The following is a 135,815-nucleotide window of genomic DNA, read 5'->3' on the forward strand; positions in this document are numbered from 1 at the left end:
CACCCAGCAGCATCCGGGAAGGCACCGTGGCCGTGGAGCTGCGGGCAAGTCCGCGGCAAGACCGGCATCATGAGAGCGTCGAACTGCCAATGAGACCAAGAGCCCGGGACTGAAAAGGGTGTGACTAGAGACTTGAAATTAACCTCCCCTCTTGCAGGGAAGAGGCCGAGAGAGCGGCTCAGCCCCAACAGGGCTTCTCGTTGGCACCTGGTTTGGGAAGAGAACGGATCCTCCTGAGGGGCCACAGAGAGCCCAGGACGAGGCCTCTTGCAGGGCACCAGGATTGCTGTGGGGCGGGGGCTGCCGGACGCCTCCTGTGTTCTCCCTTCCGCAAGGACGTTGCTGCAGTGGCCCTGTCCGTCCCCTGCAGGGTGGGTGACCAGCCTTCCGGTTCCCAGGTTTCTGGGCTGAGTGGAACCCCACTCAGCCCTGATGCACAAACCCACGCTCATGGAGACCACCCGAGATGCTGGGTGTGTGGGGACCGGGCTGTCCCCCGGGACAGAGGGGTCTAGAGAGCAGAAAAGTCCACGGGATACTGGTGACCTGGCGGCTGGGCAAGACGCTGCAGTCCTGTCAAGTCCCAGCCCCCTGTGCAGAGTGCGGCTCTGTGCCCGGGGCTGGCCTGTGGCCCAGGTGACGTGTCCTTTCTGGGCCTGGCGTGAGGCTCTGCAGGAGACTGAGCCTGTGGGCGATCGTAAGCAGAACCCGGCTCAGCCCTTGGCCTCAGCGGGTGCATCACACCCCACCCCCCCTTCCACCGCTCAGCCAGTCGCCCTCCGTGGCGGACACCCAAGTGGAGTCCCCGACCTCCTTCTTCCCTGAGCCCCACTCGCACCTGGAGCGTGTGCTACGGTGGTGCCGGTGGCTGTTGGCCCTTGGCCATCCAAGATCAAACTTGCCCCCACCATGCACCCCTGCCTTTACTCCAGCTAGGGATGGGGGCCACCCCTGAGAAAGGCCCAGAGGGAGGGTGGGGACAAGTGGCCTCCTCCGCTTTGGTGTTCGAGGGCCTGGGCGGGGCTGGCGGGGGTGGCCTGCTGCTGGTCCTCAGAACCCCAGGCTGCAGGGCAGGATCTGGGGCCTCTGAGGGCAGAGCCAGGAGTGGCTGGAGTGCAAAGGAAGCCCCTTCCGCCCCATCAGCAGCCCCCTGCCCGAGCACAGGCCAGGGTGGCCAGGTGCACGCGGAAGACGAGCTGGGACGAACAGGCCGGGGGGGCTGTTTGCAGAGTGGAGGTTTAATGGGACGATCACGGTGACCCGGCTGCAGGGCCCCCAGGCCTCTCCCGCACGGTGGGAAAGAGCACCAGCACCAGTACCACCTGCCCTCTTCCCTGTGGGGTGTTACAGCCGCGAGACAGACTGTCCTGGGGCCCGGGACCCCGTGTTCCCTGAGGGGCTAAGGCTTTCTGGGGACCCCTTCCCAGGGAGGTCCACCCTCTCCTCAGTGTCCCCTGGCCTTGCACTAAGGGCATGTCTGTGTCCTTGTCCTCTGCCAGGGGCCGGCTGAGGCTGCCGACCCCAGCAGCGGGTTGCGGGACTCCGTGGGCAGGAGGCCCGCCGTGAGGACGGCGCGGCCCGGACTTCCCGGCGGACGTAAGGCACAGTGTGGCAGTCGCCGTGGGACTGCGGGGCTGTCACCCCGGGGGCAGTGCCCGGCGGTCAGTGTTGAGACAGGCATGGCGTGTGCTGGCCTCTCCGGGCCTGCAGTGCAAGAGAGCTGGGGGACCAGGTCCACGGGCCTCGCCGGCCCTGAGGAGGTCCCCGGCAGAGCCCGCAGGAGGGAGCTCACGGCCAGAGGCGAGGCACAGTCACGGCGGGCCCGGGGCTACAGAAGGCACAATCGTGGTGTCTGGGAGGTCAGGGCTAGGCAGACACGTTGACGTCCCTGAGAGAAATGGCGGCGCCGGGGGCCTCGTCCCCGAGCAGCAAGGCCGGTGCTTCTGGGTCCACCTCCGAGTCTGCTCCGGCACCGCCTTGTTCCGCGCTGGGCTCGGCGCCAGGGCCCAGGCCCTGGGACAGGATCTGCTGGATGGTCCTGCGCAGGTTGGGGTGAAGCCGGCCCTGGGTCTGGTAGAACACCTCCAGGGCGAAGGACTTGAGGGCGCCGGTGCAGAGGTCCTCGTACAGTGGGATGGTGTACATGCGGGACATCTGGGGAGGTCGGCACACTGTGGCCCCGGCGCTTCCCTGGCCCAGCCTGCCGGCCCAGCCACCCCGGCCCGCGGTCACACTGCCGGAGGCTTCTCAGCCCCCACCGCTGCGGGCCTTCCGCAGAGGCCTCGTCTCCAGGGAGCTTGGGTTCAGGGGCAGTGAAGGGGGACAGGTGTGCGGGGCGGGGAGGCTGGAGCCCGGGACCCTCCGATACCCCTGGGGCCACAGTCCGGGGGCTGGACTGCCCACAGGCGCAGGACCCGGTATGCCTAGACCTCCAGACTCTACTCCCGGCTTTGACCTCTGGGGGACACGGCCTCCCCTCCCATCTGGTGTGTGTCCCCAGTGCCAACCCAGACGCCGCATGTCTCCCACCTCCTCCCGGACACCGTCCATCCTCCCGGATGCCCGGCCTGCTGGGTGAAGCCGTGGGGGCGGGGCCTGGTGCGGGAGGCCATACCTGGCTCTCGAGGAACCTCCGGACCCGGTGGAGGTCGGGGTAGTAGTCGTTGCGGACGACGATCTGCAGCCAGCGGATACGGATCTCGGCGTTCATGGAGTCCAGCAGGGACGAGTAGCACTTGGACAGGCACATCACCACCTCTGCCGGGCCACACGCAGGTCAGGGCCGGGCAGGCACACTCCGCCCCAGCCACCCTGGCGGCCGCAGGACCTACCCTGGGGCAGCGGGGACCCATCCAGGAGCCGGTCCAGGAAGAGCGCTGTCTGGAAGGTCCTCCACTTGGAGATGTCGATGGCACTGGCAGAGGCGGCCGCCTGGTCCAGGGGCTCCGCGGTCCACAGCTGGAAGAGGGCCTCCACGGGCCGGGTGAGGCTGGAGCCCTGGGACAGGTCCGGCTCGGCCAGCGGGGGGCCCGTGGCGTTGAGCCAGCGCTCGAACTCCAGCCCTGCCGGAGAGATGCCGTCCTGGGGTCCCCACCCGAAGCCAGCTTGCCCCGGCGACCCCGGACTCTCAGAGCGTCCCCGGGTGTGACTGTCCCAGGGCCTGGGAGCCCCAGGGCAGGGGCAGTTAGGGGAGGCCAGGGTCCGCTCTGGCGCCTGCCACCTGGAGCTGCAGGAAGGGCTTCCGGAAGCAGCGCAGGGAGGCCTGAAGACTGAAGCTGGTGGCTGAGGGCCCCTACCCCTCCACGCTTCTCATGGGTACAAAGCAGCAAGGCACTTTAAACCCAACCTCAGGGCCTGGGGTGGGGGTGGGGGGTGCACTGAAGGGCCTCAGGGAGGGGCGGGGGAACAGAGGGTGGGGCGGCGACCTGCTTTGAAGCCTGGGGCAGCTTTGAAGCACGTGGGGCACGTGCTGCTGTTCCCCACCCCCAAAGGCCCTTGGTGCTTTTATTAATCCTTCCGAAACCAAGCTATGCTGCCCACGCCTCCCAGCCACGCTTCATTGCTCTCTAGCAAATCTTGGCTCTCCCTAGACGTCCGACACCTCCAGTCTCTCCTTTGGCCCCAAGCCCTCGGAGCCCCAGAGACACCTCTGTGGGTAATGCACAGGTGGGCCAGCTGGCCTCAGGCAGCTCTGAGGCAAACCTCCCTCTGCCCAGCCAATCATGCCCCAGGCCTTTTGCACACAGTGCCTACTTTTCAGCCTGCTTGACCTAAGGGCTACCTCCTCAGGGAAGCCTCCTGGGCCCCACGAGGCTGGGAAACACACTGTCCTCTCTGCACCCACGGGGTCCCAACCTGAGGACCGCGCCATCCAGCCAGGGTTGGCTGACGGGGGGTGGACGAACCCAAGGGGGGGGCCCTTTCTCCAGGCAGGAGCGGCATCTTGTGCAGCAGAGCCTCCCCGCCCCCGCCCCGCTCACACCTGCTGTGCCCCTGGTGGGCTGAAGGCTAGCCAGACGCGGACATGTGGCCGGCGGTGGCCTCACCTGCCCGGCAGTCCACACTTTGCTCCTTCAGCTCTGGGAAGAAGCTCAGGAAGGAGTCCAGCAGGTCCTGGGCTACCACGCTGGTGAACTTGTACTTCTCCACGTAGGCCTGCGCAAGTGGGGCAGGGCTCAGGAAGGCTGCGGGCTGGGCGCACCAGCCTCCACCAACGCAGGGGTGGGCGCAGAGGCACCCGTGTGGCCATGTGGGCCTTGCCGAGTGGCCGAGACCGGGAGGGGCCGGAGGGAGGAGGCGATGCCCCGCACCGCCGCCGTCAGGCCCCCCCTTGACTCCACGCCGCCCTCCAGGACAGAAAGCAGCCCCGGGAGCTGGGGAGGGGCTCAGGGTGGGTGGAGGGCAGGGCCTGTCCCGGGGAGAGGGCTGCTCACTCGGAGAAAGTCGTCAAAGCGCTGGGGGTCTCCACACAGCTGGGACAGGTAGTACACGAAGCAGTAGCCCTTTTCGTACGTAAACAGGTTCATCAGGTGGCTGGGATTCACTCCTGCAAGGGGAACAGCCCTGGCTCTGGGCGGTGTCCCGGCCCTCCTACGTCTGGTGGGAAAGGGGGCCGGGGTGGTCGGGCGCTGCGGAGCAGGAAGGGCTCACAGCTCCTGTCCCTCACGTCCCCAGAGCCCTGGGCGCACACCGATGGGGCCTGCCCTGCCCGCGGGGCCGTGGAGGAAACCGAGGGCCCGCACATCATGGTGGCCAGTGCTCAGAGCCCGTGAGAGGCGGCGGCAGGCTGAGGGAGCCTAGGGGAGGCCTTCCTAGGGCTGGGGGCACCCAGCCTGGCCTTTGCAGGGATCCAGCCAGAGACGCCACAGCCAGAGGAAGCAAGGGGTGGTGAGGCCCTTCGGGGCGATGTCTGCAGGGCCCAGGGCAGAGCCTGGCGGGAGTACCTGGTGAGAGCGGGTACCTGGCGGGAGTGGGTACCTGGAGGGAGCGGGTACTTGGTGGGAGTGGGTGCTTGGTGGGAGTACCTGGAAGGAGCGGGTACCTGCCCGAAGTGGGTACTTGGCGGGAGCAGGTACCTGGTGGGAGTACCTGGTGGGATAGGTACCTGGCGGGAGCGGGTCTCTGGCGGGAGCGGGTACCTGGCGGGAGCGGGTACCTGGCGGGAGCGGGTACTTGGTGGGAGTGGGTGCTTGGTGGGAGTACCTGGAAGGAGCGGGTACCTGCCCGAAGTGGGTACTTGGCGGGAGCAGGTACCTGGTGGGAGTACCTGGTGGGATAGGTACCTGGCGGGAGCGGGTCTCTGGCAGGAGCGGGTACCTGGTGGGAGCGGGTACCTGGCGGGAGCGGGTCTCTGGCGGGAGCGGGTACCTGGCGGGAGCGGGTACCTGGCGGGAGCAGGGCCTGGCAGCAGTGGGTACCTGGCTCCAGCTTGACCTGCAGCTTGCTGACCGGGCTGTCCTCTCCGAGGAGCTTCATCTGCCTGTGCAGGGCATCCAGGCGGAAGGCCGTCTCCAGACAGGTGAAGGCAGCCCCTGGATGGGGACAGGAGGCAGTGGAGGTGGGAGGGGGCAGGGCCAGCCTGAGCACCTGGGCAGGTTCGAGGCGGCTCCCCGCCCTGAGCCTCGTGGGGCTAACCCAAGACCAGCCCGCCGGACACGCACGCGGCAGGGGACCGCGCACCCCAGGGGCCGGGCTGGGCTCTCAGCCCCTTGCACAGTATCCAGGACGGCCCTGACCCGGCCTGCATGAGGCCACCGTGTGGGGCTCCTACCGTCCCCCCACCCTTCCCGCAGCCAGCCGGCGGCAGTACCGTAGGTCTCAGTGGTGATGCGGCGCTGGGCGTAGGTGGCCAGGCCCTCACTCAACCACATCTCTTCCCACGTGGCGTTGGTGACGGCGTTGCCGAACCAGCTGTGGGCCACCTCGTGGATGACGTCGATGACCAGGAACTCGTCACTCTCCAGGATGGAGGAGATGATGAAGGTGAGGCAGGGGTTCTCCATGGCCACGATGGGGAAGGAGGGCGGCAGGAAGACAATGTCGTACCTGCCCCGGGCGGGAGGGTGGGCGAGCGACCGTGAGAGGGCCGGGGGGCCTTCCTCCCCCGGACATCAGACGGGGGACCCTCCCCGTAGGCCCTCATTTACCCCTCGGGAAGGCAGGACTTGCCCTCCGACCCGCCCGCCATGTAGCCCACCGGGCTCCCGGGCGCCCCGGGCCATACCTGCCCCACATGTACGGCCCATACAGCCGCTCGGCTGCGCTCAGCCACTGCTCCACTGCGCCCGACAGCTTGCTGGTAGCCGTGGGCAGGAGGCACGGCTCAGCCCACACGCGGCTCCTGATACAGGGCGGAGAGGGCGTGGGCAGAGGCCGAGCGGCCCCCACCCCACTCGCCCGCAGGCCTTCCCTCTCCTTCTGGGCTCAAATACCACCCACGCCTCCGAGAGCAGTCAGCCTGCTGCCCGCCACCCCACCTCACGGGAGGGCCGCCATGCAGGCCCTTCCCGCGGCAGCGGCCGAGCCACACACCAAGGGGGTGGCTCGGTCCCCCTTGTCGCTGGGTCGAGATAACCCACCCAGGCTCGAGGGTGTGTCGGGCTCTGGTGTGGCCCCAGCAGGAGGACGCTAAGGAGGGGGAGAGCCCCGGCTTCTGGCCCGGGGCCGGGGGAGGGTGGGGTAGGAGGAGCCTGGCAGTACGAAGCCGTGGGAACCACGGTGTGGGGGTCCTCGGCAGGGCAGCCACGGACACGGGCCTCGTGTCCAGCCCACGGTGGGATTTCCCCCCAGCCTGGGCCCCAGGCAGCAGCAGCTGCTGCAGGAAGCGGTGGCCCTACCTAGGCCCGATGTCTGCCGGCTGGAGGTCCCCGGCCACCAGGGCCACGAGGTAGGCGGGCACAGGGTGCTCCATGTGAAAGCGGTAGACGCCCTCCTCCTCCACGTACGTGCTCTGCGTGGCACTCATCAGCACCTGCACCCCCGACGGGGCCTGTGTGCGAGGGGGCCCCGCCCGTCAGGGCACCCCATGTCCTTGATGGGGAACCCCGCATCCCCCCGCGGGGCGCCCCACGTCCGTGATGGGAAATCCCACGCCCCCTGTCAGGGTAACCCATGTCTTCAATGGCGGGCCCACAAGGTGGGTCAGGGCATCCTGTGTCCGGGGTGGGGAGCCCCACCCCCCTGACGGGCACCTCTCCTCCCAGAGAGCCTCCACGCTACGCTGGGCACCCCGGTCAGGCTGCCCCCCCGACCGCCGCCCTGCGCTGGGGCTCCCTCTCGGAGGGTGGCGAGGAGGTGGGCCAGGCTGGTGGACGCTGACCTTGACGACGGCCGAGTAGGTGCACTTGACGGCGGGCGTGTCGAAGCAGGGGAAGAAGGAGCGGTTGCACACCGAGTGGCCCTGGGTGAAGACGAAGGGCTTGGCGTTGCCATAGGTCAGCTCGGGGTCCAGCCACCAGATCTGCAGGCGGGCAGCGGGCAGGGCATCAGCGCCACCCTCCCTGTCACAGTGGGCCGCGGCCCCTCTCCCCGGCGAGGCGCGAGGGTCCCTGTCCCGCGGAAAGCATCACGTGGACAGGTGGCCGGGACACCTCTGCCAACCACGCCTTATTTCCGGGAAGCTGGGCAGGTTTCCTGGGGAGAGCAGGGCCTCGGGGAAGTGGCCCTTGACCGGTGGTCCCACTCAGGCTTCTCGGCCCTGGGCCTCTGGGGACGGCGACCAGAGAGGACGACAGTGAGGGCCTGGGGGGTGGGGGGAGATGGTCCCATTGGGCTCCTCCAGAGCCAACAGCCACTCCTGGTCACTGTCGCTTGCCTGCGCCTCCGGCAGGCAGGGCAGCTGACCCAGAGTGCGGCCTCTACTACGTCACCAGAGCCAGTAGGAGGCCGTGCGTCTAGGAGCCAGCCCAGGGAATTGAGCCTCCTGGCCCCTGCTCCTCCTCCCAGCTTCCAGAGGGAAACTGACGCCCAGTCTGAAGCACGCCCAGATTCTCACAAGCCAGCAGCGGGCAAAGGGAGCCAAGAAGGTGCAAATGGGGGGAAACCAGAGCTTCCCGATGAGCCACACACTGGGAGGGAACTCCTGAGCCCAGGGCCACCCCTGGGAATGCGGTTATCCTCGCCGGGAGGGACCCCGTGGGGGGATGGGCTCCGAGCCAGGAGAGGACGGGCGGGACAGGAGTGGCCCCAGGAGGGCCGCTGGTGCACGTGCGCGGCCCCTGAATCTGTTCTTCACACGCTCCCCTCTGTCAGCACACGATCCCTGAAGCAAACTGGGTTGTTCCTCGTCTGCTTCAGCGCCCAAGCGCACAAGGGTCCTCCCAGGGCGGTTATGAAAGGACCCCAACCCCCCACAGCCTCTGCAAGTGATGGCTTGGTGGAATCCACAGCTGCGGGCCACCGCGGCTGCTGGCCGGCCATTGACAGTGTTTCATGCTGAAATCACAGAAGCGGTGGACACCAGATCCAGGGGGGGCCTCCCTTCCCCGCAGACCACAGACCCCAGACCCAAGTGGATCCCTAGACCCAGCAGGGCTGCCTACCCGGCCCCGGCCAGACGCTGGCCAGTGTTCACAGGTGTCTTTAAAACTTCCCTCTGGCCGCTCTGTCTCTGTCCCCTCACTATGGGAAGCCTGTGGTGGCATCTTCTTTTTCTGCTGACCCTCGACGTGCACAAGGCCTGTTTGTGGAGCCTGTTCAACGCTGCAGATTCCCAGGCCCCACCCCAGAGCTTTCTGGGGCCAGGACCCGGGAATCTGCATTAAGGAGACTCTGCAGTGGATGGTGTGACCGGTGGTCCTTGGCCCACGCTGGGGACGGGCTCCCAAGGTCCCCCAGACCCCCTTCAACCTTACTTTCCCCTCTCACACCTACTCCACCACCACAGCCTCCCCTTCCACTGACTCCTGCCTCTCCTGTGGTCCTCCTCAGGCTCCGCCCAGCTCAGCCCCCCACCCCCACCCCCACCCCCATTTCCCACTCCTCACGTCCACTTGTGGGCCCAGCCAGAGAGGGCGCACCCCGCACTGGTCTCCCCTTAGCCTAGCAGAGACCAATGGGGTCCACAGTCCTCCCTGGGAGTGGGGGGCTGCGGCAGACCCCCAGGCAGGCGGGACCCTGCCCCGGAGGTGAGCCACCAGGTCCAAGGGGCAGAGGGACAGTTGCAGATGGGCTGGTGATGCCTCTAGACATCACAGTGCAGGAAGAAAGCTGTCCTTGACAGGGTGGGTGGGATTCAGGAATGGGACACAAGAGACATCCCAGAGTCTGCAGCACCCTAAACTGACTCTGGAGGTGGGGGGACCCATGGGCAGGGCCTCCCAGGAAGCGACAGCCTCACCTGGCACAGGGATGGGTTTAGGGATTTAGGCCTGAGTCCTAGAACAAGCCAGGAAGAGAAGGGGACTCTGTGCACGGTCCCCGAGCCCTGTGGCCTTCACGCAGGACAGTGGGTGCCTGAGGTCAGACGCCAAACCCTGTGTGCTCTGCAAGTGATCCAGCTCACGTGCCAGGCCCCTGTCACCCCACCCACAGCTGCGCAGTCTGTGTGGGGACCATGGCGCCCCTCCCTGCTCCAAGCACCCGTAGAAAGCCCAGGGAAACGGCCACTCTTGCTGGCAGCCTGCTGAGGGTCCGGGCCCCACCATTCTGCTACTCATGGCCTTGAGTGGACCAGACACGAGGGTTCCAAGCTCGCAGAACAAGTTCAGGGAGAAGCACACCTTCGTTCTGAGCGTGTCTGCCACCTGTCAGAACCCCAGCCTAGCTGAGCAGGCAGCGGGGGGCCAGCACACTGGTGGGGGCTCAGGGGAGGAGGTGGGGGCGGGGCCTGCTCAGGGCTCCCAGGAATCGGGCAGGAAGCCCGCAGGTGTGCGTCTGGTCCGGGCTCTTCCCATCCTGACGTCACCTTGGTGGCTCCTGGCCTGATGCCGCTACGCCACCTGTCCCTTTGCAAGCTGCGGGCAGTGACAGACGGAACCTCTCAGGGCCTCCCAGAGCCGCGTGCGTGTGGTGTACATGGGGGAGCGGGGTGTCACGCGTGTGTTGTCCACACGGGGACCCAGGGAACCAACCGCGTGCCACGGGAACGAAAGACCTGCTCCTTCCTGGAAGCCTCACCACGGGGCAGGGGTGCCGCAGACACAGCGCCCCACCTGCGCCACCCAGGCTTCTCGGCAGAGCCTTCAGGCCGGTGGGCGTCCCGGGCCCAGAGCCCGGCAGAGCCTCCCTAAGTGCCTGTGGGGCCACCCGGCTGCAGCATCCGCCAATCCTCGCGCAGGGGGGCCCAGGGCACCAGAGCCAACCCGGCCCTCTCTGTCTCCGCTCTGGCAGGCCTGTCCCTCATGCCACCTCCAGAGAACACATCAGGTGCCCCCAAGTCCTCTGAAGACACAGGTCCCACGGAGGCCCTTCCACGTCCGACACCACCCACTGGCCTGCCCCGGTGCCAAGCTCCGGCAGATGTATGGCTTGGCTTGTACCCACCAGAGGCGGCCCTCGTCCCCAAGCAGGGACCATCTCTGCACAACTGAAGGGAGAGGCCTCCCTTGGTGGCATGCAGTCCCCTGCCCCCGCCGGGCCGGCACCAGGACTCTCGCTCAGCCCAAGTCTCCTAAGACTCGGAATCACTGAGGGCACCTGAACGGGGCCCCAGGGCCAGGGGGAGCAGTGCTAGGCCAGAGGCCACGGACCCCTGCAGGTGCCCTCTCTGCAGGTGCCCCAGGCGCAGAGCCCGGGTTAACACCCTCTAACCTGGCAGCGCGGGGAGAGGCCGCCCAGAGACGGCCCTGAGACCAGCCCACAGCCCCGGCGGACTCACGGCGGGGGCGTCGGTCGAGGTGTAGCGCAGGATGACCTGGAACGGCTGGTGCGCCTGCAGCTCGGGCGGCAGCGTGACGGTGAGCGAGGAGCCGTAGTCGGTGAACGGGTCCACCCTGAAGGCCAGCGGGCAGCAGTCGGGCTCGGCGCCGGGCGCCTCGGGGAAGGCGGGCAGCGGGGGCGGCGGCGCGGGCCCGGGCCCGGCTGCGGCGAAGGCGAAGGCGCAGGGCGGCTCGGCGGCGGCGGCGGCGGCGGGGGCGCGGCGGAAGGCGGCCGAGTGCAGGCGCAGGGCCGGGTGCGCGTCGAGCACGAGCGCGCGGGGCGCGGGCCGCAGCGCGCACAGCTCGAGCACCAGGCAGCCGGCCAGCTCGCGCGCCTCGGGCCGCAGCTCCAGGCCCAGCTGCAGGTGGCGGAGGCGGAAGAGCTGCGCGCTGGAGGCCGAGGCCACGTCCAGGGCGGGCGGCGGCTCCGGCGGCGGGCGGGCGGGCGCGGCCTCGGCGCCGGGCGCCTTGCAGCAGCAGCACTGCGCCGCCATAGCCGCCCGCGCTAGGTGAAATCCATGGGCGGCGGCCGCGGCGGGCCGCCGGGAGCGGGCGAGGGGCGCCGGGCGGCGGCGGCGGCGGTGGCGGCGGGGCGCGGGCACAACAGGAAGTCGCGCCGGGAGCCGCCCGGCCCGGCCCCGTGCCGTGCACCGCCCCGCTCGGGCTCCGCTCGGCCGCCGCCGGGGGCGCTGTGCGCGGGGCCGGGCCCGGGGAGCCGGGGACGCCGTGCGCACGAGACCGGGGCGGGGCGGGCGAGGGAGCTGGGCGCCGAGGGGGACCGGAGGTCCGGGGCGCTCCTCCGGAGGCTCTGGGAGCCGGGGACGCCGGGTGCAGGTCCGGGGCGCAACGTGTGAGGGGTTGGGACGCCGTGCGCGAGGCGGGGCTGGGAGCCGGGAGAGCTGTATGCGGGGGGCCCGGGGACACTGTGCGCGGGGATGGGTACTAGGTGCGGGGCGGGCCAGCAGGCCGGGGAGGGGGGTGTCGTGCACTGGGGGACCGGGGCGCACAGGGGCCTGGGTGCACCGGGTGGCCAAGCGGCATCCCAAGCCCTGTGCGCTTCTCTCCCGGCTTCTCAGGGCTGCTGTGAGACAGGTTCCTAGGGATAGTGGCTGCTTAGTGCGGTCTCTGCTTGTGCAAAGCCTGGAAGTGTATACGCCCCTCCCCCCGCGCCCCCTCCATCGTGAGGCCAGTAGTCTGTGTTGCGGAGCCTGGGGGCCTTAGGACTGTGCTGTCATATAAGGTAGTAGTAGCCGCATGTGGCTGTTTAGATTTAGCCAAAATGTTAAGTTTATTCCTCCGTGGCACTAGCCATAGCTCAAGGTCTCCAACCAGTGTGTGTAGGGTAGTGTGTGGCTAATGGCGACCGTACTGGATGGAGTAGATGTTCGTTCTGTTGGACAGTGCTGCCTAGAGGGCCGGCAGGGGCCCGGAGACGAGATTGTTGTTTAGGAGGTGGTGTTGGGGCGGTAACAGGGATCTGGTCTGCCCCCGTGCCACCTTGCAGGGTCCTGTCCCGCGGCCTGGATCCAGAGGAGAGGGCTGCAGACCATTGAAGAGGTGCGGATGCCCAGTGAGCAAACATCAGGTGGATCTTGAAGCCTTGGAATGTGAGGGGCCACCCTCTGAATGTAAGAATTCAGATCTTTGGGGAGAAGGGGCTTTTTGGCCCTGGAGGGCATCCAGGAACTTCACACACCTCTTTCCTCTGCTCAGTTGTGGTGTGGGACAGAAGTTGCTCCTGACCAAGGCATCATCCCCGAGTAATATTTAACCCTTCTGGACTCTGTCCCCTTCTGTAACCCATGTGATGGTGCCCACCGTCCTCCCTGGGGGTGGGGAAGGATGGTTGCCTGGGAAGGAGGCCCATGTTCGCTGATGTGGAGCATGTGCACTGAGACGTTGCTTTAATTTTCCCATGGGTGCTCGGGTCCCCATGTGTCCTCTTAGCAGGGGTAACACAACCTCCCTGTTGGGGCACCTGGCTCAAACTCACCAGGAGCCCCGGGGCTCACACAGCCACCTGAAGGAGGAGGTCAGTCCTATGTCTGAGACTCGAGAGAGGAGAGCGGGGGTCTGATTGGTCCTCACCAAGTTCAGGTGGCCCAGTTCCCGCCCAGGTGGCAGTGGCCCCGAAGGGCCAAGGGCGGAGGGTTTCAGATGGCACTCCCAGTTTTATGAGCTTCTCAGAGCCCCTTCCCCCAGGCCAGGTGGTCGGGGCTGGAAGGACATCATCAGGACTGCACATGGGTGCCCACACTAGCCTGCCCCAGCCCCCCCTCAGGCGGGTCGACCAACCATCTGTGCCCTCAGAAGCCATCAGGGGCTTCTTGCCCTCCTGGTCCCCTGGACTTGGGGGAGCAGGGGTTACATCTCATCCCTTCCCTGCTGGAGGGTCCTGGGCATCTCCCCAAGGTGAGTTCTGCACACAGGGTGGAGGGAGGAGAGGTTACCACCTCTCCTCCCAGAGTGGGGGCACCTGCTACCCCCTATTTATGTCAGGAACCAACACAAGCCAGTTTTAGAGCAGACACATGTGTTATGCAGTAGTATTCCCCTCCTGACTGTGAGGCCCACAGATGGGGATGCTGTCGCTGTCCCCACCCTTCACCCTGTCTCTGCCCTTCAGGGGACAGAGCCGTCAGCACGGCCCCACGGCCCTTCCCTGTAGCCCATCTGGCTGTCCTCTCTCTCTCCTTGCCCTGCCTCCAGGGAGAGGAAGGTAGAAGTTGGGGCCATCAGAGGCTGGGGCTTCTCCCACAGGAACTTTCGTACTTTAGTTTTCTGGTGATCAAGTCCTGGCTGGCCTGGGTGGGCTGAAGCAGTTGACGCTCTGCCTGTGCCCCAGCCTTCCAAGCCTAATGCTCACGGATGGGCACCACCGTTCAAGTGTGGCATGCTAGGGAGGGGAGCAGGTCCCCGGCCTCTCCTGCCAGGCGGATGTGCAGGCAGGCGGAGGTCCTCGGGAGAGCTGACCTCTGCCAAGAGCCGCGGTGAGATGGTTCTCAAACAGAGCTGGTGGGATAAAACACTGACGGGACCCACAGGTCTTTCAATCTGGCCCGGCTCTTGCACCTTTGGTACCTGGAGCCAGGGCAGCCCGCCAGGGGGGTGTCCCATGAGAGGTACATGGGCGTGGGGGGGGGGGTCCCATCACAAGCGCCATGGACATGGTGGCTAAGAAGCTGGGCGCAGGTCCTGGCGAACTGCTCAGCTCGCCTGCCAAGTGGGGACGTGGCAACAGCTTCCTCACGGCAAGGGGTTGACGGAAAGGCGACACGAGGTGCGAGGCGCTTGGAGGGAGTCACGGCAGCAGGCAAGCCCTTTGTAAAGGTGGTAGAAACCGGCTTGGCTGCAGGGAGCTGCAGAGCCACGTGGAGAGGGGCTGGGCGCCAGCTACCAGCTGTGGTGCATGTGCTGAGCCGCGGCCAACGCAGGGGGGTGAGAGCTCAGGTGCAGGTGTAAGCGGGGTGGGGAGGGAGCCCCTTTCACAACCATCTCCATGCCTCCTGGCGCGAGCTTCCCATCGGACAGCTTTGGGCTCTGCTGAGTCAGGGGTTCCGTTCCCAGGTGGCATGTTTCCACCGGGACACGCACGTTCCCCTGGATGGCGCGCTGGGACACCGGCTGGCTGTTCCAGGCTCCCCGGGCCACTGACACAGCGGGCAAATCAGGGGTTGCTCTGCTGGGTGGAGGGACCGATCCTGTCTTGCCAGGAGGAGGACACTGAGCTCAGGACGTTCTCCTGATGCGTCCGGTAATCCCGCTCGTGTGGTAGGTGATGGCGGCCACAGCAGTAACACAAGCAGGGCCACTCAGGGCCCTTCAGAATGAAGGCGTGAGTCATCTCACCGGGAAAGACTAGGACCAGCGAGGTGCTGGCTGAGGAGAAAGGGAACATGAAATGACTAGCGGCAAGAGGAAATGTTAAAAACTGATTGTGATATTTTATCAATTACCTTATTATGTATACAGTAGCATATATTTATCAGGGACTGTATTCTTTGTAACTCGCATCATAGCCCAGTTTCCCCTTTTTATTCTTTCCCTTTCCTATTTAAGGAGTGTTGATGGTGATTAATTTTTTTTAAGTTTATTTATCCTGAGCGAGGAGAAAGAGCGAGTGAGCAGGGGAGGGGCAGAAAGAGAGGGAGAGAGAGAATCCCAAGCAGACTCCACACTGTCAGCAGAGAGCCTGACACGGGGCTCAAATTCACAAGCTGTGAGATCATGACCTCAGCTGAAACCCCGAGTCAGACACTTAACTAAGTCACGCAGGCGCCCTATGGTGATTGATTTTCTACAGTCTTTAGGCCATAGGAACCAGGTGAGGGGTGTCTGAACCAAAAGAGGAATCAACACACTCAGATGCACAGGTGGCCAGTGCGTCTTTGAGATGATGGTGGCTGCAGGATGTTAGGCTGTAAGATAGGAGGTGGGCACAGGCGCCCAGAGGCCCAAGGGTGCCCGTGCTAGGCTGTCACGCTGCCTCACATCCTGGCCTGTGTATGGTAGAAACTACAAGTCTGGGTCCCATGCCGGATTCCAAGATGGGACCAGCATGAGGTTTGGGAAAAGCCCCTGTGGCCTTAACAGGTGGCAGGCAGTCAAGGCGGGAGTGGGGGTTTGGGTCTCCAGGACTCCTGTACTTCCCATCTCCTGACCTTGGCTCCCTGGCCTTGCTCTCTGTATTAAATACCTTCCTGCCTAAAATTTCTCAAGTGGTATTGACTTTCCTGACCAAGCCCTGTTGATAAACCTAAGGAAGGGATGCTCTCAGTCCCTTCCTAAGTGGACACGCTCCTGCAGTACCATCAAAGGGCACAAGAGCTGCATTTAAGGTGAAATGTAAACTCTGTACGACAACGAGGAAGAAGGGAAGGGAGGAGGAAGATCATCCTCCAGGCAGCGCTTGAACTACCTTCAACTCCATGCGCCCTGCTTTGGGCGCTGGGTCATCTCCAAGGGTTGTAGGACTAGGGCTCATTCTGGAGCTCTTCTCTCGTTCGGGAGCACGGTCCCGAGGGCTCCCCGGGCGGGCGGGACAGGGAGTGCAGGACCTCCTCGTACTTCTGAAGCTGAGCCCAGAAACCCGGGTTGGGCTCGGCCACCGGGCGGGCGCTCTTCACCGCCTGAGAACAAGAAGGTTAGGTTGAACGCGGCGCCAAAGGTGCTCCGCACCTCTAACGCCCAGAGGCCCGCCGCACCTGGAAGGCCCGGCCCACCGGGCAGGTCCGCCCCACCCGGCAAGTCCGTCCTCCCCGAGGCCCCACCGGGCAGGTCCGCCCCACCTGGAAGGCCCGCCCCACCCGGCAAGTCCGTCCTCCCCGAGGCCCCACCTGGAAGGCCCGCCCCACCCGGCAGGTCCATCCCACCCCGGGCCCCTCCTGGGAGCCCCGCCCCACCTGGAAGGCCCGCCCCACCCGGCAAGTCCGTCCTCCCCGAGGCCCCACCTGGAAGGCCCGGCCCACCGGGCAGGTCCGTCCCACCCCGGGCCCCTCCTGGGAGCCCCGCCCCACCTGGAAGGCCCGCCCCACCCGGCAAGTCCGTCCTCCCCGAGGCCCCACCTGGAAGGCCCGCCCCACCCGGCAGGTCCGTCCCACCCCGGGCCCCTCCTGGGAGCCCCGCCCCACCTGGAAGGCCCGCCCCACCCGGCAAGTCCGTCCTCCCCGAGGCCCCACCTGGAAGGCCCGGCCCACCGGGCAGGTCCGTCCCACCCCGGGCCCCTCCTGGGAGCCCCGCCCCACCTGGAAGGCCCGCCCCACCCGGCAAGTCCGTCCTCCCCGAGGCCCCACCTGGAAGGCCCGCCCCACCCGGCAGGTCCATCCCACCCCGGGCCCCTCCTGGGAGCCCCGCCCCACCTGGAAGGCCCGCCCCACCCGGCAAGTCCGTCCTCCCCGAGGCCCCACCTGGAAGGCCCGGCCCACCGGGCAGGTCCGTCCCACCCCGGGCCCCTCCTGGGAGCCCCGCCCCACCTGGAAGGCCCGCCCCACCCGGCAAGTCCGTCCTCCCCGAGGCCCCACCTGGAAGGCCCGCCCCACCCGGCAGGTCCGTCCCACCCCGGGCCCCTCCTGGGAGCCCCGCCCCACCTGGAAGGTCCGCCCCACCCGGCAAGTCCGTCCTCCCCGAGGCCCCACCTGGAAGGCCCGGCCCACCGGGCAGGTCCGTCCCACCCGGGGCCCCTCCTGGGAGCCCCGCCCCACCTGGAAGGCCCGCCCCACCCGGCAAGTCCGTCCTCCCCGAGGCCCCACCTGGAAGGCCCGCCCCACCCGGCAGGTCCGTCCCACCCGGGGCCCCTCCTGGGACCCCCGCCCCACCTGGAAGGCCTGCGCCAGGCTGAGGCCGCGGTGCCGCATGAGGTAGGCGGTGCACACGGCGGCCGAGCGGCTGCGGCCGTTCTTGCAGTAGACTAGGCAGGCGCCGCCGGCGCGCACCGCGGCCTCCATGGCGGCGCAGGTGGGCTCCAGGTGCGTCAGCAGGTCCTCGGCCGGGTCGTCGAACACGGGCACGCGCAGCTCGGCCACGCCGGGCGCGCTCGGGCCGGGCTGCTGACGCGAGACGTTGACGCACAGGCTGACGCCCGCGCGCTCCAGCAGCTCTGGCGCGGCCGCGGTGCGCGCACTCCCGAGGAAAAGTGACGGGGCGATGCGCGCGAACGGTGGCGGCGCGGGCGAGGCGGCCCCGGGGGCCCCGCAGTGGTCGGGTCCTCCCGGGTCCATAACCGGCGCTCGGGCACCCGGCCCGCGGATCTAGTTTGGGCGGCCGGGCGGACGGCCGGGCACCCCCGGGTCCTAAAGGGCTCCCGGGGACCCGCCCGCAGGGCCTCGGCTGCCTCCCTATTGGCCGGCCGGAGCGGGGCTCCTTCCCCGATTGGTTGCGGGTGGGGATGGCGGCCATTGGCTGGCCTCGTGGTTGGGAGGACGAGTGGGATTGGCCGCAGTGGGGTGGGCGGGGCCGGGACTCTGGGATGAATGGGCGGTCCCTGGAGGACGCGGAGGTTCAGGAGCTGCGGTCTTTCGCGCGAGGGCGGTGTTTTCGGTCCGCTGGCCTGCGACACTGCACGACGCTGCGACCGCTGCGGCGCCTGTCCCTGCGAGGGGTGGGGGTATGGTTCACAGACGCGGGCACCTCCCCAGAACGGGTCCGGTCGGGCCGGGGCCGCAGGGCCGGAGGGCCGCAGCAGGGCTCCGGGAGGTGGGCTTCTCCTCAAGCTGTGCTGTAGTGCACAGGACTGGGGTCCGGTCCAGTAGCCTCCCGGTCGTTTTGTTGATAGGCTGCTTGGCTTCGAGTACGCTTAGTAACTACGCATGATTGCATTGCCGCTTGATGTGCGTTTTAGAAAGCTCTATGTTCCTTTTTACCTGCTTCCTAATTGCTCTGTAATTTCTGTATCTGTTTCACTTTAATTGTAAAACATGGTTCGTATGAAATAAAGCTGTCTGCCCTTTTCATCATTTCTTCATACACCCATTTTTATTTTTAGTAACTTCTGGTTCATCGCTGTAACTTTTAAAAACTAAGATCATTTATTGCCCAACATTTACTATGTAAGAAGACTTCTTCCGTAGGTTTTTTCCGCCTTTTTAAACAATTGTTTCAAACGTTTATTTTTGAGAGACAGAGTGCGAGCAAGGTAGGGGCAGAGAGAGAGGGAGACGCAGAATCCGAAGCAGCTCCAGGTGCTGAGCTGTCAGCACAGAGCCTGACGTGGGGCTCTATCCCACCAGCCTCGAGATCATGACCTGAGCCAAAGTCAGACACTTCACTGACTGAGCCACCCAGGCGCCCCCAGTAGGTTTTTCTGATGTCCAGTGTCATTCAGGGATGTGTTTCAGGGATCCGTTTCAGTGAAAAGCTGTCCTGCAGTGAAGAGCTGTCCTGCAGCCCTGCATACATTGATATTGTGGTTTGTTTTATTAATCATGGCACAATTTTGGTTCATCTATAACAGAGTATCACAAACTAGATGGCTTAAAACAAGTTTATTTTTCCCTGGGTTTGCCGTTTCCAAGCCTCTGTCTCCTTATAAGGACATTTGTCATCTGGTTTAGCGAATACCCTAATCCAGTATGACCTCTTGATTATTTGCAAAGACCCTATTTCCATATAAGGTCATTCACCGGTACCAGGAGTTGGGATTTAAACTTAATCTTTTGGGGGGATGTCATTCAACTTACAACAGATGGTATGGTTTGATAAGTTTGTAGGATATTTTGAAGTTGATCACTTCTTTCTCTTTTCATAACAGGAATTTTAAAGACAGTTTGGTTTGTGCTCTAGTGCCCAGGCTGCAGTTGGAGGGAGCAGGGCAGAGAGAGGGGACCTGAAGGTGAAGGATAAGAAGTAAAGAGAGGGGGGGGGGGGGGGATCCAGGAACCAAGGTGGATATGAAGGGAGAAGGGGAATTGGGAGATAGAGGGGTGGAGGAAGCACCCCAGAGCCTTAGCCTGAATCTAGCCACTGGGGGCGGCGGGTGGGGTGGGGTGGGGGGCGGTGCGGCTAGGCTTCTTTGCATGTCTCTTTCCCCTCTTTCTAAGGGGCAGTCTGGGTTGAGAACCCCAGGCCCTGCGCCTGCAGAGACCCCGCCCTCTCTCCAAGAGGCCCCAGTTGCTTCCTTTGCAGAAAGTCCTTGTGCTGTTTCCCACCACTGTGCCTCTCTGCACATTTAGCCCAGTTCCCTGGACTGCGCTTTCTTTGCTCTTTAGAGAACTCCTGCGCATCCCCTGAAACCCTATTCAGGTCTCCTCTCTCCATAGTCTTCCCTAGAGACTCCTCGGTCCCCACAGCTAATCCTTCTTCTCTCCGTGACTTCAGTCCCCTTTGTCGACTCGTCCCGAACCAGACCAGGAGCTCCGCTCCGTGCCTTCCACAAACTTGCACGGAACCGCCAAAAACCGGCTTTGGAGTCCGGCAGAGCTTGAGGAGATCTTGGCTGTACTGCGTCCTGGCGCGCGGCGGTGGACGATTAACCCCATTGTCCCTCGGTTTCCGCAGGTGTCTCCCGGGCACACCCCACCATGCTCTCTTCCCGGGGGGCGGGGGGCGAGGGGGAGCGTAGGGGGCTTAGTGCTCTCCCCACGCTCTCCCTGAGACCTTGGCCCAGAGCTGGCTCACCGGCCTCTGCTGGACGTGGAGGTCGGTGCCCGTAGCGGACACAGGCGGCCGGGTTCCCGCGTCTCGCGGGGCTCAGGCACAAGGCCCGCTAGCGCCGGGGCGGGGGGGGCTCGGCGGCCGCGGGCAGGCGGGGGCCCCGTGAGGTCACAGAGGGGCGCCCCTGTTCGGCCAAGGACGCCCGGGGGCGGGGCGTGGTCTGGGGAGGGGCCGGGCGCGGGGATTGGTGGAGGCCGAGAGCGTCCGGCGCTGGGGCGGTGGGCAGGTCTCCAGGGAAACCCGACGCTCTGGGGCTCCGGGCGCTGCGCGGAGCGGGACGAGACTTGCGAGTGGGGCTGCGCTGCGCTGGCCGCCGCCCTGGGCGGACTGGGTGCAGTAGGTGTGAGCTCTCCGACCCTCGGTGCGGCCCGCGGCAGGGGCGCGGTCGGGATCCCGGCGGGAGCGCGGTGAGACGGGAAGGGGCGTGTCCCGGGGCTCTGCGCGTGGTCCCGACGCCCCCTGGGCCCGGCCCTCTGTCCTCCCGCGTCTGGGACAGGCAGGAAATTTGGGACCCGACGTGCTTGTGTGAGGTCGGATGAGGGCCGTCTCCCTGCACTTGGTCCGGCCGCCCTCGCGGGCTGGCATCAGAGACCTGGGGGGAGGGGACGCCTGCTGTTCGGGGAGGAATATTGACTCCAACGTAGGGCCCTAAGGAGGTCGTGGGAGGGTGGCCCAGATGGCTCTTAATGTGTGGTTCCTGCCCCCACGGGAGGGACGCTGGCGGAGTTTCCAACAGGATGGGGGTATCGACCGGGTTAGGGGAGGGGGGCTTTGTTTCTCTGAGGCGGGTGGGGCTGTGGGCATGTCCCCGGGGCCCGCCAGGAGCTCTGAGGGCGGATGTGGGTCCCTGGCTTTGCTTTCAGGTTCGAAGAAGATAGGCATGGAAAGTGGGTGTCCCTCAGCCTTGTATTATAAAGTCCCAGATGATGACATCTCTGAAAATCAGCTGGCAGGGAGAGACGGCCAGCCTGCTGCCACTGACTTCCTGGGGACTCTGGAGATGCTCTCTACCAAAAGGTGTGGGGGCCCTCCTACGGGGGGGGGGGGGAGGGGGTGGTTCCCAGCCTCACCCTGGGGACCAGACTTAGCTGGGATCCAGCGATGGGGTAGGTGCTAAAAACCCCTAAAAGTTATTTTACCCCTCAAAAAGTAGTCTCTGGAGAGAGAGGAAGACCTGAGCGTTGTATCAGCAACCACTGAGGAAAATTACAACACGGGGTAGCTGGAACACCCCCTCACCGCCCCCCCCCCCCCCCCCCCCCCCCCCCCGGCCAGATGTCCGCACTCCCTTCTAACTTGGCCACTCTGCCTTGGCCTAGCCTCGCCACAAGGGTTCCCAAGCTGGGCGGCTTCACACTATGGTGTTAACAGTGAGAGCCCACACCTCCCAGGCCTACTCTGGGCCAGGGGCTGGCTGCCCTCCCGGCCTAACCGTGGCATCTTGTGAAACCCACCCTGTAGTCCTGTTGTACTTGTCCCTGTTGGTGGACTGCACTGTGCCTCCCTTCCCCCACTCGCACTCCCGAAATCCGTGTTGAAGCCCTAACCCCCAACGTCCTGCTGACTTGTGCTCCTCCACAGGCTCAGCGCAGGCACAGGCCCTAGCCGTCCTGGCCCCTGCCCCGGTCACCGTCACGTGAGGTCTGGAGGCTCAGGGGTGGGGGGCTCAGAAGCTCTGCCCTGCCTACAGCTGCGCCTGCCCCCGCTGCCCCTGTCCCCCCTGCCCCTGCTGCTCCCCAGGCTCCAGCCCGAGACCCCGGTTGTCAGGCCGCCCTGCTCTCCTCTGGCAAGCACACCATCCTCCACGCACTGACACACCCAGCCCTGGAGGTGGGGCTTTTGGGGAGTGATTAGGCTTAGAGTTGTGGGGCCCCATGATGACATTAGTGCCCTTCTAAGAAGAGGAAGAAGCCGACACTTTCTTTCTCTGCCACATGAGGACACAGGTGCCATCTATGAACTAGGAGCCTGGCCTTGTCTGGGAACCGAGTCTGCAGGCACCCTTAGATGTCTAGTGTCCCCCTCCAGAACCGTGAGAATGGATGTTTGTGGCTCAAGCTCCCTGCCTGTGGGACTTTGCAATAGCCTGAGCGGACTGATAGAGTCCCTGTTTTACAGAGGAGAAAGGTCTCTGAGCCCCAAGGGGGACAGGGAGCCTGTCTGGTGGCAGAACCACATGCCCACCCTGCTCACCCGGCCAGCCAGCTGGGCATTTCCAATGACTCAACAGTGGGCCTTACGGCTGATTGCTTGTGTTAGTAATTTTCTTGCTTTGTTTTAAAATCATTTCCTTTGGCTTTTTGAGGAAATTTTCCATTTGTTCATGTTTTTATAGTCCATTACCTTTTCTTCTTAATAATTCAAAAAAAAGGTTTGTTTTTTTTTTAATTTTTAAATTAAGCATGTAGTGTGTGTGCCCTGTGGCAAAGCAAGAAAAGTGGCATGTTAGTCTGCTGGGGCTGCGACAAAGTGCCACCCACAGGGTGCCTTAAACAATAGAGATGTATTGTCTTTCAGGCTGGAGGCTGGAGCCCAAAGTCAAGGTGTGGGCAGGGTGGTTTCTTCTGAGGGTGAGAGGGAGAATCTGTTCCAGATCTCCCTCCTTGCCTTGTAGACGGCTGTCTTCTCCCTGTGTCCACACATCATCTTCTCTCTGTGTGTTCCTGTGTGTCCAAACTTCTTTCCCTTGTCATAGTACAACAGTCACATTGGACTAGTCCCCCACTGATGACCTCACTTTAACTTGGTTACCTCTGTAAATGCAGTCCCAGGTAAAGTCCTGGGATGTAGGCTCTAACGTAGGAGTGTGTGTGTGTGTGTGTGTGTGTGTGTGCGCGTGTGCGCGCACGTGTGTGTGTTGGGGGCTGGGGGGAAACACAATTCAACCCATAAGCACAGGTAAGCCAAAGAAGAAGCAAACCAAAGCGCAGCCCTCAGATTTTTTCATTGTTGCATGTGTGTATCTGTTTTTCCTGGCTTCTTTCTTCAAATGCATAACAAAGTGGCAAATGGAGATTTTTGTGTTCACAGCAGCTGTATCCCTTCTTTGGGCAAAGCTTTGTGAAGCCTCTGTGACTCACGGCTGGCATTTGAGGGCTGGCTGGTGGAGGGGGCTCAAGGTCCGGGGGTTTCCATGCTTTCAGCAGCCCAGCTAGACCGTCAGCCCGACAGTGGCACAGGTCTGTAGACCAGAGACATCGAGATACAGCATCCCCAGAGAGCCCTTAAGTTGAGAGGGAGGCAGAGAGGGGGGCCGTGTGTGTGACGGGGGCTGGGGGTAGGTCACCCTTTGGGTCAGGATTTGTACTCTTAGCAAGAGCAGGAAAGAAGCCAGCTCGCCCTCGTGAACATTTTCTGCCCCTTGCTGTGCACCCGCCCATCCCTGCGGTCTCTCTTAGTAGGCAGCTGGCTGCTGCTCTTGGACCGAAGCTCCCTCTCCTTGTTCAGACCACCCACTGGTCCATGCGTGCCTGCCAGGTGTCTGCCTCCTGCCCAGCTGTGGGCCAGGCTGCCGGCCCCCGGGGGGAAGACACTGCCGCGGCGCTCTGGGCTGCTGGTGGACACGAGGCTGGCCCCGCAAACAGCTGGAGCTGGAACCCATCAGCTTCCAGGACACCGGCAGCCCTTTACCCATGTTAGAGACTCGGGGTTGCACACTTCCTGTGTGACCTTGGGCCGTCACTGCATGCCCATGCCTCAGTTTCCCGCTCTGCAAAATGGGAGTGGCAAGAGCGTCTGCCTCGGGGTTGTTGGAGGAAGAGACGAGATGGTGTGTGTTCTCTGCACATGGTCTCTGAGTGGAACCCCTCAGGCCGGTTCCAGCATTGATCTTCCTCGCCCCCCCCCTCCCCACTTCACCTTCCTAGGGACATCCTAGAGGCCCCGGAGGAGGAAGAGGAGTCCGAGGGTCCCCCCAGGGAGCAGGACCTGAAGGAGGCCTACATCCAGCTGGTCCGAGGCGTGCAGGAGTGGCAGGATGGCTGTGTGTACCAAGGGGACTTCGGGCTGGACATGAAGCTGGGATACGGTGAATTCTCTTGGCCCACGGGCGAGGTAGGTGTTTCCGTGGCTGTCCCCGCCAGGGCCTGGCTGTCTCTTTTCTTCTAAGAGGGGTGTGAGGCAGACTTGCCGGTCTCCGGTAGGAAGGGTGCTGGGCTTGTGTCTTTTCTACCTTCCAGAGAGAAACATTCTCACAGATGTCCAGGGTCACACATGCAGTTGGCCTGGGCATTCCCGGGCTGCGGCTTGGGAAGGGTTACTTACGATAAATTCTTATTCTGGGCAACTGTTCAAAAACTTCAAATTACTGCATGGAGCTGTATGTACGTCGGTGAAATTGCATCGTATTTAGGGTTAAAGAGAAGGGAAGGATCTTTTTAGCAGTCAGATGGGAGCAGGCTCCAGAGCCCACGCAGTAGGCCGCGTCCAGGACCCCAGTGGAGACTCCCGGAGACCTGTGGGAGCTCCGCAGGTACCTGGGGGAGGGCACAGCGGCCTGGCCTGTGGCACGACCGCGGCCGACACCTGTAGCTGCGGCTGCCTGCTTGTCCAGTGGGGAGATTTCCAGAGCGTGGGTTCTACTGCGAGCTGGGGAGACGGCCCCGTAGGGTACTTTCGTTCAGATCCAGGCCCAGTGGGGTCCAGGCTCAGAAGAGCAGCCGGGGCTGGGTGTGTCAGTGCGCGGAGGATAGCGTGATTGCCAGAGGAGAGCAGGGCGGCCTGATAACCGGGGTCTCGGGCCGGAGCCTGGGGGCGGCAGGGGCAGGGGGGGCAGGCGCAGCTGCAGGCAGGGGCAAACCTTCCCCTGCACCCCTGCCGATCCCTCTCCCAGAACGCACCTCAAGCTCAGACGAGCCTCCGGACCTCAGGTGACCAGGAGGCCGGGGCCGAAGCCTGTGTTGAGTGGAAGCCACCGTGACACTGGTGGTTCAAGCGCTGACTCCCGTGGCTCCGGGACTGGCACTGAAACCAGTCCTCGGCTAGTTTCTTTCTTTTACCCAACGCCGTGGTGTCCCGTGCCCTCGTTCGTGGCTGTGGGAGGTTGGGCGTGCCGGCCTGTCCCGCGGAGCCCGGGTTCCACCGTGAGGGAGACCACGGGGGGCGGGTGTGGTGGCGGGGCCTCGGCCTCCTTACTGCCCGGCGGGACCTCCGGGTCCGCGGAGCAGCTGCTTGTGCAGCCGAGACAGCTCACAAGCCGGAGAGGCCAGGGGGACGAGAGAGTGTGCCACCCACCAGCGGTGACCCTACATGCGTTAATGGCCTGAGCACATCAGCCCTGGCCGGTCAGACGCAGCTCGTGGTGTGAGTGCAGGGGTGGGGACGGATGGGGTGGCTGTGGAAGGGCCTCCTTCCAATGCTGCTTTCTCCTGGGGAGGGGGGCAGAGAGCCTCTCTCCCGCGTACGGACCGACGCTCGTGCACAGACAGTTGTTTTCGAGTCGGGTGGACTCCGCTTTCCCCCACAAAGTGGTGCAGGTGTTGGCAGGAGCGGGCAGCCCCTGGCCTCGTGCCCCTCTGCTCCGCGTGTCCTCGTGCTCGACATTCTCTTCAGAAGCGCCGGCGGAGCCCACGTTCAACCCAGGCAGCGCTGAAAAGGGCCTTCGTTGGCTCTTACGATGGAAAGCCCATCAGCGGGGCTCTGCAGCCCGAGGCCTGGCTGGTCCGGGGACTCTGATGACCTTGTCGGGCCCCCTCTCTCCCCATCTCTGTGTCGGCGCCCAGACTAACCTTCCGCCACCTGGCGAGCCTGTGGGAGCTATGCCTGACACATCTGGGGGAGAGGAAGGGCCCTGGGGACGCTGGTCTGGCCCCGGGCATGGGTCCTGTGGCCAAACCCAAATTGAGGCCGGGGCCGGGGGTCGGGAGTCGTCTGGTCGGACAGACCTGGTCACTGGTGCCTGGTCCGTCAGCCACCAGCCCCACGGGGAGTCCTCTCCGTTACCCGAGGACAGAGGAGGGCACGAAAGCAGCCACACCTGGGTCCCGTTCCTACAGAGCCGTCTCCGAGCGTGGCAGGACCGGCCTGCGGCGGGCATGGGAAGAGCTCGCAATGGGCGTCACATTGTTTGACCCTCCTGAGGCCCCAGCAGGGAGGCGGGCCGGCACAGACCCGCCACCGGCATTTGTGGGGCTTGGGCCACGAGCGGAGGCCGGCGTCCGTGGCTCAGTGTAGCCACACCGGTGTTCCGCGCAGGCCCATAGCTTGCCCCTGGGGTCACACGTGGGGCCGCGCGGGTGAGCCCGAGGCTGATGCCCACCCCCCCCCCCCGCCCCCGCCAGCCTGCTGCCTATAAACCCAGGCAGAGGCGTGGAGCTGAGCCCGGGTCGGGGCTCCGGCCCCAACCCAGGAGTCGCTCCGCAGTGGTGGCCATTCCAACGCCTCTCCAGATTCCCCTACCGGAGCTACGGCAGGCGACACGGGGGCCACCGGGGCCCGACCGCCTGGCACCTGCTCTGTGTGACATAGGTGACGTCTCTCATAGACTCGTTCGGCCCCCGAACTTGAAGGGGCCCCGTGGCCAGGTGCCCCTGTGGTCCGCCTCACTGCCAGCCTGGCGGGCTGCCTCCACCTGGGGGGCTTCCTGGAAGGCTGGGGTGGGGGGTGGCCAGGAGCAGCTTCTCGGACACAGCCTGTCACTGAGCGCTCTTCACAGTTGTACCACGGGCAGTTTTACCGGGACCACCGCCACGGGCTGGGCACCTACCAGTGGCCCGACGGCTCCAGCTTCACTGGCATGTTCTACCTCAGCTACCGAGAGGGCTACGGCACCATGTACCTGAAGACCAGGCTCTTCCAGGTGAGGGGGCGGGGCCACAGGGGAGAGGGGGCGGGGCCGCCCTGTGGGGGTGAGGGGGCAGTACTACCCCAGGTGCAGGTGAGGGGGCAGGGCCACCAGGGGAGGGGGAGGGGCCGCCAGGGGGTGAGGAGGTGGGGCAGCCCCTGGGGGGGGGCGGTGTGAGGAAGGGCGAAGGAGCTGCCCCCCCAAGGGGTGTGTGAGTGTGAAGGAGGGCGAGGGGGCAGGCGGGGCGCCCCTGGTGGGGGGAGGTGTGGGGGTGTGAGGGGGCAAGGCTGCCCCAGATGTGGGTGACAGGTGAGGCCGCCCTGGAGTTGGGGGGGAGGGGGGAGGGTCACCCTGGGTGCAGGTGAGGGGGCGGGGCCACCCCCGATGCAGATGAAGGGTGGGGCTCTGTGTGCTCAGGCCACCGGACAGAAAGATACTTAGGTCCTGGGGAAGTTTATTTGTGTAACAAGTGGTAACTTCCTTATTTTTAAAGATCGTTAACAGTACCAATAATAAGGTTCATAAAAAGAAAAGGAACACGAATGAGAAGACAGGATGCTTCATGATCCCATTTTCCAGAGCAGGGAGTTGTGTATCCTTTAGATTAAACTGCAAATGTACTGTAATATTTACTTTTTTATACATAAGCTGGATCATTCCACATAGATTGTTTCGAAGATTGTCTTTTAAAAAAAGAAAAAATTTAATGTTTATTTATTTTTGAGACAGAGAGAGACAGGGCATGAATGAGGGAGGGTCAGAGAGAGAGGGAGACACAGAATCCGAAGCAGGCTCCAGGCTCTGAGCTGTCAGCACAGAGCCCGACACGGGGCTCGAACTCACGGACTATGAGATCATGACCTGAGCCGAAGTCGGCCGCTCAACCGACTGAGCCACCCAGGCGCCCCTTGAAGCTTGTCTTTATTTGTGGAGGACATTCCTGGTTTTGCAGAAACAGTTGCCTTTCCTCCTTTTATTTCCGGACGGCGTAACTTAGGGTACAGTCCACCCCCTTGAGTATGCAATTGTGAAGGTTTTCACGAGCGTGGAGTTGTGTGACTACTACTGCCGTCAATGTACAGGACGGCTCCTTCTCCGCTCCTGCCGGTGCCCCTTTGGGACTGGTCTCTCCTCCCACCCCAGCCCTGGCCAGTTGTTTTGCGGATGATTTGCCTTTGCAAGAATACCAGGCTAGTGAAATACAGTAGGTAGACTTTTGAGGCTGGTGCCTTTCACCTAGCGATCGTATTGAAGGTTCATCTGCCTTGTGGTGAGTCCGCAGCTCCTTCCTTAGTGCTGAGCAGTGTTCCAAGTGCATGGCGCCGTTCTCCATTCCCAGCTGACAGACGCTCGTTTCCAGCTTTTGTTGATTATGAATCAAGCTGCTGTAAACATTTATATATGGTGTTTTGCGTGCATGTTCGTGTGCAAGCATTGTACCCCGTCCAAGCCCCTAATATATACTGGAGTCCATCTCCAGCCCCACCCCCTCAGCTCTCGATGACGCTGCTCTGCTTTTCATCACAACGTCCCCTTTTCTGTTGTTTCAGATCAGTGGAATGGGTGTTACTGCATGTTCGATTTCTCTGGCTTAGGGCGTGATTCTTTTGAGATTCGTACGTATTTGCATATGGCAGCAATTTGTTTCTTTTGCGGTGAGGTAGTATTCCGTTGTGTGGATTCGAGACACGTGTTTTACTGATTCGCCAATAGCTACATGTTTGAGTTCTTTCAAGTTTTTGGTTATTATGAGTAAAACTGCTAAAAACGTTTGATTACAAGTCTTCATGTGCACACACGTCTGTCTTTTCATTTGGGTAAATACCGCGAGTGGGATCGCTGGCCGTAGGTGACGTGCATGGCAAGTTTTGTAAGAAACCTCCCAAGGGTTTTCCAAAGTGGTTGTGCCGTTTTCCATTTCAGCCACTCATGGGGCGCCTGGGCAGCTCAGTCAGGTAAGCATCTGACTTCAGCTCAGGTCATGATCTCTTGGTTTGTGGGTTCGAGCCCCACATCGGGGCTGTGCTGACAGCTCAGTCTGAAGCCTGATTTGGATTCTGCCTCCCTCTCTTTCTGCCCCTCTGCTCATGCTATATCCCTGTCTCTCAAGAATAAATAAACATTAGAAAAATTAATTTTAGCCACTCGTAGGCTTATCGATTTTTCTTTCCCTGGTTCTTGCTTTTTTATGTCCTAGTTACACAATTTTAGCTTAATCCAAGTTTCCTAAGATTTTCGTCTGTGTTCTCTTCTGCATGTCATGGTTTTGGCTCTGACATTTAGGTCTGGGATCCGTTCTGGGTTAATGTTTGCACTGCACGTGAAGCAACAGTTGGTTGGGCCTCCTCCCCTCCCCCGCCTCCACCTGTAGGCGGCCGGCTGATCCGGTGCCATCGGTCGAGAAGGCTGTCATTTCTCTACTGCTGCTTTTGTACCTTTGTTAAAAACCACACTCAGAGACACGTGTCTGGCTGTCTTTCTTCATGTGATGTCGGGACTGATCCGTGGGTGCCAGTGTCTGCAGTCCTTTTCCGTCGGTTCCGACGGCCTCCTCACCTTACTTGTGATTTTGGACAATATCGCTGGACCGTCATTTCATTAGAGGGCGCAAGTTGGTGACACTCTAAATCTACGATCCCTCCTTCATTTATTAACTAGAGTTCTTTTGTCTACAACAGCCTTCATCAACTGTTTGGTTACTTTGAGGTAGTTTTATGGAGAAGGCGAAATGACACTTGATCTTTTCCTTCTTTGCCCCTCGTCAGGGTAACAAGTGGATGATTACCTAACATTCTTCAATGGCGATCGGTGGAGCTTACTCGGGTTTTTTTTGTTTGTTTGTTTTTCGGATCTGTATAAACTCACGGATTTTAGTATATTTGGTGTATCTCAGTACATTGTGGTGGTTATGCTTTTGGATGCCCAAATTGTCACTCTTGGGTCGGGGGAGTTTGGTTTTTGCTTCAGTTTGGTTCTTGCAGTAGACATAGCTCCACCAGGCGTCGGTGGTTTTCTTGCCTTTTGTTGGGGCAAGGAGACCCCAGCTCATCCATACACTTCCTGCCCTGGTCCCAGGATTGACTGTTGATCTGGCAGGCCTGGTTCCTAGATGGGGCGTGGTGTGGAAAAACCACCGTTTGGGTGCTTATTGCTATCGTGTTAGCTGGTTTTCATTTGTAGGCTTTTTCAAAGCAGATCTAGATTTTTTTTTTCTCTCTCTCTAAATGAGAAAAGACACCATCAGTTCATACGGACGTCTCCAGCTCCAGTTTGGGAATACGGGGCTTTTACTCAACAGCCATGGTATCGTATTTGCACGTCTTTGCAATTAGTCTTAAAAATCTTTGTTTCTAACGTTAACAAATGTCCTATTTATTCCCCCCCGTGAAATATGTATGACAGTTTCAGGATGACGGCGTAGCATTAGTTCCAGCGCCGTGGCTCCTAAAACAACTCAGGGCTCCTTTCCTGCCTTTTGTCCCTGGGACCCATCCCACTGGGAAGGTGGATGGAATCCAATCACGTGAGCTACTATCCGTCCGTGCTGCCTGGAGGTAGAGCTAGGTTCAGTTGTGTTGCTTTCATTGTTTAGGATTTGATTATTACGATCTTGCTTTAATTTAGTTTGGTAATTCAGTAAAAAACGGATATTTTTCTGAAGGCAAATCTAGCAAACAGGGTCCCCCCACAGGAGTCCAGCTTCCACTGTTTCTATCTGGAGTCCTCTCTCGTCACCGGGGACTGTTTGTACAGCTTCCTCTTTGCATTTGCACACCAGGAGCACACGTGCACACACGTTCCTCCCCGCGTAGGCAGTGGGACGTGCACCCTGCACGCTTCCCGGGGCTGCCTGTGGTTGCCCTTCCTCCCGACAGCCCAGACCCCCTCCTCACTGCTCGGGAAGGGTCAACCACATGCGCACTTTCCTCCGGCCTTTGTGGTGCCGAGGGGCGCCGTGGTGACTGTCTCGCCGGTTAATGGTTCCACGCTTTTGTCGGTGATCTTCGGGATACGTTCCTAGAGGGGGATTGTTGGTCACAAAGTAAATGCATATCAAAGGCAATTTTTTAAGCCTGTGGCGTGTAGCGTCCTGGAGACACATTCTCCTTTCTTTAACCGTCGACATTACTGCCATTGTATTTTACTAGTAACGTAACTGTTAGCGTTATTAAGAGCTTGCTGCTACACGTACTGTTGTGAACATATGTGTGACTATAGCTTTGATCTCGTTGGGATTGTTTCCTTACGATGTTAAGGAGATTATGTCCTTATGATAGAATCCTAGAAATGGAGCTCTTGGGTCAGCTCTTGGGGCATGAACGCCTTTGGTCTCCGCACAGACCCCCAGCAGCTGCCTTTCCGACCGCCTGCCTCCCTGCACCCCCTTTTCTTGCCCCGTCCGCAGTCTTCCTTCTCGGCCCATCCATCCTGTGGCTTCCGCCGCCTCGGTGATGCTCCGGCGCTGCCAGGATGAATGCACACCGCCTCCCCCCGGCCCCCGACCCTTTCACAGACCGCGGCGGCACTTGGTGCCCTGCTGCCACTCGGCAGATTCTCCCGGAAGTGCCTCTGCCGTCCCCACCCAGCTGCTTTGCACGATGGAGTCCTCCTTGGCGTGTCTTACTGTTCCTTGCATGTTCTTTCCTCTGCTCTAGACTGTGAACTTCTTGTGGGGGACTGTGTAGCTCAGAAACTTACGCCCCAAGTAAGTCTGCAAGCCCGGGGCTCTGAGATAGGGGCCCTGTCCCAGGGTCCCAGGCGAGGGCGTGGCACCAGGGAGTGACACGGAGGTCCCCGCTGCGGCTCCCAGTGACCTCCAGATGCCCTTCAGAGCCAGCTCTCCTGGGAAGCCGGGCCCCTCTCCAGCTTCCCGTCCCTTTTTGTGGGCCCAGCATTACCTTTCATCCAAGGCCCTCTTGGCCCTCCCCTTGCCACACATCCCCCACCCAGCACAGACCGCCCCACCCAGTGGAAGGGCCTCTCGAGGCCCAGAAATCACTGCACTCTGCTGGGTTCATGGGAAGTGGGGGGGTTAGCTCCCTCCCCACCCCCCCACCTGTCTCCTCAGGTCATACCTGCCAGAGTCTCTCTGACCCAGGGCCCCGCATCTCCGCTGCCCCGGGTGGCTGGGCTGGGCCCACAATGTCACTGCTACAAGGGGTTCCCTGAAATGAGCGTGGTATCCCTGACACGCTTCCACCTTGAGACCCCCGGTCACGTCCCCACCTTACCGCTAAGGCCACTGCTGACCACCCTGGGTCCGAAGCACCTTTCTCCCCCAATGCATTCCATATTTACACGTTTGCTCTGGGACACCATGCCGGGCGCATACTCGGCCTCCGTAAGTATTTGTTGACTGAATGAAGACGCTTCTCTTGGAATTTTGTTTTTCTTTGATTTTGAGAAAACGGTTGCAAAGCTTAGGGCCCTGCTGAACGATGTCTCTTGCCCTGGTGACTTTCGTTTCGCAGGGGCTGTACAAAGCGGACCAACGGTTTGGGCCGGGCGTGGAGACCTACCCGGACGGCAGGCAGGACGTCGGGCTGTGGGTCCGGGAGCACCTCATCAAACTGTGCACGGAGGTTCCCCGCAGCTTCTCCATCCACAACTACCCTGAGTACTCGGGCTTCCTCACTCACTCTCCTGCTAGACTCAGCCTCTCAGATGAGGAGAAGGTGGACTGGGACCAGCCGGAGGGACAGGACCCCTTTTTCTATGACTATAAGCGGTTTCTTCTGAACGATGACCTGACTCTGCCTCCAGAAATGCACATTTACTCAACCGACAACAGCCACCTGCCCATGACCTGCTCTTTCCGCAAAGAATTAGATGCCCAAATCTTCCTTAATGACATTCCTCCATTTGCTGAGGATGAAGAACCCTGGTTTATAAAAAATGAGACCCCTCTGATGGTCAAAATCCAGAAGCAAACCTACAAATACAGGTAACTTGCCCCATCTTTCTTTCCCTCCCACGACGGGCCCGTGCTCGGGGCTGGGCTCCTGGGGGGCCTCTGGCACCTGGCTGAGTAACCCGCAGGGTTATTTCTTGGGTTCACGTAAAGGTGCTTCTCCTGTTTGAGGCAGTGCAGCGACGAAGGGGGAGGGAGAGCCGTGCGGGGCCGGTGAGCTGGGACACACGCCCCGGGTTGCGAGCATGCAGGTGCAGGCGGGTGCCGTGGCCTCGATGTCTGCACAGGGGCCCGGGATCCTGCTCACCTGCTCTGGAGAAGGAGTGGTCAGGAGGTTGCTGGGGAGCACGGAGTGAGGGCAGTCCCTAGAAGAGTGTAGAGCCTTGGGAGGAGCTGTGGAATAGGGTCAGCCGGGTCGATGGAGCCGAGTTCAAATCCTGGCTCTGAGACCTTGCGTGTGTTTGCTCTGTGCAGGTCGGAGCCCGTGCTCCAGCCTCTGTGGGTCATGTCTGCACACAAGGTGCACACGAAGAGATGTATGAGAGCAGGTCTGAGCAGAAAGCCGAGGGTGGGAGAGCCGGGGAGGGGTGGGCTGGGGGCTGGCTGAGCCTCTGGCTTCTCGATGTCTGGGAAGGCGTGGAGCTGCTCCGTTGGTCTCCAAAGATCAACCCAGTCTCCAAACCCCCAACCCAGTCCAGCTCTGGAAAAGTAGGCAGCCACCTGATGAAAACTGATTTTTTTAAAGTTAAAAATTTTAAGAATATTTTCATTTACTAAACTTTGTCCTCAGATATAACTAAAGTATTTTAGAATCCAGGTTTGGTAAGCACAAGTGGTTACTTATGCATTCATATACCCACCCACCCATGTACCACCCCTCCATCCACCCACCCCCCCCACCCCTATATCCACCCACCCACCTGCCCACCCGCCCATCCACCCACACACCCCTCCATCCGTCCATTACCCACCCACCCACCCATCTATCCATCTACCCCCACTCATCCATCGATCCATCCACCCACCCCTCCATCCACCCACCCCTCCATCTGTCCATCCACCCATCTATCCACCTACCCCCACCCATCCATCCATCCATCCATCCACCCACCCCCCCACCCACCCCCCCATCCACCCACCCACCCCTCCATCCGTCCATCCACCCACCCACCCATCTATCCATCTACCCCCACCCATCCATCCATCCATCCATCCACCCACCCCCCCACCCACCCACCCCTCCATCCATCCATCCATCCATCCACCCACCCACCCATCTATCCATCTACCCCCATCCATCTATCCATCCACCCACCCACCCTTCTATCCACCCCTCCAACCACCCCTCCATCCACGGACCCCTCCATCCACCCACCCCTCCATTTGTCCATCCACCCACCCACCCATCTATCCATCTACCCCCACCCATCCACCCCTCCATCCACCCACCCCTCCATCCACCCATCCATCCCTCCATCCCTCCACTCCTTCACCCCTCCACCCCTCCACCCATCTACCCACCCCTCCATCCACCCCTCCACCCCTCCACCCATCCACCCACCCCTCCATCCACCCATCCACCCACCCACCCATCCATCCATCCACCTCTCCATCCACCCACCCACTCCTCCGTCCACTCACCCACCCATCCCCCCCGCCCATCCATCCACCCACCTCTCCATCCATCCACCCATGCACCCATCTATCCATCTACCCCCATCCATCCATCCACCCCTCCATCCACCCCTCCATCCACCCACCCACCCCTCCATCCCTCCACCCCTCCACCCCTTCACCTCTCCACCCCTCCACCCATCCACCCATCCCTGTATCCACCCATCCATCCACCTACCTGCCCATCCACCCATCCAGCCATCTACCCCTCTGTCCACCCATCCATCCATCCATCCATCCACCCATCCATCCATCCATCCCTCCCTCCACTCCTCCATCCCTCCATCTATCCACCCATCCACCCATCCATCATTCAGACATCAACTGAGCCAGTAATTGTTGGTAAATGTTGGGTACAGAAGCTGCCATAAATCTATAGGTTCTTGACCATGAAGGAGGTTATGTGTGCACAGGAGGCTGAAGTGCGTGGTGGTGAATGGGCCATGGGACTTGCATACTCTCTACTCAAATAGCAGAGTGAGCGAGAAGTGGATGTGAGTGCTTGGTGCTGAGTGCCGGACCCACGTGTATCCCTGGCCTCCTTCCCGCCCAGGGTCCCTCCCTTGAGAACCCCTTCCCCAGCACAAATGGAGAGACTGATGAACCAGGGATGCCCAGGGTCCCCGCTGTGTCTCCAGGAACAAGAAGGCCCACACCAGCTGGAACATGGGTGCCATCTTGGAGGGGGACCGGAGCGGCTTTGCGCACCATGGGCCCAAGGAGCAGCTTTCCAAGGAGATGATCCTGCGGGCCGAGGAAGGGGACTATGACTGGATCTACAGGATCCTCAGGGATGACCTCGCCAGCGCCGATGTGGCCGATGCCAAGGGCTACACTGTGCTCGCTGCGGCCACCGTGAGTCCCAGTGCCGGGTCGCCTCCCCTCAGTGGGGCCACCGTCCTCCAGCAGGGGCTTTGCCGGGATGCCTGCCGTCCTCGTGAGGCTGGCCTTCTCCCTCCAGGTTCACTGTCACACTGACATTGTCAACCTTCTGCTGGACAGCGGGGCCGACGTGAACAGGTACACGGACGAGGGCCTCACGCCGCTCAGCATGTGCTTCCTCCTCTACTACCCGTCCACGTGCTTTAAGCCCAACATCGCTGAGAGGATGGTGCCCAAGTCCCAGGTCAGCCCCGTGGCCCTGCAGCTCCCAGCGCGGTGCCCCGTCTACTATCCGCCTGTCCGTCTCTCCACCCAGCAGTGCACCTCCCCGCGCCTTGCACAGGTCAGGCTCAGATGGGGTGAGCAGACACTGAGGCCTGCGGGCGGGGAGTCGGAGCGGGGGGACGGGGCCGGCACGACGTCTAGGGATGCGTGTCCCACGTGAGCCACACGCGCAGTGGTTGGGGCTCTGAGACCCCTCCTGCGGGCTTCAGGGAAGGAATCGCAGGGTCGGGGAGTGAGGGAAGGAGTGAGGCCCGCCTTTGCCCATGGTGAATAATGTTGCCTGGAGCTTCCCCAGGCAGGCATTGGTGTGAACTGCTCCCGGTGGTTTTGGGTGTAGGCCCAGCAATAGGATAGCTGATCACACGGCGGTCCCGTGTCTCATTCACTGAGGAACCACTCTGTCGCCACGGTGGCATCTCTTGACGCTAGGTTCCAGTGCGGACTGGGGGGCTCCCGGCCCAGGGCGGGCGATGCCCAGGGGCTGGCTCCCTACAGCACAGGGCACCCTGGTGTCTGTCTTCTGAGCGCCGGCCCGAGGGGCAGTGCCTGCAGGGGGCACGCTTCCGCCCCTCAGGAGACCCTGGACCCTAACTGTCAGCCCCACGAGGCTGCCCGGCCTTGACAGCTGCCGAGAAAGCCTTCGGAGGGGCTGGGGCTTTCTCTGAGCGGGGTCGGGGCCCCTCCCGGGTGGGTGAGGGGACGGCACTGGACAGTGTCCCCTTGGTGGGGTCCTTCCCTCACCTCATCGCGGGCTCCTGAATCTCTTCTTCGGGGAAAGGCTCTTACTGCACCCCGGCCTGTGCCCATGGTGCACAGCCTCCCTCAGCTGCCAGACACTCCCTGAACCTCTGCCTCTCCGGGGCCCCGGCTCTCCCTGGCCCGTGTGTGGTTCTTGACGTGTGGCCGCACCAGGTCATCAGAGTCCAGGGTGGGTGGGGGCACACCGGCCGGGGCCCCAGTGTGCGGTGAGCAGGTGCACACAGGGAGCCCGCCAGAGGCCCTGCTGCCCTGGGTGGTCCTGTGTGCGGGAGGCGGGGTGGGGGGGGGGTGGTCCCTGGGAGGAAGGAGGCGACATCCCTGCAGGAAGACTGCGGTGGAGGGTTTGTTTTCGTAGCAGCGTTAACGTGTGCCTTGTGAGTGCCTTCTCCTTCCTGGTCAGAGGTTGTTAACTCAGAGTCCCGACCAACTTTCAGTTTCAATGTGATCATAGGAACGGGGACGGGGGGAGACTGTGTCGGTCCTTGTGTTGCCCCTCGGCCGGGAGCTTCTAGGGACAGGGGCTGACTTTGTCACCACAGCCTCTCCAAGCCCAGAGCATCTTCGGGGGGACCCTGGCCGCAGGGGAAGCCTCAGTGATTATTGGTGAAGGCAGCGAGAGCCCCAGAAAGGGTTTTATTTGTACACTTAAAACACTGGTAAAAATCGCTCCTCTCCTCTTCTTTGAAACTTCTTATTCTGGAAAACATGGCACGCACACAGAATAAGCAAAGACGGTGGCATGTGTGGGAGCTTGCGCGGACCCGTCACCGAGACTAAGCAGCTGCCAGCACACGGCTCACGCACCACGTCCACACCCCCGCCTCCCCCGCCAACTGCGCTCATCTTAGCGTGGATTCCTCATCAGCTCGCTTCAGCCAGAGACGTCGGCTGAAGACACATTCTTCTGTCTCCCTCTCAACACACCGCAGACACTAGCATCTCACCTGAAAACTTTGTTAAGTCCTGTGGGATCCCACCCAGGCAATTTTCCCGGGTTCCCACGTAGCCTTCCTTTCAGACCGGAGATACATGAATCCAGACCCAAGCAAGTTCACACGCCGCACATGTTGAGAAGAGTTACTCTCTTCCAGCCCAGGGCAGGCTCCCCGCCCTTTCCCGAGTCCAAGGAACCGGGTGGCTTTCCCGTGCCGGGCCTCACCGGCCGCCTCCGGGTGGGCAGCGCGCCCCTCTGCCACCTGCACCCTGTGCCCACCGTCCCGGCAGAGGGCCCTGGCCCACGGAGCCGCCTCTGTCTACCACCTGGCCCTTTACGGATGTGGGTCGCAGGGGGTTGGGCCCCACTGCCAGGGATGCTGCCCCCCGGCTCTGGGATGGGGCCCAGGATCCGCATCCCCGGCCACGAGGATGCTGCTGGTCCCGGGACCACACCGGGGACGCAGAGGCTGTGCGTCAGGCTTGCAGGGCGGCCTCCGCGGGCAGGACCGTAGTGTGAGCCGCACTGCTGGTCGCGAGTGTCGCGCAGATGCCTCTAGGAACCACAGTAAAAAGAGGTGGAACAGGTGGAATTAATTTTGACGTATTTCATTTCACTGGTGTCTCCACAATTTATCATTTCATTGGGTCATTCGTGTAAAGACAGGAGGGCAGTCTGCGTTCTTTCTCTGGCCATGCACACACCGGTTTGGGATGGGCCTCACGTCGAAAGCTCGGTTGCCACGTGTGGCTGGTGGCTGCCATGTGGCTCAGGTTTCTGTGTGAGGCCCCTGAGATGTGTGCCTCCCTCTCTCGGTTTTTGCAGAGTGCTTTAGCATGGTCAGCTAGAAGCCTTGAAGGTCACTCCCAGCCTTTAGGGCTGGTTCCTGCTAGAGAAATCGGTTAGATAGGATTGTCACTCTGATTTCTTCTTTCTTCTAATTTTCTCTCTCTCTCTCTCTCTGTCCCTCTCTCTTTTGGTACTTTCCAAAGGAAGCTCCAAATATGCCAGTAAATCCCAACCTTACCTTCTCATTCCCTGAAATGGCCATGGAGTCCATCTATTTCGAGGACCTGGTGCCCACCCCAGGCAGCCAGGAGCAGAAGTCCATCGTGTGGGGCAGCGAGGAGGACCATCTCTCCCCGGGTGCCCGGCTGTCTCAGGAGTCCCCCGACCTGGGGAGCAGCCCTCAGAAGCAGGACTTGTCACCGTGGGACAGTTCCAGTGACCTGGAGAAGGGGCCGGACGGCACGGAGGGGAGTCTGGGCAGGTGCACGCTGGGCAGCCAGGAGACGAACTTCGAGTCCGCCGTCTGTGTGCGCAACTTCTCCTTCGGGCTGTCCCAGGACCTCCTGGAGAGGAGTGCCCAGGCCCACAGCATGCTGAAGGCCCCCTCCTTCAGTGCCACCGGCTTCGACAAGGGCACCATGAGGAAGATGGCTCTGGCCGTGGTGGAGTAGGTCGCTGGGGTGTGGGCGGCGGGGCCGAGGGTCACTTTTACGGGTGGATCTCCTGCTTGGTGGGCCGGCATCACCTCCCTGGCCACCAGGAGGAGGTGTTTCCAGAGGTTGTGTCCCACACCCCCTGAACCTACAGGGGTGCCGTGGGGCCCGTCCTGCGCGCTGCCTCCAGGGTCTTAGCGTGGGCATTCTGTGCATGGCTCAGGGTTGGGGCCTGGTTGTGACCTTAGGGGAACGGTAGCAGTGAGAGGCTAGGAGATGTGCCCTGTGGCTTCCAAAGTGCAGGTGCTCATATACATGTGCCCCCCCCCCCACACACACACCTGAACACCCGCACACACTCACATGCCCCTGCACACGCCCACGGACACGCACTCTCCCAACCCGCACCTGCACGGCCACGTACACTCATATATACCCACACACACCCGTGGACACACTCTCGCAACCCACACCTGCATACCTGCACACACTCGCTCGTCCCCCTTCCCCTGTGGACACACATCCCCCACGCTTGTCCTATACATTCACACAGGCACTCCCACATGGGCTTGCACAATTCACGTGCACACACTTCACGTGCACAACTCACGTGCGCAACTCACGCGCACAATTCACGTGCCCCCTCACTCGCCCTGCACAGCTGTTCTGTACTCTCACGCGCACTTGTCCCCCCTGCCCTCTCAAAGTGTACCCCCCCCCCACCCCGGCGTCCCAGACCCTGTCAGGGAGTCTGCAGGTGGACACGATTCTTCTAACAATCCTCAGACTCCGCGTGCGTTCCCTGCACAACGTCCCCATCTCCCCGGCACGCGTGCACAAGAGACAGCATCTCGCTGACACTGCACTTGACGGGGCAGGGCTTCCTCAGTCATCACACCCTGAGCCCGAGTCCGTGCCTTTCTACCCCATGTGATGAGATGGGAGGGACGCCCAAGGCGCACATGCTCCAAACCAGGGGGATGGTCTTCTCGAAAGCGCCTCTCCGACAGCGAGAGTGGAGAGTGACGCCGCTCTTACATGCGAGAGGACCAACTGGCATGCCACGGTCACTCGTCCCCACGCGCGTGCTCAGCCTCACACTTCAGGGAGGCAGCTCACAGTGTGTGTGGACAGCAGTGACGCTTCAGTGACATCCCGCCTGTCCAGCAGAAACGGGAATTTTGGAACCCGTGCACCGCCCCCCCCCGTGTTCTCTAATGACACGTGTCACACTGGGGTGGGCTCAGGTCTTCCCACGTGACCAGGTCCTGGTGTTGCACACCTGAGCGGGGTCGGGAGTCCTCGTGGTGCTGCATTCTGAGGCAGCCAAGCATCCGTTTTTCATAAAACTATGCTATTTTCGTTAAGATGCGATGGGTTTGTTGCTCTTTAAATGTATCAGCAAATCTTTTTCAAAATTCTCATTTTGACGGCAATACAGTAGACATGGGTGGATGGAACCTGCGTAAACAAAGCTTTTTGGGTCCTCAAAGGATTTGAGGAGTAGAGAGGGGTCCCGCGAGCAGGAAGTTTGAGAACCGCTGCTTTAGATCGGCCCTGCACACCCGCTGCCCTCTTGCCCGTGCCTCCTGGTTATGCGCTGGGGTGGGGTCGGAGGGACCGCCAGACCCTCTGCCTTCCTGCTGTCTTAGCTGTTCCGAAAGCCTGCTTGGCTCATCACCTTGACCTTCTTCCTGCCCAGTGGGGCTGTCGTGGATGTATGTATGTACGTGCACGTGTATGTGCCCAGTGTGTGTGTATGTGTGCGTGTGTGTGTTCTCTGTGTGTGTGGCACGTGCCCGTGTGTATGTATACACACGTGTGTGTGTGGTGTGCACGCATGTGGTCGTGCGCGTCGTGTGTGACGTGCGTGTGTGTACGTGTGCGTGCTGTGTGTGTGGTACCTGTGTCCCCGTGCAGTGTGCGTGTTGTGTGTGGGCGTGCGTGCCTGCATGTCTGGGTACGGTGTTGTGCCCTACGTGTGCTGGGTGCTCTGTGTCATCCGCTTACAGCCACCCCGGGAGGGAGGGCTGGTCCCCACCTCACACCCCGTGTGGCGGATGACCTGAGCAAGGCCGAGTGAGCACCGGACACTGGGGTGGGACGGGGCTGCGTCTGGACCCCAGCCCGGCGGGGGCCGGCTCAGGTGTGGCGACGGCGGGAGCAGCCCTGGTCCAGGGCGGGGGCCGGTGGCCTCGGGGAGGCAGGGTCCTGGGCGGTTCCGGGAGAGGCCGTGAATGCTGGGGCTCAGGTGCCACACGTTCAGCGCCCTCCCGAGCCCCCTTTACCGGGGAGCGTCGGTCCCGACTGGGACCGGGGTGCTGTCCCGTGCCTGTCCCCAGCCTGTGACTGTGTCACCCTGGTCCTTTCAGACGCAGAACCAGGTGGCTGACCATCGAGCTGCTGCTGCACCGAGGCGCGGACCCCAACCTGTGCCGCGTGCCCATGCAGGCCCTTTTTTTTGCCGTGAAAGCTGGGGACGTGGCCGGGGTGAGGCTGCTGCTGGAGCACGGGGCCAGGACCGACATCCAGCTCCCAGCTGAGGTAGGACCCGCGGGCTGGGGGTGGGGACCAGGGGGCAGGGGCGGGCTGGCGGGGGGCCCGTGAGGGGAGCGGTCAGAGGGTGCGGCGCGGCCAAGGCTGGCGGGTTCTTTTGGCTTCAGCCGCCGCCCGGTGTCCCTGTTCAGGGGCAGGTGGGTCTCGTGTGGCCAGCCCCTCGGCCGGACCGCGCACCCCTTCTTTCCTGAGCATCTGGGAACGTGAGTGCGGGATAGTGGCACGTCCGTGGGAGACCCAGGGAACCTCGTGATAATCTTTCAGGTTTACCGATTGGACTCTGCCTTGGGAACTAAGGTCGTAACCTTTCAACATGGCTCCGAATCGGTTCACTTATTCTTGCCTTCGTTCATTCCCAGTCAAGCGCCTGTTACTTACACAGTCCTCCTTCGGGGGCATTGGGCTTTAGTAAACTGTTGGGGTAGATGGTAGGGGGAGGAGGAGGAGGGTGCCTGTGCCCGGAGAGCGCCTGTGCGCCGCGGACTGATGTCCTCCCGACTCTTCTCCAAGGGCGCCTCCTGTTTCCCCGACACCCTGCTTTGCGGGTTCTGGTTGCGGGACACGGACGGCCCTGTGCCTCCGCCCCCTCGTGCTGCGTGCTCCTGGCCGGGCTCTCCTCCCCAGTCGGCTGTGCTCCCTCCAGGCTGGCCCGGGGTGTGCGCCTCTGTGTGGCCGGCCCTGACCAAGCACGGCCCAGCAGCCCGCGGCTCTCCCAGGAGTGGCTGGAGGGTTGCTGTGGGCGGAGAAGGACAGGCCTGGGCGGGGACCGGAGTCAGGAGCCGCATGACCATCCACCGGTGGCATCCATCCCTTGGAGGCCCGGCAGGAAGGGCGGGGCTTTCTCGCGGGAAGGGCGGGACAGCCGGGCTGTAGTGAGGCTGGCCCACCGGGGCCCCTCTGCGTCCACAGGGCTGGTAGATGGAATTGGAGGGTGCGTGTCCGTGGTCCCGTGCGGGCGGGCCTCGATGTCCTGAACATCACGATGAGGCCCGGATGGTGCCGTGGGGTCTCTGAGAGGTGTGGCGCGGGCGGCCGCGCTCCCGCCCTGGACGGGGCTCTCAGCCTGGGGGTTTTGCTCACCCGGGAGCCGGACCTCACCCCTGCCCGTGTGGCCTCTGCAGCTGGGGGCCCTGACCCCCCTGCACATCGCAGCCGCCCTTCCCGGGGAGGAGGGCGTCAGGATAACGGAGCTGCTCCTGCACACTGTCACCGACGTGGACGCCAGGGTGGCCGACGAGGATGACGTGTACAAGCCGAGCAAGGTGCCCTGTCCTGCCGCGGGAGGGGGGGCGGGGGTGCCGCGGGCCCCAGGAGGTGCCCCTGCACACGGTGGTACCTTTATTGCCCTTGCTCTGAACGGGGTCGGCCTACTTCTCCGTGTGCCCCAAAGCCAGCGGGGCCCGCCCCAGTGTGTGCGCCCCGCCGACCCTCTCCGGGGCGCGTGGGGGATGCACTGTCGCGTTCGAGAGGGTTTCGCGGGACGGTGCTGGGCCCCGCGGTCTGGGGAGGGATGCTCTTGCTGGCCTGTGGGAACCCGTGTGAGTCTGCGTGTGAGTCTGCACCCGCCGGGTCTCCGGCCCAGCCTGGCCGGGCGGGAGCTGAGTGTCTGGGCCCTGGGGGGCGAGGCTCGGGGCCAGCGCTGGTCCCCCCTGTCTGCACAGCTAGACCTGTTGCCTTCAAGCCTGAAGCTCAACAATGAAGCGGGCCCGGCCGGCATCTACCACAGCAGGCCTACGTGTGTGCCGGATGAGGGGGGCAGGACGGCCCTGCACGTGGCCTGTGAGCGTGAGGACAGCTACAAGGTGAGCCGGGCCTTTCCGGGCCGGGCGGCATGCGTGTGTGGTGTGTGTGCGCACGCGCATCTGAACGTGCGCACGTGCGAGTGTGTGGATGTGGGTGTGTGCACGTGCGTTCCGTGTGCGAGCTCGTCCTCGTAGGCCGGTCTGCTCGTGTCTCCATGTGCACGTGTGAGCAGGCTCTGCATGTGGTGCTTCGGGGACGCGGGCCCGTGTGTCTGTATGTGGTGGGGGCGGGGCAGGGCAGCGAGCCCACGGCCCCCGTCAGTCACCGTCTCTGACTCGGGACCCCAAGGCTGGGCCTGTCCTGCGGAGCCCCGGGCTTTGACCCTCCGGCATGGGAGCCTCTCAGAGGAGGCCGAGAGGTGGGTCGGGGGGGGGGGGGGGGGGGGGGGGAGCCGGGAACCAAACCTCACTCTGTGCTGTAGTGGCCACCGCAGCCCGGGCTGCTAGGCCTCGGAGCACGTAGTAAACTGAGCCTCCGTTTATGCAGCCACAAGGTGAAAATCGCAGACGGCTTCTCAGGTCTGTGGCACGGGTGGGTTCCCCCGCACAGCGTGGTGATCAGTCATGCTGCCTGTTGCAAGGGAGTGAGGGCCTGCATGAGGGTAGGCGGGGGGGCGAGGGAGCGGAGGTGGGAGGCACCCAGACCCCCCCTGCTTCATGGCGTCCCTGGTCCGTGCCGCTCGGGCTCCGGCCACTGTGCCGAGCAGAGCCTTCAGGGGTTTCCGCGCCCCACGCTAGGAGCAGAGACGGCTCGGCCCCGGGAGGGCAGGCCGACCCCGGGCCCGGGCCGCGCGTGCCAGGCCTGGGCTGTGAGTACAGAGCTTCCCACCCCACACACCTGCGTCTTTGCACTGATTACAGATTTGGAAGCGTTACGGGGGAACAAAGCCGGGAGACAGTAGAGGCATGGTCACCATTAGGTCCAGGGTCATTAGGTCATCGGAAGGTCAAGGGCAGATGGCAGCTTCGCGCCCCTGTTGAGAGATGGGGGCTGCCGCCGTCCAGCCGTGCAGTGTTCCGGGGGGAGGAGGGGAGGGAGAGCCCCTCAGCAGATCTGGGCTGGCACCTCCTTGGCCTGGCCAGGGCGGGAGGGGGAAGGGGCGTGCGCTTGGAGGGAGGCCCGGCCGGTGCACGGGGTCCACACACCTGCAGGGGGAGTCGGGCCCTCAAAGAGCGTTCCGGAATTGAAGCTGCAAGGGCCACTCCTCTCAAGCGCTGCCCTGCACCGTCCCTGAGCCCTGGAGCTGGGCCAGCCCTGCTGCCCCACGGTCGGTCCCCTTCCTCTGAAAACAAGCTTCAGGGCAATTTGCGCGCCGCGTGCCCTTCCCGTTTTGCATCAGAAACGATGTGTGTTTGGAAAGCCCCTTCCCAGTTCGAGGATCCACCCACCCGTCCGTTCATCCGTCCCAGGTCTGGAAGAGGCAAGGTGCTGGTGTGCAGGAGATAGCAACCAAGCGGCAGACTTGATTCCATGGTGTTTGAGTTCATGCTCGATGTCCGGTGCTCCTGGGAGTCCGGGCACCTCTGACCTGCCGTCCTGCCTTTCTCCTCACCCAGTGTGCCAGGGACATAGTCCGGCTCCTCCTCTCCCACAGAGCGAACCCCAACGTGCTGTGGAGTGGCCACTCCCCACTCTCCTTGTCCATCGCCAGTGGCAACGACCTGGTGAGCATGTTCCAAACCCGCTGGCGGTTCACCTGCAATGTTTGTGCCACTCAGTGGCCCCCCGCCCTGGTCAGTCTTTGGGATTTGCTGTTGTCGTGGTGGCTTGAAGACGGCACGGGGCAAGGGGCGTGTTGGATCCCCTCTCCCGTGGCTGGAGCTCCTCAGAGAAGGGTATAGGAAGGAAGGTGAGCAGTGAGGGTGGGGGTTCACCTGGTGGCCGCTCCATCAGGGTGGGTGGACCCAGCGTCCCAGGCACTGACTCCTCAGTGCACCGGGAAGGGCACCTTGGCCAATACCCATTTCCTGCTGCTGCCGAGAATGTGTATGTTCGCCATGAATCCATCCACCTGTCCGTCCGTCCATTCACCTACCCCCACCCATCTGTCTACACATCTCTCCATCTATTCACCCTCACCCACTCATCCATCCACCAACCATCCATCATCCATCCATCCATCCATCCATCCATCCATCATCCATCCATCCATCCATCCATCATCCATCCATCCATCCATCATCCATCCATCCATCCATCCATCCATCATCCATCTTGCCTCCCTGCCTCCCTTCCTTTCCTTCCTTCCCTTCCTTCCTTTGATCTATAGTCCATCCATCCATTCATCCTTTCACTTCACTGTTATTTTTGAGCATCCACTGTGTGCCGGGCGGGCACCATTCTAGGCATTAGGTGTCAAATACGACAAGGTCTTTGCTCTCAAGGATCCTGTATTCTAGTCGCAGGAGACAGACCATAATCCAGTGTGTCACAGCATTTCAGGCAGTGAAGAGTGCTACGAAGACAGTAACAACTGGATAAGGGATAGAGAATGATGAAGGGTTTCCCTGGGGAGGTGACCTGTCAGCAGAGGCCTGGAGGAGACGAAGGCGTTGCTGATGAGGGCTGGTGCACCTGCTCTGTGCCTGGGTGGGTAGGTGGGGCACGGAAGCGTAGAGAGCTGCCTTCTGGGGCAAGGAAGCTCTTGAGAGAGCCCCACAGTGTGTGTCACGTCCGGCCAAGCCGCTCTCACTCCTGGCTTCCTGGTGGCACTCGGGCCAGTGGCTGGGGACCCGGCAGGGAGCGAGTGAGATGTGCCCCACTCTGCGTCTGGTCAGGTGAGCACAGTGGCTCAGGTGCCCAGAGGGCAAAGGCACACGGGTTTCAGGGACGAGGGCTTCCGGGAGGTGCACCAGGCGCCACGCTGGCCCCCGGGCCGGAGAGCAGGACACGAGCCAGGAGCACTTTGGAGCAAGCGGACAGCGTGCAGAGAAAGTGCCAGGCCTGGGCTGCCCCGGCGTGTGTTGCGGCCCTCCCTGGGGGCCCCCGCGTGCCCTCTCCATGCCCCAGCGTTGCGCTCTGAGCCGGGCAGCAGTGAGAGGCACAGCAAGTGCCCAGGTGGGGCCCCCGTGAGGCCCAGGTGTGGCCGTCTCTGTGCTCAGAACTGTGGGAGCCTTACTCCGGGGACGATCTCCACACGTGAGGGAGGGGACCTGGCGGGGGCTCACGAGCCTGTCTGTGTCCAGATCGTGAAGGAGCTTCTGTCCCATGGAGCTGACCCCAACCTGCTGCTGACCAGAGGCTTGGGCAACGCCTTGTGTGTCGCCTGTGACCTCACCTATGAGCACCAGAGGAGCATGGACAGCAGGCTGGCCCTGGTGAGGAGTGAGGGGCGAGGCGTGATGGTGTAGGGGTGGCCGTGGAGGGCGGCAGGCCCTAGGGTGTAGGGTCTGGGGGGGCTGTGTCAGAACCCTTGGTCTAGCCTTCATTCCTCTGTGATGTTCAGATCCTTGAGAAACAATACAGAGTTCTTGCCTTTTGTGTTCTCTCGGCCTAAAAAATGTGAAGTGCAAACCCACTCAGCAGGCCAGACAGAAGTCCTCTGGCTTAACTCAAGAAAGTCGCAGGCCATCACTCTGGCTGGGCTGCGGGATCGTAGACCTTCTATGCAGAGCGGGCACCGGCCGGGAGTCCTGGTCAGGGACCTGCCGGAAAGGCATCTGGGGGGCCGTGTCCCGGGCGGGGACCCGGGGTGCCGTGTCCTGTCCATGGACGTGGCTCGTTGGTGTCGGCCCTGTTCTTCTAGGTGGGCTCAGTGTGACCAGGAGGCACTCTCTGCTTTGTAGGTCCCGGAAGCCCTGCTGTTCCCTCCGAGTCCCTTCCTGCCTTGCCAGCTGGTTCTGCCGGGCACCGAGGCACATCCCCTGCTGCCTCCCACCTCCCCTCCCTGGGCCTTCCACAGCCCTTCCCAGAGAAGTCCCTCCCCACAGTCTCGTGGCGCGGCTCTCGGTGGGCTCCTCCCTGCCCTGGCTCCACTGAGGGTCACAGTGTGGTTCCCTGCGAGCTGTGAGCGCCAGAGGGGGAAGCCGGAGGCGGAATGAGACCCTGACTTTCTGGAGGCCATCGCACTTGACAGAGGCATAACTTTATGTAAAAAGAACCAAGACTCCTTTCCTTTCTTTTCGAACATTTTCGTTTAAATTCTAGTTAACGTACAGCGTGGGATTGGCTTCGGGAGGGGAATTTGGTGATTCATCCCTTGCATAAGACGCCCAGGGCTCATTCCAACAAGCGCCCTCCTCAACGCCCCTCCCCCATCTGGCGCCGCCCCCACCCCACGTTCTCTATCGTTTAGAGTCTCTGGTGGTTTCTCTCCCTCTCTCCCCCCTTCCCATACGCTCCGCCGTTCTGCTTAAATTCCACAGATCAGTGAAATCATATGTTTATTTTTCTCTGACTTATTTCGTTTAGCCTAACACCCTCCAGTTCCGTCGATGTTGTTGCAAAAGACAAGATTTCCTTCTTCTTGATGGCCGAGTAATATTCCGTTGCACACGACACCGCACCCTCTTTATCCGTTCATTTAGCCAAAGGACACTTGGGCTCTTTCCCTGGCTTGGCTCTTGTTGATAGGGCTGCTGTACACACTGGGGTGCATGTACCCCTTTGAATCAGTATTTTTGTATCCTTTGAGTAAATACCTAGTAGTGCAATTGCTGGATAGTTTCTTGAGGACCCTCCTCACCGTTCTCCAGAGCGGCTGCACCAGTTTGCCTTCCCACCAACGGTACAAGAGCTTCCCCTCTCTCCGCATCCTTACCAACACCCGTTGTTTCTTGGGTTGTTACTTTTAGCCACTCTGACCGGTGTTTGGATTTGTATTTCCCCGACGATGAGTGATGCGGGGCATCTTGTGTCGGCCCTCTGTCTTCTTTGGAAAAGTAAGACTCCTTTTCTTGAGATCCTATTTCCAGATCCCGTTTTGAGGACCCTATTTTGTCCTGAGATTGTCCTCTGAGCACCTGGAAATGCCTGCAGATGGGCTTCTGGGGCCTCTCCGTGCTGCGTCCCGGATTCGGGGCTGGGTATTTCCGCTTGGCCCCAACTGTGCTATCTGCTTCCGTGATTGTTTGGCAGGTGGAAGGACTCTCTTTCTTCACCCTTGAATTGTCTCCTCTTTAACCTCGGAGCCTTCCCCTGGTCCCCTCAGCCTCTGATGTCTGCCTTGCTCTCCGGTGCCTCAAGGGGACCCAACAGCCCTGTGGGTTCTTGCCCCTGGCCCCAAATCAGCCAAGTCAGTCGGTTTTTCAATGACTTAATTACTTAAAATTTATCCACTTAATACTTTTTACGAAAACAAACATAAAAGAACAGCAGAGTGATGCCATATTGCCTCACCCAGAAGTACCAGTTATCAACACCTCCCCTGCCCACCTTCCGGCCTCCCTGGCACTTCCCTCTGCCAGCCAGCCAGCCCGCAGTGTGCCTGGCTCCAGGCGGGGCCGTCCAGCACGTCGCCACGCCAAGAAAGTCCGCGTTTATCAGATGTTTGGTAGGGCCGTGCGGCACCTGGCCCTCCCCGGACCCCCGCCGTCCTGCCATCGGCAGGCCTTCCTTCCCCTCGGGGTCAGCCCACATTGCGACTGCATCCTTCACCTCCTCCTGCCCTGACCCGAGCCTGCAGCCAGCTTTAGAAGCCACTGCATTTCCTCCTCCTCGACCCCTGAGCAAGTCCTTTAAGCCAGCTTCTTGCCCTTGCGACCGCAAGGTGTATCTGTGAGGTGTGAAAAGCCCAGGTGCAGCAGAGACGACGCAGAGGGCTGGCCTCCTCTCTGTGCTTCCCCGGTGAAAGGCACCCACCCCCCCACCCCCCCCCCCCCCCCGCCCGGTCCCAGCGTCTGCAGCTACAGTCAGTGGGGGAACGTGGGGCTGTCAGGGCTCTGGAACAAGAGAGTCCTTTGGTGCCTCTGGTTCTGGCTGCGAACGCGGTCAGCACATTTGAGGACAGGCTTGGGGCCTCCCACCCGCTGGCACTGTGCTCTGCTGGCTGTTTGGGGACCGCTGCGCATCTCTGACCGGCGGCCCCGCTCGGCTAGGAAGTGGACCATAGGCGGTACGGGCGGTGTCGGCCGATGACGGCCCGGTTCGCATCGGGTCATACTGGGCTGCACTGGGCCCGGTGGTTTTGCGGTTTTGTTAAGATGCCGCGCCGAAACTGTAACACCACGAGACCTCTTCACGGAACTCGCCCCCTCCCTCCTCGGTGTGAGCGGGGGCACCTCTTTTGGGTGCCATTCGCTATGAATGGAACGTGGTAAGTCTCCAGCCTGAGACCTTGCTGTGGTGGGCGCCAGAGGTCCCTCGCGCACGCCTACGAACCGACGCACTGCGTTCGCACGGGTGCGCCCACGCGCCCACAGTCACTGCGCGCCCGGGCCGCGTCGGCAAGGGGTGGTGAGCGGGACCGGCCTGGCGTTCGCTCTCCCGTCGCTTCCAGTCTGGGGACCGGGACGGTAACAGACTCCAGTTACAGACCTGCGGCGGCTCCACGCGGGGTGTCCGGGGGGGCTCCCCGAGGGGTGGCCCAGCCTGTGCTCCGCGCTGACTTCCCAGCCGTGAGGTCGGCACGTCTCTCCGGTCCGTCTGCTGACTCTCCACACGCCCGGGAGGGTGGCCCCTGGATAATGTGAGCGACAGTCCTCCTTGCTGGTGGCACCTGCTCTCCTGCTTGGGGCCCTGTCCTCGGGGCCACCCTCCCGCCATCCAGTGAGCGAGCCTCGGAAGCCTCAGGTGGCCTGGGTCACGGCACCGGGCACCCTGGTTCCGAATCCTGCTTTCTGCTGGCTGGGGCGTCTGTGCACATGTGACACAGGCTCTGTTCTCCACAGATTGACCGGCTCATTGGTTACGGGGCTGACATCCTGAACCCTGTGACACTCACACAGGGGGACAAGGTGGCTGTGGGCACAGCTGTCGATTACGGGTACTTCAGATTCCACCAGGTACGGCTTTACGCGCCTGTTGGCGATAGGGGTAGAGGACCTGGGGCCGCCGATGGCTCTCGGGCAAGGCTGGGCCACAGGCCCCTCACGCCGGACGGGAGCCCACCCCTGGCCTTCTGCAAGGGAAGACGTGGGCTCCCCCAGCGCATCCCGCTGGCGTGGCTGCTGGTGTGGCTGCCTGTGCGCCAGCGTTCTGAGCGCTGTTCTGCTTTGGCCCCACCGTTAGGACGTGTGCTCTCCGCCAGTGTCCCCCCCCCCATGGTGGCCGGCCAGGGCGGGGGCTGGGGCCCTGCGGGGTGTCCCCTCCTGTGGTGGCGGGCCAGGGCGGGGGCTGGGGTCCTGCGGGGTGTCCCCTCCTGTGGTGGCCGGCCAGGGCGGGGGCTGGGGCCCTGCGGGGTGTCCCCTCCTGTGGTGGCGGGCCAGGGCGGGGGCTGGGGTCCTGCGGGGTGTCCCCTCCTGTGGTGGCGGGCCAGGGCGGGGGCTGGGGTCCTGCGGGGTGTCCCCTCCTGTGGTGGCGGGCCAGGGTGGGGGCTGGGGTCCTGCGGGGTGTCCCCTCCTGTGGTGGCCGGCCAGGGCGGGGGCTGGGGCCCTGCGGGGTGTCCCCTCCTGTGGTGGCGGGCCAGGGCGGGGGCTGGGGCCCTGCGGGGTGTCCCCTCCTGTGGTGGCGGGCCAGGGCGGGGGCTGGGGCCCTGCGGGGTGTCCCCTCCTGTGGTGGCGGGCCAGGGCGGGGGCTGGGGTCCTGCGGGGTGTCCCCTCCTGTGGTGGCGGGCCAGGGCGGGGGCTGGGGTCCTGCGGGGTGTCCCCTCCTGTGGTGGCCGGCCAGGGCGGGGGCTGGGGCCCTGCGGGGTGTCCCCTCCTGTGGTGGCGGGCCAGGGCGGGGGCTGGGGTCCTGCGGGGTGTCCCCTCCTGTGGTGGCGGGCCAGGGCGGGGGCTGGGGTCCTGCGGGGTGTCCCCTCCTGTGGTGGCCGGCCAGGGCGGGGGCTGGGGCCCTGCGGGGTGTCCCCTCCTGTGGTGGCCGGCCAGGGCGGGGGCTGGGGCCCCGCGGTCCCTGGCGGTAACCTGGAGCTGGGCTGCAGGACCGGAAGATCGCCCGCTCTCCTTTCTACGCGCTGATGCCGGTGGACCGGGAGGTCCTCCTGGCCCGGAAGCAGATCCTGGAATACATGGGCTTCCAGCTGCGCCGCGCTGTCTTCGCCAAGGAGAGCCAGTGGGACCCGAAGGTGCTGTACCTGAGCAAAAGAGGTGGGTGGCGGCGGGCACGGCCGCGCGGGCTCAGGACCATCAGCTGAGAGCCGAGCCTGCTTCCCCGGAGCGTGGGGAGCGGTGCGGGGCCGGCCCCTCAGCTCACCGGCCGGCCAGCCACGTCTCCTCTGCGTGACAGAGCGTCCCCAGAAAGGATAGAATCACATACCCGGGATGGTGGCCTTTGTACCCGTGTCACCGAGGGGCTGGGGTCGTGACCCGCCAGGAGCAGCACAGGTCGCTGCTCTGGCTGCAGTTGGGTAGGAGATGCTCCCCTCCGGATGGCAGCTGCTGCTGGCCATATGCTGCCCTGGCCGCCAAGCCTCTGTGCCCAGCACGGCCTGTCCTCTGTGCCCCAGAAAGGCCTGACCTCTGTGCCCCAGAAAGGCCTGACCTCTGTGCCCCAGAAACGCCTGTCCTCTGTGCCCCAGAAAGGCCTGACCTCTGTGCCCAGCACGGCCTGACCTCTGTGCCCCAGAAAGGCCTGTCCTCTGTGGCCCAACACAGATTGACTTCTGTGTCCCAGTCACCCAACCTCTGTGCCCAGGCTGCCTGACCCCTGCAGCCTGAGATTTAAAAAACAGTTTCATTTACGATATCAGTAAGAATAAAATACTTATTAATACACTTAACAAAAGCAGTGCAAAACTTATACTCTGAACACTACATTGCTGAAATTAAAGGAGGCCTCGATAAATGGAAAGATGTCTCCGTATCAGAATCCCATTGTCTACTTTGTACAAACCGAGAAGCTAATTTAAAAACTCACATGGAATTACAAAGGTCCCAGAATAGCTATAGCAATCTTGAAAGAAAAGAACAAAGTTGAAGGACTCACGCTTCCTAAAGTCAAAATGACAAACTTACTGCAAAACAACAATACAAACAGTGTGGCGGCACAAAGGCACACACGGAACAATGGATGGAATACAGATCCCGGAAGTAAGCCCACGTGTATGTCCGTTAATTTTCAGCAAGGGTGCCAAGGCTTTTTAGTGAGGGTAAGAACAGACTTTTTAATAAATAGTACTGGGACAGCTGGTTATCCAGACACAAGAGAATGAAGTTTGACCCTACCTCACACCATATACCAAATTTAATTCAATTTGCATCGAAGACCTAAATGTGACAGCTTAGACTGCAAGTCTCATCAAAGAAAACATAGGGACGGGGCACCTGGGTGGCTCAGTCGGTGAAGCATCCGACTTCGGCTCAGGTCACGATCTCATGGTTCATGAGTTTGAACCCCGTGTCGGGCTCTGTGCTGACAGCTCAGAGCCTAGAGCCTGCTTCGGATTCTGTGTCTCCTCACTCTCTGCCCCTCCCCTGCTCGTGCTCTGTCTCTCTGTGTCTCAAAAATAAATAAACACTTAAAAAAAAGAGAGAGAGAAAACACAGGGACAAATCTACCTATCCTCAGACTTGGCAATGAATTCCTAGATATGACACCAAAAGCATAAGTGATGAAAGAAAAAAATGGATAAATTGGATTTCATCAAAATTAAAAACTTTTGTGTTTCAAAGGACACTATCAAGAAAATGAAAAGACAACCAACAATGTGGGAGATATACTTGTATGTAGGGTAAATTAAAAAATTTTAAATCTCCATAATAAAGACAACTGAATTAAAAAGTGGATGGGGCACCTGGGTGGCTCAGTCGGTTAAGCATCCGACTTTGGCTCAGGTCATGATCTCATGGTTCATGGGTTCGAGCCCTGGGTCGGGCTTTGTGCTGACAGCTCAGAGCCTGGAGCCTGCTTCGGATTCTGTGTCTCCTCGCTCTCTGTCCTCCCCCACTTGTCCTCTGTCTCTCTCTCAAAAGTAAATACTAAAAAAATTTTTTAAAAATGGACAAAGAGTATGAATAGAAATTTCTCCAAAGAAAGATACACAAATGGACATGAAGCACATGAAAAGATGCTCAACATCATTAGTCATTGGTGACGGACAAATCAAACTGCACTGAGAGAATCCCTTCGCACCCACCAGGAGGACGGTAATCAAAAAGCAACGCGTGTTGGCGAGGATGTGGAGGAAGCCCTCGTTCGGGGCTGGTGGGAACGTACCACGGTGTAGCCTCTTGGGAGAGCAGTCCAGCTTCCCTCGAATGTTAGTTGTGGAGTCGCCGTATGACCCAGCGATTCCACTCCCAGGTAGAAAGGCGAGAGAACGGAGAATATGAGTCCGCCCAAAACTTGTGCTCCACTGTCTACAGCAGCAGCATTTACACAAGTCAGAGGATGGAAAGAACCCCAATATCCGTCAACTGATGGATGAGCAAATTGTGGCACATCCACATGATGGAATGTGACTCACCCGGAAAAAGGAGTGGAGTGCTGCTACGTGTATGCACCTCAAAAACGTTATTTAAGCGGAAGAATCTGGTCCCCAGATACCACACACACACACACACACACACACACACACACACACAGTGTATGAGCTCGTTCATGTGAAACGTCCAAACTAGGCAGATGCGCAGAGACGGAGTAGATCGGCGGCTGCCTGGGACTGGACGGCCGGAGAATCACGGCGTGGTGGTTATCGGGCAGGGTTCCATTTTGGAGTGATGAGCACGTTGGACAGTTGGTCACGGCGATGGCTGCGCACCTGTGGATGTGCTAAGGGCCATTAAACCGTGCACTTGAACGCGTGAATTGGATGGAGTGTGGAGGGGATGTCACCGGAGCCGTTAAAGAGCCCCGGCACTGTAACAAAGAGGTGCTCTCGTTTCTCTGCCCGTGTCCTTTGAAACGAGTGGCCGTGATGCTGCGGCACCACGAGATCCCGCGTCCAGCTCGGCTTTACCGTCACCTCTCCTGGTGCCACGTGGTGTTCACCACAGTGGCTTTGACTCTGTGTGCACGGTCACGGAGCTGGCTCCCCGGGCCCACGCTCTAGCCCCTGTAGCGGCTGGGGTGCAGCCCTGGCTGCCGGTGGGCGCGGGAGGGACAGGGGAGGAAGGGGGGCCCCACCTTCTCTGTTCTCGTGACCGGCAGGTGTCTGTGGGGTTCCTGCCTAATTAGAGGTCAGGCGGCCTTCCTGGGGAGGACTGATGTGCTGTGTAAGGAGAGGAAGGCGGAGAGGTGCAGCGGACCCCCGGTAGTAACTAGGGGGGCTCGCCGGCCTCTGGCCCCCCAGCTCAGGTGCGTCCCGTTGCCAGCTGCCAGACGGCAGAGCCAGGAGTGTCCGCTCCAGAGAGTGTCGTGAGCTGGCCAAGGGCAAAGAAGCCTGGTGGCAGAGGGGCAGGGTGGCCAGGAGGCTGCAGGTGCGAGGCCAAGCATGCAGGAGCAGAGGGGGGCCGAGGGGTGAAGCCCCCCTCCCCAGAGGTCGTGGACTCCTCAACGGCCCCAGGCTCCGCCCTGTCTCCTCAGACTTGCCTTGGGCTGTAAAAGGCTTGGGGTCCCCCACCCAGTTCCCTGCAGTGCTGGGCGTGGTCTCCCGGCAGGAGGGTGGTTGAGGTGGGCAGCTCAGAGCTCCTTACACCCGAGGGCACCACGGCGCGACTAGGCGGGCCCGCGGGGACTGACACGGTTCTCTGTCCGTGCAGCGGAGCTGACCCCCTACCGCAGGCTGAAGCAGAAAAGCACCAGCCTGTCCAAGGAGCTCCACTTGGAGGAGCAGGAGCCGTAAGTGGCCGAGGGTGGCGGTGGGCCGGACGGTGTGACCGGCCTGACCCCCTGCCCAGGACAGCGTTGCTCCGTCTGAGCCCTGAGCAACACGGGCCGTGGCTGGGGTCACGGGTGCCGTCCTGGAGCGGCCCGGTGGGGTCTGAGCCTGGGCTCCGCTTCTCAGAGACGTCTCTGCTGGTGCTGCCCTGCGCCCCTGCGTCCCTCCCGGCCCCTCCCCCACCCGCTCCTCCTCGAGGTCATGGCTCTGCAACCACCCGGCCTTTCCAGAACAATCTCTTTATAGACGTACCCCCGCGGGCGTCCTGGAAGGTGCCTGCCCAGCGAAGCCTGCTGGGTGAGGTGGGGGTGAGGAGCGGGGACAGGCCGGGGGTGCGTCCACCCCGGGGCTCGCCTTGCTCCCGAGGCAGACGGCGTGGGGGTGCCAGGCTCACTCACAGTCGCACGGGGTGCCCGCTGGAGTCTGCTCCCCTCGTGCTGCGGCGCGTCAGGGTCTCTGACGCCTCGGCATCGTCTCCTCCGGGCCCTGGTGGCGGGCTTTCAGGCGGCAGAGTGTGCTTCCCGCTCTAACCGGCCCCATCCCTGGACGGGGACTTTGGGTCTTCTGTCCGCATGTGAGTGGCCATCCTGTGAGGGGGACGGCAGCTCCGGCGGGGACGGCTGGGAAGGGCCCCGAGCTCGGGGTCGGGCGGGCACGGACGGCGGGCCCTGCCCCACTGCCCGTGTGGCTCCTTTGCAGGATCCCCTTCTTCAAGTTCTGCTACTGGTGCGGCCGCTCCGTCGGGGTGCGCCTCGTGCCCTGCACCCGCTGCTACGGGATCCTGACCTGTAGCAAGTACTGTAAGACCAGGGCCTGGGGTGACTTCCACAAGAGGGACTGTGGCAGCCTGTTGGCCATCGGTGAGTCCAGCCGCCGGGCAGGCTGCGTGGGGCCTGCTGTGTGCGAGGACACGGGCACCGGCCCGTGGGGTGGCTGAGCGCGGGGGTCGCTTATTCCCTGAAGTCTCTCAGATTCAAGCCACTTGCCACAATTCCCAGACGGGCCTGTTGCGTAGACATTGAGCCTACCTGGTCCTTCTCCGGGCGTCGTGTGACCGTGGCTCCCTGGAGGTGGGCGTGGCCTGGGCGCCACAGAACTGGCACGTGATCCGGGGGCTCCATGGGACGTGTGAGGGGCGTTGCTGGACACGTGGGGCTCTGCTGGGCACGTGGGGGCTCCGCTGGACGCGTGAGGGCTCTTGTGGACGGCGGGGGATCCTTCTGGACACACGGGGGGCTCTGCCGGCCACACGGGGGCTCCACCGGACACGTGGGGGCCCCGGTGGGCACTGGTTTCCCTGGATCATAGGGCACTTGGCCTTGGCGCTGCTTCTGGAAGCTTCCTGCTAGCCCATCCTCCCTGCCTCCCCTCCTTTGGGATGACCTGAGGAGGAGGTACGGGCTCGTGGGTGGCGACGCCACACCAGGGCTCCACGGCCCCGAGGGTGCCAGTGCTGAGCACGGCTGTGTGCAGAGTTGTCCCCTGGCACTTGACCAGGCGGAGGGAGGGGCAGGTGTTGGCTGCCCTTTCTCGGAGCCTGTCTTTGGTGTGGTCGGACAGAGAGGCCGGGCTGATCCCCGCCCTTGGGTCCGTGGCTCTCTGAGATCTGACTCTCCGTCCTCCACGTTCACCCTCGGTAGAGTGGGGATTTTACTGGCGGGCTCCCGTGGGGTGCGCCTGGATTGGGCAAGGCGCGCAGACCCCGGGCTGGGAAGCCCCCCTCTGAAGAGCTATCACGGCTCACGCTCAGTCCTTGCCACGCGTGCCACACGTGTGCGAGCGTGAAGCCAGGTGTGGCACGGTGGGGTGGGGGGGCTCTCGTCACCCCGTGTGCGGCGGGGAGCGCCGTGTCCCAGGTGGTATAGCAAGCTGGCAGGGCCCACCGGGGGTGGCCCTTCTGCGCTCCTGCCTCCCGGGGGCAGCCCGGGCCCTCACCTCCGTGCTCCCTGCCAGTTCCCGGTCCAGAGGCCCACCTGGAGGAACCGCACCTGCTGGAAGAATCTCAGTAATGGCGTGATGCCCGAGGCTCGGGAGGGCCCTGCGCGGCGGCTGGCGGGGGGCAGGCGGTCTGCACCCATGGGGCTGTGCGTGGCAATGTATCCCTCCTGGCCTCGCAATAAAGTGGCCCCGCTGGGGATGTTTTTAACCCCTTCTGCCTTGCTCCGCCCCTACCCTAGGGTCTCCCTGGCCGTTCCTGCCCGGTGTCTGTCAGGAGACAGGCACGCTGGGTGGATGAGGGTCACGGCTGGAGCGCAGTCCAGAGATGACTGTGGGGAGGTCACTCCTGCGCCCGGGGGGATGTTTGCAGGGGCTCCCAGCCCTGGGTCTCCATCGGTTCGGTTCCTGCTCAGAGACTCCAGGCTCCCTGCTCCCGACTGGTGTCCGGGGCGTTCATTTCTTCCAAGTGCATTTGCTGAGTGCCTGTGTGGGTCAGGCACGCTCTAGAGGGGACGGTGCATGTGGAATTCACCTGTGACTGAGGTGGAGGTGACCGTGGGGGTGCCTGTGGGTCGTTGGCGTGGTTGCAGCGATGCTGGGCCATGGGTGGTGGGTCTGCTTTCCTGGAGGGGTGGGAGGAAAGGGGCAGTGAGGTCTGAGGACTGGGGTGTGACTGCTCAGAGCCCTAGGTGGTGGGCGTGTGCAGGGGGCGGGGGGTGGGGCGGGCAGGTGGGAGGAATGGTTGGGAAAGGGGGGGGACTGAGCCCGTGTGGGGACCCCAACAAGGCCGGCTTTTGGCTGGTCAAGGCAGCCCTGCCTGTGGCTGTTTTGCCTGATTTCCTCGGTCTCTTGTCAGAGCTGGGGCTCCTTGGTGGCAAGCTGGCCGGGGGGCTCCCAGGTGATGCTCCCGTAAGGGGGTGAGGAAGGCGCCTGGGCAGGAGGAGAAAGGGCCGTGAGTGGAGCTGTGCGGCTTTGTATCAGCCCCGGAGAGGCACGCGACCCCGCCCCCCCCACGTATCTGAAAGTGGGGGCTCGGTCGATAGGTTCTAAACGTAGCCACAGACATCGTTCTATGCTATTAAAAGTTTTTCTGCAACATAATTTCCCCCAAATGAAGATGATTTTTATTCTGATGATGCACGTGTTTATACACCTATTGTTTAAAAAAGAACACAACGGGGGCGCTTGGGGGGCTCAGTCGGTTAAGCGTCCGACTTCAGCTCAGGTCTTGATCTCACGGCTCCTGAGTTCGAGCCCCGCGTGGGGCTGTGTGCTGACGGCTTGAGCCCGGAGCCGGCTTCGGATTCGGTCTCCCTCTCTCTCTGCCCCTGAGGGAACAAATACAACACAAGTGTGAAACCACAGTAAAATAAACCGTTGGAATCGTCCTAGTCTTACTACTCCAGGACACCCTGAACATAGCAGGTTCTAATCTGTCATTGTGCGTGTGCGCACACGGGTTTTTTCATGTGTCCCTCCATTTGTTTTTAATTAAACGACCCATTTTGTGACCTCGACCCGCCTTTCTGATGCGCCGTGCGCGTCGCACCATTTCCGCGCGGGAGCGGAGGCAGGTGTGGCGCCCGGTGGCTTCAGGGCTCACCGGTGGCGCAATGCTGTGCACACACACCCTCCGCCTCTGGTGTTTTCGGGTTTTCGGAGCGCTCTCGTCTTCCGCCTCCTCCTCTTAGCCTGCTTGTGAGGCTGGTGAGCGAGTCTACGCCCGGTCGCCCGGTGCCTCGCAAGCGTCGGCAGTAAGTTCGATGTCCCACCTCCCAGGGAGCGCGTGTACACGGGGAAGTCCTCTGCACGCGTGATCCTGTGTTTGGGCTTTTCCTCGTGTTACTGGAGATGCTCGCCCTTCCTGCCTCGGGAGGGCTCCCCCCGGCCTCTTGTGCGGACGACCTTCTCCCAGTTCGAGTTTAGCTGCACGGGGTTTCTCACTCTGTCATCAAATCCGGTCCTTCCGGGTCGGGTTTGGTGGCAGGTCTAGGAAGCCGTCCCCACATGGAGAGGTTACAGGGCCCAGATTTGACAAGCGATCTTCACGCGTTATTGTTTCACCTGTAATTTTCCAGTCAGCCTAGAGTGAATTGTCGCGTAAGATCTGCGAGCCGCCCGGCAAGAACTGTCCCGGAGGCCGAGTGATGACGGGACCCCGGGAACCCTTCGCTTGCCAGCCATGTGTGCCCAGGGTGCCCGAGTCCCGGACTCTCCAGGCTGAGGCCCCTGCGGCATTTCTGTTTACCTGTGACGGGTGCCGGCCGTTACTGCACGCGGACGGGGTCTGCCGGGTCAGAAGGCGCCTTGTTGTCCTCGTGTAACTGTTCTGACGGTCCAGTGTGACTGGGAGGGCGCGGCGTCTGCGCTGGGGGTGCCTCCAGGCGGGGATGTGCCCTCTGGGCCCAGCTTCATAGTTTCCTGTGCAGAGGTGTCACCCCGGCTGCTCTCGGACCTTTCTCTCCCCCACCCAGTCCTGTGGCAAGTCTGCTCAGCTCTGCCTTCAAAGTTGGCCCCAATCAGGCCACTTTCGGAACCTCCTGCCGCCACTGACCCTTCCCTCCTCTCTGTCCCTGCAGCCACCGAGGCTCCGCGCAGCCACAGGGCCCCCCCGCGTTGCTCCCGCATTCACTTGGCGTCTGTCAGAGTCCTTTGCTTGCCTTGCTCCCTGCGCCCGTCGCTCACAGTCCCCCTTAGGGCTGCTCCGGCCCCCTCCCCACCCCTGCCAGTGCCCTGCCCTCTTTCAAACATCCCTGTGGCTCCTCCTTTCCCGTTCTCAGACAGCTGCCCAGTGCAGTCCTCTCTGCTTCTGGGTCGACTTGTGCCTTGGGCACTTCCTCTCTGATGGCCATGCTCTGGGCACCTCAATATTGTAGGGGACAAGATAACCGGATCCCTGGCCCCCGGGAGTCTGTTCTAGAAGGGAGAGCTCTCGTGTGGGAGATACGCCGTGTCTGCCAGACCCCAGGACAGGAACGGTGTTCCCGGGAGAACCTCAGCCGCTGTGAGGCCACCAGCTGGTGGGGACCCGGGCCGCACTGATGGCGGGCCCAGCCGGCCGCTGCACAGGCCCACCTCCCTTGGCGCCGGGGCCTTCCCGCTTCCCGTCCTGTCGGGAACAGCCTCTGGGCTGGTGGCAGGGTCTGCGGGTGCCGACGGAGGATCCAGCGGGGGATCCCGTTCCTTTCTCGTGTCTGTGGCTCGCTCTTTATCCCCTCCGGGGCTCACATTAGCTGGCAGCGTGGCGGCCCTGTGTGGACAGGGGAGAGCTTTGCCACCACCAATTTCTTAAAAGGGTGGAGATGCATCTTACGGAAAGGTACACCGAAGTTAGTCCCTCCAGCTTGAGTCTTTGCCTCCGGACGTCACTTAACCCATTCATCTGTCTGTCCAGTCCCCGTGGTGCCTGTGTGTGTTTTCACGTATGTGTGAGCCGCCCCCGCCTCGCCCAGTCTCCCCACCGCCGGCGACGCTCAGGCCTGCCTCTGTCACCCAGACATCCTGCTCATCAGGAATCCGGTGCCTTCCATCTTCAGAAAATGCTGAAGCAGCCGCCTCTCACCTCGCCCTTTTTTGCTGGGCACCGAGGCATGGGCGGGGCTCGGCCCCGGCTCTGTACCAGTTCCGTGCGGGGGCTGTGGAGACGCTGGCCCCGGCGGACATGCAGTGCGTCCTCCGACCCCTCCCAGAGCAGGTGTGTCCCAGCCAGCAGCCGCCCGTCACGTCCTGAGTGCCGTGGGCCGCCGCGCCGGTCTTCTGACTCTCAGGGACAGCTCGGACCTTCGCTGTCCCTGTGGGTCGGCTTTCCCTGCTATCGGCCGAGCTGTTTCTGCTCCACATCAAGTAGAAGCTGGACACTGCCAGAGTGTGGAGCGAGGAAGGGGCCCCCCTGGTCGCCTGTCCTGGGGGGGTCCTGCAGAGTTCAGCTCCCTCCTCGGAAAGTTCTGTGATGTCACTGCGCCGCTCTGCCTGCTTCCCTCTGAGCACGAGGTGCCCCGGACGCCCGGCTGCCGTGGATGGACCCGCCTCCCCTCTCTGGCTGCAGTGTGCACGCCCTTTGGCTCTCTGCGAACGTGGGAGTTCTGGTCACTCAGGCCCTGCTGCAGCGCGCACGTCCCAGGAGGACGAGGAGGCCTGTACCCAGGGCAGGCCCTGCGCCGAGCCACCACCCGTCTCCCTGCTGGCCTGCGCCCGAGGACCTTTGAGGCCCCTGCTTTGTGGGCTCCTCTGTCATTGGGGGTCTGGCGCCCCTGGGACTGTCAGTCACATGCTCAAGGCGGAGAAGAGGTGCGCGTGCCCAAGTCACACAGGGGAGGAACACTCAGGTCTTCTGTGCTTCAGGGCGCTGCTGGGCGTGGGAGGAACGTGGTGGGGGTGTGCGGTCAGCGGGGACAGCGTGCGGGGCCTGGTGACTCGTGAGGACCTAGACACCGTGGAGGAGAAGGCCTTGGAAGGCCCGGCTGGAGTCCGTCTGGGGGCTCCGCTGAGCGTCAGGGCCGTGAGGGCAGGAGTGGAGGCCGGCCGGGCAGTGGGCGTGGGAGGGACGGGTGCTCAGGGGAAGGGCCTGGTGGGACAGGGGCAGAGCTCGGCACAGAAATGCCCGGCACGTGGGGGCACCCGCGGGCACCGGGCCACAGAGAGTGCCCACGGTGGCTCACGGGAGATGTGGCAGAGCCCTTGGGGTGGACGTGGCCCGTGATGGACGATCGCCGGGACACGAGCTTGCGCTGGGGGTGGGAGTGGTCTCAGGGCTCTGCCGTGGGAAGAGGGCTTGCCCCCAGGACTGGGGAGGGGGAGCCCGGAGTGTGGGACTTTCTCCTGCCCTGCTGGACTGCGGAGGGTGCGTGTCTCTGTGCGTGGATGTGTGTAGACGGCTGCTTGCTGAGTAGGCAGAGCTCTGGACTTGACAGGCAGCTGACTCAGGCAGCTCTCGAGGGGCCAGTTTGCTGAGAGCGGTCTGGGGCTAGCCCACCTGCCCCGCCCTCCGGTCCTCCAGCTTGTGTGTGCCCACCCGTCCCCGCCCCTTGCTCCCGTCGTCCTGCCCCTCCAGGCTCTACTCAGCCACCCCCCTGGGCCCTTGGGGTCCTCTCTCAGGCTGGGAAACAGGTGGCCTGCCCCAGCCCCGGGGGGCCGCACTGGGAGTCGAGGTGGGGCAGGTGGGGGCAGGACAGCAGAGGTGCGGGTTGTCACAGGGTGACCGGATGGCGGCCTCAGGGCGAGCTCGGAGGCGCCTGTGGCTCTAGACGGAGTTGGGCTGTGGCAGAGCCCAGATCAGGTTTAAGAGACGGTCAGGAGGACAGTGGGTGAGGGAGGGAGGCTCAGGCTGGGGAGCTGGCCAGCAGGACAGGGGGCGAACGGTGGCTGCAGCAGGTGCGCTCTGGGGGAGGTAGGGTCCAGGAGGGGACCCTGCACCAGGGGACGGGTGCAGAGGGGTGCTGGGCCTCACTTATCAAGGGAGCCGATGGAGCCGGCAAAGATGATGGTCTTCAGGGTGCGGGGAGGGGCAGAGGTGCAGTGGGAGGGCCAGTGCTGGGGAGGTGGAGGGACCAGCCCGGTCGCCACCGCCCCCTCCCCAGGCCTTCCATACCTGGGCTCTTGGGAGAGCGGGCAGAGCCCCGAGGGGCGGCCGGGTAAGGTCAAGGGAGCCTTGGGAGGAGACCCCCCAGGAAGCCGGGAACGGGGGTGGTTCGAGAAGCCTGAGAGGGGAGCGGCCAGAGATGAGCTCGGGACGGGGAGGGACGGTCGGTCCGGAATGTTGGCGATGGACACAGAAGGCCTGGAACCCGTGTTTGTCAGGGTTCCGCCCGGAACCCAGCGTTCTGTGACTGCTGGAGAGATGGTGTTGGGGTGGCCAGGTGCATCCTGGGAAGGACACCGAAAACCCAGGGCCGGGAGCCTGGGGTCCTTCCCAGCCACAGAGCGGAGGCACCGCTCCCCCCCATCCCTTGGAGCCTGGCGAGCCAGCACCTGCCCCTGTCCCCTTCCTCTGGCCGTGTCCGCAGACTGACCACAGGCCAGGGTGGCCAGCTTCGTTTTGTTTGTGGTTTGGGCCCTTTTATTTTAAAGAGCCACCCCTCCTTCCCAAAGTTTCAAGGCTCTGCAAAACCTGGCTCTGACCTGGCTCAACACTGCACATCTTAAAAAATCAACAAAATAATGAGAGGAGCCCCTGACGCACCACCCCCCGCCCAGACGTCCACATGGAGCTCTGCTCATCTGATGTCTGGTTTTTCCAGAAGGGAACCGAGGTGCAGTGAAGCCTTCTGTCTTCTCCCTCATGAGGTTCTCTTCATTCCTGCGTCCCTAACAGACTCATGGGATTGCTTTCCACTGTGAGACTTTTCACATGTATTCAATTTTTATTTATCCTATGTATTATTTATTGGCCATTTGGAGTCCCCTGTCTGTGATTTAGCTCTGTGTGTGTGTGTGTGTGTGTGCGCTCTTTGCCCACAGTTTTCTACGCGATTGCCTTTTCCCTTGATGGTAGAAGCTTCTTACATATTCCACGGCCTGCATTTCCGCGTCTGGTCTTTCTGGTGCAGGACCGAATGCTGACGCGGGCGCGGCCGGCCACCTCATCTTTGCGTGTCTGGGAAAGGTCGCTTCACCCTCAGCTCGCGCTGTCCTGTTGTCTTGCCCGTGTTCCGAAGCGTCGCTTTCCACATTTTTGTCCGTATTCCTTCCCGATAGATTTGTTGTTGCCAGTGTGACGTAGGGGCCCTGTTTTCTCTTTCCCCTTGTGACTGGTCCGTGGCCCAGCACCATTTATTTCGTGCCCTCTTCTCCCCCAGCCCCTGGCAGCTGCTTCTTGTGCTCACTCCCTACAGACTCGCCTTTTCCAGAATTTCATCCTGAGAGACTCAAACCGCAAGGTCTTCCGTAGCCTGGGGGCCGCATTCAGGCTGACAGCCAGGGGACCGGTGCAGTGGGGCTTTATCTCTATGGGGGGGCTCAGCCCACCCCCCCCCCACCCACCTGGAGGCCTGGAATTACTGCCAACCCACCTCCTGGGGGGTCCCCGCCTCTTCTGGGGGGAGTCCCTGCCTCCTGGGGGGTGCCCGCCTCCTGTGGGGAGGTCTCTACCTCCTGTAGGGGGTTCCTAGCCTCCTGTAGAGTCTTGCCTTCTGTGGGGTGGTCCTCACCTCCTGTGGGCGTCCCTACCTCTTGTGGGCGGTTCCCTGCTTTCAGGGGTCCTGTGGGGGGTCCCTAGCCTCCTGTGGGGTCCTGCCTGCTGTGTGGGGTCCCCACCTCAGCTTCTGTTGGTGCCCCAGTCTTTTGTTTTCTTCTAAACAATGGACGCGTTCTAACCTGACGATTTCCATCTCTTTCTCTGGGATGCCACACAACACCGACTTTGTAGACCGCTTGTCCTCTTACCCGTGTTCTCAGGCTATGGCTCTGGGCACTGGGTGTTCTTGGCATGTTGTAGTTTTTCATTTGAGTTCCCATCACGGGGGATTTGTCACTCCCTCTCCCGTGATCAGAGGGAGCCCTGTGCTCTGGGGAGCCCCGTTTCTGGGCGGAGCCCTGGCAACACAGCTCTCTCGGCCCATCTGGCCAGCAGAGAGCTGCTGTTCCTGTGTCCAGGCTGCCCGGGGTCGGCTCCAGCACCCCCCCCCCCCCGCCATCCCCCAGGGCCATTTCTGTGTCTGCCCCACCCCCACACTCCGTGTGGCCTATAGGGACCCTCACTCAGGTGACCTCAGACGGCTCCTGACTCTGTAAATGTCCTTGACTCGTCCAGCATCCTGAGGTGTCTGTGGAGTGGGGAGTGGGGGTGGGGGTGGGTCATTGCGGTCGAGCCACCGTGTGGCTGTGACCTCTCAATGCCAGACATTTCCCAGTATTTTCTCCCGCTTGTCACTCTTGCTTGGGACAGTGGCCGACGTGGCTGTGTATTTTGAGGTTCCCGAGAGGGTCCTGGCTGGCTGGTTTCTCTGCTTTCCCAGGTGGGGCCCCGCAGTGCACGTAAGCTAGAGACGTTTCCCAGCCTCAGGGCCGCGTGAGGGGTGGAGGGATGTGCTTAGAGCCACCACTGCCGCCCTTCACAGGCCGCGGCACCTGCCCTGGCCTCGGCCCGCACTCTCGACGGCTCCGACTTGTGACTTGCCACCTGTCTTGTTTCCAGAAGGAACCTAGCCCCTGGTTCCAGTCTTTCCACGTTCACTAGGGTATGGGGTGAGAGAATCTGTTCTCTATCCTGAACGAGAGCTAGCACTTTGATTATAAATGTGACTTCTGTCTCCAGGTGAAGGAAGGCTGGTGTCACCTGGACGGGAGCAGAGCGTGTGCCCCGTGTGTCCCCTGCAGAGCCCCACTCTGGCCTGCCCGGGCCGCCACGAGGGGCTACGCAGCAGCTGGCCGCTCTCTGCCAGCGGTGGGGGTGGGGGTTGGTCCGGATGTCGGTGGCTTCCTGGATTCCCCAGAGGAATGAATTGGGACCAAGAGCCAGGGAGGGGCCTCTCCTCCACCATCACCTGGCGGGCTGTGGGCGGGGTGGACCCTCCCCACCTGCCCTCCCGCCGTCAGCTGTCCTGTGCTGACGTCCACCTCACTTGGGTCCTTTTTCCCCAGCAAGGAAAACGCATCCGGCTGGGCGCACACCCAACTTCCAGAAGACCTCGAAGCATCTGGGCAAGGAGGCGAGCCAGAAGCCGAGCCAGAAGCCGGAGGCTCTGAAGCCACCACGCCGGTTAAAAGGCTTCTATTCCATGTACAGCCACGAATGACTGTCTAGAGAGACCCACCTGCCCCCTCAGGGAGGGAGGCCTTTGCCCCCACCCTCACCTCCTGGGAGGAGCTAGACCAGGGGCCATCCCGGGACCCCCGGGGAGGTGGGCGACTGAGCCCACAGCCCCTGCTCTGTAGGGGAGGCCGGCGTATGGCCCAGGGGCCATCGAGGAGCCACAGGCCCTGGAGAGGCCCTCCCCCGCCCCCGTGCCGGGGCCGCGTCTTCCCTCCCAGGACGCACTGCCCGGCTAAGCAGAGTCCCGGGCCGGGGGAGCCGGGGCCGGGTCGCTGGCTCCTCAGCACTCCAGGCCCGTGGGGACAGAGAGGCTGTGCTGAATGCCTGCCAGGCCCACCAGTGTGGCCGCAGTTCCCAAATAAAGTGGCCCTTTAAGGCAGCTCCAGCTTCCGTGTTGGCCTCCAGGCTCTGGCCGAGGAGCTGGTCACGAGGTCCCGCGCTGCGTGTGGTACCGGGTCGCAGGGCACCCCGTGGGGGTGGTGTTGGGGCCCGGCACCTGTGCCCCAGTGATGACACAGGACTCCGCTTGGTGGGGTCTGGTGAGGTGGCAACAGACTGGACCGTCAGGATGTCCAGCCAGGCCCGGCCTCACAAAGCTGGTCCCCACTTGGCGGGAGCTGGAACCTTCCTGGGACACGCATCAGGATGCGTGTCCAGGGCAGGGAAGGAGCAGACAGCAGGTGGGTCCAGGCCTCTTCCGTCTCGCTGGCACTGGGCGGGCCGCCGAGACGTGGACCCTGCAGCCTGGGGGCTATGCCGCGGGGCGCGGTCTGTGTCCAAGCCCTCCCCCACCCCCCAAGTCACGTCTGCTGTGCACAGCCCGCGGACACATGCTTACCCCCGAGCTGGGCAGGATGGGGCCACCACAGCCACACGAGCTCTCCAACCTTTTATTCGTACAAGGACTCAAGAGCATGTGATGCCAGGTGACACCGTGCAGGGGGACACAGCAGGCCTGGCTACGGCCCCGCCAGCAACTGTGCTGGGGCCGCCCCCTCCAGAGAGGCACACAGGGTGGGGACGCCCACGCGCCCGCCAAGGCTGCCATCCGGGCACGTGGGCGGCTGCTGCCCCAGAGCCCCCGAGAGTCCAGCTGGCCTTTGCCTGCTGGGAAGCAGGCCCCGGGCCCAGCCCTCTGGGGTGGCAGGAGCAGAGTTATCACAAGGTGGGCGTGCCCGTGGGGGAGCGCTGCCCGGCGGGACACAGGCTGGGGGCCCCGACCAGCGCAGGACGCAAGGCAAAGCAGCTCGAAATGGCCTTGTCGGGTCCCGGTGCTGGCTAGGACTGCTGTGCCCAGCCACCGGGCTCAGCATCCGACAGACCCGTGAGGGTCCCCTTGCCTGAGCCCCTCTCTGGCAGTGTCCAGCCCCCTCCCCAGGACCCACAGCAGCTAGGGCCCGGGAGGGAGGGAGGATGGCGGGGTCCCGGGCCCGGACAGCCTGAGTGAGCAGGGGTGCGCCCAGGTCCGGGAAGCCCAGGTGCCTCCAAGCTCTGGGAGTAGCTGAAAAGCGGCTCTGGGTGAACAGGTGGAAAGCGTCTGTGAATGTATGTAAGTCTGGAAAAGCCCTTAACTGTCAAAGCCCCGCCCCCTCCTCGGGCCCCCTGCAGCTGGTGGGGTCAGGAAGGGCCAGGCCACGTGTCCCCTCCAGCCCTGCCTGCCCCACCTCGAGCTGGGGGCCGCAGGCCTAGGGGCGGTGAGAGGCAGGGCACGGGCAGGCAGCTCCTGCATGCGGCCACAAGTCCCCGTGCAGGCGTGGGGCCCGTGTTTGAAGGGGGCACCCAGCCTGCTCTCCCGGGATGGCCAGGACCGGCACCCCCAGCCTCACGTGAAGGTCAACCAAGGGCGGGGCCCGGAAGTGGCGAGGCCGTGCCCATGGCGGCCCACCTGTGTGCCCCAGACCCTCGTAGCCAGTCCTTGGCGAGAATAAAGTCCAGACAGACTCATCGGCAAGGGTGCCTTCCCAGTTAGAAGTCGCCCTGACGCTGAGGGCCTCGGGGGGCGGGGCTGGGGGGGGGGGTCACGGCATCACGGGGGCCTGGCTGAGTCAGAAGGGTTCATGCATAATCTCAAAGCCCCTGCTAGACCCCGGATGGCAGAAACCCTGATGCCCTCCCAGGGATTCTTAGGCATCCAGGGGTGGGCTTTGCTTCCTGACACACGGAGCCCGGAAGTTCTCGGCAGGAGGAGGCAGGAGAGGAAGGCACAGACTCACACTCTCCAGCGGGACGCTGCTCGGGGAGCTGGGGGAGAGGTGCGGGCAGGCAGGCGGGAGGTGGCCACCGGCATCCCCCAGGTCCCTGAAATACATGGCTTTTGGGGACATTGTTCCCGGCTGACCTGAGGCCCTCATACAAAATTAAAAGCCAGGGTGGCCGGCAGGACCAGGGCCCCCTGCCCCACCCCAGCACAGTCCCAGAGCCGGGGCCCCTCACTGTCCCTCCCTGTCCTGCCCCTGGGCCTCTAGGCCCAGCAGAATTAAATATCGTCTGTTTTGCGTTTTGGCAAAGTCAGTTCTTGGCCTCGGTCCCTGGGGCCTGCGGCAGTTACCGCCACGTGGGCCTGGCAGCCGAGAGGATCAGGGAGAGGAGCAGCATTAGGGACACGCAGGGCCGGGGGCAGCCGGAGGCGGAGGTCTTCTGGCCCTCCCGCTCTGACAGGCCCGGGAGGGCGTGGGTCAGGGTCGTCCGTGGGCTGGAGCTTTTCTTGCTGACTCTCCGGCTACAGAGGTCGTCGGGGCAGCTGTCCCCGCTGCCCGAGCCACTGCTGTCGTCACCTGGGGAGGAGAGGAGGCTCCAGCAGGCCCGCCCCACCGTGAGGGGACCCCGGGCACAGCAACCGTCCACACAGGCCTCCCGCGGTCGGCTGTGCCAGTGCCAGCTCCGCCCTGAGCTCCCCGACCTGCCCGGGGCCTGCCGGGTCCGTATGGACATCCTGGCCAGGCCCAGCTGTGCTTGGGGACACACGGGTGGGGGCTGCTTGGTGTCTGTGTCCAGACAGCAGCAGCATCTCCCTGCCACCGTGGGAGCCTGGGTGCTGGAAGGGTCTCTCCTGGGCACCCTTGCCCTGCACCGCCCCAGGGCCCCGCCCCTGCCCCCAGCCCCGCCCCCGTCCCCAGCCCCGCCCCCAGGGCCCCGCCCGCACTGGCGTCCTGGAAGTCCACGTCGTTGCCGTTGTAGGCGCTGCGAAGCCGGTTGGTCATGACCTTCAGCTGCATGATCTGTTGGCGGACCGTCATGTCGGGCTTGGTGATGTCCACCTCCACCTCAGGGTTGTTGATCTGATTGGCCAGGCCATCACCCATCACCTCCGGGAGGTACCTGTGGGCAGGCCCTGGGTCACGGCCTGGTCCCTGCCAAGGGGCAATACCCTGGCACGCCCTCCCACACCCCTCTTCTCCTGTCCAGGTGCTGGCAAGCTCGAGACCCCCAGTGGCCTTTCAGGGGCCGATGGGAGCCCACAGTCACGGGGCGCGGGCACACGGGGCACGGTACACGCTGCCGGGAGCTGGCCCGGGTGAGGGTTTCCTGTGTCCTACTGCGTGTCTGGGGTCGGGCACGGCCCTGCGCACACAGCACTTGGTGCCACAGGCCGCACAGGCCCAGGTGAGACCGCGAAGGGGGGCCGGCCTATGGCCAGCCAGGCAGCAGCACCTACCGGCCCTTGGCCATGCCGTTCCAGCAGCGGTCGTCACTGGCGGCGCTCATGGCCATCTTCTCGCTGCACAGCATCCCCGGGAGGCTGATCCAGAAGTCCTGGGCATCTCGGAGCTGTGCCTTGGCCTCGGAGACCTGCAGGGCGGGAGTCAGACCACGGGGCGCCCTGCTCGGCCTGCCCTCCCCTCCCCTCCCCTGTCCACCCAGGGCCCGGCTGGCTGAGGACCACTCACCAGCTTCTCCAGTGAGCCCGTGGGGGGCCTCTCCTGTAGCACCAGCTTGCCCCGGGGCTGCTTCTGCTCAGGCCCAGAGCTCTGGGGGTTCACCTTGGGGTTCCCACAGCCCTGGATGACCTGGGGGAAGACCGTAGGGGTCCTGCAGGGGCACGAGGCCACATCCGGGATGCCACTCCACGCCCACCGCACCCTCCTGCCCGCACCTTGGCTGTGAGCGTATCCCTGTTGTCCTGGAGGGCGTTGATGGCTTCTGCGAGCCACAAATGCACACTGCCGATGACGCTTTCCGCACCCGATGGGCCCCAGAACTTGTCGGTGATGAGCACCATGGAGTCTGGGACAGGCGTGGGCACACGCACAGAGGGCATTTGGTAAGTATGCATGCCAGCCAGGCCGTGTCCACACGTGAGCTCACGCGTGTGCTGATACGCACGCGTGCCGGCCGGCCAGGGGTCCGTGGGTGAACGTGTTAGTTCCTGTGTGTCGGCATGCACGCGTGTTGGGCACACGCGTGTGGAAGCTCGCGTGTGCTGGCACATGCTGAACTGGCCCACCGTGGGTGGGTGCTAGTTCACACGTGTGGGTGAGTCTCACCCATCAGCACACGTGAGCGTGTACACGGGTGGGCCTGCGGGGTCAGCACAGTTAGGACTTACCGGTGCCGGAGCGCGGGCCAGCTGACGTCAGCAGCGTCAGCTCACATGTATTGATGTGGATGCGTGTGGGCCCCCCACGTGTCGGCACGTGCACAGGCCGGCTGGCCCACCGCATGCGGTGGCCCGCCTTAGGTCACGTTCATGTGGGCACGTATGCGTGAGGGGGCCCTTGCTCAGCGGGGAAGGGCGAGGAACCAGGACCCCGCAGGGCTCCATCCCAGGCAGCAGCCTGCACTCAGAATGGCCTCCCTGTCCCTTGACCCCGGGTCACCCTCCTCCCAGGGCCTCTGGCCAGGCACTCCCGAGGACGGGACTGGCTTTGTCCCTGCTCTGCTCTGGCGCGTGGTGGCAGCGAGGGCTCACCCAGAAGGTTCCTCCACTCGGCGTCGAGGTCGGCCTGGTTGGCCAGGCAGCCTTTGAGCACATTGCGGCAGTAATCAGGGCAGGGCCGGGCGCCGGGGACCCCCAGGCAGTGCGCGCAGTAGACCAGCTTCATGACGGCCCTCGAGCACTCCGGGCCCAGGGGCACCTGCGGAGCCAAGGCAGCCTGAGCCCAGCCCCGCAGCTGGGCGTGCCCAGCCCCCCAAGGAGCCCCGGGCTGGAAGGCTCCGGACAGAAGTCAGGAGGCCTCAGTTCTGCCCCACCCACAGTGGGACCTCTGCCTGGCCCCGGCCCTTCTTGGGGAGCCCCTCTCTTCTCAGATGATCAAGCAGGCCCACGGGTCGTGGGACCACTCATCCTAATAACTGCTACCGTCCTAGTGAGCGACTCCCTGGAACACTGCCCTCACCAAGCCTCACGGGGGAGCGTGAATAGGTCTGTGTGCCACGCGCACGAGGGGACTGAGGCTCAGGGCTGGGCGGAGGACCCGCTAAAGGACGCCAGCTGGAGGCGGAGAGGCGGCTCACACCCAGGGCTGTGTGGCTCGGGGGCCGATGCCCTCCCCCTCCCCGGTTTGTCACGGGGGGGGGGGGGGGGGTCTGACTCCAGCTGCCTCTCGGGGAACGGGCCTGCTGGCCCCGGCCTGCTCTGGCCTCCGAGCCAGTTGCCCTTTCGACTCCCGGCCCCTGACCCCGCAGTCGACTCGGCATCTAGCCCCACACCTTCTCCCCTCTGGTCCTGCATGGGACCCAGGCTGGCTGAGGATGGGACCGCCCGGCTGCCCCCACCGGAGCTCAGTCGCGGGACATTGGGACGTGCTGTAGGCGGGGCAGGGAGCCGGGCCAGGAGACCCCGGGGCACGGGGCGGGGCCGAGATGCAAAGCGGCGGGGGGCGGGGCCGAAGGGTCCCCGAGCGAGCGAGGTGGGGCCGCCCCCCCCCCCCCCCCCCAGCGCACCTGGGCCACCTTCCGGACCACGTCACTGGCCACGCCCAGGCCCTGCACGAAGGCGCGAGCTGCCACGAAGGCGCGGGTGGCGCGCAGGCGCAGCTCGCGCGGGGCCTCCCCGAAGGGCCGCAGCGCCTCGGCCTGCTTGCCCAGACAGTCCAGGTAGTCGTCGGGCAGCAGCAGCTGCGGGTGCAGCTGCCTGAAGAGGCGCTCCAGCAGGCGGGCCCAGAACTCGGCCAGCGTCTCCTCCAGGTGCAGGTTTGCGCCGCGGTAGTAGAGGCGCAGCTCGGAGTACAGGTCCCGGAAGGCCCTGGCGCTCTGCGTGTACAGCTCCCCGAAGGCGCTGGGGAAGGTGTCCTGCAGCGCCCGCTCCGACTCGTTCAGCAGGTGCTGGAAGTGATCTGGGCCAGTGGGGGGGGGGGGGGGCGGTGAGGCCTCCCGGGGCCTCCTGTCCCACCCCCCACCTCCCCCCCGCACACCCCCTACGCTGTGGAGGCCAGGCCCCCGATGCCCCTAGGACTTCTAAGACCTCACCACCCCCCCCCCCTCCCGTGGCCTGGGGTGCAAAAGCCTGGGTGGGGGTCCCTTCTCGGGTCTCGGTGCCTCCAATGGACACTTCTGAGCTGGGGGCAGGCTCAGGGTACCCTCAGGGACTCATGGGGATCACCTGTAAGGGGGGCAGGAGGGTCCTCTGAGTCAGGAGGTGGGGCCGCCTCCTTCCTGCTCTTTCCTCCCTGCGTTGCCCCCCCCCCACCCCCCAGCCCCCAGCCCCGTGTCCGGCCCTCCCTCTCATGCCTCCCAGAAGCTGGCCTGCCTGAGGGTCCGGGTTGGATCTCCTGTAGCCCTCGGGACCTGCCCAGAGCCCCAGACAGATGTGCTGCAGCCTTCCGGGAGGCAGGGCGTGGGTGTGGTTCGGGGGAGATGCCCTGCACCCCGTATGCCCAGAACGGGGTCCCGGACAGCACCCACCCCCTTTAGCAGCCAGACTGCAGTCTGTAACCGCATAGCCCCTGCCCTCGGACTCGGCCCCCAGAGCCGTGGCCACCCTCCCCGCACAGGCCCCTGGAGCCTGGGCCCCCGGGGGTTTTCAGGCTCCTCCACGTCTACGCCACCCAAGGCCCTGGGCTGTAGGGCTCAGGACACCCTGTGCAGCACCCCAGGTGGGAGCCGGGCAGCTCCTGGACAGGCTGCCTGCCGGATGGCGGGAAGGAGGCAGGGGGCGGAGGTCACAGGCCCCCAAGGACAGCCACTGCTGCAGGTGTCTCCGGGCGGGGCCGTCTGCCAGCTGCAGGCTCACACTCTCCCTCCTGTCTCAGCTCGGGCTCCGCCAGGGCACCTCCTCCCTCCAGTCAGGCCTCAGGCTTCAATCTCAACTCAGAGGTCACTTCCCGGGGGCCCCCCACCCCAGCGCCCACACCGTCCCCCTGGGGTGGCCACCGCGGACGTCGTTACACCAGCCCACTCTTCACGGTCCAGGGCGTTCGATCTCTGCCCAGACACGGCATGAGACTCCCGGTGTGAGACCCATGAATGCCACACACAGCAGCTGCCCCGGAGATGTGGGGGCCACGCCCGGGGCCCCAAGCTCCTCCTGCCCCCGCACCAGCGCAGACCCGGCCCTCTGAAGCCCCATCCTCAGTGCCCCACCCCGAGCTCGGCCGTCACACTGTGGTTCCTGGCTCCGGGCCACCTGGTGGCCAGTGCAAGGCCACCTGTTCCTGCCTTTAGTGACAAGGAGCCACCTTGAGAGCAAGAGGGACCCTCTGAAGGGCTGACAGAGGGATGGGGCCTGATCTCCCCAAACGTGCACGTGTGTTGCCGCGCACACCACGGGGTGGACAAAGTCGCCTGCAGACCACCCCACGCTCACGGGTCCCCTGCTTGGGCCCCTGCATGTGGGCAGCTTTCTGCTACCGGGACCCCCCAAATCTCAGCTCCCAGCCCCAGAGCGCTAATAACCCCACCCATCCTGTGACCCCGCCTCACAAGCAGAGGTGCCCTCGTGCCCAGCTCCCCACCGTGTCAGCGTCTGGTGGTCCCCAAACCCCAGTGGCCTGCTCACCATCGAAGTTCTGCAGCTGGGTGGTGAGTGTGGCCTGCAGGGTGCGGCCGCTGTCCAGGAGGGCTGTCTCCAGTTCAGCCCGGCTGCGGTTGGCCAGGTTCTCCTCCATGTGGCTGGTGCAGCAGGTGTAGCCCTGGGGGCAGATCCTCAGGTGCTCACCTGTGGGGAGGGGCCGGCGTGAGGGGAGGAGGGGCGGGGAGGCTGCTGGGGCATGGGTCCGGGGGCAGACACAGCTTTGGGGACCAGGAGAACTGGCCCTGGGGCTTGGCGGGGTCTCCTGGGCAGGGCGGACATGAACAGCGGACCCTGGGAGGGGCACAGCTCCAGTGGGGGTCCCGGGGTAGGCGGTGCAGTCCCCAGCGTGGGACCCAGGAGCAGGGCTTCCTCCGCAGGCCACCCTCCAGGCTGTCTGGGACAAACGCAGCCGGGCTGGTCATAAAGTGAGGATGCAGGGACGTCGGAGGTCCCCCCCGGCCCCTCAGTCCCCCTGCTGCCACCATGCAGGTGAGGAGGGCCATCCCAGGGGCTCTGGAGCAGCTCAGGTCACATCTGTGACCCAGCACGGAACTGCCTCAGGGCCCTGTGTATGTGCGGACGGGTGGGCTCCCAGACTCAAGGCTCCCCAGGGTAAGCCTCCAGGCCTGCATGGTGCCCCCCTGCCTGGGCCCTGGCTGAGAACGGGCAGGGAGGAAGGGGTCGCTGATGGGCAGGGCTGGACAACCAGAGCCTCCTTACCCCTCCCCTCCCCCCCCCCCCCCCCCCCCCCGCCCCATGCCAGAGCACGTGGGGGGCAGCCTCAGCCAGCAAGGACATGGCCTGGACACAGATCTGCCGGGGGCGGGCGGGGCAAGAGGACACACGGGTGTCTCCGGATGTCCCTTCCGCTGCGCCCCCAAAGCCCCCATCACTCCTCACGCCGCGGCCTTGGCCCTTGGCTCCAGGGCAGCACCACTATCCATGTTCCCACCTTGGGGTCAAGGACAGGTGCTAAGTCACACAGCCCTGTGGTTATACCGCTGTGCATACTGCGCCGGCCGCAGGTCCCAGTATTACGATCACAGCAGCTCGGAGGTGGGTGCTGTGACCCCACTTTATAGACCAGAGACACCAAGCTCAAAGAGACTAGTTTCCCGTCCAGTCCATGCTGCACAGTGAGAAGCCAAGGCTACCTGTTTTCAGGACTCCACGCCCACCGGGCCGCCTCCCCACCCGTCCCTACCCCACCCTGCAGGCCATACTTCGTGCCTCTAAGCTGTGGGAGCAGTCCCTCCTGGGGCCCCCTGGGCAGCAAGGGTCTGACGGGGGAGGGGGGCAGGGGCTGTGTGGGGCTGTGTGGGGGCAGGGTCATCCTGTGCACAGTTGTGGGGTGGGGGTGCGGCGGCCTGGGCAGAGTTCTCTGGGTCCCGAGGGCTGGGGGCTGGCTCCAAGGTGACCCGCAGGGGAGAATCAGCAGCCCTGGGTGCAGACAGCCTCTAGGAGAGGCCTCGGGTGGAGGGGAGAGAGAAATTATTATCCTGAGGCTGAATTGCCCCGAACTGCCTCTCGGGACCACCGGGTCACACCAGGTTGGACTGTGTTTATCTGCTGCCGTGTCTGGCCTCCGTGCCCATCAGCGGGACAGGCGCTGCCGAGGCCTGCAGGTGCAGTGGGAGGGGCCGCAGGTGCCTGGGCGGGGCACTCAGACACGGTGTCTGGTCTCAGACACCTGCTCCCCCCAGGGGCTGCATGCCTGGAGGACCGCCGCCCCTTCTCCCAGGGCCTGGAGGTGATGCTGGCATGTCCGTCTGAGGGGGGCTGGGACCCCCATCTTGGGGCAGGGCTGACCTCGGGGTAACAGACTGGAGCCGGAGACCACTTGTGACCACCCCCAGGGGAGCCCCAGGTCTGCGGGGGGGGGGTGTGGCCGTTGGGGACCTGAGGCCTGACCCTCTGGGTGAGCCAGACCTTTCCGGGCCTTGTGGGGACCAGCTGGGGCTGAGGGTCGGAGCCCGGGCCTGGTGGGGTGGGGGGGGCCCCCGCCAACATCCCTGTGCCCCTTCTCCTGAGGGGTGGCATGCCCAGGTGCCTCCAGGCAGGGAGGGCTGGGCCAGACAACAGCTACCATGCTTCCCTCTCGGGTGCCTTTGCCAGCAGGAGGCAGGACTCTGAGCAAGATGAGGGTCCTCTCCATGGGGTCCCCGGGCCCCAACCAGGAGAAACCTGAGCTCCCCTCCTCAGTGGGGGCCCGGAGAGCGCCCTCTGCACACCGGGGTCCCAGTGGTGCTGGGGGGTGGGGGTGGGGGTGGGGAGGGCGAGCCAGGGGTGTGGCCTGGGGCAGGGGGCAGGTGCCAGCCGGGCTTCATGTGGGCCCGGGGCCGCCCAATCCTGAGTATTTGCAGGCTGTGGGGGCGGACGGCATCCCTGGCCGGCTGCCCTCCCTCCTGAACCCTCCCGGTCCCCCGGTGGCCCAGACCCCCTCCCCGAGCCTGCCATTCACGCAGACAGCAGAGAGGCTGGGCAGAGGAGGGGGACGCCGAGAGATGCAGGGAGCTCCGCCGTGGGCGGCTGCTGCGTGGGCTCCCTGGCACTGTCCCCACAGCCTCCCCAGCCCTGCCCGGCCACCTCGTCCAGCCGCCCGGTGGCCTGCGCTGTTCCGGCTGCCCCGGCACAGCCCCCGGCCCTCCCTCCCTCCGCGGACACACGGGAGTGAAGACACGGAGCCAGAGCCCGGGCGCCGGCCTGAGGCCCCGGGCAGGCTGGGCCGAGGCGGCCGCGAGCCGGCCGCGGGGCAGACGCAGGGGCTGCAGCGCCTGGCGCTCGCCCTCCGCCCACCCTGGCCCGGCCCGGCCCGGTCCGCACGTCGTCCGACGGCCCTGGATGCCGGCCGGCCGGAGGCGGGCTCAGCAGGGCACCCCCGCGCCTCCGGGAGAGCGGGCCTGCCCCTCCCGGTCGGAGCCAAAGCGCCGGGCGGGGGTCTGCGGGAGAGAAGGGGACCCCCCACCCCGGGCAGTGTGCACGACGGAATCGCACCCTGTCGCTTCGAACCTCTCCGGCCCCGAACCCCCCCACCTCCCAACACCTGCCGAGAAACGAAGACTCGCCCGCGCCGGCAGGCGCCGGCCCCTCTTCCCAAGGACGCTTCCACCGGCCCCCCTCTTCCCAAGGACGCTTCCACCGGCCGGCTGGTGACCGTCCCTCCTTCCTCCCTCGGTCCCTTTGCGGTTTTTGCAACAGCGGGCCGGCCACATCCAGGACTTCCCTCGGCCTGTGGGACACTTCCTCCCTGTGGCGATCCCCGGGGGTTCTGGGGAAACGGGAGGGAGGTCCGATTCACCGATTCACGGTGGGATGTACGCCCGTCCTGCGATCCCTGCGGCTCCTTCCCTTAGGCCCCGCCCCCGAATTCCCAGATTCCCTCCCTTCCTGCTCCTCAGGCTTAAGTACTGCACCCACTCCATCAGCGGCTGCTTCTCTTTCTGGGTGGCAGACCAGAGGTCCACCTTTTCCCTCCAGATTCAGATCTCTCGGGGTCACCCCAGACCCCCGGTTTCTCTTCACTGAGCCCGTATCAGTCTACGACTTAAACATCTTTAAGGCTCACACCCTTCTGCCACCTGCTGAGCGCTGGTCCCAGCTGTCCCGTCTTAGCAGCCTCCGAATGGCGTTCCCCACCCAGCAGCCACCCCCACCAGCACTATCACCCTGATGCTTTAGCCCGAGGCCCCTTCCCAACAGTGGTCACTGGCTCCAATGCCAGACACGGACCTCATGTGTCCAGGCCCAGCCCAGCAGCCACCTGTGTCTGGTGGCGCTAGAGCCCTCCCAAGGAGACTGCAGAGGGAAGACGGCGCCATGCCAAGCCCACGTCTCCAGAAGCTTCTAGTGCTCACACGGGAGTATGCAGACTATCTGCTTGACCTGTCTTTAAAGCCACAGCCCCGATGCTCTGCACCACCTGGCCCAGCGACCGCTAGAACACTCTAAGTCACTGTCGACAAGTAGCCTGCGCCAGCCTCCCTGGATGGGCTGAAGCGGGGCCGCGTGCCCAGCTCCAGGCACCAAAACCCAGCAAGGGAGAGGCCCGGGTCTGGAAGGGCAGGAAGGGGGCGGCTTCCCCACCCCTCTCCTTTACTCAACTCTGGACCCTACCCGGGGCTTTGCCGGCAGACTGGGGGTGAGCGGCTGTCCCAAGGCTTTCCCCTGGACAAGTGCCCCCGCCCACTCCTGCTCCTGGACCCTATGTAGCTCCAGTGGCCACAGGATCCCCCTGGCATGTCTACCAGCCGACTGGGGGTGGGAGACACAGAGCAAACAGAGGGAGCTTTCCTGGCCACTGGCCACAGCGGAGCTCCAGACCTTCCTTTCTCAACAGCCCCCCATCCCCCAGAAGCATTTGCCCCTGACTAGTCCCTGTTGGAGGGTCACACTTGATCACCTAGAGTCCGTCCAGAAGGGTGGCCTCGGATGCACCTTGCAAAGGACATTTCAATCACGATCTCCTACTCCCCCTTACACACCAACAACACCCATAACCACTCCTGCTTCCGACCCAACCTGCTTCCCTACCCCTCACCGACCACCCAAAGCCCCCTCCCACCCCCCCACCATTTCAGGCAAATGACAGCGTCACCAAGCGGCCCTCTGCCAGTGCTGCCGCAGAGCCTCCGCCAGGCACTGGGACCCGAAACCCAGGGGCATCGGTGCGGACAACTCCTCGCTCGGTGGGTGGGAGGGGTGGGCCCCCCAGGCCTGTGAGGGGCTGCGTCGCCGGGGCCGTGGAACAAAGGCTGGGCGCCCCGGTGCCCTCGCCAGTCGCTGCGGGCCAGGACGCGCGCCGCGGGGCGGGAGCCGGGGAGCCAGCGCGCGGTCTGGAGATGCAGCGGCGGTGCTCCTGGCGCGGAGGGGACCGGGCGCTGGTGCAGTGGGCGCGGCGGGCGCCCAGGGGCTGCGGGGGCTGCGGCGGGCGGGCGGGGAGGCGGCGAGCAGGGGGGCCGCGCGGGGGGCTGCGGCAGGCGGGGCGGGCGTGGGGGAGGAGGGCCACGCGATTGGCGGGGAAGGGGCTTGCCGCAGTGGGCGCGGCAGGCATGGGGAGGGGGTGGCAGCAGCGGGGACTCGCGGGGGCTGCGGCAGGCGAAGGGGAGGGGACGGGTCTGACGGAAGAGGAAGGGGGGCTCGCTGCAGGAAGGGGGCTGCGGCAGGCGGTGGGAGGCACTGGAGGGGGTGGGGGGTGGGGGGTGGGGAGGGGTGGCGGGACGCTGCGGGATTGCCGGCGGAGTGGGGCCCGGGGAAGGGGAGAGGTGGGGAACGGCAGGAGGGGACGGGGTGGGGTGGCGATGGGGTGCGGCGAGAACGGGGACCCACGATCCACGGGGTGGACGCTGGGGCACCTGCTGCGAAGCGGTGGAGAAGCGGAGCGAAGATGCGCCTGTGGGGGGTGAGGGCAGCGCAGGGCAGGGCGGACAGAAGATGGGGCCGAGGCGGAGGTGACGGGGGACAGGGGTGGGGATGAGGGGGCGAGGCGGAGGGAGTGAAGGGAGGGGTGGCAAGCCTGGGGACGGGGGCGCTGGGGGACCGGGGAGATGGAGATGGCTTGGGGTGGACGGCTGGCTGGATCCCAGGCGGGGTCGCCCAGCTTGGATCCCGGCCCCGCAGAGGCCACCCGCGCCGTGGCCCCGAGAACCCTGCGCGGCGGCGGCGGCGGCTCCAGCGGCGGCGTCCCAGGCTGCGGTGGCGGTGACGCTCCGGGTGGCGCGCGACTCCGGCTGCGGGCGCGTGGGGGGGGGGGGGGGCGCCTGGGGACCCGGCCGGGGGCCGGCGGAGGAGCAGGACCGGGCCGGAGGGCTCGGAGGCGGCGCAGGCGGCCAGGAGCCGGGGAGGAGCAGCGGCCACCGCCGCCCCGGCAGCCCCGCGGCCGCACTGGCGCGCACGGCGAGGGCGCGGCTCCTGGCAGCGGGGACGCGCCTCCTCCCGCAGCCCCCGCCCCGCCGCGCTGGCACCGCCCCGTCTCCCAGGAACCCGCGGGCGGCCTCCCCGCGCCCCCTCCGGCCCGGCCCCTCTCCGGCCCGGCCCCTCTCCCGGCGGGGACCCAGGCCCTCCTCCGCTCTTCCCCCGCAGCACAGCCCCGAGGCGCAGGCCCGGAGCGCGCTAGGGAGCCGGGAGCCCGGGGGCGGGGGCCCATCCCGGATGCTGACCTGAGGCTGGGGGGGGGGGGGGCGCGGGGGTGGCAGGGAGGGGATGGGGGTGTCGGGTTCCTCCTGGGGACGGAGAATGGCAGCTCCGCACCTGGGAGCCCCCTCTCCTGCTGACGACGACCGGATTCCCACTGCTGTCTGGGGCCCTCAAAGCCACCACAGCCGCTACCTGTCCCCTCCAGGCCTCCAGCCTCTCAGCTAGGCGACCTGGGCCTGCGTGCCAACTGCTGATCTCCTTCCCCTGGGAATCGGCCAACCCCACCTGGCCACACGCTCCCCGGGCACCCTCCCACACTGGTGTCTCTCCCTTCCCTCCCAGGACACCGGACAGCCCTCACCAATACCTTGTACTCCCCGGAGCCCTGGCCCTGGCCTCACCTGGCTGCCACCCCACAGGAGAAAACCACCCACTCAGGCCACCCTCCTCGCGGCCAGCCTGCACTTGGAGAGCCCTACCTGGCAGGCAGCGCTTGATCAAAGACCCCTCACCAAGGCCACAACACCTAAGCTCCTGAAGAAGAGGGTTTCACCAGGTAACCACAAGGCTGCTCTCTGTGCCGCCCGGTTCCTGCTCGGGACCTCCTGGGCAGGCCACCCTGCCAGTGAGCACCAGGTTTGGGGGCACCTCGGTGAGGCAGTGGGCCTGGCCTCATCAGTCTGGCCGCAGCTCTGGCCAAGAGACCGAGCCCTCTCCAACGGGCCTCCCCTGGGTTGCTTCAGGGTTCACCGCTCACTCCATGACCTCAGAACAAGTTAGGGATAAAGGGGACCCTGGGTTTGTGCCTGCTGCACCTGAGACCTCAGGTCTTGGCTGCAGGGCAGGGAGCACTCTCTTGGGGCCCAGGGGTAAGTGCTCCCCGGAATCTCTCCCATCAGGCCGAGCTTGGCCCAAGCTGAGCTGAGAAGAGCACCCCCTTGGGCTCATCCGCATGCCAGCCGGCTGGGCATCGGTGGGGCGTGAATGCCTGAGGCTCTGCACAGCCCTCCCATCCACCCTGCCGTGGGGCCTGGGGCAGCTGAGGGGGCCTCTCCAGTGTCCACAGGGAACGACCTGGAACAGCAGGAGGGGGTACAGCTCAGGGACCCTCTCTGCTGTGTTCCCCGCAAAGACATGCCTCGGGTCTGCCCATCCTCCCCCCTTGGGCCCCCCCCCACAGGCAAAGGGGGCACCAACTCCTAGCTGGGCTGGAACATCGGGCAGGAGCCTCCAACTGAGGGAGCCCACGGGGGCTCACGGTGACCCGGGCCCAGTCTCCGCTCAGGCCCCATAAATCCTGGGGCTGAAAAGACAGAATGGGAAGGGGCAGAGGGCTCGGCTGACGCCCCCTGACCCAGCCACTTCCCGCCAAGCCTGGTAGCCGTGTCCAAAGTCACGGGCGCCGTCGGCCTGGCATCCCAGCTCCTCAGTCCCCCTCCGGCTTGTGGCCTGCCACTTGTAGTAACTCTGGGTCCCAGCGCCCTTCCCCCTGGCCCCACCCTCTTTCAAGGCCAACTCAGGTCTCCCTCCAGGAAGCCCTCCCAGGCCCCCCGGGGGCACAACACCCACTCAGCACAGGCAGCCCACCCTCCCTGGCGGCAGGAAGGCCACTCTGCCTGCTGGTGGGGCCTCCACTTCCCTTCTCTTGTCTCCCTGCCCAGCACCCAAGCCGGGCCTGGGTCAGTAAACAAATATGCCTGAAGACACCGCACAGAGAGACTCTTTGTCTGGTGTCGGCATTCAAGGAAACGCAGCTTCGTGCCATCACGGCCCCAGAGTGGCGGCCTCAGACCTTCCTGACCCGACCACAGGCAGCAGGACAGCGGGCAGCGTCCACGAGGGGGTTTTCAGGGCGAGTCTGCTCCCCACAAGGGCACCCTTGTTCTCACAGAGGCCCGGCGGCCTCCGCGGGAGATGGGAGTACTCGCTGCTCGCTGTGCAAGGTGTTAGACGCGATCTGCACAGCAGCCCCTCTTTCCCTCGCCGCGGCGGGCGGTGTAGGCACTGACATGAATGCCCGCGGTCACTCGGCGGGAAGTGGCTGAGCAGTGCTGGCCTCCCGCTCCCCTGCCTCTCCCACTGCGAGACCTCCCCCCACGCCAGCCCCGGGGTGGGGGGGCGTCCTGAGCAGGACGGGGACGCGGAAGCAGGGGCAGGGGCAGGGGCAGGGGCAGGCACACCCCGCCGCCCAGCAAGCTGCAGACGGCCGGCCCGCTGCCTGGGGAGGATGGTCCCCCCACCCCCACCCCGCACCGGCCGAGTCAGGGGCCGCCTACCGCCCAGGCACCTCCACCCAGCTGGCCAGCCCAGCTGGCAGGCACAGCTGGGGAGGGGGCTGCAGATCTGGACGGGACACAGTTCACCGTGACAGAAAAACGGCATTCTTTCTTAGCATAAGCGTATCTGGCCCAGAGGAACTGAAATGAAAGCAAGGACTGGAACAGAATCTCGCACGCCCCTGTGCACAGCGGCTGCCTCACAACAGCCGGAAGGTGAAAACAACCCGTGTCCGTCCACGCAGAAGTGGGTCACAAAATGTGGCAGAGCCACAGGACGGAATATTACTCAGCCTCAACAAGTAACGAAGTGCGACACCTGCTCCGACGTGGAGGCACCTGACCTTGCCAACGCCGTGCGGAGTGAAAGAAACCAGACTTGAAGCAACAAATACCGTGTGACTCCCTGTACGCGGAGGCCCCCACGGTCGTCAGAGTCACAGTGACAGGGCGGAAGGTGGGCGCCAGGGGCCAGGGCGGGGCTGGGGAGTCCGTGTCCACTGGGGAGAGAGGTCCAGTGGGGGAAGATGAGAAAATTCTGGAGACGGATGGTGTGGACAGTGCATATGTGCTTAATGACCCTGACCTGTACACAAAAACGGTTAAAATGCTAAATCTTTTTATGTGCATTTTATCACCAAAAAAGCAAGACCCCCCACCCCCCCCCCCATCTGCAACGTACGTACGCTAAATATCTAGCACGTACTTTCACCAAAAACTTACACCGGTTTACTTTAAATTAAAATATTCAGGACATACCTAAACTACAAACTTTTTCGCTATCTGGATTACCAATTTAAGAAGATATACTGCAGTTTTATTTCCAGCCCTTCGTGGGGTGTGGACAGAAGCCTGACTGAAGTCACACAGGCTCCCTCCCTGCGACACTCAGGCACAACCCCAGCTGAGGTCCTCAGACCCACAGCCCCAGCCCCCTCAGAGCAGGCTAACAGGAACATAGAACCGCACCCATCTTACAGATGGGAAGACTGAGGCTGGGAGACGTTCCGTGACTCGCTCAATGTCTCAGGTCTGCTGCCCAACTTGTGTGCCTCCCTGTCTTCGCTGAAAGGGAGGAAATAAGAGCACAGTGGCACCTGGGGCCCACCAGCAGCTTGGAAGTCCCGCGTATGGAGAGGAGACCCCTCTCCCGGAAGCTGAGCCAGGCCCGGCCACCTCCACTTGGGGGGTGGGACACTGCCTAGACGCTCCTGCCAGTAGCCAACCCTCCACCGGAGGCAGCGCCCACCAGGCCCTGCTGGGCACACAGAGGGTCACGTGAGCTCAGCGTTTGCCCCCTTGGCCCGCTCCCCAGAGGTGGAGCCCTGATCTTGTTTGGGTTCGCGGAGCAGGTGGGAAGGTTGGGGACCATCCTATTCCCTGGCTCCTCCAGATCAGTTTCTCTGGGGCCGGTGAAGCTGGAAGCATGTCAGAGAAGGGCCAGGCCCCTCAGGAGGTGGGGAATTCTGCTCCCCTAGGCACCCAATGTCTCAACCCCGGCCTTGTCCAGCCATGCCCAGCAGGCAGAAGGGCACACAGGCGCACAGCTCTGGATGGGGGTGGCATGGTCCCGCTCAGGGAAATCCTGGAGCAGATGGTCAAGGGGATGGAACCAGCCCCGTCCCCAGAGAGGGGCCACAGGGACGTTGATAAGGCCCCACGTGACCCGGGCGAGGAGAGGCCCCCGATGCAGGCTGCCAGACCCCAGGCCTGGCTACGGATTGAGGGTGTGTGTGGGTCCTTCCGGCACCATCTCCTATCCCCCTCCAACCTCTACGCAGGATCTGTGGTTACTTCTGGTGCCTCCATCTGTGGCTGTCTTGTAAACACCAGCTGCCACCCTCCAAGGCCACACAGAGTCCTTCCTAGGTGTGGGCATGGCCCCATGCTGGGGGAGTGCTCCCTCACCGAGGGCTGTCCTCCAGGACCAGCTCTTCCCGCAGCGCTGGGGGAGTGCTCCCTCACCGAGGGCTGTCCTCCAGGACCAGCTCTTCCCGCAGCGCTGGGGGAGTGCTCCCTCACCGAGGGCTGTCCTCCAGGACCAGCTCTTCCCGCAGCGCTGGGGGAGTGCTCCCTCCCTCACCGAGGGCTGTCCTCCAGGACCAGCTCTTCCCGCAGCGCTCAACTACCAGAGACCAGGGCCAGCCGGGCGGGAGCATGGAAGCCACACCCAGCACTGGCCGGTAAGCAGAAGTGGGTGACTGAGCAAGGGGAGAATCCTCCCCTCCAGCCTAGATCTCTGACCCCCGGCCGTGTGGCTGCTCAGCCTCCCACCAGGGGCCCTCCCCCACGGCACCTCCAGAAGGCAGGACCTGGAGACGGAGGGCCCGTGTCCCCAGCAGGCCCCGCGGCATGGCCTCTGGCTGTGCACACGGGCGCGCTGATGACCACGGACACTCCGTGCAGCAGGCACTGCTACCAACCCCATTTAATGGAACAGCACTCTGAGGCTCAGAGAGGTTCAGTAATTGGCCCAAGGTCACACAGCGAGTGAATGTGGAGCTGGCACTTGAACCCCAGTTGGGAGGGGTCTTTGCTCTACAGCCCTGGAGGGGCGGGGGGGGCGGTGTGGTGTGACTGCAAACCTCACCTCAACACGTGCATGTCTGGATTCACGTGTTAGCTCTCTTTACTTCCGACTTCCAACATAACACGTGGTCACCGTGGCCAGCAGAGCCACAGCTCACAGGACACGACCGACGCTCGTCCTGTCCTCGTGCCAGTGGCTCTGCTGGTGGCTGCGTTTCAGCGGGAGAACAGCCCCAGCACGCGGGAGGAGCTCAGATAACACCCACTGAGTGATGCAGACAGACTGTCACCTCTGAATGTCCCCGTCACCTCCGGGTGCCCGTAGACACCCCTGCTCCGCGGCCCGGCCCCACCCCCAGCCCCTGCAGGCCCTCCTGGGTGCATACACTGGCCGGAGCACTGGCCCCACTGGACTGTCTGCTGAGGCCCGCTGACCCCTTCCCGGGGCACTGACGAGTCAAAGAATTATGAGGAGGACCACGAAGGACGCCAGGCGAGGCGCAACGAACGGTCCTCAGAAAACCACACAGTGAACGCGTGACGTGGTGCCTCACCCGCTCTCCTGGGAGCGTGCTCTGCGTGAGCTGACGGCAGGTCTAGAACCAGCCGAGACGTCAAGGTCGTGGAGAGTGTGAGAGGGATTGCCGGCCACCCGCTGCAAACGAAAGGGGACAGAGTGCACCGGCGGCTTCCACGGCAACCACGCCCCAGACACCCCACCGCTGCCTCGTTCATAGTAACAGGAGACGCTCAAGTCCGCTTAGAGGTTAGCAAAAACAGAAACGCGATTTCTTCCTCGGCCGTGCTCGCCAATTGCCCGAATTCCTTCCCCGGGCCTCGCCATGCACCCCAGCTGAGGACCCCGGCCTTCCGCGCCCTGCCTTCACACCTGTCGGTCCGCCACGGTTCGCCCTCCTCCAGACACGACTCCACCACCCACCCCTGCGAGGCCATCCTGGCCCCAAAGCAGAAGGGCGCCCCTCCCCCGTGCTCCAGGCCGCTGGTTCCACCCCGGCCAGGGCTTTGGTTCAAGGTGCTTCGCATGAGGCGCTACTGGCATTTCTGGAAGCCACCTCCTGGCTGTTCAAGAGTGCCCAGCACTTCACAGGGTCCCTGGCCCTGACCGAAAATGCCCCCAGCGCACAGCTCCTACTTGGGAACCACACCGGACCCTGGGGATGGGGCTTTAGCTGTGTGTGTCTGACCTGTCCCCCAACCCCCCAAATGCACAGTGATGGGGATGTGCCAGTCCCTGGGTCACTTGAGGGCAGGATGCCAAGATGCCCGGACTCTCTGTGGCGTGGGCAGCCCGTGCCACGCCGGGGGAGGAGGTCAGGGACGGCGGAGCAGAATTAAGAGCCTCATCCTTTTAAAATAACTCTGTCGGTCCACTGTGTCCCACACTCCATGACAACGAGATGTGAGTGATCATGAGCCAACCCAGGCAGTGGGTGGCATCATCTCTGTCCCCAGGGCCTGGAGATGGTCACAGGTGGGTGGGATATACTCCCTTGGCCCCCAGAGCCAGGGACAGGCAGTCGGGGGCCCCGGAGCCTAAGGACACACTCAGTTGTCACCCGTGGCTCACCACGGGGCCCACATGGTTCGATGTGGCACCAGGCACGTAGGATGCCGTTAGACACAGGGATGGGCCTGGATGGGACTCGCAGGCTCAGAAAGTGGGTCCTCAGTGTTGGGGATACTGTCTGAAGGTATGCACGGGCCACCAACCCCCAGATTCCAGTGCCGATGGGGAGGGAGCCCCAGAGAGGACAGGTGCACCTGTCCAGGGCCTGGCTGTCCACCCTCCAGGTGTTGGTGGCACTGCCACCGTCCTAGGACCGACTAGCTGGGGTGCAGACGAGGCTTGGACAGTCAGTGTAGGCAGGCTCTGGCCCGCTGAGTCCAGGATGGTCTGAAGGCCCCAAGGGAGTTTCTCACTAGACCTTGATCTTCTGGGAGACAGAGACCGTGGCTTTTCACCTCTGTGTGCCAGAAACTGGCAGAGGGTGAGCACACAGTGGATGAAAGGTGGAGACCCTCGCCCCGGCCTGGCCAGCCCTTCCTCATCACAAGGGGCAGGGCAGTGGGGCTCGGACATCTGTTGCCATCAGGAGCACCGGCTCTGACCTCAGGAGGCCCTCCCGGGGGCGGCTGGCCAGGCGCTCCTGCAGTCGAGTGTCACGAGGGCCTCAACTGGGCCTCACATGGGCCTGAGAGTTTCCTGGCCCCTTCCTGGGCCCCTCTCTCCTCGTGGCTGTGGGTGCTCTGGGGCCTCGAGCCCCAGCTCTCCGTCCTACCGCCGACCTCCCCCTTGCACTCTGGACCACATGCCCAGCGCCTATGGGACAGGGACACACAACGTCCCCCTAGTGCCCCCTCCCAGGGTGGGCACTGTTACCCAGTACCCACACCGGACACCGAGGCAATGAGGCAATTTGGAGAAACCCCTCAAGGGACAGGCCTCTGAGCACGGGGGACCCCTTTCTGGGACCTGGCTTCCTCATCCACATGCTACGTGGCCGGACCCACCCTGCAGACACACCCATGGAAGCACCTCCAAGCCAGAGACTGGAGGCAGCCAGGGCGAGGGGCTAAAGGAAGCAGGGCCTCGGTCCTCAGCAGGTGGGGGGCGGGGGAGGGCGGGGAGAGGCCCAGAGCGGGGTTCCCGCAGGCCCCCCTGCCGGCCAGCTCTCCTCCTCTCTTCTGGTCCTCGCGTCCACTTCGGGGCCCCGGGGCTCACGGCGCAGGCCCCCGTGCCGTGCTCTGCTGGCCCTCACCCAGCACCACCCGACAGGGCCAGTCCCCAGCTCGGACCCGGCCAGTCTCCCGTGAGATGCAGCAGGGGCGGTGGGTGGGGCCCTGGGCCTCCGGGGGGGCTGAGGTCAGGACAGATGGCAAGGGAGCGGGATTGATGGAGCCCCTCGGGGCTGCCCTGTCACCCAGCCAAGCCTCCAGGACCCAGGGAGCACTTAACACAAATGAGCAGCGAGCTTCCTCAGCTGGGCCACCGTACCAGGGGACAGCTGCCACACGGTGGCCCGTCTGCCACCTTCTGCCTCCCCATCTCCAAACCATGTGCCCCCTCCTGGCCTCTGGGCCCCCCTCCCTCCCCCAGGCATATTCCAGCACCTGCCCCGAATGCTGGGCCCCCTCCCCTCAGGTGGGGACCTTGAGCCTGTCGAAAGAACACTGGTGTCACTGAGTACTATCCCAGCCAGGTGCCCCCCAACCCCACGAAGGTCTTAAGGCCGCCTCACCGCCCGCCCCGCTTCTGGGACGTGACACAAGCCGGATGTGTTGGCGGGTCAGCAGTCAGCAGGCCTCGAACGCTGGAAGGAGTGGCTCCTGACCCTCCCACCCTGACAGGGATGGAGAAGTTGAGGCTCACAGGGGGCTGGAGACTACTCAAGGACCTGGCGGGGGTCAGGGCCTAGACCTCTGAGCCCACCCACACCAGGGCCGTGCCCGGAGAAGCCTGTGGGTGGGAAGGGGCCTGACCTCTCCACACTGTCACCAGGGCCTGGGTACGCATCTGTGCCGGGCTCCTGAGCCTGTGGCGGACACGCGGAGGCATGACCCTGTCCCGAGGAGCCATGGTCACGAAACAGCAGGGCTCGGGACCACCGCTGCCAGACGGAAAGTATCTCAGGGAGCAGATGGGCTGGGCCACCTGGCCCCAGGAGGTCAGAAGGTGCCCTTATTTGAGTAGGGGGTCTGTGAAGGTGAGGTCACACGGGAGTTGGGTGGCCCCTAATCTGATAGGTGTCCTTACTTTTTTAAGGTGAAACCTGGAGGCAGATGAGCCCACGTGGACAACCCACATGAAGCCAGAGACATTCAGGCCCAAAAGGCCAAGGACCCCCAGCGGCTGCCAGAAGCCGGCAGGGCCTGGAACGGGTCCTGCCCCCCAGATCCCAAGGGAGCCAGCCCCGCACACCTTGATCCCGAACTTTCGGCCTTAGAACTGCCAGACGGTAACCTTCTGTTGCGTAAGCTGCCCAGCGTGTGCGTCTGACACGCCCCCGGCACCCGGCCCAGGCCTGGCACACGGGAGGTGCTTGGAGTATTTACTGCCGAGGCCCGCCCAGACTTGGGGAGAACCCTGGGAAGCAGGGCAAGCCCCAGAGCGTGGGTGCTTGGGGGACGCCCGGCCAGGCCGGTGCCAGCCGTGTGCCAGGGGCGGGCACAGGGAGGACCCACCGGGCAGGAGGGGGTGTGTGTACCAGGAAGACGACCCAGCTAGGAGCTGGCGGGAGAGGACGCTGAGGCCACAGGCAGAGGAGGGCACGGGACGAGGCCAGCCTGCCCGCACCCCCCCCCCCCCCGCCAGCGGCTCCTGAACCCACCCAGGATTCTAGGGCTCCTGCTGGGAGAGCAGGTGTGCACTCCCTCTGCACTCCCCCCACCCAGAGCCTCCCTGGCATCCACAGCCCGTCTGAAGTCAGTCGAGGAGGCTTGGCCCCCAAGGTCCTGCCCCCCCAGCAGGGAGGCCACGCCTGCCCTCGCCTCACACCTGGCCGCCATGTGCCCCCACCTGGGAAGGTGGGGAGAGGCCTGGGGCGGGAGGAAGCATCCCCGTCCGTGCCACCCCCGCCCCCAGGAGACTTCCAGCAGCGAGGGGCACCTGCCCGGGCCTGTTCCTAGACAAACACCAGCAAGAAAGACTGCCAGCCGCCCTAGCAGCGAGGAGCCGGGCTCCAGGGTGGGTGGCCTCCGGCTGGAGCCCTCACGCTCTGGAGTCTACTTGTCTTCTCCCCAGTGTGGGCAGTGACCTGGGCCCACAGGGCTCTGCTAATGGTCAGACGTGATCGGGGCCGGCCCCCAGCAGAGACGCTGGATAGGCAGGGGCTGCACTGGACAGCAGGGCCCAGTGTCCTCCAGGCGCCTGACAGGGGCCCTGAGCCTTGGTCTGAAATCACCCTGAACTAAGCAGGTCTTGGAAAGAAGAGTCTGCCTTACAAGGGAGGTGTTCCTGCTGCCTGGGCACGTCCAGGCCTGGGCACGGCAGAGGCCGGTCCCACGCCCGACCCGACTCCCAACAGCCTCGGGGCAGGCCCTCTCCCGTCCAGGGCCAGCCAGGCTGACACCCGTGCCTGTGGGTGTGGATGGCCTGGCATGAGCATGGGCACCCCCACACAACCGGGCTCTCCTCCCGGTTCTGAACCCAGCCTGCTGCCTGGCCGACATGTCCCCAGTCCCTCTCCTAAGAGGCTGGGCCACTGTCTGTCAACCTCAGACTTACACTGTTCCTTAATTAGTGCCTGCACGGAGCCAGGCCGACCTGCCTCGTCCCCTAGGCTCTCACCCCCCAAGAAGCATTTGTCCGTGAGTCCTGGGGGACTTGGCCCAGCACGGTGCTGGGGACACGCCGGGGGTTTCTTGCAATGGCCAGGAACACACAGCCAGGCCATCCTGCGTGTACCCGGGGATCATCTGATTCATGCCCCTGGTGCCTGGGAACAGCCCTCCTCGGGCAGGAACAACAGCCCTCAAGGCCTGCGGAAGAGCTGGCCACCACCAGACAGGTATCGGGGGGCCCAGGCAGAGGGCAAGGCCCAGCTATGAGGAAGGCCAGTGTATACACAGCCCTGTCCCGACGGAGGAAGGGAGGCCAGGGCAAAGGCTCGGGAAGAGTTCCAGTTAAGAGATGTTCTAAGCCGGCCTAGAAAGGAAGCCAGGCCCAGGAGAGCCCACAGGAGAAGGCGGTGGGGGGGGACCACCAGGGCCTGGGCCTCGGGCTCCTATCTCAGGCCTCCAGGCCGGGATGGCTCCAGGCCTTCCAGAAAACTCGGAGCCCAGGACTGGGCAGCAGCAAATGCCATAGGCTTTGGGGTCCACAGCTTGAGCTGCACATGGGCTACGCGTGCTGGGCAAAGTTACGTGGCTCCCCTGGGCCTCGGTTTACTCATCTGTGAAGCAGGTCTACAAAAACCCTTCCTCACCCAAGGCATCAAACAGACAGTAACGCGAAAAGATGTGTACCGAGTCGGGGTCACGTTAAGGGCTCTCAAGACGCTACTGCCCGAGGGGTCTGTGCGGGCCTGCAAAGACCCCAGGGCAGGGGCAGGGGGAGAACGTGGGCCGGGGCCGGCCACATGGTGCACGGTGCCAGCACATCCCTTCCTGGGCACCTTCAGGGGCGGTCGTGACCATTCCCGTGTTGTGCGTGAAAACCAGGGGCCGCGTGGCGCGGGAGGCTTGCGCAGCAGGACTGACATTTGAAGTAAGGCCCAGGGAGGATGTTGCTCCTCTCGCAGGAACACCGCAGCATGTCCAGCAGGGGGCTCAGGCCATTGCATCATGCAGGTGGCCCCGTCGAGTCCTGGCTCCCTCGGGCCTCCCCATCACACGCCTCCCCCCGTCATCTCAGGCTGGGGATGATGAAACCATAGGTCCTCAAATGGCAGAGGGACGGAGCCGCAGCACAACCAGGGGCTGAGGACCACTCGGGGACCCGGGCCAGGCACACGGGGTGTTTTTGCCTTCTGAACAGGGCAGGGTACACAGAACCCCGTGGCCTGGGGCCAGGCCGTGTGCCATGTGGCCTGTGAGAGCCCTACAGACCACAGGTGACGGACAGATACTGGGTGGGTTCTTTTGAGCCCAGCCAGGACAGCCCTTTCTGGGATGCGGGCTTCTGAGGACCCTCTCCCAGAGTCTCTCACCACCCAACAGGCGTCGGGGGTCAGAGCCGGCACACGGAAGCAACGGTTTCTGCCGATGGGCCCGGGGGGTGGCCCTCGGTGTGAGCTCCAGGGTACGCTGTCCCCCCCCTTGCCGGCAGGTAGGCTCAACCCCAGGCCAGAGGGGACATCAACCGGTTCTCACTGCACTGACGGCCCCCTCTGACCTCCAACCCCCAGCGCTGGACCTCTAGACCCCTCCTCCTCTGCCCAGGCCCTCCGCCTCTCCCTGCCCACCCTCCATGGCCTGGCACGGAGCAGGACACAGGTGCGTCCCCAGCAATGTGGACCGAGGACCTACTTGGTGCCGGGAACGGGGCCAGCTTCTGTGGCTACAACACGGATGTGACAGGAGTGGCCCCTGTCCCCAGCACCCCAGCGAAGGGTCAGAGCAGTACAAGGCATGTCACTGGAGTGCCAGGAAGCCAGGCAGGTGCTGGGAAGACAGCTGGGGGCCAGGAGCGACCTCACAGGCAGAGGCAGAAAGCCTGCGGGCTCCAGCGGGCATGTGTGATTCAGCACGGGGCACTGTACGTCCCCGGCACTGGCTCCCGGCAGAGGGATCCCTCACTTTCTCTGTTGCCTTCTGGCCTTCGGGAGGGTTCCCTGGGCTTTGTGGCCCCCACGGCCTTACCCGGCTGCTGCCTCCCCAGGCCCGCTTCCTCACCTGTAAAATGACAACAGCTGTCATCACCAACTGCCAGGCACGGCCATCCAAAAAAATCACACGAAGTCACAAACTGGAATCTTATGTGGCCTGACACTCCCCACTCTCACGAGCCCACCGTCATTTCTAAGGTCCCTTGGGCAGAGGCCGTAAACACCTCCCTGCTTTCCAACCACTCCACCCGGTCAGGGCCGGCTGAGTCGGGGGGGGGGGGGGCTTTCCACTGGCGGGGACCCCAGGTCCCCACGCTAGAGAAGTCTGGCGGCCAGGCCTGCAGGAGAGGAGAAGCAGGCAGGGTTTCCCCAGAGACGCGTGCTGTGTGAGGCCGCCAGGGGGCGCCTGGTCCACGGAGGCCAGGCCCCACGGCAACAGGAGGGGACGGGCTGGCCGCTGCCCTGGGAGGTCACCCTGTATCCTCTGCTCCACGTGGCGCTGGCACCGTCTGGGCGCCTGGGCCCTGCAGGGCCCTCCGCCGTCCCAGCGTTCATGGGTGCTTCAGCCACAGGCTGAAGGGAGGTGGCCCCTCTGAAGAAGCCCTCCCGCTAGGACGGAGGAGCTGAGGGGCGCCCGCAGAGGGGGTGCCGGCAGAGAGCGCGGCCCCTGGCATTCCAGGCCCGGAGGAGGGCGGCACCCAAGCCCTGGCCAGCACGACGCTGGGACAGCTGCTGGGTAGCCACTGTCCCCCCGCCGGACAGCCAGCACCCCGTCTCCACCCATCACACACAGAGACTGCAATGCACTTTGATCCTCCGGGGCCCCTGATTGACTGCCTCCCCCAACCCAAGGGGAACAGGAGCTGGGCCCCAGCCCAGCCTCCGCCCTTCCCCAGCTTCCCCAGTTTGCCCCACTCTCTCCCACCCCTTGGCAGCTGCCCAAACTCGGCCTCCTGGCCTCTTGGCCTCACCAAGACAGAGGCCTGTGGGTTTGAGCAAGTTTAGGATGGCCCCTAAGGACACAGTGGCCAAGCGGGAGTGGGTACACGGACAAGAGGCACAGGCACAGGCTTCCAGCCGAGATCGGGGGCTGAGTGGGGGCGTCTGGGGTGGGATCCAGAGGGAAGGCTGGGGACACCCAGGCCAAAGTTCTCCTGTTTGTGTGGGAGGAGGGGCAGTGGTGGAGCACAGGGTGAGCCCAACTGCAGAGGGCCCTGTGCAGCCAAGGAGCCCGGCAAACCCGGCCCGCCGGAGAGGCAGGCCTGACACGGACAGGAACTCTCAGCAGAGGGAGATGCCGGAAGGCCCGCTCTGGGGTATTGAGAGGGGGCCTCTCCAGAGCCTTGGTGGCCGGGTGGGCAGGTATGTCCAAGGGTCTCTCAAGGCAGCCCTGTGTGTGTCTGACCGTCCCGGGGCCCAGGGGGCCAGAACCCGGCTGCCTCCCTCCCAGTCCCCAGCAAGGCAGGGCCATGGACTGCACATGGATACACTCCTCTGTCACTCAGAATTCCTGTATTTGTGGTCATTCCCTGTCCCCCATGTCACCGTCTGAGCAGAACCCTTACTCACAGCTCTCCCCCTAGTTTGGGAGAAATCCCTTCCCTAAAAGAAACTAGTCCGCTCTGAGCTTGCCCACCGCGTCCCAGGCGCCCTGCACAGACTTAGTGTGGTTCCCCACACAGTTGCAGTGTGAAGAGCCTGGGGGTCTGGGTGGTCCTTAGGACTTTGTACTCCACCCCCCACCCTCCAAAGCTCCTCAGAGGCCGGCAGGGAGGGGGTGGGCAGGACTGCAGGCAGCTGCAGGGCTGAGGATGCCTGGGAGGGTCGATGCTCTTACAAAGAAAAGAAACGGCCCCTGGGCGGGATCCAAAGCGCCGACCACCTGCAGCTCGACTCCCCGCCAGAGGCGGCCCCGAGTGCCAGGCCGGCGAGCCACGAGTCCAAGTTCGCCAGGCAGGAGCCCTTGCTTCGGGCTCCAGGTGGCAGAGGTCAGCGCCTCGCCCCCACCCCCAGGCGCACGGATGACTCCCTACCTCGCAGGGGCCCACTCCCGCCAAGAATGGGGGACTTGTAATTGAACCCACCCAGGCTGCCGTTGCTGGGGACCCCAAACGAATCCCCAGGCCCGACCCGCGGCGCCTCCCGGAGAGGCCCGACCAGACAAATGGGAGTCCCTCGCCCGCGGCCGCCGTCAGCTGCGCCCCGACAGCCGGCCCCGCAGTCAGCCCTGCGCGCCCCCGGGCTCGGACCCCCCGCCCCGCCACCGCGCTGGGCCGAGCCGATGGCCGAAGACGCCCAGCCCTAGCTCTGGCCCTGCAGGACTCCCCGCCGGGGACGGCCCGGGCCACAGCCCCACGAGCACAGCTCCTCGGGGAAGGGGCCGGCGTGCGTGCTCGCGGCTTGGGGGGCGGCCGAGAGGAGCGCACGAGACCCGGGCGGCAGTCGGGGGCGAGGGCCCGAGGGGGTGCAGACGGGCGGGGGCGCAGGCGGCCGGCTCCGGGCTCAGGGCACGCAGGGGAGAGCAGGAGCGCGCAGTAGGGACCCGGGCGCGCCGGGGTCCGGGGCCCCGGGTGCCGCGCCCTCACTTACCCGAGATCTCTGCCTGGGGCACGTCGCTGAGGCTGAAGCCCTTGGCCCCGTAGATCTGGCGGACTTCGCTGCAGCTCCGGCTCTTGCTGGCAGGGTCCCCGCGGGCGCAGGCGGCCAGCGCGGCGGCCGCGCAAAGCAGCCACCAGCCTCGGGCCCGCAGCTCCATGGCGGGGCCGGGGCGCCCCGGCCGCCCGCCCGCCCGCGCCTCTCTCGGATCCCGGCCTGGGCCGCGCAGCCCCCACCCGCGAAGGGCAGAGCCAAGGTCCCGGCGCGAGCGGCTCGCGGTCCGCAGGCAGCGGCGGCCGAGAAGGCGGCGACAACAAAAGCCGGCGGCGCGGGGCGCGCGGGGCGCGAGGTCCGGCCGCTCGGTCGGGCGGCACAGAGCGCGGCGGGCGAGCGCGCAGTCCCGGCTCGGCGCCTCCCCTGCCGGCGGCCCGGCCCCTCGGCTGCCGGGGCGGGGGCGGGGCGGGGCGGGGCGAGCAGGGGCGGGACGCGCGGGGCGGGCGGGGCGAGCAGGGGCGGGGAGCGGCGCAGCGCGGGGCGCACCGGGCGCTCCTCCCGCTCCCCGAGGCCTGGGGCCGCCGGCTCGCGCCGCGCTGCGGGGCGCTCGCGGGGAGGGGGGGGGAAGGCGGGGCTACCGGGGAGCGCCGGGGCCGCGTCGGGGTCCCCGAGGGCGGGTCCCCCACGCCCAGCGCCCGGGGCGGCGGCGGCGGCGGCGGCGGCACCACCTGTGGGGGCGGGGGCGGGGGTGCTGAGGCAGGGCTTCCCCCGCCGGACGTGACGTCACGCCTCCCGCGCGCCTATCAGGGGCTTCCCCGCCCCCCAGCCGAAATCGGCATCTCTCCCACCTTCGCCTCCCTCGCTCCCGCCCTGCCTCCCTGCACCCTGGCGGCGCGCCCGCGTGTCCGCTCCCGCAGCGCCGCCTTCCCCTCCGCGCGTCGTCCCCCTCCTGGCCTGCACCGCCGTCCCGGCCCCTCGCCCCCCCACGTCCACCTCAGTGGCCTGTCCCACGGCTCCGGCTCACACCTGAGATTTTGGTGGGGAGGGTCGGGGCGGGGGGCTGTACGCCGGAAACCAGCTGGGACGCCCGACCCCACCCTTTCTCAGCCCTGTAGGGAGGCAGCCAACGACTTAGTTATTGGACATGCTCAGCCGGGTTTTGGTCTCCTCCGCGTGGGTCCTGGAGAATCCAATGTGACCCAAGCAGAACGTCTCTATAGGCTGGGGTCACTGGGCGGTGGCGGGTAACCTCGGAGCAAGGATGGGTTCGGGGCCAACAACAGGTCAGGTAGCTGGGGGGTGAGCAGGGCGTGCAGGCCAGAGAGCTTGATGGGAGAGGCCGGTGGGGCAGCACGCGAGGTGGTCAGAGTGGGTGGGCCGGCAGTGCCCTAGCTGCAGGGGAAGTGGGGATGAGGGTCAGTGGTAGGGGAGGTAGGAAGCTGAGGGCTCTGGTATCTGGAGGGCTTCCGGGCTCCTCTCCTCCCCAGCTGCTGCGCCCCTCCCCTGGCCTCCACTCACCCCACTGCCCTGGGGCAAAGGCCTCAAAGACCACCAAGGCCACCAGGCCCCCAGGCCATGAACCCACATACCTAACTGGCAGAAATGGGAGGACGGCAAACGAGTCAGTACCCTTGGCAGAGGACCCCGAGATAACTACCATGTGGCAATAAGAGCCTCAGGGCTGTGGTCTCCCCTCACTGCAGGGAACGGTAGCCGGTGCGTGCAGGGTGTCAGCTGTGTGGGCTGTGAGCGGGGGGTGGGGGGCCCTCCCTCCCTTGGGACTCACGGGAGCAGTTGGCTCTGCAGCCCCAGAAGGGGCCTGGGGTCTCCTGCCCTGCCTCCCAGAGAAGGCTGCTCCCTTCACCCGGAGACACTGAGTCATTGTACCAGAGGGAGGCTTTGGGGACCCAACCCGAGTGTGCAGACCTCCTGCCCTCCCCACGCACCTGCTGCCTCATCATGTTGGTGACTCACGGACCCCCGCACGGCACACACAGACACACGGGCCTGTTCCTTCTTGTCTCCCCCTGGCACAGCTGCCCGGACACCTCCCCCTCCACACCACATGCCCGCCCGGCTTGGCAGGCAGCCCCCGATAGGGTTAGGAACACCGGCCCGGGCACTGGGCACTGTAGGAGCTCACCTCTGGCCTCCAGGTCAGGCAAGAGCCTGGACCCGGGCCTAAACTCGCCCAGGCTCTCTCTCTGTCTTGTTGTTATGGTGATCGCCGTTGCCACCTCTTAATCCGACTGCTGGGAAATTCCTCAGGGTGGGGTCAGTGTCCAGTGCATTTCCGGGCCTTCAGACAACAGTGTGGCCGGAATGTCCGTGCACCGCGCGCACAGCTCAGGTCTCCAGCGCCGCCCTGCCCGGGCTCCTCCATCCCATAGAGAAATCCTTCCCACCACCTGCAAGGTCAGTCCCACCACCTGCAAGGTCAACGAATCACTCCAGCATCCCGCAGGGGCAAGAAGAGCTGTGATGAGGGCCCCTCCTTGGGGTCGGCACATGGCCAAGGGCGGGGGGTCAGCAAGTGGGATGGTCCTCGTGGCTCTGGATGGGGCTGTACCTGCCGGAGAGCCTTGATGATGAGGGGCCGGGAGGGCACGTGCACAGGGCAGCAGGCGAGGCAGCAGCAGACCTGGGACGGCTAGATGGTCGCCGCTGGAGGTGGCTCTGCTGAAGGCTGCCAGATGTGGGGGCCTGAAGGGAGGGGCTGGCTGCACCTCCCTTTCCGTCTTCTCTCTCGCGTCGTCTGGTTTCCAGGGCCTTCCTTGCTCCCCCACCCACGGGGCGTGCTTACGTTTTACAGGCTGTGTACACGGGTACTGGGCCAGGACGAGCTCTCCGACCCGGGCCATAGGCCCCAGAGCAGCTGCTCCAGGTGCCGGCCGAGACCTCCTGCTCCTGAGACACAGGCTGCCTCTGTTGAGCCCGCCCTGCTTCCCGCCGTGGGCCTGGAGAGCCCAGGATGAGGGATGCTTGTTGGCCAGGACAGGGCACAGCGTGGCACCAGCAGCCTGGAGGGGCAGGAGCAGGGCCAGGTTACGCTGGGGAGGACCACGTGAGCCTGCCAGGCCAGCCTCACCCTGCGCGCCCCTACGTGCTGTCACCCACGCGTGGGACAGCCATCGGTCGCGTGGGAGCAGCAGTGGGACTGGGTGGGGTCATCGCGGGGAGCTCCGGGGGTGAGGGTGTGGGGCTGACAGAGTCCTCCGTTTGTGCCCCTTGTCCCAGCCCCTGGGATGGGACCAGCCCTTCCTGACTTGGGGAGCTGCCCCGACCACCGGGCAGGCACAAACACGACAGCACTAAGGAAGGCAGGAGTGAAGCAGGTGTTTATGTGCTCGTGGGAAGGGAAATGGTCCTGAGCAAGTGGTGTGTGACAGTCACTGGGTTTGCCCTTTTGGTGGCACCAAGTGAGGAGCTGGGAAGAAAGGGACCATTTAGAGTCAGCCGGGGGGGGGGGGGCGTGTGGGCCCCCCACATTTCCTCTTCTTGAGGAGAGACCTGAGTCCTGGAGGGCACTGCTTCTCAGGGTCCCACTGCCCCCTGCCTCCTGCCCCTGGCCAGGAGGAGTCCTGGCATGTGGGGCCCCGATGGCCCAGAAGAGGACAGACCTCGGACTCAGGGCCACGGGCCGCTGGCCTGCACTTCCTCCGGAGACATGGAAGCTCCCCGGCTACTGGGGAGCAACGGGGGTCTTTTTCTGTTGGGTCTCGTGATGACTTTTGGCCACCCCCAAAAGCGAGTTTCCAAGTAGACTGAACAATTAAAGTCACTTCCATTCACGCGTGCCTGCTCAGAATGTCACCGCCAGCTGTGTCCCGCGATAAGGGCTGAGTCCTGCTGGCAGTCAGAGACCACTGGGTGGGGATGGCTGGGCTGTGACACCCTGACCTACTGGGACCCTGGGAGGTGTCACGATGACCCGGGGAGAGCAGAGGGTGCTAGGGACCCCTGGGCAGAGCAGAGGGCGCTAGGGACCCCTGGGCAGCAACCTGGTGGAGGAAGTGGGCACCACAGGGCGTGGCTGATGGAGAGGGTGTGACACGGGCCAGGCAGGGGCTTAGCCAGGCAGGGCTCTCTGCAGCGGCAGTCGGGGTCTCCAATGGACAGCAGCTCGGCTGGGGGGACTCTGAGTGGCTGTGCAGAACCATGGAGACAGGAAGGGAGCTGCCCTCTGACCTTTGCTGCCTTGAGGATGCACCCACTTACAATGGCTCTCCGCCTCTTGATGGCGACACTTGGGGAAGTCGCTTTGAGTCTCTCACGTCAGCTCAATAAGCTGTTTGTTCTCTTGTCCTACAAAGAACCTGGGCCCAAGACCACCCCCAGGGATTGCTCTAGTATGGAGTGTCTGAAACGCAGCCTCGGTCTGGGTCTGCGGCGCGCTCAGTGGGATTCTGGAAGCTTCCCCCCCACCAGCCTAGGCCCGGTTCCCAATCCAGAGCAGCTGGGCTCTGAGTCTCAGCTACAGGGCGCCCTTGCTCCCCACGCCTGGCAGGCTGCCCCTCTGGGCAGGAGCCGGGTGGAGTTTGCAGGACGCAGAAAACATGGGTGCCATTATTCTGCAAAGGTGGTCCTAGCCGTGCCCAGCCCCGCCTCTCCCCAAACCCCTGCTGGGGGCAGTGGACTTCAAGGAGAAGCTCCTTGGCAGTGTGCTCGGCTCAGCAAGCCCTTTGATCAGCCAGGGGTCTGGGCATGCCTCTCTTATCCGAGGCCAGGGGCGGGGCAGCCGTGCGAGGCTTGGTCACCCACTCGGGGCTGCGGGCCGCACCTCCAGGAGACGCTGCTGGGGGCGCTTTCCCAGGTCTGAGCACACACCCAGCTGGAGGACGGGGCCCACACACTCAGCTCTGGCCTGGGGCCGGGAGTGGTTTTCCCTGGGCTGCCTTGCTCTCTCTGGCTCCTTGGCCCGGCTCCTGGAGGAAGGGGAAGCCCAGACACAGAGCACCAGGCGCAGTCTGACATGTCGGGACCAAGCGCTCCGGGGCCCGGTGCGTGGAAACGCGTGCGCAGCCCCCTTGGGCGCCGGAGCCCCGCGAGCTCGGTGCGTTCCTGCTCGGCTGCCTGCTCTCCCTCTCGTGGCTTCGGCCTGCCCCCCTCCCTGCCCCCCTGCCCTCCTGGGCTTCTCAGTCTTTTCCCTCTCCAGTCTGTGTGGCCAGGCCGGCTGCTCCAACGCCAACTTCAGTCAAAAGCCGCAGCGACTTGGCCCGCGGAGCAGAAGAGCAGGAGGGCCCTTAGCCGGTGTGCGTCCGGGCCCGGCCCACTCCCTGCGCCCCCCCCCCCCCCGGCTGAACTGACTGGTCCAATAAACTAATCCAAACTCTTCCCCCTCCCAGGACGTCGCCGGCCTACCCCCAGAACCTTCCTCTAATCTTAGGGCAGGTCTGAGAGGTTACTTCCAGTTCAAGAGGCTCGGAGCTGAGGGCCTTGTGTGCACGCAGATGTGACTCCTGAGACCTCCCGGGGAAGTCACTCTGCTGGGTGAGGCCTTCCACTGTCCCTCTGTCACCCTTCCCAAGGTGTGGACCGGCCTGTCCCCAGGGCGTGCTCAGTGCCCAAGACACAGAGCAGTTTCCGGGGTGCAGATGAGCTCAAGGTGCCCAGTGCAGGACTTACTTCTGGATGAGCTGGTTGACGACAGGTGCTGCCCACCCACTGGGCCCTGTCCCCCCGGCACCGTGGTGACCAGGGGTCCACCACGAGGCTGGAGACCTGGTTTCCACTTGTCATTTTAAAGAAGAAACAAATCCTGCCTTGGTTGGCAGCTCCTGAGCAGGGGCGGGGTCTGTGCACCTGGCCAAGGAGGCTCCAGGCCTGTCTTGGGTCAGGGTCTGGGGTCCGGTGCGGACCCGGTATGGACACGTGGTACTCAGACCCGCCTGGAATGTATGAGGCTGGCTGGGGCAGAGCAGGGCTGGGGTGTGGGGAGGAAATCAGGGGCTGCAAGGAAGACACTTCTGCTCAGGGGGGACCCGCCAGAGTCCCAGGGGCAGGGTCTCGCCACCTCGGCAGATGGGGACAAATCCCAACATGGACCGTGGGGGGGCAGGCACCGACAGGTGGGGCTGAGAGAAGATTCCAGCCCCTCTGGCAGCTGAGGGGAAGCACCAGGTCCGCCTGTGTGTTTCTCTGCGCGGCAGTAAAATCCTGCTGCGTGGGAGGGGACATCTGATGGCCCACATGAGCAACCCCACCCCAGGGAAACAGGGCTGAGCTGGGGAGCGGGACCCCAGAGGCCTGCAGGAGGAGGGGCTGGTCTTCTCGAGATGGGGGGGCTGGCTGCTGGTCTCAGAGGCAGGGGAGAGTGTGGGGACGGGCTGGCCGGGTGGGTGCAGCCGAAGGCGAGGGAAGGTTCAGGTCCCTGGCACTGCTCGTGGGCAGCTGTGCATCCCCACAGCACAGCAGGAACATCTCCAAGGATGAAGGAGGCACAGAGCTGAGGAACTGAGTGACAGAGGAGAGGCTGGTGACCACAGTCCATGGGGTCAGTTCTAGGGGAGCAGGATAGGGCCGTGGCCGGTCCTTGCACCCTTCCGTGAGGGTCTGGAAATGGTGTTCCCTGGAAGGGGAGAGACGGGCAGCTCACCCCTCTTGAGGGCCCCCTGAGGCGAGGGCTCAGCCTGGTCTGGCCAGGGAGAGACAGAGCCAGAGGAGGGAGCTGGGGGTGCCGGCCCGCTGTGCCCGAGGCCTCGGCCCGGGAACCTCTCAGGGGGCTGGCCTTGCAGGCAGATCAGGTGGCTCAGTGGCAGGTGGAGGGCCTTCCAAGGAGGCACATGGAGCGGGGGTGGGGTCAGCCAGTGAGGGTGGAACCAAGCCGAGGCCATGCGTGCAGGTGCTCCTGACCCTACATATACGGTGCCCTTCCCGGCCTTGGGGCCCACACCCTGCCTGCCCTCCCACCTTGCCGCTGCCTGACCGCTGCTGACGGGCTGGGCCACCCTGGCAGGCCACTCCGCCTCCTGCTGCCTCTGCCTCCGTTTTCTTACAGGGAAAATGGGCAGAAAACAAGGTTGTTCCCCGATTAGCCAAATAATCTTATACAAACAAAGAGAACTGAGGGACTCACACTTCCCAATTTAAGAACTTACTGCATAGCTACAAAACGAGTCAAAACGGCACGATGCTGGCCTAAGGTTTACCTTGGTCTGTAGGTTTACAGACCCACGGGAAGATGGAAATAAACCCGAATACATCGGTGGCCAACTGATTCCCAGTAAGGGAGCCCAGACCGTTCAATGACAAAAAGTCCTTCAACAGATGGTGCTGGGCCCCTACCTCACACCGCACACAAAAATGAACTCAGAGTGGATCAAAGACCCACATGGAAGGAGTCAAAACTGTGAAAGTCTCAGAAGAAAACACTGGGGGGGGCTCCTCGCCGCCTCGGAGTGGGTGAGAGGTTCTTGGCTACGACACCAAGGCACAGGCAGTCAAGAAAAAACTGGATAAATTGGACTCTGTCGGCATTAAAAACTTCCGGCCATCGAGAGAGTGTATAGACGGCCCACGCTCGGGAGAGGCCGTCTGCGGATTATATCCCTGATAGAGACCTCACGTCAGGATATATAATGAACTCTCACAGCTCAGCAACAAAAGGTCAAGAATGGACGGAGGACCCGAACAGGAACTTTTCCCAAGAAAACGTGCAAATGGCCAACAAGCACGTGAAAAGAGGGAAACGCAACTCAAAACCACGCTGAGATGCCCGCGAGGATGCCTAGAATGGGGGGGAAACTAGCGAGTGCTGGCCAGGATGTGGACAACGTGGAACGCTTGGGCGCTGCTGGCGGGAGCACGGGACGGGACGGCCACTCTGAAAAACGGTTTGGTGGATCCTGAAGAGTAAAACGTCGAATGATCATTTGATGAAGCTTCTCCACCCCTAGGTACACACCCAGAGAACTGAAACCAGGGCTCCAGACAAACACTTGTACACAAATGTTCACAGCAGCTTTATTCACAGCGGTCGCAAAGAGGAAAGGACCCAAGTGCCCGTCGCCTAAAGCAAAGGTAAGTGCAGTGGGGTCCGTCCACACAATGGAGTATTATTCAGCCACTAAAAGGAATGATGTTCCGACGCTCTCCGCGGCAGGGGTGAACCTTGAGATTGTTATGCTCAGTGAAAGAAACCAGACACAAAAGCCGCATTGTGTGATTCCACTTATAGGAAAAGTCCGGAACAGGCAATCCACAGAGACAGAAGGCAGATCAGTGAGGCCAGGAGCGAGGGGGAGGGAGAAGCAAGGGGCAACCGCTAATGGGCGAGGGCTTTCTTTTTGGGGGATGAAAATGGTTCACAACTGGACAGAGGTGTCGATGGCACAACACTGAACGCGCTAAATGCGCTGAATGGTACGCTTTCAGATGGTTCGTTTTATGTTCTGTGGATTTTACCTCAATAACAAAACAGAGCAAAAGAAAACCAGGTTGTTTGGAAGTGTAAATTGGATTAATTCTTTTTTCTTTACAGTTTATTTATTTATTTTGAGAGAGAGAGAGCAGGGGAGGGGCAGAGAGAGAGAGAAAGAGAGAGAGAGAATCCCAAGCATGGAGCCTGACTCGGGGCTTGAACTGCCGAATCGTGAGATCATGACCTGAGCTGCAATCGAGAGTCAGACGCTTAACCGACAGAGCCACCCAGGCGCCCCTCAACTGGATTAAAATGTTGACGCCCTGCGGGGCCCTGACGTTCTCGCTGTGGTCATGATGAGTGCCGTCCAGAATGCCCACAGCCTGGGACGCCAGAGTCAGGAGAAGGAGCAGCCTCAGGGTGTCCTCCCTTTAACTTCAGGCCCGGATCAGACCACACTTGTCATGGTGACGCTGGAGTTTGTCCCTGGGAAGCCTGGGGCTGCAGTGAGAGCAGGAGCCTCTCTGGAGGGTCCCCTGGGAGGGGCGGGAGTCGGGGGAGGACGTTCCCCCCGGGGAAGCAGAGCTTCTCAAACTCAGAGACGAGGGCCAGGGGCTGTGTGTTTAGTGTCCCATCCACGACCCCTGGATTGCCACTTTTGTGGTGTGCAAGAGCCACGCCCTCACGACGTCAAATTGCCGTGGAAGCTTCCACGTACCGACTCAGTGCGTCACCCACCAGCACAGGGAGGGCATGGGCTGCACAGAGCAGGCCGGGAGTGCTCGAGGGGAGCCGGCCCCGGTGTCGATTAATTCGTTCGTCTCGCCTGCAAGCCGGCAGCCCAGCCCGGGCAGGGCCACGTGTGTGTGTGGCTGTGGTCCATCCAGCCCCTATCCCTGACCCCACCTCTGCCTCCTGGGCTCGGGAACTCCCAGTGGGGGAGGGGGAAGGGGGGACAGTCACCTTCGCCCAGGCTTGACTCAGCCCCACCTTAGCACCCGAGTGACCATACCTGGACATTTGCCATATGCCCCAGTCCAGGCCGACGGACCTGGCCCAGGATTTGTTCCTACCACGAAGACCGCAGTTGGCTGGTGTTCCGGAGCCTCTCCTGTGCGGGCAGGACGCGCCCCTCGGGGCCGGGTTCAGAACCAGGCTCTAGTGGGACGCAGACAACGTGTCCCGCCTCCAACAGAAGAGTGGGTCACCAGCCGGTGTGCTTTCTGACCCCTCTCGGTGCCTCAGGAAGACCCCCCCAGCCCTGGGGGGCCACTTCCTCTGGCCTCAGGCTCCTTCCCACCCTGCCTGCACATTTTCCGGAAGGAGCTATTCTGGACGAATGGCCAACTCTACAGCTGCGCCTTCAAGCCGTCAGGAATCGGGCATCGCAATTTAATTGCGGTGTGGAAAACACGCAGAGACTTCCCATGGCGGCCACGTCCCGCTCCCGGGGTTCGAGACATCCAGAGCGAGGCGCAGTTGCCCTGCCGAGTGGACCCGGGCCCTGGGGTGACAGGACGCGGACGGGCTAGTGGGAGGGCTTGCAGCCCTGGGGCTTACATGTCAACACGCTTGATCTGAGCCCACGAGGGGGCCGTCCAGTCAGGAGGCTCAGCTCGCCGCGCCTTGGGGTGGGGGACCATGCGCCGCAGCCCCTGTCAGAGATGGTGGAGGTGCCGGGGAAGGAGGAGGCCGAAGTGGCTGAAGACGGCTGCCCTCAGGCAAGATCTGGTTTGTGTGACCAACAAACCAGAAAGTTTCCCAGAAACTTAAAAGTACCCAAACCCCCAAACCCTAGTAACTCACGTATACGTGACGTTAAAACGAAACTCCACGTTCAGAAGTATATGAAAAATAATAATAATAATACTAAAGTCCCTGTATACACTCTCAAATCACACCCTCCATCCAGAATGATGGAGGCTAACCCTGCAGGCGTGCCCGTCTAGAACTGTCTCTGGGTTCTTATGTGGGCACATCTGTTCGGGTTGATTGAGCACATTGTTGTGCAGCTTTTTTTTTTTTTTTTTTTTTTTTTTTTTTTGTAAACCGAACTGTAAGTCCCAGCGGTCTTTCCACGTCTGTAACAAGATCCCCTTGTTACTTTCAATCCAGTGCCTGTCTTCTGCAAAGTGGCTGCATTTTCCGTCTGTGGAACCACGCCTCTGCTCAAGAGTGTGGTTATTTCAAACAAAATGACATTAAAACCGCACCAGTGGCTTTGTGTGAGCACACGTGACAGGTTCTATAGGAGAGACGCTCAGAGACACGTCTGCTGAGACGTGGGACGGGCGCTTTAATAGTTTCCACGGATGCGGCCACGCTGTCCTCCAAGGGCACCGGGTCAGGGCAGCACCTGTTCACAGATGTGGTGGTTCTTTGCTACCTGGAGACGAGAGGTGCTGTCTCGGGAGGGTGCGTGTGCTTCCCGAGGCGTGTTTTCACAGACTCACGGCCTCTGTTGTGCTTCCCGGTGGCCCGTGCATTCAGGCACGTCACCATTTTTCACCTTCGTTGTTTTCGTATTGATTTTTGAGGAGCTCTTTATGGATTAAAGATCAGGCTCTTGCCTGGAAATCTGGGTTGAAGCTCTCCCTCCCCCTCCCCCACTGATGAAATGCCAGTAAATACACAATCCAACACACGCGCGTCTATTTCTGGGCCCTTATCCTTGGATTTCTTTGTATGTTTCTGCCTGGGCTGAGACCACACTGATGTGAACACTAGTTATACAGGACGTGTATTGCTTAGTTCTGAACGTTTCTTGGCTCTCTTCATTCAAATGTTCTCCGTCCTAAGAACGTTGGGTTCAGCCTGTCAGATCCCATAAACAGCAGAAGAGAATTGCCCTGATTCTGTAGAAAAGTTCTAGAACTGCTTTCTTTCCCCTCAAAATTGAGAATTCTTTGTATTTCACATTTCTCCCTTTATTCACTTTTTATTGCTTTTCAGTAAAGTTTTATAATTTTCATCCATCTAGGCTCTTATTTATTTATTTTTTAATGTTTATTTATTTTTGAGAGGCAGAGAGAGAGTGCAAGCAAGGAGGTGGGGGCAGAGAGAGGGAGACACAGAATCCGAAGCAGGTTCCAGGTCTGAGCTGTCAGCCCAGAGCCCGACGTGGGGCTCGAACCCACGAGCCGTGAGATCATGACCTGAGCCGAAGTCGGATGCTTAACTGACTCAGCCCCCAGGTGCCCCATTTTTCGTTGTCTAGGCTTTTAAATTATTGGGTTTATTTTTAGAAGTTTTGGGCTTCTAGGAACAGTATTTTTGACAATATATTTCCATTGGTTGTTGCTGTGTGCAGGACAGTTAGTGACTATTGAAGATTGATTTTTTCCTTCACAATCTGATTAGATTCTTTTTTTTCCTTTTTTTCCCCCCAGGTAGGCTCTGTGCCCACTGTGGGGCTCAAACTCACGACCCTGAGATCAAGACTTGCATGCTCTATGGACAGAGCCAGCGTGGTACCCCACTTATCTAACGAATTCTAACGGGATTTCAGTTGACTATTAGCCACAACTTAATCTTTTAATTTCCAAATACTATGTCTTTTATTTCTTTTTAAATACATTATTATCTTGACTGGCATCTCTAGTAAAATGTTGGTAGATGATGAAATATTTTAAAATGTTGACAATCATGAAGATACTTGTTTTTCCTTCCTTTTGAAGCGTCAGCATTAACCGTGGTGTCGGCTGAAGGTTTCTAGAAGAAATCCTCATCAAATCGGGGAAGTCTTCTTTCCTTGCTAAGAGGTTTCCTTTTAACATTTTAGTAGGGAAAGAGGTGGGATTTTCCCACACCTGTTGTGATGAGCGGGTCATTTGTCCCTTCTGGCTTCTCACTGCCATCAATTATAGTCATAGGTCCTCTGACGCCGAGCTACCCTCACATTCCAGGATTTACCTGACTTGGAACGCGAGCATCTTCGACACCATCCTGGCTGTCGTTTGCTAGGGTAAGCCTCCGAGCCCTTCAGTCCTGATGGTCTGGCCGACTGCTGTGTGGATGGTCTGCCCCGGGCTCAGGGCAAGTGTCCGTCACGGTGTCCGTGGGTGGGAGGGACCCCGTGGGCATCAGTGGCACCGTCCCTGTCTTGCTCTGGCTGCTGTTCCACCGGGGGGTGACCGATGGCACCTGTCGGCCTGGCCTACCGTAGCCAGCTTCCGGTGCTGTGGGTGCTGTGTGTCCCACATTCTAGCAAGTTCTCTGTAGAGCCGGCTGCCTCCCCACCTCCCTCTGGGCTTTCTGTGACCTGCTCAGTAAGCACCACCCAAGCTCAGGACAGCACCACCCTGCCTCGGGGGGCCTGGTGGGGGAATGGGCGGGGGTCTCCACCTTCTCGGGAGGAGGTCATGCACGGGGCCTGTAGTCTCTCCTCCCGCGTCTCCGTATAGTTGGTCATTGGGAGATTGTACTGGCGGGATATAAGTGCCACCCACGGCTGGAGGACAGAGAGGGCCACCCCTCCTGAGACCTGGGCACTGCTTTAGGCACAGCTTCTGGGGGCTTGGTGTGCCCGGCAGGCTTCTGCTGCGGGGGGAGACCCACGGTGGGGGGGCACACGGAAGATATAAGGACGCTCACCCTCAGGCCGGGAAGAAACCGTTGTTCAGAGTTGTGGATACTTGGCTCCTGGTCCCGGAAATAGGCCTTGGGGGCTTGTCGTGACATGGGCGTGGGGGCCCCTCAGCAGACGGCACATGGCCCTGTAAGAGCCAGCCACATCCTCCACTGTGGGCCCAGAAAATGCCCTAATGCAGGATGGGGGAGCTCAGGGAGGGGCCCTGGAAGCTCACGACCTGGGGTCTGCATCTTGGGGCCCCAGCCCGCCTGTCCTGACAGCCCAGCCGGGGCTCTTGGCCCCTCCAGACCCCCCCTGCCCGGCACCTGCTCAGGCAGGAGACCGTCGTCTATCCTTCGTCCTTCACCCCATTTTCCGGGGGACTTCTCGTGAGGCAGGACTCAGGTTGGGCACTGGCCGTGACCCCAAGGCTTTCTTCATGCCGCCTCCTCAGCCCCCACCACGGCAGAGCAGCCCTTCCCCTAAATGCCCCCGAAACACTGAGCTGAGACCCCTTAGGCCTTCACGTACGTGGGTGGTGTCGCTGGTCCGTGTCCGTCGCGGCACCGAGGGGCTCGGGCAAGGGGCCGCTGGATTCCTGACCTCTGGGGTGGATGGCGGGGCGGCGGACAGACCTCTGAGCACGGAAGCCCCTGGCAGGCTGGGGTCCGACCCCGGGGGAGGGGTCCTCGGCAGGCCCCCCAGCCACCTGCGGCCTGGGCTGGCGGGGGCAGCTCCTGGTTGACAGATGACAGTAAAATAAAATAGGAAATTGAAAAGCCAGGGAAGAGGCTCCGCGAGGCTATTTCGACACGGAATAGACTCTCCAAACCGTGAGTTTGATGACTGTGGTAGAACCATAGGCACGCAGACCACGCTCCCCTTGAAATGCACAGTGGTTTTGTTTTTTGTTGTTTTTTCTTCTTTAAATTATAGGAGGAAGGAGCGCTTGGCACAGTACAGCTTGGGACTTGCCAAGCCCAAACTATTCGAAAAAAAAAAAAAATCACAAGATTTTTGCCTAAACTCTAAAAAGCCTTTGATTCTGCTGGAAATTCAAGGTCTGTGCAGATGGCCGCTGGGTGGGGTGGAGCTGTGGGCCAGGCCCCCACGGTGACCGCAGCGTGGCCCTGGGAGGTGGCCCAGGTCGGACTCCACCCCAGCGCCCGCCCACCCTGCGCCCGGCTCCGGCCAAGAAAATCCAGTCCCTGAGGGCTGTGGCCAGCGCTCATTTAGGTCCTCCCAAGTGCCCTCTTCTTCCCCCGCCCGGGAACACGGTCCTCTGCGTCCAGGGTAGCAAATGGAGGGTCCCGGTCCCCCGGACGTCTGGGGCTCCCCTAGCCGCTCTGGGAGGCGACGGTGAAGACGGGGGCTTGCCCAGGGTTCACCTGATACAAGCTGGAAGGGACAGTCCACACAAAACGCCCTCACTCTGACACCCGTGACACATCTGTGGCCCCCGAGACCACCCGCGAGTCCTGTGACTCCCTAGGAAGACGCACACAACTCACCCAAGCTGTCACTCTCACGGTTTTGGGGCAGCCGCGGGGACGGCTGCAGGGCAGAGGCCAGCGCAAACTCTGAACAGGACGCTTCCCCGTCCCTCTCGTGGGTCAGCACAGCGGTGCCCTCCTGGCATCCACGTGGGCCCATGTACACAGAGCACGGCCGCCGGAGCCCCCCGTCCCGAGTCTGTACTGGGGCTCCATCGCGGGGGCACAATTGATCCTTCAGCTCTGATTGTCCAAGTCGCTGACCTCAGTCTCCAGCCCTCTTCTGAAGTTAACTGACACCACGTGACCCAAAGACCCCCGCACTGTCACGATTTGGTGTGCCTGGGGCCCCTACCAGCCCGAATGTCCCAAGGGTTGAAGGAGGACCTCCCAGACGCCGAGGGCAGACCTTGGTTAGGGCCAGGCCAAATTCCTCGCTGCACAGGCTCACCCGCCGTCACCGAGGCCAGTTCTGAGGGCCACCCTCCACGGGGGTCCCTGGAAGAGAGGGCAGACCCCTGGGGGCACGCGTGCTGGGGGCTCCACGCCCGCACCCCTGCCTGGCGTGGGCTCGGCCTGTCTTCCAGCTCTGCCCGCCGAGTGCCCAGTTCTGCACCACTGCGGCCAGCAGGCAGACAGCATCCCCCACGTCCCTGCGGTCACCCCAGCCAACCCTCCTCCTGAGGTCCCAGGTGCACAGCTCGGGGCGAGTGTGGAGCTCAGCCTCAGGGAAAAGCCCCACCCGAATCGCTGCAGGTCAGAGAAAGAGGCGGCCCCCGGCTCCCTGAGCCCAGCACCTCCCTTCTTGAGGGAACAGTGGAGGTAGATCATTCTGGAATCTTTCAGCAGTGAGGCTCCATCCACCCTGGGTGATTGATGACAGAGCTGGGGCCGCCTGCCAGGGATGGACGCTTGGCTCCCTGCCAAGTCCCTGTCCCGGCCCTCCTGCGGCACAGGCCATCTCCGTCCCCACGTGGTGGACAGGACGGGAGCCGCAGCCGCGTGGGAGGGGGGCCTTGTGCAGCGCCTGGGCTTCCCCTGGCTTCGTCCTCCACCAGCTGGGACTCTTCCTGCCTTGGCCGCGGGGCCTCCTTCTGGGCGTCGACGAGGCCTCGCTCCATCAGTGGTTTGCAAGCTTTATTTTTAGCAGGAAATGCTCAATTAAAAGAGTGACTTACACAGACCTCCACCTTGATCTACAAAACGGACAGGCCTGAAGGTCCTTGGGCTGGAGAAGGAAGGGGTCCCCAGGCTCCGCCCTTCCAGCCCACTGTGTCCCCTGGGGCTCGGAGGGGTGGCGTCGAGAGGACACGTATACATACACCGGGAGATGTGGGGAGGCCGACCGCTGTCACAGGGGGTCATCTCCGTTACCGCGATCGACTGTGGACTCCCACCCCATCTGTAAAGTGCCCTCCCGGCAACTCCTAAACCGGCATTTGATTGAGTCGCTGGGGTCTCCAGCTTAGCCGAGTGGACACGTACCACTGACGATGCCCCGAGGCACCCTGGCTCCAGAACACTTAGGACCTGTCTGCAGGTGTCTCTGCTCTCCGTGCCCGAGGAGTCTCCAGTTACCGGGACCTCAGGGTGGGCGGAGGGTGTGGCAGCCCCTGGCCAAGAGTGGACTGAGACCCTCGCCCCACCTGGCCTCCTCGAGGGACCTCGGCTGTCACCGGGGGAGCAGACCCCTGATGACAAGAGTGACGGAGCTGAGCAGAGAGGGAAGGGGACAGGTGCACACAGTCCCAGGATGTGTCTGGAGGACCTGTGCCGGAGCTCAGCTCCTGCTGGATGCCAAGGCTCCTGGCCCCGCCCCCGCCCCTGGAGTTCAAGGTGGGGCAGCAGGGTTAGTGTCGTAGTCCCCCCGCCTCACCCCACACCAAGCCCCCGCCACCCTGGTGCTGGAGTATGCGGAAAGGACACAGCCAGATAAGCCACCCCTCACCTCTGCTGGGTTTTTAAAACTCTTTATTTGGAAATAATTGGAGACTGAGAGGTGAGTTTCTGTAGACCCTTCACCTGCCTTCCTCCAGTGCTAACATGTTACATAACCACAGTGCGTTTGTCCAAACTAATCTTTTTTTTTTTTTTAATATATAGTGTTTATTTATTTTTGAGAGAGAGAGAGAGTGTATGAGCAGGGGAGGGGCAGAGAGAGGGAGACACAGAATCCGAGACAGGCTCCAGGCTCTGAGCCGTCAGCACAGAGCCCGACGCGGGGCTGGAACTCACCGACCGTGAGATCATGACCTGAGCGGAAGCCGGACGATTAACCGACTGAGCCCCCCAGGTGCCCCGTGGGATTTCCTCAGTTTTGTTACTGTGTTAAATGATGGTACTTCCAGCTTGTCCTTGTACCATTTGTTACGACGTATAAAAGCTATAGATTTCTATATATTAGTTTGTATTTGGTCATGATGCAAAATTATGGTTAGCTAGTATTTCATCTGGGATTTTTGCATGGATCTTCATAGAAGAAATCGATCTTTATGTATGACATTTGTGGAATTTTGCCATCAGTATCATGTTGGCTTCATACAAGACCAAAGACTTCACGTTTTATCCAGTTTTCCACATTTATTTGCATCGGGTCGAATAAGGCGGCCATTAACGAGTCCCAGCAAGCTGTGGGGGGGCACTGTCCCCTGGCTGGGACCGCGGCCCGGCTCCCGGGTGTGCCACACTCCTGCGCGGTCCTGTTTGCAAGGAGCGTGTCCCATGTGGAGGAGGGGAATGTCTCGCGCAGCTGGCGGAACGTTAACGGTGCACGCTGGTCATGTCGCCCACGCGTCTCAGGAGCGCTCAGGTCGTCAGGCCGTTCTGTGGCCAGGACAGCCAACGTTAGTACGCGTGGCCAGTGGGGATCTAGGTTACCTTGTTCGAGACGCAAACCACAGGATCTGACAGAAAAGAGCAGTTTCACAGCCAACGATCGCATCGGAGAGTAAGGCGACCTTTCGGGAATCTTTTCCTGAAGGCCGGAGTCTCGGCTCTGTTGGATTGTTTTGGCATCTCCCACGATTCCGTTACTCAGGCTTTCTGTGACTGCGCGTGTTGGGAAAAGCTCTGAGACGGGGCTGGAGAGATCATCTCAGGTCGGAGCACGGCTCCTGCGCCCAGGATGCAACGCACAAGGCTCCGCGTTGGAGAAAGGATTTCATAACAAAGCAGAGGAAATCACGGGAGGACTCATCTGCTCTGTGCTTCTGCTCCAGGCGCTCAGAGGCCACTCCCAGCCACTGACTGCACCTTCCCGGGGCTGTGTCCCTGACCCCCCGCCCCCGGGCCCCTCCAAGCTCTGCCCTGGGAGGATTTGCCCCAGGGCTCCTCCCCTCCCCCTGGGACATGTGCACCGGTAAGAGCAGGTGTCCGGAGGGGACCAGGGGCTGGGGGGCGGGGGCTCCCCCTCCTCCTCCTCTCCTGGGAGCTGCCGGCGGGCACGAAGGAGACTGGATCCTGAGCCGACACAGGGCAGTGGACCACCCTGGGGGCAGCTGTGTGAACAGAGAGGCCCGCAGGGAGGCTGTGAGGAGCCTCCAGGGTGGACAGGAGGACAGCTCACAAAGGAGAGGGCTCGGGTGGGCTCGGGTGGGCGTGAAGGTTCCAGAAGGGGGGAGGGTCTCGGTTGGTGGGGGCCAGGGGGGCGTGGAGTAAGAAGGGTCTGGGGTCCGGGCCCCTGGAGTTTCCTGTGGCTGCACTGGTAGGTCAGCCTTGAGTCGATGGCTCGAAACAACGAAGTTTTATTCTTACAGCTCTGGGGGGCAGAGGTCGAAAATGAAGGTGTCAGCAGGGCTGGCTCCCGCCAGAGGCTCCGGAGGACAATCCCTCCCCGGGCCTCCAGCTTCTGGAGGCGCCCGCGCCCTGTGGTGCGTCGCCCCATTGCGCCACCTCTGCTTCCGTTGACCCGTCTCCTTCGCTGGCCCATGTGATGACGCTGGGCCCCCAGGACACGCAGGGTGACCCCCGCCTGCAGAGGCCCTTTCTGCACTAAGGGGACTTTGCTGCAGGTTCTGGGGCTTCAGAAGTGGTTGTCTCAGGGGTGTGATTCTGTCACCCTCAGAGACCGTCACCAGCATCACTGGAGGGGACACTCTGGGGGTGACATTGCCGGACCTCAGGTCGGCGTACATTCAGCCTCCCGACCCGGGCCTCTCGGGGGCTCAGAGGTGCTGCCCCGTGCCCTGCCCCTCTGGGGTCCCCAGTCTCCCAGCGCCTCTAGGGACCTGTGAGAGCCTCCGGCCTGCCCTCCAGGCATGAGACAGGACGCCCCGATTGCAGGGGCGACCCTGTCCTGGGCAGTCAGCCAAAGGCCAAGGGACTCACCCACCCAGAGACCCTGGCCCAGTCAGTCTCAGGTCCTGTCTACACAGGGAGGGGCCGTGGGCGGGTCTGTCAAAGGCCCTTGGAGCACAGGCCATGTGTGTGTGACTGCACACACCGCCCACATCTGCACCCCCGGGGCACCCCCGGGTGGGCACCCCGTCTCCCTGGCCACTCCCCAAAGCACCTGGTTTTGAGCCCTCGTGTGCTCCTGAGAGAGCGTGACATACTGCCCCCGCCCCGGGAGAGGGTCTGTGTGCCTCGTCTGGGCCCGGACAGGGGCTCGGACGAGGGTGTGGTGTTTGGGGGGCTGGCTCCCCGGGGCAGGGTCACCCCCCTCCTCGGAGGCGGCCGCTGTCGCTGGCAGCAGGCAAACTTTGCAAAGAAGCAGGGCCTCAAGCTCCAGCCTGACTCCCTTTGCCCACAGCCTGGCTCCTTTGATGTCTGCGTCCTGGGTCCTGGCTGGGCCGGGCCCTGTCTGGGCAGGCACGACAGCCCCACGCCCGGGCCGTGGGGCCCCCAGGGCAGGGGCGTGGGTGCAGCCGCTGCAAGGGACCCTCTTCCAGATCACACGCTTTTCTTCTTTGATCTCGACCCCTCCACCCACCACCCTCAGTCCTCAGAGAGAGAAACTGGGCCAGAGGAAGGAAGCCTCGTGTGGACTGCGGGCAGGGAGGGGGGCCTGGGGTCGGGGGTCTCCGGCTCCTGCTGGGGTGCCCTCCTGGCCTTGCCTGAAGGGACAGAGCCCCGGTGCTTCCCTTAGACCTTCTCTTCCTTCTGAGTCCACGAGGCCAGCCGTCTCGGTGGCCACACAGCCTGACGTGTCCCAGAGACCCAGAGAAGACCCCGGGCGCGGGCTCCGGGTCAAGGACTCCACCTCTGAGCAGATGCTGGGAGGGACTGTCCCCCGAGCGGCTGGTGGGCACCGGTGTCGCTGTCCAAGTTGGTTTGGTCACCCCTCGCCTTCCGGCTTCTGGGGACCGAGACTGCTCTTGAAGCCCCTTCCCCGAGAAAGACCCTGCGGCCACGTGGTTGGCTTGCGCCCCTCGGCTGTGCGGCGGCCAGGACCCCTGGTGAGGCAGGAAGCCGGCTTGACCCGCATCCACTTGGCTGGGGTGGGGTGTTCACAGGGTGTGAGCGAGGGGCTGCTGTGCTCTCCCATGGGCCCTGTCTCCCTGGAGGCAAGCCCTCCTACAGCGTGAGCCTTGCTGTCCCACTCATAGCTGGTGTCACCCCCCCCCCCCAGTGCCTGTGTCACGCCCTGCCACAGCCGATGTCACCCCCACTGTGTCCTGTGTCACCCACCACGCCCCATGTCACCTCCCGTCGTGCCCCATGTCACCCCCACTGTGCCCCGTGTCACCCCCCACTGTGCCCCGTGTCACCTCCCGTCGTGCCCTGTGTCCCCCCATCATGTTCCGTGTCACCCCCACCACGCCCCATGTCACCTCCCGTCGTGCCCCGTGTCACCCCCACTGTGTCCCGTGTCACCCCCCACTGTGTCCCGTGTCGCCCCCCCGTCGCGCCCCGAGTCACAGGGCTGGGAGGTGAGTCCGTCTCCTTTCCTTTCCCGGCCCCCAGGTCTCCACACGTGTGTTTGTGGTCACTTGTGAACTAACACCTGTGAACTTCCAGAAGGACTTCGAAAGCACTGCGTGAAAGTGAGGGGTGGGCCCTGGAGACACAGACGCTGGGTTTGAGGACCCCCACGTGACACAGGCCCGCGTTTCAGCAAGCGTGTCAGCGGGACGCTGGGACGTGGGGAGCGCCCACGGCCACCTGCAGGAAGGTCGTACTCTCCCCAGGTGATTTACCCTCACGTCACCAATAGGAGTGGCCACGGGCGGAGACCACGCGGGCAGGGATGCCCGGCCTTCGGCCTGGAACGTACCACGGCGTCGCTTTGAATTAGAAACATCGTGGATATTCCAGTCTGAACTGATGGCGATCTCTGGGATGAGACTTTTTTGTGATTTCTAAATGTCCTGTATTTACTTTACAATCAGAGGAAGGAGGTAGGACGCGCACCTGGCCAGGCACGCCCGCCTGTCTCGCCCGCGTTAGCCTGAAGCCGTGCCCCACGGGGCCGGGGAGCACATGGGCCACCTTGCCTGCGTGCGAGGTGTGGTCACACGTGCTGATGGGGCTTCGAGAGCCAGGGTGTCTCCTGGGGGGACACCTTCCGGTCGGGGTCCCATGGGCACAGGCCTAGAGTCGCACCCGGCTCTCCAGAGGCGAACCCCGCCGTCGTCCCCTTGTCTACGCGGCACATTCCTCAGCCTGGCCCCCAGCCTCGTCGTGTGGAGAGACGGGGCGTCTGAGGCTCTGGCCGCCTCTCCCGTGCCCGGGGCCACTCGGCCAAGAGGGAACTCTGGGGTCCACAGACCTGAGTCCCCCTCTCCCCCCAAGCTGTGGCCCTTGGGAGGTGGCTGACCGTCTTTGACTTCGCTCTCCTCCTTGGACCAAGAGGTTGGTAACAGCCACCTTCTAGGGTGGCGGTTGACGTGCACAAGTGAAGTGGGTTCAGTGCCTTGGGTTAGGGCTTCTCAGCAGACGCCTCTGTTAGACACTGCCCGTGGTCGCCAGGAACAGAGCTCTGACTGCCGTGGCTTAAAGACATTTCGGGGCTGGTTTTCTTCAGCAAAGTTTGGGGCCCACACGGCGCCTCCAAGATCAGGGGCCCAGGCTCTCTCCTTGCTCCTCCACCAAGCTCGGCATGGAGCTTCCACACCCACGGCTGCCTCATGGGTGAAATGGTCGCTGCGGCTCCCTCCTTCACGTCTGTATTCCAGGTGGGAGGAAAGGGACAGGCCCAGGGCAGCGGGGACTCTCTCTGAGCAGACTTGGCCTTCCCCCAGGAGCTCTCTTGGAAGCCCGACAGGGCACCTTCTGCTTTCATCCCGTGGGGCCCTCGAGCTCAGGGAGGCTGGGCAAAGTCTTTGCTGTTCCAGACAGAGTTCTGTGCTGTAGGCGGAGGCACGGTGACAGTGCATGCCATTGCTGCTGTTACCACCCGGGAAGTGCCCGCACAGCGCTGGGTGTGTGTGGGGGGCCAGTCGGAACCCCAGGGATGGGTGGCCGCAGCCTGGGAAGGGCACCGGGGAGTCCTGGTGGCTGTGGGGGTGGGGGGGTGGGGGGGGGGCTTTGCACAAAGCGGCTCCTTCAGCCCCTATGAGATCCTGAAAGCGGGCAGGCATGTCAGCCGCATCCCACAGATGAGGTTCAGAGAGGTTGAGTGCTTGCCCCGAGTGACTCAGCTGGTAAGTGATGAGCTGGCATCGCCCCAGCTGGCCTGACACCAAACCCAGCTCTCCTTACGGCCCCTGCCTGCCCCCTCTGCCCACAGCTGAGTGTGGCTCTGGAGAAGGCCTCTGGGTCAAGTCCCCAGCCCAGAGCGTTCCCGCGGCTCTGGAGGCCCCGAGGGGTCGCTGGGCAAGACTGCCTCCCCACCCCCGCTCCAGCCAGGGCTCGGCCTCCCGCTGCCCTGCCTTGTACAGGGTGGGCATCGGAAGGAGGCGGCTACTCTGGGCCCGGGCATCAGCACGGCTCTCTCCCACGGCCTACACGGACCCCCTTTCCCCCCCGGATCAGCACCCTCCCCAGCTCACGGCCTCCGGAGGCCCGATCAATGGTGCCTGAGTCCCCTGGGGACTGAGGAAGACGTGCTGGCCTGGGCTGGAGGGCCTGGCAGGAGGACTTGGACACGGGAGGGGTGGTGCCCACCTGGCCTGCCTGCCCCAGGTGTCACAGGGTGCCTGTGGAGCTGCCCCAGGGGGCTCTGCGACGTATGTCTGCCTCAGCAGGGCTGGCTCCCGCCCTGAGCGGCCCCCCCCCCCCCCCCCGCCACAACCCCCCGGGCACCGGGCCCTGCCAGGCGCCCCCCCACTCGGCCCCACTCCGCCCTGGGCCACTGCAGGCGCCCTTGCAAGGCGGGCAGTCTTTGTGTCCCCAACGTTCAGCCTATCACGACAGTGATTCAGACTCGCTGTGAGACATCTGGAAACAAGGCCAGGGAACACAAGTGGTGTGGGTATTTGGGGGTGTTTCCTGCTAGTCCTCACCCTGACGAGGCGCTTCTGTTCTGCTTCTGCGGGTAGCAGATGACGAGCCGCAGCCCTGAGGCCTCCTGCCTGAGCGCTGGCCGGAGAGAGCCAAGGCCCCATCCGCATCCAGCTGGTCACACCCTATTTTTAGACGCTGCTCAGGAGCTGGGGCTTCAGGGAGTGAATGTAGGCCAGCAGGCTGGAGTCCTCCAAGTGAATCAAAATGTGCAGAGAAGGGTTAGGGAGGGACACTGGGAGGCATTTCCTGGGCTCACTCGGAAGAAGTGAAAACGGCACCGGCCGAGGGCAGAGGGGCTGAGCCTCTCTGGTCACTGCCGACCGGACGGGCAGGGCGTGCGAGGGGCTCTCACCAGGGACGGGCCTCGGGAGCCCGCCGAGGCGCGGCTGCCCTGCAGGGCCCCTGTGTGCTGGGAGCCCCCACTTGGGCGGCCCCTGGGCCTCAGGCGGGGGTGGCTTCCCGGGCCTCTGTGTCTCCCCAGGTGTCTGTCCCTTCCCTGGTGTAGGTGGGGGAGGTCCTGCTGGCCCTCTGGTACTGGCTGAGTCCTCCCCGGGGATCTGATGAGTCACCTTTCCGGATGCCCAGGTGGGGAGGGGGCTGCCCAGCAGGCGCGTGCCCTCCCCCAGGCCTCCCAGCGGGTGCCCCCAGTCCTGCCTCAGCTGAGCAACCTGCCCTTGTGCTGGGCTCTGCCGACCAGGGCACCCTGAGCTGATGCACCTCTCAAGGGCGGGGTACCCCCCGGGGCAGGACCCAGGCCTCTGAACCCGCTGGGCAGGGAGGCGCTGTAGGAATATTGTCACGAGACTGGCGGGTCTGGACGCGGGCACAGGGCAGGGCAGGGGGCGGGGCCCTTTCTCACTGGCTGGGTCTGTGACACCTGGCCCAGGCCCCCCAGGCTTCTCCCTGGCCCCGCCCACCCCTGACCCCACCCCGATCTGGCCCCGCCCATGTCCTGGCCCCCGCCCCGCCCTTCTCCTCCTACCTGACCGCTTGAGCGTGGGAAGAAGCAGATCTTGCAGCCAGTGAGGACTGGGTAAAAGGTCTCAGCTCCCTGGCCGCCTGCTTGCTCACTGCGGGCAGAAGGTAGGGCAGAAAGAGGACTCAGAGGACAAACCAATTTCTTCGTGAAATCTGCCCGCCCGTCCGTGCTTGGGGCCCTGCTCGAGGCCGGCGGGTCCTGTGTTTCCTGGAGGGGCCGTGATGCGCTGGGGCAGGGGCGCCTGAGGAGTGAGGGCGCCTGTTCTGGAAGCGGGGGACAGCCCGGGCGGTGGCAGGGAGGGTCCAGCCTAGGAGGAAGCTGCCCAGGTTGCATCGCTGTTGCCCTGGCCCCCCGCCCTCCCTCGCTGGGCCCTGGGTGTGCTGTTCCCAGGGCGGCCCCTGCCTCTGGAGCCACGGAGCTTGGGGGGGGGGGGCGGGGGGGGGGGGCAGAGCCGCCTGCCTGGGGCTCGGCCCACGAGGCCTGGGGGGCTGGGACCCAAGCCCTCTCTCCCCTGAGGTCTTGTGAGGCCCTGGGCCACAAGGCTGAGCAGGTGGTGTCCACAGGCCAGAGGCCCCACCCCGCTTTTGATCCTAGGGGGTGGGGGCACCCCCCCTTGAGCCCCGGGAGAGGCCCCCACCGTTCAGCTGGGTGGGGTTTGCTCAGCTCATTCCTCTGGGGTGGGGAAGGTCAGGGGTCCTCAGTCCTGGGGACAGAGGCGGCAAGTCCGAGGACCCCAGATCCCAGGCTGGCTGCTTTGGTGCCGTCTGTCGCCCAGGGCAGGAAGTGTCTGTGAGCTGTCTCTGACCACGTGTCAGCGCCCCAGGCTCGATTGTCTGAGCCCACTGAAGCCCCCTCCATGCCCTCTGCTGCTTCTGGATGAAATCCAGACTTCTCCCCCTCCAAGTCTTCACTTTTATAAACTCACCCCAAACCCGTTGTCGGGAGCCACGGCACATTTGACCTTGGGCCTGGCTAAGGCCGTGGAACCCCACCCCCCCCAGCTTGCCTGGGAGCATGGGACGGAGTGGGGGGGGAGCCCTGTCCCTCACAACCCTGTGTTTGCATATTCGCCGGTGCCCGGTTAGCCTCTGTAGTGGTCAGGACAAAGGATCTTGCTGGAATGACAGAAATCCAGCTCACAGATTGAGAATTTACCATCACTGCTTGCCTGGGTGACCCGTGGGCCCTGCTCCCCAAGCCCTGGTAGCTGTGGGACCTCAGGGCATTTGGGGGCAGCACCAGGGCCATGGGAGGGAAGCTCAAAGTCCACGCCTTCCCCTGGAATCCTCCTTACTGGGTGAGGGCTTCCAATGGGGCACACTGGTCCTCCGGCTGGAATCCCCAGCTCAGCGCCTGGGTTGTGGGAGCCTCGGTGTGAAGCCAGGAGCAGGGAGAGGCTGTCAGAGAGGCAGAGGGGTGGGGGGTCAGGGTGAAAGGGCCCAGGACCAGTGCTGAGTGGCCCTGCAGGGAGCAGGTGGGGCTGGTTGGGGGGGGAGGGGAGGGGCCTGAGCAGAGAGGCCCAGAGCCCCGGACTCTGCCGGCAGGACAGAGGGGGGTGGTGGCACCGCCCCTCTCCACAGCGGCCGTGCCAGATACCGGGGGCCTGGGTCACCTTGCATTCGGCTCCTGCCCCTGCAGGACTTTGCAGCCACCCCTCCCGGGCTCCGGGGTCCGGGTGCCCCTGCGTCACAGTGTTTGAACGTTCCTTTCTGTGAGGACAGCCCATCACCCTCACCCCCATGTACTTGAGGGGGGTCCTGAGATGCAGGTACTTTCTGTGTCCCCGGCCCCTGGGACCAGGGTAGCTGGGAGTCCACACCCTCCCCTGGAATCCTGCTTTGATGGGGGTGAGTCCCCCCCCCCCCCCCCCCCCCGGAGCAGATGAGGTCAAGGTGTTGGAATCCAGGGCCTCGACTGGAGGGAACTGGGGTGAGGGGAGCAGGGGAAGGGAGGAGAAGGGACAGGTGTGTGGGGGGAGCAGCCTGGTCCCTCTGTGGTTCCATGGTCTCCAGGGCAGAGATGGGTGGGTGAGGACAGGGCTGCAGGGAACAATTGTGGCCTCTGCTGGGGAAGGGTTTCTTACAAGGAGACCACCCTGCTGGGAGGAACTGCCTACTGAGACCCCATCCTGCCCCCTGGTCCTGGAGGGGAGACTGGACCGAGCTCACAGTGTCCCCACCGGGACCCTCACTTAGCCTGTCTTCAAGGGCTGCTGTGGGGTCAGCTGCTTTGGGACACTTGACCAGATGCCTTAGCCACGTGCCCACTGCCCAAGTCCCCGGGGGGCTCAGGCGCTGGGTCCCCTTGACCACCATGTGCGAAACTTGTGGGATGGATGGCACGATCCCATCAGTGAACTGTCCCGGTCACTGTGACGGGTCCCCAAAGTGGTGCTGAGGGTCAGAAGACCCCACACCCGGGTTGGGGTCCCTCAGCGTGAAGTTCCCAGTCGCCGGGGCTGTGGAAGCCAGTGTCTGTGGCCGAAGCTCAGCCCTGCCTCAGCTGCCTTTGGTCTCTCACTGTGGATTCTAGAGCGAACCAGAAACTCTGGAGTCCCAAAGCCGGTCACATGTGCAGTGCAGACCCCAGAGGCCCACACGCTTGGCGGGTGGGGGATTCTCTGAGGACCTCTCCCTGGTACCCCTAGGACACACTTGGTCCCTTGGGGTCCCCTCTCCTGGGCAGGCCCACCCCTCCCCCATGGCCTCTAGCACAGCCTGACGCCGAGGACCCCCAAGTCACTCCTGCCCACACATCTGTCTGGTGGCTTCTGGGATCTCTCCCCAGACGCTGTTCCCGGTCCCGGACCCAGTGGAGCCCTCCTCCCATCCAGACCTAGCTCCTACCTTAAGGCCTGGTCATCTCTGTCCACTTACTGCCCGGCCCCCAGGCTGGTCCCTGCCCCGGGGCTCCCTCCATGCGGCAGCCAGTCGGGTGCCCCCAGACGCCAGTGTGGTCAGCCCTACACCTGTCCAGCGTGGCCTGGCCTCCTGATCACCTCCCGACCACCCAGGACCCCTGCCTTTCCCCTGCCCAAGGCTTGGTGAACGCCCACATTCCTCTTTGGAGGCTTGGTCACTGGGGCTATCCTTCTGGGTGCCTTGCTCAGGGCTGAGTTGGCCCGCGGGACACTGGCTTCCGAGTCCTGGCTCTGAAACCCTCAGCGGTATTCCCTGTGCCAGCCTCCTTGCTCCTGTGCGCGTGTCGATGGGGCCGGGGCCCTCGTGTCCTTGGGTGTTGTCCAGGGCACGGGGTGCTGGCCGCTCCGGGGCTTGGTCTGTGGAAGGTCTGCAGGTCTGACTGCCTTTGGACGCTGCTTCCCTCCCGGGGAGGACGTGTTAGCGGGCCGGGTGAGGGTGTCGAGGTGAGGTCGGCCAGCAGCAGCCAGAGCCCTGCTGGAAGGGGCCCGAGTCCCATAGGCCATAGGCCTTCCCGGGCACACGCCCTCCCCCATCCTCCCCTGGGCCCCATGAAGACTCCTGTGTTCAGAGTGGGCACAGCGCCCAGGGCCCGGCAGCTGCAGAGGAACCCGGGTGACCGTTTGTCAAGAGGTGTCCCTCGGGGCTCTCCTTCTGGGTGGATGGGCCACGGCCAGCAGGAGCGTGGGGTGGCCTCAGGTCAGAGTTCTCTGGACGAGCTTTCTCCAGTGGAGAAGACTTCTGGGGCTCTGGGACTGGGGACGCCGTGATTCAGCACTTGAAGGTGACTCAGAGATGGCCAGAGTTGCAATTCAGCCATCTGAGATAGCATGGCTCGACTGTTTTAAAGTCCTGTGTGTGATTCATCCGTCTCAAAATGTACAAGCAGGTGACATTAAGGTGTCGTTCCATCACGGTCATTATCGTGTTTCCTGTACGATTGAAACTGGACTGTTCTGACTGAAATGCCAGGATGACATTCCTCTGTGATTTTAAGCTTTTTGGTGATTCTAAGGAAAACGGAGCTGCGCAGAAATCTGCGGGTAGTTTAACTGTTACAAGTACCCTGTTGTCGCCGAAGCTATCATGGGTGTGCAAATGTTTGTGTTTCTGTTGCAGCACTCGGAGGAGGAGGTAATTGGGTGATTAGGAACCAAGATGTTCTGTGTAAAAGACAAGGCAGGAGAGAAGTTAATTAACAGTCCTGTGCCGTTGACCCTGAGCTGTAAACATCACGATGAACTCCCTGATTTTTCTTTTCAAACACGTGTATCTCCCAACTCCCCCAGCGGGGCGACGCTGACAGAAGCGAGCACAGGGGCGGCTGGACGGCACCCCGCGAGGTGGCGAGTCCGGCTTTGGGGCAGCATCTCATACATTCGGTTGCTTTGGATCCTAGAAGATAGCGTTACCGAGGTGGAATTCGCTCACGTGAAGCGTACAACTCAGTGACTTTTCAATGTATTCAGAGCTGTGCAACCTTCACCGCTGTGTGATTCCAGAACATCTTTGCCACCCCAAAGACAAACGCCCCTGACTGATGGCAGTCCCGCCCCGCCCCCGCCCCCCCCACCCCCCTCCCCCCCTCGGAGCCACCAGTCCGCTGTCTGTCTCTGTACGTCCGGCCTGGACATTTCACAGAAATGCGGTCATTCAACGTGTCGACCACGCCTCTGGCTTCTCTCAGGGAACGTGTGGACCACACAGTAGTCGTTTCCAGAAATGCCCCCACCCCTGCTCTTCCTAGAGCCCCTCTGTTGCTTCTCCCACCAGGCCTGGGGGTTACTTCCTGCTCCCCTTGGCTCGGGGCTGGCCCCATCACCCACAACACCTGGTGGGAACAGTGTGGAACCCCCCAGCCCCCCAGCCCCATCACCACCACTGGGCGCCAGGGAACAGACCCTGGCAGCCCTCAAAGCAAGAGGAAGGGAAGGAGGGGCACGACCGGCAGTGTCCTCTAGGCTGGCCTCGTCCTTTAAACTTACCAGCCCAGAAGCTCAAGCAGAGTAAAGAGGCGGGACCCAGCCCTGCCCAGCCCAGCCCGGTCCAACCCAGTCCAGCCCAGCCTGGCCCAGTCCAGCCCAGCCCAGCACAGCCCAGCATAACCCAGTCCTGCCCAGTCCTGCCCGGCTCTAGCTAGCCATGCCCAGCCCAGGCCAGCTTAGCCCAGTCTAGCCCGCCCTTGCCCAGCCCAGCCCAGCTCTGCCCAATCCAGTCCAGCCCAGCCCAGCCCAGCCCGGCCCAGTCCAGCCCAGCCCAGCACAGCACAGCACAGCATAACCCAGTCCTGCCCAGTCCTGCCCAGCCCAGCTTAGCCCAGTCTAGCCCACCCTTGCCCAGCCCAGCCCAGCTGTGCCCAATCCAGCCCAGTCCAGCCCAGTCCAGCACAGCATAGCATAACCCAGTCCTGCCCAGTCCTGCCCGGCTCTAGCTAGCCATGCCCAGCCCAGGCCAGCTTAGCCCAGTCTAGCCCGCCTTGCCCAGCCCAGCCCAGCTCTGCCCAATCCAGTCCAGCCCAGCCCAGCCCAGCCCGGCCCAGTCCAGCCCAGCCCAGCACAGCACAGCACAGCATAACCCAGTCCTGCCCAGTCCTGCCCGGCTCTAGCTAGCCATGCCCAGCCCAGGCCAGCTTAGCCCAGTCTAGCCTGCCCTTGCCCAGCCCAGCCCAGCTCTGCCCAATCCAGTCCAGCCCAGCCCAGTCCAGCCCAGCCCAGCCCAGCCCAGCCCGGCCCAGTCCAGCCCAGCCCAGCCCAGCACAGCCCAGCATAACCCAGTCCTGCCCAGTCCTGCCCGGCTCTAGCTAGCCATGCCCAGCCCAGGCCAGCTTAGCCCAGTCTAGCCCGCCTTGCCCAGCCCAGCCCAGCTCTGCCCAATCCAGTCCAGCCCAGCCCAGCCCAGCCCGGCCCAGTCCAGCCCAGCCCAGCACAGCACAGCACAGCATAACCCAGTCCTGCCCAGTCCTGCCCAGCCCAGCTTAGCCCAGTCTAGCCCACCCTTGCCCAGCCCAGCCCAGCTGTGCCCAATCCAGCCCAGTCCAGCCCAGTCCAGCACAGCATAGCATAACCCAGTCCTGCCCAGTCCTGCCCAGCTCTAGCTAGCCATGCCCAGCCCAGGCCAGCTTAGCCCAGTCTAGCCCGCCCTTGCCCAGCCCAGCCCAGCTCTGCCCAATCCAGTCCAGCCCAGCCCAGTCCAGCCCAGCCGAGCCCAGCCCAGCTGTGCCCAATCCAGCCCAGTCCAGCCCAGCACAGCACAGCACAGCACAGCATAACCCAGTCCTGCCCAGTCCTGCCCAGCCCAGCTTAGCCCAGTCTAGCCCACCCTTGCCCAGCCCAGCCCAGCTGTGCCCAATCCAGCCCAGTCCAGCCCAGTCCAGCACAGCATAGCATAACCCAGTCCTGCCCAGTCCTGCCCGGCTCTAGCTAGCCATGCCCAGCCCAGCTCAGCTTAGCCCAGTCTAGCCCACCCTTGCCCAGCCCAGCCCAGCTCTGCCCAATCCAGTCCAGCCCAGCCCAGCCCAGCCCAGCCCAGGTCCTGGATGTCTCCTAAAGCAGGGTGTGCTTGTGGGTTGGAGCCTGTGGATTTGGGGAAGCGATGCTGGACAGGAGGGCAGAGGGCAGAGGACCTTCAGGGCCACGCAGTTGTGGAAGGTGTGAGTCTGTGGAAGGTGGGACTCGGGTGTTGAGTCGATTCAAACAGCCCCTCCCCAAGGTGGAGCCAGGGGGGGTGGGGGTCAAGACCAGTGGAGGGATGTGCCACAAATGGTATCTTTGCGGGTCGCAGACCACCCAAACTGGCACGAGACCTCCAGGGTGTGGAGCCAGCTTGGGCTGGAGAGGCCTCCCCCCACCCCCACCCCTACCTTGTGACCTAACACAGGTAGTGGTCTGAAATCAGCTGCGTTTGCATCACGGAAGTTAGCGAATGCTACAGTTCAGCCCTGGCCCTTCCGAGTATCGGCTGTTGAGCGTTTACCAGAACACCGCCGAGTTCGCTGATTTACTAGACGTTACGGTAGATTCGGTTCTGCCTCGCCCCTCCGGCGCTGCAGTCCTGTGGTGTGTGTGTCGGGGTGGGGGCGGACGGTGTGGGGCGGGACGGGGCTGCCCAGCCAGCTGGCACGTCCGGGGGCTCTCAGGACACGTCCCTGCCTCTGGTGTGATGTAGGCGTGGGCTGAAGCTAACCGTGCAGGTTCATTGGCTGGTTTGTGCCCTGACTCTCCCCAGGGAGCACGGCTGGTGGGGCCCATGGTGACTGGACAGTCTCTGTCCGCAGGAACTCCTAGTTAACAGGAGACAGATACACAAGAAAGAAAAAAGAATGAACAAAAAGACAGTGCGTTTAGCGCAACCTGCTGGGGCAGGGGAGGGGCCTTGTCTGAATTTCCAGGGCCTTCTCCTGGGACCGTGGGCATTCCCGCCATCTTGCCTTCAAGGCTCCCTGACTTACACTTTCTGAGGGAGTCCCGTTCCTGGCCGCCAAGCCTCTCCCGACCCCGGCTCGCTGGCCGGCTGCACTGTCCCCTGCTGCTTGGCGGGCCTGGGGACACTCGGGCCTAGAAGGAAGTCTGGCTGCCCTGGGCCACCTCCTTGGGGCCGCTCCTCAGCCCTTGCCCCAGCCCGAGGCCTTCTCCTCTGCGGCAGCCGGGGCAGTGCCGGGGTGGGGGGCGGCCTCGGGCTGTGACAGCAGGTGCTAAGGGCTGGCGGCCACCACATGCGGCTTCACCTCCGGGTCCTCCAGCGCCTGGGGCCAGAGATGGGCTCCCCTCAGGGGGCAAAGTCGGCTTTCACTGTCTAACTGGACGGGGGATATGAACTCTGGATTCTAAGAGCCCAGAGAAGCACATGAGAAATCTCGCACGTCTCTGTCGTGTCTCCGAGGAAAGGGCCAGGGACGCCGGCGAGCACTGGATGCGGAGGTGCACAGCGACCCCGCGGGTGGGGTCCTGCGGGTGTCTTGAGAGCCCGTCTCTCCCGGCAGCAAAGCACCTCTTCGTGGGACGCAGTGGGGCCCGCAGGGACCAGGTTATCCCTCAGCTTCAAAGCCTGCGTGCACCTTTTCACGGGCATGGTGTTTTCTTCTTAGTAACCTTTTCACTGCAGAGTAACGTGGGCACCGAAGAGTTCGCCAATCATAAATGTACAGCGTGGTGCATTTAGAGGAGGGGCGACACCCACGAAACCACCATCCAGACGAAGACACAGAACATCGGCCGGCTTCTCCTCCCCTCCGTCAGTGACCCTCTCTCTCAAGGGGAGCCCCTCCTCTGCCTTCCACTACCATCAGGGAGTTTTGTCTGGGTTTGGACTTCACATCAGTGAAAACACACAGCGTCGACCCCTTTGTGTCTGGCTTCCTCAGCGCACAGTGTATTTGTGAAGTTCACCCCGGTTATTACCGGCAGAAGTTCGTTCTGTTTTCGTTGCCGTGTTCCGTGGCATGACCCATTGGGAGTATTTCTCTGTACGACTGTGCTCGGACGCTTGTGTTTCTAGCTCACGGCCCAGATGAATGCCGCTGCCCCCTGCACACGTGCGCTTGTCTCTTGGTGGACACGCCCAGGCATTTCTAGGAGAGGAGTTTTGTGGATTCCCAACTTGGGAAGATAGTGCCAGACAGTTTTCTAAAGTTGTGCTCACACCAAAAATCACGGAATCTCCCTCTCTCTGCATCGACAGGAACCCTTGATTCTGTCAGCCCTTTTAATCTCACCGTTCTGGCCACCATCGTGGTTTTAAGCGTGCGTTTCCACGGTGACTGATGATGCGTTCTTCACGTGTTCATTTACCACGTGGTGGGGTCCTTTGCACGTCTTTCACCCATTAGGAAACCGAGTCGTCCCTGCGCACCGAGGACAGCGGCTTCCTCCACCGTTGCCCAGGCTGTGGAGCAACGAAGATGTCCTGAGGCAGGTGGACCGGTAAATGAATGGGGGCGCACCTGGATGGCGGTTACGTGGCCCTAGAAAGAGACCGTGGGGAACCGTGGGGACCGCGGGGGACTTGAATGCAGATTACTCGGTGAGAGAAGTAAATCCAAAAAGGCTACACGCTGTGTGATCCCAACTGGGACCTTCTGGAAAAGGCTGAATGACAGAGATAGTAGAATGATCAGTGCTCACGAGGGGCTGAGGAAGGAGGAGGGATGAACAGGCGGAGCCCGGAGGGTTCCCAGGGCAGTGAGACCACCCTGAGTGATGCCACACTGACGGATCCACGCCATTACACCTGTGCCCGAACCCACAGAGTGCACAACAGCCGGAGCGAGCCCTCGTGTCAATGACGGGCCCTGGGCGATCGTGACGTGTCAGTGCAGGTTCATGGATCGTGGCCAGTGTCCCACTGTGGTGCGAGGTCGGTAAGGGACCAGCGTTGTGTGTGGGGGGGCAGGGGGCCATCTGGGAAATCTCTGCACATTCTGTTCAATTTTGCTGTGAACCTAAGGCTGCTCACAAAATAAAGTTTGTTAATTCAAAATACGACATTTAGAGAAGAAGCGAGAAACAAAATAATACATTCATATGATTTCTTTTATAGACAATTACTTTATAGAACTTATCGAGATGTTCGTTGTGGTCTGATACGCAATTGTGTTTACATTTTTTTAATGTTTATTTTTGAGAGAGAGAGAGAGAGAGACAGAGAGAGACAGAGCACGAGCAGGGAAAGGGCAGAGAGAGAGGAAGACACAGAACCCGAAGCAGGCTCCAGGCCCCGAGCTGTCAGCCCAGAGCCCGACGCGGGGCTCGAACCCACGGATCATGAGATCATGACCTGAGCTGAAGTCGGACGCTTACCCGACAGAGCCACCCAGGCGCCCCGTGTGATTGTATTTACACAGCATGTGGGTGCTGGAGAGGACGGTGTACCCACTGGAGCAGAAAGACATTGTACAGGTGAAAACATTCGTAACATTGTAAAGTTTCATGTGCTTGCACGCGTGTTTTCAGTTACATTGAATACCGTTAGTGAAATCTTTAACATTTTTGTGTGCCCAAAGGGTTTTTCTGGACAAAATTCAAGTGCAAGGGAGTCTCTTGTTTTGTTTCAATCACCTGTAGTTGCCAGGCGGAACCCTGCCTCCTGAGGGCCCCTCCCCACCCAGAGCCTCTGCTGTGTCTGCAGCGCGGGTGGCGGTCCCTGTGTGCGCACGTGAGTCCGGGGGCGCTGGGCCTGGGAATCTGCATGTGCTCCAGGAGAGGCCCGGGATCTCCCCCCATGGCTGTGGGGCAGCTCCGCTCCCTGGGGCGTCGCCATGACCCCTGCCCGGGGCGCACCTCTGCCAGGACCCCTGTGTCCAGCCGGCAGGAACCTGCTGTCACGCCAGGGACGTTGAGGGACCGCGGGGCTGAATCGGGGTCGAGATGCTCGGCTCCCTGGCCAGTGTTTTGACAAAGGGTAAGCTCCCCCAGAGGGGCCGTGCTCCCTGGTGGCTCCTCCCATGCTGTGCCGTCCACACAGCCCTCCGGCCCCTCAGTGTCCACTCACGGGCCGGGTGTGCCAGGGGGGCCGGGCAGGGGCTTCTGGAGCAGGGTGCGCAGGGCTGGGCAGGGGTTCCTTCTGCCCCATCCGCTCCCCGGGGTATCCCCCCTCCCAGACTCCGTCCCTGTTGTCTGCCTGTCTTCGTCTTCCAGAGAAGGGGACTTGGCGTTCTCGTCCTCGAGGGCAGCCGAGTACGTGGCGGGGAGAGGCCGCCGGATGGTGGCGTTGGGACCTGGGGCTCTCTGTCCAGGCGTAGAAATGAGCAGGCCACGGTCATCAGTCGCGTCTCACTGCCCTCCCGTCGGGCAGAGGGGCCTGCACCGTGCCCGCCCGGGGCCCCGGCATGGTCTGGGAAGAGGGCTTCCTTCCCCTCCGAGGCCCATGCCGCTGTCCCCACCCGCCTGGGCGCTGCTCACCGACGGCTGCCGGCCTAAGGAGCTTCACGGGCGGCCGAGGACTCAGTGTCCAGCTGTGTTGCCCAAAGCGCCCTCCAAGAGCCCTCACCTCGCAGGCCTTCCTTCCTTCCGCGCCCCGAGGACAGGATAGGAAGGAGACGCCCAAGTGGAAGGAAGGAAGCGTTTCTCCTCCTTCCTGGAAGCGGTGCCGGTGGTGAGCGCACACCGCTGACCAGCTCCCTCCTCTGCCTGACGCCCCTGCCCCCCCAAGTGCAGGTGGAGCCCCCAACAGGTGGGTGGACGGCCCCTCGCGGCTGCACCTGGTTGGCCCCATTGCGCCTTGTGGATCCCAGAGGGCGGGGATGCCCTGTTCTGTCCCAGTTACCACCTGGCCCCAAGGCTCGGTAAGGAGTCGGTAAGTGAGTCAGGGAAGGAAAACCCCAGGTCCCGAAGAGGAAAAGCCAGAGGCTGGGAAGAGAGATTTGCAACACAGAAACGGAGCTCCCCCGAGGCAGTTACAAAATAGCAGGGAGGGAACCAGGGGGGACTGGACAGGCACCTCGCGCAGAGGAAGCCCGAATGGCACAAACCTTGTGAAGACGAGCCCAGCCCCGTCGAGATCAGGGAGGGGACAGCCCCCAGGGGGGCAAAGAGACCGTGGGGACCACACAGGGAAGCCACGGGGACCTGCACAACCGGATGCAAATGGGTGATGGTTTGGGAGATGGTGTAACGCTGTGTCCCCTGGAGGGCGGGGGCCCTTGACCGGGCGTCTTTGCTCCCAGCTTGACCCTGCAGAGATCGGGGTGCATGTGTGGTAAAACGGTCCTCGTGGCCACCTCGTTCCTCACAGCTGGAAGCGGAAACGGCCCTCACGGCCCCCAGAGAACGGAGACGCAGCTGGCAGAAGAACGGGGTGCAGAGGAGCCAGGACCGGTCGGAGTGCGCGGGCCCTGACGCGCCCCAGGTGGCTGAGATGGCAGGCCTCCCGCGGCCTCCCGTGTCCCCGCCCTGCCTGAGGCCACCACAGCGTCTCCGGGACGCAAGGAGAGCGGGGGACACTGAGCCGTCATTCTGGGCAGGGGACAGCACGGGCACGTCGGATTCCCAGATCCCGGGACGGGAACTTCCCAGACAATGTCGTCAGCCACACTGCGGCGTGCTGGCACCGAGCTGGCAAACGTCTCACGGGGAATTTAAATATGTCTCGATAGAATAAAGCGATTTAAGTCCACTCTAGAGCAGGAGGGATTGTATTTTGCCTTGAAAGGTGCCTCGGAGAGCCGTTCGGGGGTTTGTCTCCGGGGCAGGGCTGGGGTCATGGGGGAGGGGAAGCACATACCTAGAAAGCTGGGGATCTCAGGGGACCTGGGGGCCGAGGAGGAGGAGGGACCTGGCTGTGACCTCCTCGGGCCACTGAGTCAGTCGGGCATGAGGCAGTGTGCTCACGGCCACCACCAGACCTTCCTCGGTGCCCAATGTCCAGGGGCCCGGTGTTTCTTGTCCTGGACCCCTGGGTGCCCCCCCTCCCCCCGAGTCCTTGAGTCCTTGGGGGCCCGGTGCGGGGCTGTGTGAGTGCCCGAGGGCAGCTCAGCCAGAGGAATGCCTGCATCTGGGCTGGCCGGCCGCCAGTGTGGGCTCCCCCAATGACAGCCTTCGACAACCAGGCCGCTGCCTCATTGCTCAGGAATGCGACTCGGCCTATGCTGGCCCCGCTGGCCTCGCTGCTGGGCCGGCACCAGGGGACCCTCTGGGCCAGGCCTCCTCTCCCTCCTCCTTCTCCGGCTCCAGGGACGGGCCAGGGCTCTCCTCTCCTGCAGATGCCTGAGCACGGGGTTACTGGACTGTGGGGAGCGGCTTCTGTGTGGCATCACTCGGGGCCGGGCCGTCTCCAGAAGACCGCTGGACGGTGTGGGGCCATCGATGGCCTTGCGTCTGCCGTCAGCCGGGAGCCTCGGGCCCAGAGTCACGTCCGTGACAGGGAGGAGGGCCAGGGCAGCCTGGGCTGGCACGGACAGGCTGGCCAGGGTATGGAGCCTGCAGGGGCCGGGGATGGGGGGCAGGGGCTGCCCCAGGCATGGCCATGGTTGCGGCCTGGAGGCAGGAGCTGGGGCGCAGGGTCCCTTTGCCGCAAGGCCTTGGAGGTGGGAGCCAAGCGAGACTCCCGCAGGACGGTGGGGTCTACACCCGGGACGCCACCGGCCGCTCTGACCACCCAGGCAGAGTGTGTGCGAGTGTGTGCGTGAGTGTGTGCACAGCTGGGTGTGTGGGGGTGAGTGTAGGGGGCCCTCAGCCTTCGCCCCTCTCAGGAGGGCCCGGGGGGGGGGTTGGCAAAAATAAACATGCAACTTTCCCCCCGAGTGTAAGGACCTCCGCAAATGTCTTCCTGCCTCCTTCGGCTAAGCCGTCCTATTTCTCAAGCCACATGGCAGGTGTTTATTGTTTTGTGAAAATGTACATATGTGTTCCACGAGTTCTTTTCGACATATGATACATGTAACGCTAACGTGCGAATATGCGGACTAGAATACTTTGTTCACAAGAGGACAAGGTCGGGCATTTCCAACGCGAGTGAAAGGTGCCTGTGTCCCCAGGTGCTGGACACACATCACCTCACGACTTCCCAGGTGGATGTGGACGTTCCTTTCCTGGGCTGGGTGGGGGGGCACCCTCAGGCTCGCCTGTTCCCAAGGCCTCTGTCCTTCGTGCCTCGCTGCACGGTGAGACATGAGATACGCTGGCCCAGGACACGGTGTGGATATGCAGGGGCGTGGGGTGAGGGGTGACATAAGAAAAGGGAAGCTAGTGATGGGAGTGACGGAATGTGAGTCAGAGGCCCCCCCTGCAGCTCTGATGTCTGGGCTGGGTCCCCACGGCCCCTGGGCACATGCCGCTGGGCTGGGCTGGGCAGTTTTGGCTGAGGAGCCTTGAGAGAGAGAGAGAGAGAGACAGGGAGAGAGCGAGCGAGCATGTGTGTGGACTCAGAGGGCTGGCTGTGAGGATAAGTGCGTGCAGACCCCCGAGGCCCAGTGAGCAGGAGACCCAGTTCGAGAGGAGGGGGGATCCGTCCAAGAGGAGGCCTCAGCGTCCCTGCGGGGAGTCCAGAGCTGGGGGCAGCTCTGTGGGGCCCCTCCAGCCCTCCTGCTCCGCCCCTCCCCCCGGTCTCCTGCCCCGCTGCCCCTGCTCAGGGCCCGCCCCCCACCTCTGGGGGAGTGTGCCCAGGACTTCAAAGGCCCAAGGAGGCTCCCAAACCACTCTCCCTGGTCCTGAGCACAGAGGTTCCTTGTTTCCCTGCCCCAGGCCCTTCCTGCCCCCCTCCACGCTGCAGTCAACAGGAAGCCCTTGGGGTCGCCAGCCCAGGGGACCCCCAGCACCACCGCCTGGGCCAGTCCCCGGCCTCACTCGGGGCCTGTGAGTCTGACCTGCCCAGGACACCCTCCGGCTGCCTCTGGGCCAGGATTCACGGGGGTGACAGGCAGAGAAGGGAGACCCTTCTAATTCCTCCAACGGCAGCTTCTGTAGGTTCCAGAAGTTTCTGCAGAGACTACCTGCTAAAGAGCCAGAGAAGTGGGGACAGCCTTAGCCCAGAAACAGCTTACAGGCAGAGGACAGTCCAGGATCAGAGGTCCAGGCCAGTGGGAGGACCGAGGCCAGCTCTCTGGACAGGTGTCATTAGGACCGTTCGCCAACCCAGGAAATGCTCAGCCCAACCTGGGGTGGACCTTGCCCCTCCCCCCCCCCCACATGGACTTCAGCACATCTGCCATTTGTCTTTGGTATGTGTCCTTGGCTTGACTGCTTCTCAGTAGGTACTCCCAGCAGCTTTACCATCAGAATGCGAAGCACAGTCCACACCCACCCCCCCGAGTCTCCCAGCCGTCACCCACCTTCAGTGGCCTGGTTTCCTCATCTGTGGCCACGCTGACGTATTTGCTGACTTTGAATGCTCCAAGCATGATGCTGCCCCAGGGCCTTTGCACAACTGCTCGTCTGTCAGGAGCTTCTTCCCTGGCGCACACACACCCCCTCTGCCTGCTTCTTGTCTCTGCTCTAACGTTGTTCCCTCAGTCACACCCCACCTGCATTTAGCAGAGCTCCAGGGCTCTGTTGTCTGTTCACTTGGCCCGTGTAGGCCCCTGAGAGCGGGACTGGGTGTCTGCCCAGTTCGTGGTGTGCGTCCCAGAAGACGCTTGTCCACAGCCAAGCCTCACCCCTGCTCAGCCCAACGGTGCCAGGGCTGACCTCGGCTGGACTTGAAGGTCGCAGGTGACAGACACCCTTGTTCTGGGGGCTATTGACACCCCCTAGGTGTCACCCCAAAGGAAGCAGGGCGGGCCGCGCGGCTGTGTCCCAAGAGCTGAGGGCTCCGTGTGTGGGGTGCAGTGGGGTGCAGTGGGCCAGGACTCCCAGCCGTCCCCGGATCCCCCTGCTTTCACACACACAGCGAGACTGTGGGGAAAACACGATTGCGGATAGAAATGATATGAAGATTCTTTACTTGCTTTGTAAACTTAGGCTTGGTAAATCCTCCTGAGCCCACAGAGACCCCAACTGGAAGGACACAAGGTGGTTCTCTGTCTCTGGGGGCAGGGCCACTCCCTCCGTGACCGTGGGCCCTCCTCAGGGGCACAGCCCTTCCCGGGGTCGGGGGACAGCCCTTCCCCAGAGGGATAACCCTCCTTGGGAGTGACAGCCCTCCTAGGATCGTCCTCAGACGATCTGAGGCCAAACTGGCTTACAGATGAGTAGCCCAGGTCCAGCCCAAGGGCAGTGTAGGGCAGGCAGGGTGAGGGCCCTTTCTGGGACCCGGGGAGAGCTGGGCTCGGAGCGGCTGCCTCTGCGGTGGGTGGGTGGCCCAGCGGCTGTTCTTGCCGTCCACCGAGGCCCAGCAGGTGTGGCCGTGCAGACAGCTGGGCTTGCACAGATGCTTGTGCGCTGAGGTCAGCTGCCCATCCCTGGCCGCTGGCCGCGCCCGGGGCTATTTTGGGAGTGCGGAGCCTGGCCTTGGTGCTCCTTCCCTGGAGCTCCTGGAAGTCCGCTCAGGAGTGTGGATGGTAACCCCCCGTCCCACATCTGTCCCGTCTCCGGAGCAGCTGGTCCCGGCCCAGGCGGGCCTGGTGCCCAGGTGCCCGGCGTGGAGGCGACTGGCCCCGTGCTGGGTCCCCCAGAGGGCCCCATCCGGCTGCTTGGAGCCCGTAGCCCATCCCCCAGGATGCTCCAGAGCGGGGCCCACGCCCTTCTGGCAGGGAGGGTTGTGGAAGCCTCTCCCACTCCCTGTCTGTCCCTGTGGGGAGGAGGTCAGGGTCGATGACCCTGGAAAGCCAGTCCTGTCTCCCTCGTCCTGCCTTACACACCCGGGGTCACTACAAAGAACTGAGAACTGCTCGTTAACTCATCCCTTTGTTACACAGAGATCAGACCCCTGTGTCCAGACCTTGTCTGGGCAGACCAGCAAGGTAACACCAAAGCCAGGGGCCCGGGCCCACTGTGGCCCAGGGTGACCACGGGACGCCTCAGGCAGGGGGCCAGGGGGAGCCAGCTGGCTTGGGACCCCTGGGTGTGCGGCCTTACGGAGAACGGTGGGGCCAGGCCTCAAAGCCCAGCCCTCCTGGGCACGCTGGCCCCGTACTCGTGGGCATCCCTCGGCCCACCCTGCCTCCTCTGGGTTCCTGCCGTGGGAGCCAACCACCCAGGTCCCAGGCAGGCAGGACCCTCCAGAGAGGGCAGACAGGCTACCTGGGTGCTGGAGGGTGGAAAACAGCACAAGTCCTCTGGGCGTCTCCTGCTGGGATGCACCCCCCAGTGCCCTCAGGGGGGGCGGTCCTGGGCCCAGGGAGGGTGTGGCTGAGGGGCTCCCCGAGACTGCCGTTAGGGCTCGATGGCGCTCCAAGCAGGGTTGAGGTGCTGGGAGCTGGGGCAAACCCAGGAGGTGCCCCTTCGTCAGGGCCCACGGCTCCCGTTGTCGCGGTGTGGGGTCCCCCAAGGCCGGAAGGCACGAGGTGCACTGAGGAGCCAGACTCGGGGCTGAAATGAAATGTCTGCTGACCGTCCTTCGCCCTGTGCTCCTGAAGCTCCCTCCCCCAGCCTAGAAGACGGCCCCGGGAAGAGGCCACAGCTGCGGGGTCTTCTTGGTGACTTAACATCCAGAGAGTTTAATGAGCTGTTTGCATTGCATGCATGCACGCGTGCGAATACGTCTGTGTGTGCACGCGCACGCGTGCCTGGGAGCAGGTAGGGGCACGCCGCGTGCTCATAGGTGTGCGTGCCCGTGCGTGGGTGTGTTGCGGGTGGTTTCCGGCCCTGAGACGCCCCTCCCCTGCCCCCCTACTGACTCAGCCCCTCTGGACCGCACTGTTTCTGGGACATGAGCAGCAACGTTTTTCCATTCCCTCCCCGGTCTCTTCTCAGTGACGACCCCACAGGGGTCCGTGTCTCCAGCCCTTCCTTCTGAGGCGGAGTGTGCACTCACCAAGTGGCTGTCTCCACACAGCCCGTCCTGCCCCTCCTTCCTGTGGGCCAAGGCCCTTCCTGGCCCTGCCTGCAGCCCCCAGGGGGCTGTGTGAGCCTGCGGGGCCTGAGCGCCAGGGTGGCCTTCATCATGGCCCCCCAGGCCCGCACAAGTGAGGCCTGACTCCCAGGGTGTCCTGCCTCCAAGCTGGGGTGGCCGGGTGGCCGGACGCTTCTCACAGGGGCTTCAGTGTGCACGAAGGAGGCTCGGAGACCCTCTAGGACCCCCGTGGCCTTGGGGAGGCGTGGGCGAGGAAGCAGCCCCTCCACCACAGAGACGTGAAGACAATCTCTCCCCAGAGAGACTTTCCTCCCATCCTGAGGACGAGGGAGGAGGGGTAGTGTCTGGGTTTGGTTCCTGTGCGCAGGCCCAGGGGTGGGGGCTGGGAGGCGATG

General features: G+C 63.3%; 4 protein-coding genes and 3 long non-coding RNA genes across 19 annotated transcripts; 4 read left to right on the top strand and 3 right to left on the bottom strand.

Annotated features, from left to right (window-relative positions):
* Positions 1-1,218: 1,218 nt before the first annotated feature.
* On the bottom strand, positions 1,219-11,464 carry RNPEPL1 (arginyl aminopeptidase like 1). The gene is made up of 11 exons (XM_058699101.1): positions 10,817-11,464; positions 7,319-7,459; positions 6,837-6,988; positions 6,224-6,340; positions 5,810-6,045; positions 5,418-5,531; positions 4,434-4,546; positions 4,047-4,155; positions 2,832-3,062; positions 2,615-2,757; positions 1,219-2,154 (listed from the first exon to the last, which is right to left on the bottom strand). Exons 1-11 carry the CDS (start codon positions 11,348-11,350, stop codon positions 1,867-1,869), a joined length of 2,178 nt encoding a protein of 725 aa, XP_058555084.1. The 5' UTR covers positions 11,351-11,464; the 3' UTR covers positions 1,219-1,866.
* A 119-nt stretch (positions 11,465-11,583) lies between these two features.
* Positions 11,584-65,950, top strand: ANKMY1 (ankyrin repeat and MYND domain containing 1). 13 transcript variants are annotated; one of them, XM_058699051.1, is made up of 19 exons: positions 11,584-11,690; positions 12,361-12,484; positions 20,867-21,020; positions 23,870-24,056; positions 26,656-26,799; positions 32,256-32,728; positions 35,008-35,224; positions 35,331-35,594; positions 38,222-38,685; positions 41,044-41,215; positions 42,349-42,489; positions 42,889-43,029; positions 44,587-44,694; positions 46,216-46,347; positions 49,858-49,971; positions 51,048-51,213; positions 54,766-54,844; positions 55,584-55,744; positions 65,400-65,950. In XM_058699051.1, exons 3-19 carry the CDS (start codon positions 20,884-20,886, stop codon positions 65,552-65,554), a joined length of 3,255 nt encoding a protein of 1,084 aa, XP_058555034.1. In that variant the 5' UTR covers positions 11,584-11,690; positions 12,361-12,484; positions 20,867-20,883; the 3' UTR covers positions 65,555-65,950. The 13 variants fall into 13 exon arrangements, with proteins under 13 accessions (XP_058555034.1, XP_058555013.1, XP_058555066.1 ...); XM_058699030.1 differs by lacking the exons at positions 11,584-11,690; positions 12,361-12,484 and adding an exon at positions 20,197-20,364; XM_058699022.1 differs by lacking the exons at positions 11,584-11,690; positions 12,361-12,484 and adding an exon at positions 20,205-20,410.
* On the bottom strand, positions 14,780-17,660 carry DUSP28 (dual specificity phosphatase 28). Its single transcript, XM_058699173.1, has 2 exons — positions 17,171-17,660; positions 14,780-15,985 (listed from the first exon to the last, which is right to left on the bottom strand). Exons 1-2 carry the CDS (start codon positions 17,570-17,572, stop codon positions 15,830-15,832), a joined length of 558 nt encoding a protein of 185 aa, XP_058555156.1. The 5' UTR covers positions 17,573-17,660; the 3' UTR covers positions 14,780-15,829.
* Positions 65,951-67,601: 1,651 nt separating the features above from the next.
* On the bottom strand, positions 67,602-94,777 carry GPC1 (glypican 1). The gene is made up of 9 exons (XM_058699129.1): positions 94,335-94,777; positions 73,508-73,666; positions 71,455-71,846; positions 70,481-70,646; positions 69,665-69,795; positions 69,459-69,578; positions 69,227-69,360; positions 68,714-68,889; positions 67,602-68,345 (listed from the first exon to the last, which is right to left on the bottom strand). Exons 1-9 carry the CDS (start codon positions 94,498-94,500, stop codon positions 68,116-68,118), a joined length of 1,674 nt encoding a protein of 557 aa, XP_058555112.1. The 5' UTR covers positions 94,501-94,777; the 3' UTR covers positions 67,602-68,115.
* On the top strand, positions 76,935-82,545 carry LOC131494696 (uncharacterized). The gene is made up of 2 exons (XR_009253560.1): positions 76,935-78,220; positions 80,009-82,545. It is a non-coding gene; the product is annotated as an uncharacterized LOC131494696 (long non-coding RNA).
* A 30,349-nt stretch (positions 94,778-125,126) lies between the features above and the next one.
* LOC131494698 (uncharacterized) lies at positions 125,127-128,488 on the top strand. Its single transcript, XR_009253561.1, has 3 exons — positions 125,127-126,956; positions 127,282-127,931; positions 128,097-128,488. It is a non-coding gene; the product is annotated as an uncharacterized LOC131494698 (long non-coding RNA).
* An 86-nt stretch (positions 128,489-128,574) lies between these two features.
* On the top strand, positions 128,575-130,151 carry LOC131492694 (uncharacterized). The gene is made up of 2 exons (XR_009252242.1): positions 128,575-129,327; positions 129,698-130,151. It is a non-coding gene; the product is annotated as an uncharacterized LOC131492694 (long non-coding RNA).
* The last annotated feature ends 5,664 nt before the right edge of the window (positions 130,152-135,815 follow it).

Source organism: Neofelis nebulosa, chromosome 2, assembly GCF_028018385.1.
Source record: "Neofelis nebulosa isolate mNeoNeb1 chromosome 2, mNeoNeb1.pri, whole genome shotgun sequence".
Classification (NCBI taxonomy): Eukaryota; Metazoa; Chordata; class Mammalia; order Carnivora; family Felidae; genus Neofelis; species Neofelis nebulosa.

Excerpts from the sequence above, each read along its gene's own strand:
- RNPEPL1 (XM_058699101.1), bottom strand. The coding sequence starts at position 11,350 with ATGGCGGCGCAGTGCTGCTGCTGCAAGGCGCCCGGCGCCGAGGCCGCG. Across the intron at positions 6,989-7,318 it reads CCTACTCGGCCGTCGTCAAG|GCCCCGTCGGGGGTGCAGGT; the intron begins GTCAGCGTCCAC and ends CCTCGCACACAG. Across the intron at positions 2,155-2,614 it reads GGAGGTTCCTCGAGAGCCAG|ATGTCCCGCATGTACACCAT; the intron begins GTATGGCCTCCC and ends CGACCTCCCCAG.
- DUSP28 (XM_058699173.1), bottom strand. The coding sequence starts at position 17,572 with ATGGACCCGGGAGGACCCGACCACTGCGGGGCCCCCGGGGCCGCCTCG. Across the intron at positions 15,986-17,170 it reads GCCTGGCGCAGGCCTTCCAG|GCGGTGAAGAGCGCCCGCCC; the intron begins GTGGGGCGGGGG and ends TCTTGTTCTCAG.
- ANKMY1 (XM_058699051.1), top strand. The coding sequence starts at position 20,884 with ATGGAAAGTGGGTGTCCCTCAGCCTTGTATTATAAAGTCCCAGATGAT. Across the intron at positions 43,030-44,586 it reads AGCGTGAGGACAGCTACAAG|TGTGCCAGGGACATAGTCCG; the intron begins GTGAGCCGGGCC and ends CTCCTCACCCAG. Across the intron at positions 44,695-46,215 it reads TCGCCAGTGGCAACGACCTG|ATCGTGAAGGAGCTTCTGTC; the intron begins GTGAGCATGTTC and ends GTCTGTGTCCAG.
- GPC1 (XM_058699129.1), bottom strand. The coding sequence starts at position 94,500 with ATGGAGCTGCGGGCCCGAGGCTGGTGGCTGCTTTGCGCGGCCGCCGCG. Across the intron at positions 73,667-94,334 it reads GCCCCAGGCAGAGATCTCGG|GTGAGCACCTGAGGATCTGC; the intron begins GTAAGTGAGGGC and ends CCCTCCCCACAG. Across the intron at positions 71,847-73,507 it reads CCAGCTGCAGAACTTCGATG|ATCACTTCCAGCACCTGCTG; the intron begins GTGAGCAGGCCA and ends CCACTGGCCCAG.